Source organism: Microtus pennsylvanicus, chromosome 14 (genome assembly GCF_037038515.1).
Source record: "Microtus pennsylvanicus isolate mMicPen1 chromosome 14, mMicPen1.hap1, whole genome shotgun sequence".
Classification (NCBI taxonomy): Eukaryota; Metazoa; Chordata; class Mammalia; order Rodentia; family Cricetidae; genus Microtus; species Microtus pennsylvanicus.
Window position 1 is genome coordinate 28,346,050 of NC_134592.1, and position 106,233 is coordinate 28,452,282.

Sequence of the window (106,233 nt, forward strand, 5' to 3'; positions counted from 1 at the left end):
CTGTGTCCAAATACTTTAAAAGGGGGAGAAAGATTTATTTGGGTTCATCAGTTTGAAGCTTTCTGTCCACAGTCAGGCAGCCCCCAGTGTAGTGGAGCTGTCTTAATTAGGGTTTCTAGAGCTGTGAGGAGACATCACAATGCCTATAAAGGGAAACATTTCCCTGGGGCTGGCTTACAGTTTCAGAGGTTTAGTCCATTATCCTCATGGCAACGTGCAGCAGACGTGGTGCCGGAGAAGGTACTAAGAGTTCTACATCTTGATTCACAGGCAGCAACTCTGCCACACTGGACGTGGCTTGAGCATAGGAAACCTCAAAGCCCCTCCCCATAGTGACACAGCTCCTCCAGCAAGGTCGCACCTCCTAATAGTGCCACTCCCTATGGGGGTCATTCTCTTTCAAACTACCAAAGGAGCTGTGTGAACAACAAATAGGAGCATGTGACAGACAAAGATGGCCACCCCAGGGGGCCAGGAAATAGAGCAAGTCAGCCATCTTCTTTCTGCCACTTTGGTTCAGCCTATCAGATGGCTAATTTGGAGTAGATCTTCTCCATTTAAGTAGTTCTTCCCACCTCAATTAACCTACTCTACAAAAATCCCTCAGACATGCCTACAGGTTTGTTTCCATGGTGATTTGAAATCCCATCCTTTTGGAAGTCAAAATTAACCATCACAGCAACAAAGACACTAGAGGAGGCAACCTTGCTTCTCCAAAAATGCCACATCATGTTCTTCTGTTCATCAAAAAAACGATGAGGCTCTGGTGTGGCAATGGACCACAGCAGAAAAGAGAGGGAGAGGGGAGAAAGGCAGGTAGGTCAAGAGAAACATCAGAAAGGCTTTTCCCAGAAGGGATGATGCACAGCTTTAATCCCAGCACTCAGAGGCAGGTGTGCCTCTGTAAGTATGAGGCCAGCCTGGTCTACATAGTGAATCCCAGGACAGCCAGGGCTATATAGAGAAACCCTTTCTCAAAAAAAGAAAAAGAACAAAGAAAAAAACAGGCTTTTGTCCAAAGGAAGAATAAAAAAAAAAAAGTGGGGGGGGGGGGGCAATGCCCAAATGCAACTGCAGCGAGCAATTACAGAACAATAGCTAACTGTTTTCTGTAATTAGAGGGAGAAAACCATCACCAGTGAGGATGAGAGCTGCTTTGTCTTCCTGGACCCTCTGCACCCAAAGAAGAATGGGGCTCATGTGAGATGCAGACCAGGGACTTCAATGTCTTTTTTAGTTGTCTTGGGAAATTAATCTCACACTAGCCTTCCAGTGCCAGGAAAGGAGGGCAGAGCGGGCGGCAAGGACTCTCTTACTCGGAGAGACAGGCAATTGGAAATGGGAGTCGTGCTGAGGCCAGTGGCATCCTGGGAGAGGAAAGGATCTACGCGCTGATAGCTGCAGGTGGGGAGGTTGGCATCGCTGCAGGAGGAGGAGGAGGCAAATGGGCTCTGGCACCATTTCTCATCCCCCCCCCCTTTTGCTAAACTCCCAGGTGTAAATCCTCACGTTTTATAATAACCATGGATTACCACCTATAAATTTTTTTTGTTTTTTTAAAGATTTATTTATTACGTATACAATGTGCCTCCTGCATGTACACCTCCATGCTAGAAGAGGGCACCAGATCTCATTACAGATGGTTGTCAGCCATCATGTGGTTGCTGGGAATTGAACTCAGGACCTCTGGAAGAGCAGCCAGTGCTCTTAACCTCTGAGCCATCTCTCCAGCCCCCACCTATAAATTTTTGAAGGTTTTTTTTTAATCAACAGTTAGAATCACTGTGGTATATGTCAACTACATTTGCGCTCATTCACCACATAGCAGCTCACAGCTATCTGTACCTTCAGTCTAAAGGGATCAGAGCGCTTCTTCCGGCCTCTGAGGACACTGCACGCAGGTGCAGACAACATGGCGAGTCTTCCAGCAATCAGGTTATTGGTGCTGGTGCACAGGCCCAGGGGATTAACACCTGTCTTAGTTAGGATCTACTGTGATGAAACAGTGACCAAAAGCAACTCTGTTTCACTTACACCCACAGTTTATCACTGAAGGAAGTCAGGGCAGGAATTCAAGACAGGAACCTGGAGACAGGAACTGACTCGGAAGCATGGAGAAGAGCTCCTTACTAATGCTTACTCAGCCTGCTTCCTTATGGCACCAAGGACTGAGAGCCCAAATACGGCACTACTCAAAATGGGCCTGGCCACATTGATCACTAATAAAGAAAATGCTCTACAGAGTCACCCACGGGTCAATCTTATGGAGACATTTTTCTCAATTGGGTCTTCCCTCTCCCCAAACAACTCTAGCGTGTGTCAAGTTGACATAAAACTAGCCAAAACAACCCCCAAAGGCTGAGGCCCCATCAGTAGGACATGGTGATGTACACCACGAAGGAAAACACTCGAGAGGTCGCTGGCAGGAGGATCATGAGTTCAAGGCCAGCTTGGAGAGCTCAGCTATCATGTACTCTCTAAATAAATCTTTTCTGCACCGGGAGTCTAAGCTCCTGCTGCCACAAAGAAAGTATTGCATTATTATATTATATCTATAATATACACTCGCCTTCATTTTCTGTAAGCTAAGGCTCCTCTCACATACAGAATTTTTTAAATATTTATTTATTTATTATGTATACAAATGTTCTGTCTGTGTGTATGCCTTCAGGCCAGAAGAGGGCACCAGACCTCATTACAGATGGTTGTGAGCCCCCATGTGGTTGCCGGGAATTGAACTCAGGACCTTTGGAAGAGCAGGCAATGCTCTTAACCACTGAGCCATCTCTCCAGCCCCCTCACATACAGAAATTTTAAAAGCATTTTACACAAATAAGTTTTCTGAGCAGAGTTTAAGGCTTTCTTGGTGGCTGGAGGGTCATATCCATAAGTCAGAATGATATGTGTGCCACACGGGGCAGAGCTTGACTGACGTCATGCCATCCCTACTATAATGGGATGCTTTCCCCAAACTATAAGCCATAATAAACCCTCCCTCCTCTCTAAGAGAGAGAGGGATGCAGGAATTCCTCCTGAGCTTGATGAGATGGATAGAACTATTTCCTTCTTGCTGTTATTCAACATGCAATATCTTTTCTTTTTTCATGTTTAAATCATATTTCTATTACGTGTGTGCACATGTGTGTACATGTGTATGTGGGCAGAAATACAAGTGCCCTAATGCGTGTGTGGAGGTCAGAAGAGAGCTCGTGGAAGTCGGTTCTCTCTTTTCACCATACGGTTATGAGGGAACAAACTGAGGTCAGCAGGCTTTACCTACTGAGCCAACTCACTGACCAAATTTCTTAAAAAATAAATAATTAGGACCAGAAGAATGGCTGAGAGGATAAAGACATTTACCACGCAAGCCTGACAACCTGAGTTCAATCCCAGAACCCACTTAAAGGTAGGAGAACACTCATGGCACAAAGTTGTGCTCTGCCCACTTCAACTCACTATGGCATGCAGACCCACACGTACACATCACATGTGTGCACACACACACATACACACACAATAATACTACTAATAATAAATTTTTAAACATAAAAACTGCCAGCAGTGCTGGTGCACACCTTTAATCCCAGCACTTGGGAGGCAGAAGCAGGCAGATAGATCTCTGTGTTTGAGGCCGGTCTGGTCTACAAAGTGAGTTCCAGGACAGCCAGGACTGTTGCACTGAGAAACCCTGTATAAAAATATAAAATAATAAAAAATAAAAGCACTCCCACATCCTTCCTCATATATAGATCGCCACACTAAATGGCTTATTCTATGTCTAGGCATAGAAATGTATGAGATGATTTCAGCGTATTTCTAGTATTAACCCTTCATTACTACAACGGAGTAAATGAGGAAGGCTAACTTAAAAGGAAAAGGGGGTTTCTTAGTTACTGGAGGTTGGAAGTTAAACAGCATGCTGATAACTTTGTAAAGACAGCCTTGACTATATCACAACATGGTTGCAAGAGTGTGTGTATATTGCCCTGCTTTTTTTAAAAAAAGATTCATTTTTATCTTATATGTATGGGTGTTTTGCCTGCATCTTTATCAGTGCACCATGTGTGTGTAGTGCCTACTGAGGCCAGAAGAGGGCACTGTATCCTTTGGAACTGGATATACAGATGCTTGAGAGCCACGGTATGGATGCTGGGAATCTGAACCCAAGTCTCGTGGGAAAGCAGCCAGTGCTCTTAACTGCTGAGCCACATCATGAAGCATCTGTTACACCCTCTTAAAAACCTTATCTAATCCTTATCACTTCCAAATGGCCTCACTCTAAGCGCTATAGTCAGGGTAGTTTCTACCCTCTTGATGCCATTAGCATCTGACTCCAGAAACTAAACTCCTGTCTGAATTTCAGGATGTGATCCATACTCAACTCATCCATCACCATCTTGTTTAACCACAAAGCAAGGAACCTATCAACTTCTACCAGAATTGGACTCTGAATCCAACATAAAGAGCCTCCTATTCATTCAATGTGCTTGGGTTTAATCATGGCAGTCAGGAAGAAGAAGCAGGCAGATTCTGAGTTTGAGGTCAACCTGGTCTGCAGAGCAAGTTCCAGGACAACCAGGGCTAAACAGAGAAGCTTTTTCAAGGATCAAAAAAGAAAAAGTGAGATAATTTATGCTACATGAGCTAAAACCATAAATGGATTAAACCACATTTAAAAAAATTTAACTCCTTGAGTTCATTATGATACAAAAATAATTAGTCACCTCTGAAAGCTGCTAGGAAACCACATAATTATTTTTAAAACGTGGTTGTTAGGGGCTGGGAATGTGGCTCAGTATCTGTGATGTTAATCTTGATTGCACTAGGAGTTACCTAGGAGATTCACCAAGCACAGCTCTGGAGGCCTATGCGAGGGAGTTCCAGAGACAAGTGGTCAGGAGGACTCTGACCTACCAATGCTTTAATACATTGATGGATTCCAAGTTTGAATATTCTAGTGAGAGGTAGTGGAACTGTCGAAGCCAGTTATGGAGGTAGTTCATTGAAAGCATGCCTTTGCAAAGAAGGCAAACCACTTTAGAAGGGCATCCTGGCCCTTTTCCTCTTACTTTCTGTCTCATATTTAATAAGAGGCAAACCGTTTGTCTGTACCGTATGCTCTTTGGCATGTCGTTCTGCCTCACCATGCAGGGACTGGAAGCAATGGAGCCAGGTGACCACGGACCAAAGCATCTCAAAGTGGAAATTAAATCTTTACTCCTTTAACTCTTGTCCGGCAGGTGCTTGGTCACGGTGATGGAAGTTTCCCATGGTGGTAAATCCTTGACATGCAAGGATTGAGTTTGATGCTCATCACTACAGCAGAGGGCAGGAGGGTTAGAGATGCCCATTGGTGATAGAGCGTATGTCTATCATGTATAAGGCCCTGAGTTCAATCACCAGTTCCTCACACACAAAAATATCTATGTATATATTCTATAGATCATATATTTTATGTATATCAATATTGAGACTGTGCTTATTAAAGAGAATCAAATGCTTTCTTTTGTGCTCTATTTTGAGAAGACAATAAAATAGTTGATGGAAGGAAATTTAAGCGGGATTCTTTCTTCTGATTGGTTGGATGGTCAACTGGTTGTTTATTTTTGTTGTTATTGTTGTTGTTGTTCATTTTTTTTGAGATGGGGTCTCATGTAACCAATACTACCCTTGAACTCTTCATCAGGAGGCTGCCTCTGTCTTTCTAGTGTTAGACTTTCAGATATACACCAATATGTCTTGCGGAAATTTTTCCTTTAAAGAAGTATTCCATTTGGCCAGGTGGTGGTGGCACACGCCTTTAATCCCAGCACTTGGAAGGCAGAGGCCGGTGGATCTTTGTGGGTTCAAGGCCAACCTGGTCTACAAGAGCTAGTTCCAGGACAGGCACCAAAGCTACAAAGAAAAAAAAAAAGAAGTATTCCAATTGAAAAAGGGAAAATAAGTGGCAGAATTAGACTGTCATCAACTTGCAATCCTTAATGATTGACAGGTGTAACATCAACCATGAGTGACGGCTAGCAAGACATCTGATCCTTCAAATAGATGCAAATGCCCCCACATTGTTTTAGCCTTGTCCCACCTCACCGCAAAAACAAAGTGAATGTCTGAATGTTGTCAGGTCTCTATATTAATGAAGGATCTATGTGAAACAGACAGGATTCTGTACAAAGTGTTGAATAGCATCAAGCCATTACATGACTGACCAGCAAGACAAAGGATGAAGACCCTTACCACCAAGCCTGACAACTCAGGTTAGATTATCCAAGATCCACCAAATGGAAGGATAAAAGGAATTTCTCTTGCCCCCACATATTCACCATGGCATGCACATGTGTGGACACATGCAATAAATAAATAAATGTAATAAAAAATAAATTACTAAATCAAGGCCATGGGAAAGTCTCCAGGTCAAATGATCCAGTTTCTTTGATAAAAGTGAGTGGAAATAAATAAAGGGGGATGCTGGCAGGATGGCCCAGTGGTTTGGGGCACTTATTGCTCCAACAGAGGACCTGGGTTCAATTCCCAGCACCCACATGGCAGCTCACAACCATTTGCAACTTGAGTTCCAGAGGATCTGATGTCCTCTTCTGACCTCCTCATGCCCTAGACACACATGTAGTACACAAACATACATATAGGCAAAACAACCATAGAAATGAAAATAAATGATTTTAATGTAATTAATATTGGTATTACATCCTAGTTTTCCAACCTTTGAGTAGGTTTGAAGTTTTATTATATCAAATAGTCTACAGGTTCATATTAAGAACTTTTAATTTCAGAGCCGGGCAGTGGTGGCTCACACCTTTAATCCCAGCACTCGGGAGACAGAGGCAGGAGGATCTCTGTGAGTTCGAGGCCAGCATGGTCTACAAAGTGAGTTCCAGGACAGGATCCAAAGCTACAGAGAAACCCTGTCTCGAAAAAAAAAAACAAAAAAAAAACCTTTTAATTTCAGAAAATACATTTTAGAATACTCATAATCCTACTTTCAGAGATAATCACTTCTATTAGTTTACAGTATAGCCTTCTAACCTTTTAAATGGTATCTACTGTGTATATCCTGCTATGAATATTTAATATTCATATATTAAAAATATATTAATTTTTAATCTGCTTAATTCAAAAAAGACATACTTTCTCTTTTCACTAAAAGTCCCAAAAATATTATTCTTAATGTTTACAATTGTATTTCTAGTTTCTAAAATTTATTGAATCATTCCTCTTTTTCATTTTTTTAAAATTTTTTTTCTTTTTCATTTTTCATTTATATGTCTGGGTGAGTGTATGCCATATGGTTAGGGGTGCTCCATTGGTTATGAGTCACTTGCTGTGCTGGTGCTGAGGTATATCCACCGAGAAGACTGCTTAGACATGGGTTTAAGCCAATAGAAAGTCTTTATTAGCCGGCCAGTGTTCGAGACCCCAGTGCAGCCCCGAGCCTTTTTCAGGGTGAGCTTTTAGGCACAAAACCACATCCTTGGTTGCCATGCTTCTGTTAGCAATAACAGTTAGCCAGAACCACAGAAGCCAAAAGGCCAGGTCAGTACATTCAGAGACTTCCCCAGAACCATGGACTTTGATGAATTAAGTCTTTGTTTTTCATTTTGGCAGGTGGTGCTACTTACTTGCTGAATTTTATGACCTGAATGGACATCCATCATGATGTCAGTTGTGCTAAAGTCTGGGGACCTGTTACACTGGGATCCAAACTCGGGTCCTCTGGAAGAGCAGCAGGCCTCTTAGTCGCTGAGCCGACCTTTCCAGCCCCTCAATCCTGTCTCGGCTGCTAGTGTTTGCTGCTATGGACATCCTCGGCATTCTCCACTAGAGGGAGCACTGATGGTGTGTGTGTGTGTGTGTGTGTGTGTGTGTGTGTGTGTGTGTGTGTGTGTGTGTGTGTGTGTGTGTGTAAGGCTGAGGCAGGAGTACGACAGGGCCAGCTTTGACAACACAGCAAAGATCTCCCCCCACCCCATATTAAAAAGAGAATATAACACTTAATTTCAACACTTCGGAGGCAGAGGCAGGTGAATCCCTGTGAGTTTGAAACCAACATGTTCTACATAGAGAGTTACAGAACAGCCAGGGCTGCATCAAAGACCTTGTCTCAAAAAAAGAAGAGGAAGGGAGGAAATATAAACATTTTTCAAGTGCATAATAAATACTGCCAAACTTCCTTCAAAAACAAAGGATTTTATACACTTCTCTAACAGCAATGAGAGTAACGAGGAAATGTCCCTTATCCCTAAAATGTTTTTCTGTTTTTGAGGCAGGGTCTCACTCTCTGCCTCCTGAATGCGGGGATTAAGGGTGTGCAGCCACAACCAGCAAGAAATCTGTAACTGGTTATAGAATCAATTCGCACTCAGAACAACCTTCTGAACACTTTTAATTTGCCAGATTTAACAAAGAGCCTAAGTGAAAAGAGCAGCTAGTAAGTGTGTGGAAGGCAGACACACCTGTCTTTAGTTTCCACCAGCTATATGACGTTGGTGGCGTTAAGGGCTCTCTCTGGGCCCGTCTCCTCATCTCTAAAACAGAGGAAAGAATGGTATTTCTTTGGTGGGCCACACTGTGAGCCCAGTACTTGGGATGCTAAATCTGGCATTTTGCCTCTTGTTCAAGCCAGTCTGGGCTATATAGTGAGTTCCAGGAAAATATCAGGAATACAAAACGAGACCCTGTCTCAAAAGCACAAATAGACAAACAAGCAAGAGTCACATTTCCTAGAGGTCATGGCCACTGAGTGAGATGATTAAATTATGATGTATTAGCTATTCTTTCCCAGAGACTGTTCTTGTCCTGGCAAATGTTAGCTATAACTGTCACCATTACTGTCTCTATTGTAGTTTGGCTCCCAGAAGAATAAAATTAATAGTTTAGTGATAGTGGTTTTCCTTTACTTGAAGGGAATGTTTTCACTGAGCATTGCCGATAGTTCCTGGATCCATTCAGATGCTTTAAGCTGCTACAAGCAACAGATACCCCAAGGCAAGCCAACATCACTGGAGCGCTTGGAGAGATGAAGAGCTCACACTGCCTATTTTTGTAATTCTTTGGGCTCTGACCCTGAATGCTGCTTGAGCCCTGCCTATGCTAGCATCACTAGAGCAAAGCTGATGTGACCCGAAGCCCATGTTCCTACTTTGACTTCCAGATGAAAAAAGTCCTTTCCCACTTCCACCCAATTAAATCTTATTCTCTCCATAGCCCTGGCTGTCCTGCAACTCGAGCTGTAGACCAGTCCTGTCTGGCCTCGAGCTTACTGAGATCTGTCTGCCTCTGTCTTTCAAGAGCTGTGTCAAAAACATGTGTTCATAGCTAGGGAGATGACTCCATCAGTAAAGTACTTGCCATGCAACTCCAAGGACATGAGTTTACTCACAAGGGCTCCTGTTCAAAGCCAGGCATAACAGGGCAGGCCCACAATCCCAGCATTAAAGGGACAGAGACAGGGAGATCTCTGGGGCTTTGCTGGCCAGGCAACCTCATTGAATTTGCAAGCTCCAGGTTCAATGAGATATGTGTCTCAAAGCAAGTTGAAGATACCTTGGGCTGGAGAGATGCATCAATGGTTAAGAGCGCTGGCTGCCCTCCCAGAGGACCCAGGTTTAATTCCCAGCACCCACATGGCAGCTCACAACTGTCTGTAACTCCATTTCCAGGCTCCCATGGGCACCAGTCATGCATGTAGTATATAGATATAAATACAGAGAAAACATTCATAAAACATACACATAAAATAAAACAATAATTTTTTAAGTGTAAAGAACGGAATTAAGAGCCCCAAACAGATCTGTACATATGGATACTTGCTACATGGCAGACGGCCCTGCAGATCAGCCGAGGAAGAACAGGTTTTTAAATAAACACTGCTGATAAAGCTGAACATCCATGGAGAAAAAGTGAAATTGGACTGAGTCCTATCTTGCATCACAGACAATATGCAATTCCACCTGGTGGAGTTGATGTAAACGCAAAAGGGATGACTATAAAGCTTCTACAAGATAAGAGCTAGCACAGGAAAGACTTTCTCAAACAAGATGCAAGGAAGGCCAACCACAATGGAAAATATCCAGAAGTATGCTAACCGCAGAATTAAATTATTTTGTTTACCAAAAGATATCTTTGTGAGAGCAATAAGGCAAGCAAAAGAGTGGAAGATATTGGCAGCAGATAAAGGACTAGTATCCAGCCACATGTAAAAGTCTCACAAAGAATTAGGAAAATGCAAGGGGACTTTCTCAGTGACCAGACACTTAGGCTTATCTCCAGCCAGCTCTTACAACTTAAATTAACCCATTTTTATTCATCTAGGTGCTGCCCTGAGGCTTATTTGCATCATCTATGAACTGCCATGTTGCTTCTTCCAAGTCTGGCTTACGATCCCCCAGACTCTGTCCTTCTTCTTCCCAGCATTCTCTCTGCCCCCAAAATCCTGCCCAGCTATCAACCAGCTTTTTATTAACAATGAGAGCAACACATTTTCACAGAGTACAGAAGTATTATCCCGTAGCAGAAAAAGACATGCATCGCATAAATTGAAAAAGAAATCCAAGGTAGGAATGACAAGATGGGTGCAGTGCTTGCTATGTAAACAAGAAGACCTGAGTCTGACCCCCCAGCATTCTTTAGGTAAAAGCTGGGTGTGGTGGTAGTCTTGGTAATCCCAGCACTAGAGAGGCAGAGACAGATGGATCCCTGGGCTCACAACCCAGCCAACCTAGCCTTGGCAAGCCCCAGTCCCAGGAAGAGACTCACTCTCAGAAGAAGCTTTTTGTGCAGCGAACCATGGTTGATGCAGAAACTCACAAGTGGCCAAAGCACAGAGAATAAACACCGTGGCATGTGCAGTCACAGATGCAGCATCAATATCAACCCACCCACCCCTGGCTACCAAGGCCCAGTGAGCCATCTCTGAAGTGGAGATGGAAAGATTGTGGGAGCCAGATGTTGGGAAGGACCAGAACAAAACAGCGTGGTCTGGGCACGACAGAAGCACTGACTCGTGAAATAACAGCAGCTGTGGTTTCCTGCACAAGAACAATCCAGTCAATGTTCTAGCATGGAGTGGGGAGGAGTTCATGAGCACCCACCCCTGGCAGAGATGCTATTGATAGTTAATGGTTTCTATGGCAATGGAGAGTCTATATTCTTTAGGGATATGGCCCCACTAAGCCAACCACACACGCTAGTGGAAGGCCCAGAACTCTTAAGTTCATGGGCTGCATGAATTAGATGCATTAGTTTATTTAAAAAAAAAAAAAGCTAGTTGCAGTGGTTCAAACCTTTAATCCTAGCACTGGAAAGGCAGAAGAAGACAGATCTCTGTGAGTCTAATGCCAGCCTGGTCAATAGTGAGTTCCAGGCCAGCCAGGGCTACAGAGACCCTGTCTCAGAAAAGGGGGAGTGGGGGAGTGGGGAAGGGTTGAGGAGGTGGGAGTAGATCTTAAAGCAGTTATGGGGAGAGTGGGAAGTGAATGTGCTCAAACCCTACTGTATGAAATTCCCCCAAAATTAAAAATATTATGCCACCAACAAAAAATGGACAATACCTGAGGAACGGCACCCAGAGTTGAATTTAGGTCTCCACATGGAACTAGATGGTGAGAACCTATTGCTGAAGACATCATAGGCTTTGGATACAAAGAGCAGTGAAATCAACGAGAGCTGAGCTGGAAGCATCTTCCCTGATGCACAGAAGGTGCTGTGCAGGCTGCTGGGAGGGAGACAAGATTATCAACTGCTTTATGCTGCTGAGGACCCTGTGTACTACAACAATGCGTGCCAGGCAAGACATGCACATCCTGCAATAACGAGAGTAGTGAGAGGCCAGTCGCTTTCTGGTTGGATCTGAGGCCTGGTTCATGGGAGGGAACACATGCCTGGTACAGTATGGCTGGGGAGGTCACAGGCCCTGGTGGGGAAATCTGTGTTTTGTTAAACAGAGATGTAATCCAACTGCCTTCTAAATATTTATGTTTACACCCATAGACTAGTGCTGCTCTCAACCTATGTCAGAGAAAACACTCTGCTGTTGTTGTTGTTTGCGGGGGCCAATGGTTAATGCAGAGACACACGACAGGTCAAAGTGCTGAAACTAAGTGCCTGTTGAGTACTTGGCCTTGGAGCATCTGTATCACTCCATCCGAGGTTCAAGAACATGGTGGGAGAAGAAGCAAAAGGACAGTGATGCTAGAGGACTAAGGGGAGGGCCATAAAAGACCACACCCAGCAATGTCCACCCTTTAGACATGCAAAGTCTAGGGGTTTATATGGTATTCACAATGTACAACCATCATCTTCTAATTTTAGAGCTTTTTACTTCTCATCACCCCGAAAGGAAACCCTCACCCACGAGGAGCCATCTCTCCTTTCCAGCCCCTGCTTCCTGCATACCTCAGCCCCGGGAAACTGCCAATCCACACTCCCTATGAATATAGCTCTTCTGAACATCTAATATAAATGCAGTGGCGCAGCAGCTACAATTTCATGGCATATTTCTTCCCCTTAGCATAATATTTTCAAGGTTCATATACATTGGAGCCTGTATCTATACATCATTCCCTCTTACCAGCAAAGACTGTAGTATACGGACTTACTACATTTGACTTATCTATTCAAAAAAACGTGTTTTTGTTTTTAAGATTTTGAGGAATTACCAAGTGCTTTCCCCAAACAGTTGCACCATTTTACATGCCCCACCAGAGTTTCATTTTCTGTTGCTGTGTGTTTCTGGTTTTATCTTCTTTTTACGTGTGTGTTTATTTAATGTGCGTGTATGCATGTGTGTGTTACATGCGTGTGGGCAAACACGCTACACTGCACGCGTGGAGGTCAGAGGACAACTTGTGGGAACTGGTTCTCTTCTTCCACCACTTTAGTAGTGATTAAACTCTCATCTTCAAGCTTGGCAGCAAGTGTCTCTTTGTAGGGCATCGAGGAAGCTATGAGCGAATGTATCTTTTTGACACCAGCGTGGCCCATCAAGGACTCTGAGACCAGTTGGCCCACGGTAAATTGGTAAAGTCGTTGCTCATGCAAGCCAGGCTCAAGAGGGATGGCAAAGCTGCTGGTTGTCTTCTGAGTCACAGAGTGGGAGAATTCCGCCTGCCACAGAGAAACTAGTTTCTTTCTTTCTATTTAAGATTTATTCATTTAGTTTATGTGTATAAGTGCACTATCAGCATGTATGCTTGCATGCCAGAAGAGGGCAGCAGAGCCCACTATAGATGGTTGTGAGCTGGCCATGTGGGTACTGGGAATTGAACCCAGGTCCTCTGGAAGAGCAGCCAGTGCTCTTCACCGCTGAGCCATCTCTTCAACCTGAGAAGCTAGTTTCTATTATTTAAAAACCTAAAACAGGATGGGCAGGTGGTTCAGTGCATAGTGTGCTTACTACGTAAGCATGAAAACCAGAATATGGATCACCACAACCCGCATGAAAATGTGGGTGGGCCTGGAAGCCTGCCTATGATTCCAGTATGAAGGAGATGGATACAGGGAGGGTGCGACATAAGCTGCCTGGCCATGCTGGCCTATTGGCACATGGTGGTTTAGCAAGAGTCCCTGCCTCCATCTGTCAGTAGAAGAAAGATCTAAGAAGAGACCCAGTGTCAACCTCAGACCTCCGCACGCGTATGTACTTTCAAAGACATACACACCCACTCACATGCATATACACTTATACATATGCACATGCCAAAAAGCCTGGAAATGTTTCCTGCCCTTCATCTGGAGAAATAACCCATTGTGACTATTGCCGTATAACTAGGTTGTGAAAGAAAAGTTTCCCAATATTGGGAGCTTGTGTTCATGGCATTTTGAAGCATCTCTGGGGAGCCAAAAAGATCCCAGAGATTAAGTGCAGTTGGACTTGGAGCCAGAAAGGGCTTGGTCATAGGCAGGGCTCTCAAAATGGTCTTTCTCTGCAATAAGTAGGTCTTCAGAGACACTACCCCACACACACACCAGAAGCAGTCTAGACAAGGAAGTTCAAGATTAGATCAGTAGACAAAAGAAATAACAGAAGTTGCTTCTACTTTCTCTAGACCTTCCCAGATCCTTATGTCACCCACCACCCAAACATCTGCAGGTCCTACTAGGCCCCACCCATAAGTGGTATACGACATCACCAAGAAGCAGTCTCTACATGTTCAGCACCTGGTTGTGCTCCCAAGCATCAGGTACCACCTGAGAAGGACCCTGACCTTTAAAGCAGAAACCAGGGGGGCTGGAGAGATGGCTCAGAAGTTAAGAGCATTGCCTGCTCTTCCAAAGGTCCTGAGTTCAATTCCCAGCAACCATATGGTGGCTCACAACCATCTGTAATGGGGTCTGGTGCCCTCTTCTGGCCTGCGGGCATACACACAGACGGAATATTGTATACATAATAAATAAATATTTTAAAAAAATAAAGCAGAGGAGCTGGAGAGATGGCTCAGTGGTTAAGAGCATTGCCTGCTCTTCCAAAGGTCCTGAGTTCAATTCCCAGCAACCACATGGTGGCTCACAACCATCTGGCGCCCTCTTCTGGCCTTCAGGCATACAGACAGACTATTGTATACATAATAAATAAATATTAAAAAATAAATAAATAAAGCAGAAACCAGCTGGGAGTCATGGTGCATGCCTGGATCCCAACACTTGAGTGGCTGAGAGGAAAAAAAAATTGAGTTTCATCCCAGCTTGGACTACATAACAAGATCTTGTTGTAAGAGAAATAAAAACAAGCAAACAGAAGAAATAAAAACTATTTTTTGCTGGGCCGATGAGATAACTCGGTGGGAAATGACACCTGCTACCAAACTTGATGACCTGAGTTTGAACCCCAGGATCCTCACAGTAGGTGGAGAGAGCTGACTCCCGAAAGTTCCCTCTGACCTCTACATGCACCTACGTGCATACATAGCCCAATAAAATACTGGTTATAGAAAGAGCGGGTGTGGAGGGGAGGTGGGGAGAAGAAATAGGAGGAGAGAAGGAGAGGAGGGAGGGGAAACTGTGGTTGGGCTCTGGGGTGGTTTGAATGAAAATGGCCCCCAACAGAAGTAGCACTTGTTGGAGGAAGTGTGTCACTGTGTGGCGGGCTTTGAGCTCTCTTTTTCTCAAGCTTCCCTCAGTATGACAATCAGTCAACTTCCTGTTGTCTGTAAGATGTAGGACACTAGGCTATTGCTCCAGCACCAGGTCTACCTGCACACTGCCATGCTCCCCTTCACAATCATAACGGACTGAACCTCTGCCACCCTCAAATTAAATGCTTTCTCTATGAGGGTTGCCGTGATCATGGTGTCTCTTCACAGAAATAGTATACCCTGACTAAGATAGGGTTAAAATAAATGAATAAATTTAATTAGTAAAAACATTATTTAATTAAAAAAATTGTGTGTGTATGGATGTTTTGCTGTCTGTACATCACATATGTGCCTGGTACCAATAGAGGGCAGAAGCGAGCTCTGGATCCCCAGCAGGTACCCACCCACGAAAGCTTGTGTGGAGATCAGAGGGAAACCTTCAACCCTCTATTCTCTCCTTTCATCTTGGGAATCTCTGGAATCAAACTCAGGCTGTAAGCTCAACAGCAAGTGCCTTTGTCTGCAGAGCCATCTTGTCAGCCCATTAACCAATATTACCGTATCACCGTTTTCCCCTTCAGGGTAATTAAACCATAGCCATCTACACCTTACCGCTACAGATCCTCGGATCACAGGCAGGCACAGGCTGATGGAACAGGGTATCTATCTTATTACTTCACAAAAGGGAAAGGACAGTAAATGAGCGGCCTCAGATACCTCAGACGGCTTTCTTCTGAACCCCAGAACACTTGCTAGTAACGAAAATGATCAAAATAAAGGACAGGGCTCAGAGCAAGGGGTTAATTGTTTCCCGCCAAGCTATTCAATAGAAAAGGAATCATTATCTTGGACCTAACGCTTCACCCCCATTAGATCCTTGTGTTTCACATCCCCTTAGGATTAGAGCCAGTGTTCCAAGGGAATAATTAAATCTGGGAAGAAATGGGGTCTGCAGGTGCCACGGAGTTTTTAAACAGGAACTCTCGGAGCTTGTGAGGACGCAGACAATAGAAACACTTCTCTCCGACTCGCCCACTCGAAGGACAGCTCAGTCCACAGGAGGTACCAGATCGAGTCTCAGCCAATGCAAAGGGACCCCAACTCTAAGCCTTCTGCAGTCAAAACTCGATTCTTCACACTTCAGAACATTTTTGGCTAACTTGATAAAAATTACTGTTATGCTTAGTATTCATATAAAAGCAGATTATACTCATGATAGAGGAAAAGATGAAACCCCTAAGGATTCATATCCTGAGAAATGTGTACAATCTACGGGAAGTCAACTTCAGAATGTTATTGGAAGATATGGAAGATGTGGGGGGAGGGGTGATGGAAGATTTTAATAAGTCAAAACCTAGCACACTTGTGAGTGAGTAAGAGCACATTAGAGTGTAAAGATAACAACTGTCTCCAAGAAAAATTATAGGCAACTCAATGCCAAATAAAATGCCTACAATTTAAAAAATAAAAAAAAAAGCTAGGAAGAGCTGAAGAGGACCCAGGGCCAGTTCCCAGCATCCCTTGGCAGCTCACAACTGTCTGCAACTTCAGTTCCAGGAGATCTCACTTCTGGCCTCACTAGACATACGCACAGTACACAGTGCACACACAGACATATATGAAGGCAAAACAGCCATACATAAAAATTTTAAATTAAACAAATTTCTTTGGTTTTCTCTTTTGTATGACTATAGGAGGGTGTTGCTTTTGTTGCTTTGTTTTTGGTTGCGGTTTTTGTGTTGTTTTGCTTTTTTAGAGACAGGGTTTCTCTGTGTAGCTCTGACTGTTCTGTAGAACAGAACTCATGGAGATCCAGCAGCTTCTGACTCCTGGGTGCTGGGATTAAAGATCTGTGCCACCACCATCTGGCCATCATAAAAGTTTTAAAAAAAGAATTCAAATGAAGGGTCACCAAGATGACTCAGTGGGTAAATGATGTAGGAGGGTCATCTGTCTATGTGTTACTTTCATTGGTCAATAAAGAAACTGCCTTGGCCTTTTAATAGGCCAGCCCTTAGGTGGGTGGAGTAGACAGAACAGAATTCTGGGAGGAAGAAAGCAAAGTCAGGCAGATGCCATGCTTCTCCTACCCAAGACAGAGAAACCCTGTCTCGAAAAACCCAAAATAAATAAATAAATAAACAAACAAAACAAAACCCTGTTTTTGAGCTAAAGAGATGGCTCTCTGTAGTTTTTGGTGCCTGTCCTGGAACTAGCTCTTGTAGACCAGGCTGGTCTCGAACTCACAGAGATCCTCCTGCCTCTGCCTCCCGAGTGCTGGGATTAAAGGCGTGCGCCGCCACCGCCTGGCTCCAGTCCTAGTTAATACTAATCCACTTTTGTCTCCTTCAAGTTTGCCTTTTTAAAGATTTCTTTTCTTTTTTTTTTTTTTTTTTTTTGATTTTTCGAGACAGGGTTTCTCCGTAGCTTTTTGGTTCCTGTCCCGGAACTAGCTCTTGTAGACCAGGCTGTCCTCGAACTCACAGAGATCCGCCTGCCTCTGCCTCCCGAGTGCTGAGATTAAAGGCGTGCGCCACCACCGCCCGGCTCATTTTTATTTTTTTTTACTCATGGGTATATATAAGTTTATGAGTATAGAGACATATTCTCTCTGTGTGTGTGCCGTGTGCGTGTATGCACACGGGAGACCAACAGATCGCTTGTGCTAGAGATACAGGCAGTTGTGAGGGAGCTGCTGAGTGTGGGCACTCGGAACCCGATTCTGGACGTCTATGAAAACAGCAAGCCCTCTTCCCCGGTAAGAGCCATCTCTCCAACCTTGCATTTACGTTTCTGAAGAGTTGAAGTCAGTTGTCTTACATAATTTATCACATTCTAGATTTTTCTGTCTTCCCTTGAGTTTTAAAAATTTGTCTCTCTCCTGGCTGTGGTGGCACACGCCTTTAACCCTACCACTTGGGAGGCAGAGGCAGAGAGATCTCTTTTTGAGGCCAGCCTGGTGTACAGAGTGAGTTCCAGGACAGCCAGTGATACACAGAAAAACTCTGTCTTGAAAGGGAGAGAGAGAGAGAGAGAGAGAGAGAGAGAGAGAGAGAGAGAGACAGAGAGACAGAGAGAGACAGAGAGAGAGACAGAGAGACAGAGATTGGAAGTGTCTGTGAAAGACACCGAAAAAAAAAGCAGCGTGCCAGAAAAGCTCTTCCTTGTACCAGAGAACATGATTAAAGCCTCAATAAGGAGCGCACCAGGACCCCAGACCTACAATAGCAGCATCAGGATCCATTTAAATCTACAGCAAAGAATGTGCCACACAGCCTTGCAGCTTTGCAGTCCCTTTCCTAAGCTTCCGTTTCAGAACCTGAGCTTTCATTCTGCTTTGGTGGTTTCGTTTAAAGTGTGGCCATCTCATCAACGCCCACATGTGAAACCTGGAGCCGTGTCCCCGCTTCCCTTTGAGAGCACACACATCCTCTTCCTACCTGCAGGAATGGAGCATCAGATCGCACTGACCCCTCTCCGCCATAAGTCACTGATCTCAATTCTTAGACTTCAACGTATGTGTGGACTCCAGAGTTCAGTAAACCCTTTGAAGGCTTTCGCTATGGTAAGGCTGCTGTCCACCACCTCCCTGTGGGCAGGGAGTTCAGGCTTTACCTGCCGGTGGAATTGGAGATGTGCCAACATCTGTTAGCACAGAGACACTCCTCATGCAGGGCTGTTCTGGATGTCCTGTGTGGGGCAAGAACCCATGCTATTGAGCATCAAAGCGCCGCAAAGCTATGCTGGTGAGGTTTATTCATATTATGCCACCTTTTTTTTTTTTTTAAAGAGTGGGGAATTGAACTCAGGGTCTCATGCTTGAGCCCTGAGCACCACTGAGTGAGCCCTCTCCTCAGCCCCCGTTAGCTCGTTAAAACTTCCTGAAAACTCTACCTTTCCAGGGAGTAAAACTGAGATAGAGGGAAGTTAGGTCTTCTGTTTCGCTCTTGTACATCCGCTAGGGGCTGAGACACAGACAACTTGGCGACTTACCAGAATCTACAGCAGATGAGGTGAGGAGACACGTGAAGACCCAGGACAGGAGAACCAAACCCACACCCACATAACTAAACAAAAGCACTGCCCGTGATACATGTGTGGGTGGAACTGCCGCAGCGCCCGTGCGGTTAGAGAACAACTTGAGGGAGTCAGTTTTCTCCCTCAGCCAAGTGGGTCCTGGGTCTGAACTCAGATAAAGCTCAGCAGCAAGAGCCTTTACCCACTGAGTCCCCAGATCAGCTTCACAGATCTCCTTTCTTAATTGCATTGTCATAAAAATTGCTTTTTTCTCTACAACCCTAGGGCAATGAGGGGTCACCATGATGCAAGTACCCAAATGATATGCCTCCGTGGGAAAGAGAATTGTCTACAAAAACACTTCCATCTCTTGCTTTCAATCCTACATCCCAGGTTTTGGACTATGATTTACTGATTTCCCACATTAATTATTTTAACATTGTCCTCAGTGATATCTTTTGTCTCTCATTACCATAGAAACCCAGACTGCCTCAATAATTGTCTTCCTTGAGTCAGGTGTGGTGACACATGCCTTTAATACGGGGGTCAGAGGCAAGCCGATCTCTGAGTTCAAAGCACCCTGGTCTATAGAACAAGTTCCAGAACAGCCAGGATTGCACAAATAAACTCTGTCTCGGAAAGAAAAAATTGTCTTTCTTATCCTTCTCTTTCACCCAGGCTTTCTACATAAAATTCTCCATCAGCTCCAAATTATCTACCGAATTAAATCTGAGATCCTTGATTTTAGTTTCCAGCACCTTCTCTGCTCCCTCCACATCTGTTTTTTAAACACACACACACATCTGTTTTTAAACAATTCATTTTTAAATAATAAGCTAGGTGACTGTTAACTGAATTATCAACTATAAGTACAGAGGCCGCTATATAGAGGAGGATCAGTCTTTACATCCTAATTCCATACGGTTAAGCTCCTAGATGTAGCACTCTTAAGGTGGGGGTAGATAATAGTATTAGCTTCCAAATTTATATCCTATCTTTTTGTTTTGTTTTTTGTTTTTTCAAGACAAGGTTTCTCTGTAGCTTTGGTTCCCGTCCTGGAACTAGCTCTTGTAGACCAGGCTGGCCTCGAACTCACAGAGATCCTCCTGCCTCTGCCTCCTGAGTACTGGGATTAAAGGCGTGCGCCACCACCGCCCGGTTTATATCCTATCTTGTACCATTACTAATATGCTAAACTCAGAGAGCATCTCCCCTGTAAAATCTATAAATGTAAGGAATTTCCTTCGTTAGGGCAGTTGCTGAGGGCAACTTTCTTTCCTTGAGAGAGACCGGCAGAATTCCCGCCCAAAAAACTACAAAGCCCATAGGGCCATTCGGCCAAAACGCCTGCGCAGTAAGCACTTCTTCCTTCGTGTTCCTCGTTCCCGGGCAAGAACCGCCCCGCGACGCTGTGGCTTGCGCTGGAAGAAGCGGAAGAAGATGGCGCTCACCAGGTGGGTTGTTGATTTGGGTCCTCGATACGGAAGGGTCTGGAAGTACCCATCTTTTCCTTTTTTCTGCCCGGACTGTGCGGGCAGTGACCTGGCCTGGGGCGCAGTAGTACCTTGGCCGAGACCATGGCTAGAACTACTCTCTGGCTTCCTTGGCGACTAGGCCGCGACAAAGCCGGGGTCTTTCCTTAGAGGCTTCCCGGGTTGAGTTCGCCCTTTCCCCGGGGCCCAGAGCCACGGCGTGGCCTCGCGCTGAAGAGCTCACGTGTGCTTCGCGTAAGCAGCGCGGTAGGTTGGCGAGCGCCCTGCGGACCCCAGCTGAGGCGGACGCGAGGCGCGGTAGAAAGCAGCGGCTGATTTATCCCTGCTGAGCAAAGCGCGCCGGTCTTGTGCGTGGCTTTCCAACCGCTTGTATGCTCTGGGCTTTGCCCTTTCCTTTCTTTTTCCGAAACAAAGATTTTGCAAAGAGCAAAAAGAGTTGGGAATGTCCCGGAACCGACCAAAAAATTTTTTAAATTGGCAACAGTAGGGGCTGCTGTTTGCTAAGTGCTCCGCTGCTCTGCGCTATAACTTTGGACCTTAGAATTTCTTTTGTACATAGAACCACCTCCGACTTTTGCTGCTCTTGGTTGCCTTGGTTACCGTATGTAAAGTGCTCCCATCTTTTAAGAAAAAGATACTAAGTGGGAAATTTCCCAAAAGTTATATAACTCCTAGTTGCTCCGAGTGGAAAAACTTTCCATGCGAACTCAGCAGGAAAAGTCTTATTGGGTGTTAAGCAAGTATTCATTTTTGGATGTTGTCTTTCACCTGTTTAACCCACTGCTCATATATGTCCTGGCTTGTAACAGTCCGAGTCCTAAAAGTGTTTTGGTCACGGGAATTACTGTTTGTTGTCCTGGTTTGTCCTCGAGGTTGTAGATACAGAACGAAATGTATTTTTTGGCACCGGGAAGATGGATAAGTGACACGCAGATGAAAACAGTGCCGGCAGGAGGGACTGTGAATTCCAAGGCCAACCTGGTCTGTGATGCTGGTTTAAGTTCCGAAAGAAGAAAACAAAAACAGCCAACCTACCCACTTAACACATCTGGTAAAAAGATATCAGATGAGAATTTGTCTAGACCAGATTGACCTGTAGGTGTCTGTAGGGATTGTTTTTCTAGCTAAGACATGCAGGACCAGCCAAACCACTATGGGCAGCACCATCCTCTACACGAGTGGTCCTGAACCGTTAAAGCCAGATGAGCATAAGCCAGTCTGCCAGCCAGCAAGCAGTTCATATGGTGCCCTGCCTGCCTGCCTGACTGACAGACTGCCTGTCTTCCTCCCTCCCTCCCTGCTTACCTCTCTGTAAGAAAGCAAGTCTCTCATGCTTTGATTGGTGAGTGAAATCTCGCTGCCTTTGAGTTCCTGTCTTGACAATTCCTTGGTAAGTTGTGACTTGGAATTGTAAGCCAAATAAGCCCCTCCTCCTTTAATTTTTTTTTTTTTGGCCAGAGAATTTTAATAACCACAACGGAAATGAAATTAGAACCAACAGAAAATGCTTATTTGTGTAGTATTAGCCTTAGTACAAAAAAAAAAAAGTGAGTGAGTCATGCAGCCTGTAAATGTTACAGGTAGCAGACATTTGAGGGTTCTTCAGGCCCTGTGGTAGGGATTGGTAGGGTTACGAGGGGAAAAGTGGGATTTGAAATGAATGCACTCAAGAACAGCGCCAGGATATGGTGTGTGTTGTGTGCTTAATGATATGAAGTCTCAAAATGGACAAGCTTGGGGACTACAGAGCTTTCAGTTGGCGTTCGTTAGTATGTTTTTAAAATATCCTTTATAAAAACTAGCAAGTGTGGGCTGGAGAAACAGCTCAGTGGTTAAGAGCACTGGTTCAGGTCCCAGTAACCTCATAGTGGCTCACAACCATCTGTAACTATAGGTTAGGATCTGACTCTCTCTCAGTCTCTAGAGGCACTAGTCATGTATGTGGTGTGTAGACAGACAGACATACATACATACATACATACATACATACATACATACATGCAGGCAGGCAAAGCACTCATACACATGAAAATGATGTAAACCTATATTTTTAAAAAATGGTGAACAAACGAATATGTTGGGATTTTTGTCTGTTTTAATGGGGTTTTGTTTGCTTGTTTAGTTTCATGAACTATCCTTAAAATAAATCTAATCCAAGGGGGGGAAGGGGAGGGTGTTAGGTCCCAGAGGCAGCATCTGTAGAGATCAGCCACGCCTTATCCCTTCACTCACTGCTTAGCTCGGAGTCTTCTCCCCTGCAAGTTTATTAATGTAAGGTATTGCTCAGTTCTGCTGGCTGCTGTGGCTCCACCATATTTCAGCAACTTCTGCTGCCAGGGGCCACCAGAATCCATCGCAGCACATCTCTATACTGAACCTGAAGAGAATATCTAATACTTAGAACAGTAGGCCGGACGATGGTGGCGCACACCTTTAATCCCAGCACTCGGGAGGCAGAGGCAGGCAGATTTCTGTAAGTTTGAGGCTAGCCTGGACTACATAGCTAGTTCGAGGACAGCCAGGGCTGTTACACAGAGAAACCCTAGTTTGTAGCCAGTGAAACAAAAGTACTGGTGACCAAGTCTTAGGCTTGCCATTGGAAACAGGCAGTTTTGTGGGATTGAGTTCTCAATCTCTGGGATCTGAATCAAATTAAGAAGTGCCTAGCTAGTCATTCAAAGCATCACTTATTTGCTTGGCGAATGAGAAAAGAACTTCACGTGCCTAGTGTCACGTGCTTGTTGATTATTTGGTGAGGTGGTAAGGTAAGCTTCCTGTGCCCTTATACCTTCTGTCCTCACAGAGCTTACTTACATTAAGAGAGTTACGTGAGAGAAAAAAACAAGCAACAATGCATTCAGATAATATGACAAGGTTAAGGCATTAGAATGAAGCTTACATGTTTGGGGTACGGGGCCAACAGGAGATGTCTTAGTGAATAAAAGCACCCGCCAAGCTTGAAGATAGGAGTTCCATCCAAGAAACCCACATGGTGGAAAGAGAACTGACAACCACAAGTTGTCCTGTTGAGACGGTGCCATGGCATACATACCCCCCCCCGTCCCTACACAAACTAAATAAAAATGTAATTTTTGCTAAGTGTGGTGGTACATACCTTTAATCCTAGCACTCTGGGGTAGAGACAAGCAGATCTCTTGCATTTGGGGTCAGCCTGGACTACATAGTGAGACCCTATCTCATAAAATTAAAAGATGAAAGGAAAAGGTAATGTTAAAATTTGTAGAATAGTAGCTATTTTGATTTGGACAGGGTAGTTCGAAAATATCTCTAGTAATTGAGTGGAGACGTGCGTACTAAGTAAGGTGCAGACGGCTCGAAGACCAAGGAGAGAGTGTTCTATGGAAGCATTCTGAAGGGGCTGGGGAGGTGGCTCAGCTGGCAAAGCACTCGTCTGCCACACGTTCTTGACAATCTCGTGCAAAGCCAGGACTTAAAGTTCAAAAGAGCGCACACACTCACAGTAGGGAAGCTTGAAACATTCCAGAGAAGTCACTTTACTGTTTTATGGCAAAGGGAATAACAGGAGTAGAGGTTTCGAGATGGCTTGTGTAAGTAAAGGCAAGGATGTTAGACGGTGAAAGCAAAGGGCAGAGCAATCTCTTGTGGGCATTGAAGGAATCTGTGTTACCAGACGAGGCCTGGACAGTGGGGGACAAAAGAAGCAGAAGGTGTGGTCCTGTCCTCAGGTTGCTCAGTCTGGTAAGAGGATGGGTAATTGACTAGATGTTTGCAGTACGGATAGATAGGTGGTGTACACATGGCCAACCCACGCTGGGGGATTCAGGATAGCACCAAACAGTCGAGCATCTGTGGAACAAACAGTGGCACTGCTGACTGCTCTGTGGATGTTTTCATGTAATGCCTATGAAGTAGATCTCTAACCTTTGAAGATGGGGACAGTGGTTCAGAGCAGGTAACTTCTTGTGTTTTTAAGTTGCATGGGTGGGTTTTAAACTTGTAAAGTCTCCCTCTGGATTTGATTGTACTGATGTATGCTGTCACGGCTCTGCCCCTTTCCTTATCCCCTCCTGTTTCTGTAGTTTGTATTTGCATGTGTGTGATTGTCTTTCCTTGGAAGACTACATAAATCTTTCTGAGTGTGTATTCTCAGTGTCTACTTAGAATGTATCTTGCACCAAGTCATCAGTGTGTAATTTTTGAATAAATAATTAAGCTTTCCTGCTTATTCGAGTATGTTTATTAGCCAGAAATTAACAAAGAACTTGACTTCTGTCTTTCCTTTAAAATATCTATTTACCTACTGATAATCTTTGTGTGTGTGTGTGTGTGTGTGTGTGTGTGTGTGTGTGTGTGTACTTTGGATAAGCTTTGTAATGTTTACAATACAAGAAGTTTAGGAAGAATTTAGTAAGAAGGATCTTTGACTAAATAGTAAGTAGCTACGTGTTCAGGATTCTACTGTTTGAACAGTTTTTGAGTTGGGAGTGGGGTAAAGAGAATATGGCCAGGATACAACTTTTGTGCAGCCCTGATAGTTCATGCCTTTAATCCTTTAATCCCAGCATTGGGGATATACAGTAAGACCCTGTCTTCCCCGCCCCCCCCCCAAAAAAAAAGCACAGTAGTGTTACCATTTATCTATAAACTCAGAACTTTAGAGGCTGAGGCCGGAGGGTGGCAAGTTCAAGACCATCCTGGGCTACCTAACTAGACCTTGTTAAAAACAAAAATCAAGAAGAATTTTTAGGAGACAGTGCACTGGAGGTTGGCTTCTGTGTAAAGTATGGAAGTACAGAATTCGGTATCTTGTCACTTGTGTAAAAGTACCTGTTAGGTTTTAATTCTGGACAACTGTTTGCCCTTGGCACAGTCAAGGGGTTTCCACTGTATGTCTCTGAGTACTTCCTTTCCACACCTAAGGAAGTGGTAAGTGTTGAATGCCTCTATAAATCATTGAAAAATTTGTTGACTGCGCAAAGAAAAATTGTAATAAATGTGTTTTGTTTTTAATTCTGTACTTGGTATTTAATCCTGATCCCCTGTAGCTTTTTACCTGCGCCCACTCAGCTGTCTCAGGACCAACTTGAAGCTGAAGAAAGAGCAAGATCTCAGAGATCACGGCAGACCTCTTTGGTCTCTTCACGAAGGGAGCCTCCCCCGTACGGGTACCGGAAAGGCTGGATTCCGCGCTTGTTAGAGGTAAATCGGGCTGAAATTTATTATTGAGCACTTGTAAAATAGATGTAAACCCCGGAGGAGGACTGTTAGCAGCAGTGCGACAGAAATAATGGTGGTAAGTTCTGGAAGCATGTTCTTCCTCCCAAGACTTTACTCTTGCTTATCGTCACGGTTTGTGATCAGCAGAGAATCACTGCTTTTGCTTCATATTGTGCAGAACTATTGAACTATTGAACTTGTACAAAAGGAACTAGCGTACATTTTTTATAGATGTAGGCCTTCCAGCCCATGAACAACAATGGGAAGGTAAGATCGAATGGAAGGAGCAGGCAACAGCACCCCTGACACCTGACAATTTCAGTTCAATTCCCAGAACCCACAGTGGAAAGAAAAATCTGTCCCTGAAACTTTTGCAAGCACTGTGACATGTGACTGTGCTCTGTTCATCTCTCTTTCTGTCACGTATACACAGATACATACTAATAATAATAAATAAAAATTTGAAATCTTTGTAAGGGGTAGAATCGGGGTTTTGTGTTTGAGTTGTGTCCACTCTCGCCCCACCTCCAACAGTGGGAATAACTTTGTTTCAGGGAACAACCCGGTGGGGTCTCCTGTGCTGGTGTATGTCCTCTGTGTTAGCTCATGCCTGATCATGATATGACATACTTTTCTAGGAGTATAAGCAAAGAATGATTTGGAATGGTCGTACTGCTGATTTGTCTCTAAAGAACAAATTTCCTTGATAGAGGCAGGAGGATCTCTAGTTCAGCCTTTCTACACAGGGAGTTTCAGGACGGCTGGGCTACACAGAAACTGTCTGAAAAACAAAACAGAATCTCTCTCTGCTTTCATTAAGCCTTTTTCTTTTTCCCAGTATTCTCATCCCTTCAAGTATTCCTTCATTTCCTAACCATGCTCTGACATTCTGAATGAACAACATCATTTTTGTACCCAGTTACTGTTGTCTTTGATTTTTAAGATTCTTTTATTTTATATGTGTGGGTGTTTGCCTTTATATGTGTACCACATGCATAGAGTGCCCTTGAAGGTCAGAAGAGGGCCTTGTATTCCCATGGACCTGGAGTTACAGGTGGTTGTGAGCCACTATTTGGGCCCAGGGACCCAAACCTGAGTTCTCTGCAAAGAGCAGCCAGCACTCTATCAAGCCGCCTCTCCACCCCTTGTAGCACTTTCATGCATGGTTTTCGTGTCGGCCTTATAGATGAGGTCGATTCCTTTTTCTCAGTCCACTTCCAGGTGTGTTTATAGTGTCTTTGAATAGAAACACTGCTTAACATCTTCCCCGAAGCTGTTTGCACTGTGTCTCTCCGTGTTTGCCATGCCTCTGCCCATCCTGTTAGGTATAGAAAATGAGCACCTAAGAAGACCCTCCCTGCCTTGCTCCAACATAGCCCTGGGATTTTCCTTGTTGTTTCTGTTGTTTGGGGGTTTGTTTTGTTTGTTTCTATTTTCAGCTGGTCTTTATGAATTCTGCTATTGAAGGCTAGCCTTGCTGTTGCTAGTAAAGGATTTTGTTCTTGGTTTTGTCCTCTCTGAAATTGGTGAGATGCACACTAAGATAGTTTTCCAAGAGACTAGAATACCTTTCTTTCTGTCTGGAGCCGGACAGTGGTGGCTTGCCCGGTAGAATTTTAGCTACTGCCCCTTCTGAGAGGTTATAGATGTGCTCTGGGGCCTTTCCCCGGTTTACAGAGTGGGGAGAGCAGACATGATTTCTACACATGGGAGCCTTTGGGTGTTATGACATCTGTTGGCTGGTGGCTTTGATAGTCTTAATTGATTATCAAAGGTTTCGTATGTCCTGGTGCATCAGAGCAGTTCATTTGGAAATGAAACTGAACCGGCCAGCTAATCTGAAAATGCCGGGGATGCTTCGAGGGGAGTGACTGTTCTGGGAAGAAGGCATTTTGTTCTAGCTTTCAGAGCAAAAGCTGTGATTTTCTGCCAGGCTTAATGACCACATAATGCTAGAGCTACAGTTCTGAAGTGCTGATTATAGTTGAAGAACTCCAACAAATCTGAGCATGTGTCAAATTGATGGTCTGGGTACAGGAAGCACTTTTCTTAGGAAGACTTTATTTCTGCCTAATTTACAAGAAAATATCTCTTCTCACTTTATTCTATTGGTTTTCAAAAATTTCAGCCCGCTCCAGGCATATTGTGTCTCGGAATTCACATCGAAGATCTAATGAAATAGCAAGTGAGAAAAAAATCTTACAAAAGTGAATTTATTTTTGAATAAATACTCTCTTATCGATGAATTTCAGTGTTTTTGCTAACATTCTTGGTAATATGCGTTGAGTATACCTTATGTAATACACTTAGGACCAAAAGTAGTTCAAGTTTCAGGGGTTTGTTGTTGGTTTTGGGGTTTTTTTTGGGGGGGTATTTACTGATTTAAAAGAATTGGGGCAGCCAGACTTAGTGGTCTATGCCTTTAAGCCCAGCATTTGGTAGGTAGAGGATCTCTATGAGTTAGAAGCCAGTCAAGTCTACATAGTGAGACCCTTTCCTGAGGGGGATTAATTTCTAAAACAATGTGGAGCAGGGGGATATGCCATTGCTCAGAAATTGTTGATTTTTGTTTCATTTTCTTGTTGTTTTAACTAAAAGAAATGTATTTCAAAAGACGAAGCTTGTCTATACCTGGTGAGATTGACTCTGTGGGTAAGGGCACTTGCTCTGTGAGCATGAGGAAGTAAATTTGAATCCCTCAGCACTCACATACAGAGCTATCATCCCAGCATTTGGGGGACAGAGGCAGGTGGATTCCAATAACTTCCAGCCAGCCTAGCAGAAAAAGAGTTTCTGGGGCCAGTGAGAGGCCCCGTCTCAAGGCAATAGTGTGAAGAGTGGTAGAAGTAGACACCCAGTAGCCTATTCTGGCCTCTGTGCACGTGGGCGCATGCCCTGCACACTCAAGTGTACATCCCAGAGTCCAGTTTTCTGGGTCTGCATTCTGCATATGTGCTAGCTATGAGATCTTGAGGAGTCCTTTTTATGAAGACGGTCTCACTGTGTAGCCTTGGCTAGCCTTAAACTTGTTGGTCTCAAACTCGCAGATACCCGCCCACTTCTGCCTCCCAAGGGCTGGGATTAAAGGGGTGTCCCACCTCCCAGTACAGTTACTATTTGTGAACCTGCTCAAGTGTAAGTTAGACTTGATCTACAGAGGCTTTTAGAAATGCTCAACATAGACAAATTATCGGCAGAACACTGTTCTGCTTTAAAACTTGTAGTTCTCATTGTTTGAACGATATGTAATCACTGTTAGCGATGTGAGCCTGGCTGGAGGCGTATGTGTCATCCCAGTTGAAATAGGATCACTTTTGCTCAGGAGTTGGGGGTCATCCTAGCCAGCCTAGCAGAACTGGCTTTCTAAGATTCACCTTCTATGGTCCATAAGTTTCATTCCTCAAATTTGTAAGATAAGGACCTCAAAGCAGCTGGTTCAGGTGGGCTAGGGTTTTGTAAACCCAATGGCCATTAAAGCTATCCCAAGCCGGTGACTTTAGTTTCTTGTCTCATGGATTCAAGATGAAATCCACAGACCATAGAGGGTGAGTTTAGAAGTATTTATTGTAGAGCTCTTAGAGAAGGCAGAACTAGCTGCTGAGCAGGAGGGGTCTTATAGCCAATAAGGCTTTATTATTGGATGGAGGTGTGAGCTGGTCAGTCCAGTTTCCACCCCAACATGTCCAGAGTGTGGTTTCCAAGAAAGGAGCTCTCCGTTAGGGAAGGGAGCAGAAGTAAGGAACAACCTGACTTCTCTTCTAGCACCTTTGGCCTCTGGCAAGGATGAAGTTGCTGACAGGCCAGGGATGTTTCCAACTTTTAGTCACAAGAAAAAGAAAACTTGACTTTGCGGGTTCTTTTGGGTTTTGGGGTCCCCCCCAAAAAAAGTCATGACCAAATTCTATACCCTGATGTTACCACAAGGACATGGCTAGGGTCAATCCAAAAGAAAAACATGGTGACTCATTCTGGGTCCTTTCTGTCTTATTTATCTCATATAGCAGTGAATAAATCACATGTTAACAGAATCTGATTCTAAGAGCATTTCTTGGCATTTCTCCTAAGTTTAGCTCCACCTGATGCTGTATGTATATTACTGTGTATAATACTAAAACTAGTCTTTGGTTTATACTAAAATTTTTGTTATTTTATTCTAGCCTCTTAACATAAAATGCATATTCCTTGAGACAGGGTAGACGGCCCCTCCATGGCTTATTTGTCCAAGTAACCTTAGTATCATTTCCTCTGTCCTCCAAAAGTGAATAGTCCACACTGTATTACCTGGAGAGTTAAGACCACTTGGTGCCTTTGCAAGACGACCCAATTCAGTTTCCTGTACCCCTTTAGGGTGCTCACAACTCCATGTAACTAACTCTAGCTTGGAGAATCTGACCCCCTCTTCTAGCCTCTGCTGGCACCTGCACACATGTCACAGACAGACAGACAGACACACACACCCCTTACTAAAAAAGAAAAAGAAAATGCTTCCCTCAGATCTCCGTTTGTTTTCTCGTCACAGAGGCTTTCCCTTGTGTGATTTCTTTACACAGGCTGTCACACATAGCCACTCTACTGAAAGTACAGACCTCTTCCCAGGACCTGTCCAGTCTTCATGGTGTTTGTGTCTGTCCCTTTGCCCGCTAGCTAAACATAAACTGCACCGAGATACAAAGCTTGGCTCTGCTCACCGCTGTCCCTCTGACCTAGCAGATTCCATAGCTTGAATGAATTGCTGCTTACTATTAAATAGTCTTTTCACTTCTTCTCTCGTAATATACAGGATTTTGGAGATGGAGGTGCTTTCCCAGAAATCCATGTGGCCCAGTATCCCCTGGATATGGGGCGAAAGAAAAAAATGTCGAATGCACTGGCCATACAGGTGGATCCTGAAGGGAAAATCAAATACGATGCTATCGCTCGACAGGGGCAGTCCAAAGACAAGGTAATCTCTCACTGGCTTTGTTTATTTGCTTTGTTCTTGTTGATAAATATTTTGTGAAGTTTTACTACATTTTGTGGAAATGATAAATCACTTGCCATTTTGGGTTATGTTCAAATAGTGGTGAAGCTGGAGCTGGAGTGATGGCTCGGTGATTAAGAACACTTGTTCTTGTAGAGGACCTGAGTTCAATTCCCAGCACATGAAACTCTAGTTCCAGGGGTTCTGATGCCCTCTTCTGAACTCCAAGGCACCATGCATGCACCTGATGCACATACATATATGGGCAAAACATTCATGCACATAAATAAATCTTAAAAGACAGCAGTGACGTTGGGGTCTGATGGTAGTTAGTGTGCTCAGGCCCTGGGTTTGAATCCAGCAGCAAAATAAAATCACTATAAAATATATAACTGTAAAACATACTTAGATTAACTTTGTAACCATCAGTGACATTGTGCCTTGAAATTGTGCACAGATTGGTAATAGCTGCTCTTCCCTTTAGAACAGTCCACCATGCATAGCCCAGGCTGGCCTCGAACTCAGATCTTCTGCTTTCGCCCTCCCAGTTTTGTAGGCCGCACCCAGCAGTGATAGTTTTCCTACATAGGTTTTGTTTGTTTTTATATTTCAGAAAGTACTCTTGTATCCCAAAAGTGCTACCAAACTTGCAAAGTCAAAATCCCGTAAGACTTGTAAGAAAAATCAGCTTTGTTTTTGGCCTTGTAAGGGATGGCACGCAAGGCCTCATGCATGCTAGGCAAGTGTTGTGTACTGAACTGTGCCTCCAGCCCCAAGTCAGCTATTACTTTTGTCTGTATACAGAATCCCCTCCGTATGCCTGAGGAATATTTACACAAATGCTTGATTTCTTTTTGTAGGTGGAACTAACGATACAGCCCAGAATGTTTGTGTGTATGCCAAGTCTAGGCTCCACCACTAAGCTATAGCCCCAATTTTTTGTTTTGTTTTTTGAGACAGGGTTTTTTTGTGTAACAGCTCTGGCTGTCCTGGAACTCACTGTAGACCAGGCTGGCCTCAGGCTTACAGAAATCCACCTGCTCCTGCCTCCTAAGTGCTGGGATTAGGGTGTGTGCCACTGAAGCATTAGCCCAGCTAAACAAAAAATCGGGAGTCAAATATGAGGGTAAGAACCTGAAAGATCAGAGAAGCAGGGAGCAGCCTCTAGTCCTACCTCTCAGCTCTGCCTTACTACTTGCTGTCTCCTCTCTGTCTACAGTCTCCCAACCTCTACAGTCAGCTAGTGGCTAACTCCACCCTCTGACTCCAGGCAAGCTTTATTTGTCAGAGCAATCTTGCCACAAAACTGGCCACCACCACCACTTTCTTATTTAAATAGTTCATCTGGATATCACACAGACTCATGCTACCCAAATTTAATATCTTAAAAGGTAATCCCAAAACCCAAAATAAAGTTTAAAACAGTGTCATCATACTGTGACTACACTCAGCTGAGGAACTGTTTTGGAGTCCTTGCTTTGTTCTGTTTCTCTTGTAAGTAGTACTTGAGAGGAACAGATTGCCTTGGGATTGATGGCTTTCTTCAGTGCCTCTTTCACCTCTTCTGGACTCCAGTTTACCCTCTAAAGCAGTGCTTCTCAACTTGTGGGTCACGACACCTTTGGAGTCGGATATCAGATTTCCTGCCTATCAGATATTTATAGTACGAGTCATAACAGTAGCAACATTGCAGTTATGGAGTAGTAGTGAAATGGTGTTGTACACCTTTGATCCCAGGAGGCAGAGGCGGGTGGATCTCTGAGTTCAAGGCCAGCCTGGTCTACTGAGTGAGTTCCAGGACAGCCAGGGCTACACAGAGAAACCCTCTCTCCAGAAACCAAAAAAGGAAAGAATGTAAATAACTTTATGGTTGGGGGTTTCCGCAACATGAGGAACTGTATTAAAGGGTCTCAGTGTCAGGAGGGTTGAGAACCATTGCTGTAAAGTCACACCCATCGTCCATTGTTCCTCCATTGGGGCTGCTGGGCTTTAGAAAAATACAGTCATTCAAATTTTTATCCCATTGTACACTTGTTCCTGTCTACCCTGTCCGGTTGGGAACAGGTGACTCTCCCATCTGTTTGAGTACAGGGATGGAAGAAAATGCCCTCTGTTTATCCTGTACTTGTCTTTTCCTGTGTCACCTCACTGGGGCAGTAGGCATTTTGTCTTTCGCCTGTTTTGTTCTCCCAGGTTACTTGTGGTTGACATTTGAGTATACTTGCTTTTCTTGTCTTTTAAAAGAAAATATCCCGTCTTCCAAGCTCCCTCTAGATAGCACTAAACCTCCTCTCTCTTCTTTTCTCTGCACTGTCCTCGGTTCCTGCCAATGCTCATGCTCCAGTTCTCTGCTGCACTCCCTTCCCGCATCAGCTCGGTGCTCATCTCAGCTGGTTGGCCAGGTGGCTCCGCTCCATAGGAGCACATTCTCTATGTTCTAATATGATTTGTTTCTGTGGCTGAGGACTGACCCCAGGGCTTGTGCTTACTAAGCCCTCTACCACTGAGCTATATCCCAAACATATACCTGATTATATGTTTGAATTCCATCAATGTCTTCCTGATCACCTCTGCCAAAAGCCTGGAAGTTCTGTTCCTTGTTTTATATACATACATATCTAATACATATATATTTGTTATGCAGGTAGAACTGGGCACAGTGGTGCACACGTGTCGTGCCAGCAGTTGTAAGGGTAAGACAGGAGAGTTACAGGAGAGGTCAGTGTCTCTGTTAAAAAGAAAGAAAAAAATTTGGAATTTGAGGCTGACACGATGGCTCAGCAGGTCAAGGCACTTGCTGCCAAGCCTGACACCTCACAGGGAGAGAATCAAGTCCTGAAAGTTGTGCTCTGACCTTCACGTGCATGCCATGGTACATGTGCACCCACAAACATGCACATAAAGTAAATAAAATAAAAAATATATACTTTATAGGTAGTCTGTTCTGATGGTAGAAGAAACCTGTGGAGAGCCACGGGTGCTGATGCATGTCTTTAATCCTGGCAGAAGCAGGCAGATCTCTTGAGTTCAAGGCCAACTGGAGCTACATAGAGAAATCCTGTCTCAAAAAACAAAACAACAAAAAGACACCTGATCTCCTTTGCTTTTTCTGGTATTTTATTTGCCAGGGGTAGCAGCTTTAACTGCAGTGATGTATGTCTTTCTAGATTCTGTTATGGATTAAATTGTTAAAACTGAACTGTAGAACTTGGGGTTTCAGTATGTGCTCAAAGAAGGTTTCCAAAACATCATCCTTTGCATAATAAAGGCCTTTTTTATACTGAAGCCACTAAAGCTGAACCCAGAGCTGGTCATTTAGAAAGATAACTCTTAGGTCCATACAACACTTTTGGTTTTTGCTTTGTCTTGTTTTTAAGCTAAAAGTGGATGGATTACTCTAGAATTCATTGAACGACTTAGCTTTGGTTGAGTGGCTGTCATCCATTGACCTCCTAAGGGGGTGCTTCTTTTTTTTTAAAAATATTTATTTACTTATTATGTATACAATATTCTGTCTGTGTGTATGTCTGCAGGCCAGAAGAGGGCACCAGACCTCATTACAGATGGTTGTGAGCCACCATGTGGTTGCCGGGAATTGAACTCAGGACCTTTGGAAGAGCAGGCAATGCTCTTACCCTCTGAGCCATCTCTCCAGCCCCCAAGGGGGTGCTTCTTGATAATTCAGAACTGTCTGGAGAATTGCACTGTGTGCAACGTGGCTGGTGCTACCTGTTGGATGCCAGCAGTGCCCTGGCTACCACTATGGTCTGAACCAGAACATCCTGCTCATGTACAGAGCCTTTGGAGGGAAGCCAAAGGAGCAATAGTTCCCTGCTTAGAAAACTGTGGGCTTTCTGTTGTAGGAGGAAGAGATTACTTTCTGTACAAAATGGATTGTTAAAATTGATCATCATTCAGGAGACTGGTGTGCAGAGACCAAGAATGAAAACAGTCTGTTTGATTTTGAGTTTGTATTGTAGTATAGCATAGGTTTCTGATTTATTCTAGAGGAAACTAGTATTCTTTAGAACAAGGGAGTGCTCATTGAAATATTAATAGTGAAAGAGCAAGGCCATAAATGTTAGTGGTAGGTAGAAGAGGGGAAGAAAGACTTCATGTTTGAGGAAAGTCTACATGTGAAAGTACAATGCATAAGACATTGATAAGGAAAGAAAAGAGACATTCATAGGGCTGAAACATTTCTTGGGCTACATTTCGATAGAACTTTAAGATGGTGGCGCATGCTTTTAATCCCAGCACATGGGAAGCAGAGACAGGTGGATCTCCATGAGTTTGAGACCAAACTGGTCTACAGAGTGCGTTCCAGGACAGGCTCCAAAGCTACAGAGAAACCCTATCTCAAAAATCAAAGAAAAGAAAAGAAAGGGGCTGGAGAGATGGCTCAGCAGTTAAGAGCACTGACTGCTCTTCCAGAGGACCCGGGTTCAATTCCCAGCACCCACATGGCAGCTCACAACTGTCTGAAAATGCAGTTCCATGAGATCTGACGCCTTCACACCAATGCACATAAAATAGTTAAGTAAATCATTAAAAAAAATTAGAAAAGAAAAGAAAGAAAGGAAGGAAGAAAGAAAAAGCTTTATAGACTCTATAGACTTTGGTGATGTCTTAAAAGCCCTGGTGTGTGTAGTTTTCATTCTGAAACTTTTGTGGACAACATACCGTGTATGATAGTACCTAAAGGGATGCCGTTAACCTCTTCCCAAATTCCAGCAGCTTCAAATGACCCTGTGACAAATCCCGTGTTGTTAACTGTTTATGCTTGCAGATGACCTGGGGGATATGTCGAGCAGCTCACCTTTGTCAGTCATGTTCTTGTCAGTAGAGTAATCAGATGACATGCTGCTTTCTCTTGATGTTTTCAAGATGCTTTTATTTTTATATGCATGAGCATCTTGCCTGTTTGTGTATATGTATACCACATGTGTGCCTATAGAGGCCGGAAGAGGGTGCTACCCTGCCTGGCCTTGCTTTTCTCTTGATGATTATAGCTGTTTATGTTCCTGCCTTCAAGGTTATACTGTAGTTTTCAGATGATTCCTCCCAGCCTTATTGCTTACTGTGATATGCTGAGTTTCTTCTTCAGCACGTTTGGTTTTCAGGCTGTAAACTGTGGGAGTTTATAGTTAATTACCACAAAGGAATCTTGCTCCTGAGATGTCCTTCACTCTGACTTGTAAGATGCTAGAATCTTACTGATGCTCGTTTAAAGCATTATTAACTTTAGAATACCCAAATAAGAAGCAGCAAATGGCTCTTATGTGCTAAATTAGTGTTGAGACTATATTGAACATACATGACTACTGGGGAGCCATTTACTCAGAATCTCCCTGTAATGTCTACTGTGGAAAACTGGGTAAGTCATTGTCTTCTCTACAGTATTAGTTTTCAGGTGGTGGAGATAGAGATTTTTCCACCCTGAAAAGAAATAAGACTTTTGAGGTTATTTACTTATGTGCTGAGCCTTACTCTTCTCATTATTGTGTGTCCCTTATAAAATTAACACTTATAAAAAGACAGTCATTGATGGCTCACTTAGGTCCCCATGGTTACGCCCGTGCTATAGTCCCATTCCTTCTTCTCATTCTTTAAATAGCAATTTAGACATTTCAGTCTATAGCATTGTATAGAAGTTCTGAGCCAGGCACTAATGACACACTGGTGGTCCCAACTTATTGGAAGATGGATCAGGAGGACCCCTTAGTATGGTAGTTTGGGATCTGCGTGGACACCATGCCCTGTTGTAGCACGGATAGTTAAAAAACCAGAGTCAGATATTGGGGTTGAACCTGAAAACCAGAAAAGCAAAGCACCCAAGCCACTACCAAGGCTGGGTGACCGCAGACTAAGCCTCTCTCTCCTCCCATTTTATATTCCCTCTAGTGCTGGGGTTAAAGGTATATAACTCCCTAGTACTGGGATTAAAGGTGTGAGATACTACTGCCTGGATTTGTTTCTGCATTGATCTCCATTGTGGCCTTGAATTCACAGAGATTCATCTCCCAAATCCTGTGATTAAAGGTGTGTGTCACCACTGCCTGACCTCTAGTGGCCTAGCTTTGCCCTTCTGATCTTTAGGCAAGCTTTATTTATTAAAACATAAAGAAGGCTGGGTGGTGGTGGCGCACGCCTTTAATCCCAGCACTCGGGAGGCAGAGGCAGGCGGATCTCTGTGAGTTCGAGACCAGCCTGGTCTACAAGAACTAGTTCCAGGACAGGCTCCAAAACCACAGAGAAACCCTGTCTCGAAAAACCAAAAAAAAAAAAAAAAAAAAAAACTTTAAAACATAAAGAAAATGTCACTGTACCCTGTTTTCTGTCTCTCCTCCACCATTCTCCATATGAATAAGGCATTCTAACATACATTTATTCCTTCATTAATGCAGAAAGTATTAACAGAAAGTCTTCTGTAGACCAGTTATTATTTGCAGGCATCAGAAATCCATTAGTGAGTCATTCCCTTTGGTAACAAGGTATGATTTTACAAACCTTGTGGGTGGATATGAAGTTTAAATTCGCCTGAATCACACATGTATGCATGCAGAACCACACGATATCAAATAATAAGAACTCAGTAAATACAAGCTGTGGTCATTATTTTCACTGGGAAGGGAGCTTCAGTTGAGTAATTGTCTAAATCAAGTTGGCCTGTGGGTATGTCTGTAGGAGATTGTCTTGATAATTGATAATGCAGCCCATTGTAGACACCACCATCCCCTAGGCACAGGGGTTCCTGCATCTTGTGAGTCAGGCGAAAACCGCAGAGATTCACCCATTTCTCTCTGCTCTTGACTGGATATAATGTGACTAGCTGCTTGAGTTCCTGCCTTGACTTCTCTCAAGAACTCTGAACTTGGAATTGTAAGCCAAATAAACTCTTTCCTTCCTGAGTTTCTTTTGGCCAGCCTGTCACAGAGACAAAAATAAAACTAGATCACTTGTATAAATATATTTTTGTTTTTCTCTTACTCTTGTAGAAGAAAATATTCTGGGTTTTTTCTTTTCGTTATGTTCACTTTCCTAGTTTGTGAATAGAATTGATTCCAGAAAACAGAAACATTATAAATAGGATGAGGTCAATGGAATTTTCTAGGCCCAGTGAATTTGGAAATTATTTAGTAACCCGACTTAAATTCTGATGAGTTTTTAATCCAAAATAATGGTGCTATAGGCAATTTATATCATTAATTTCAAGTCTGAGTGAGCCTCAAAAATAGAGATCACTGATGCATAAGATGTTGGTAGAATGTATTTGGAAACTGACTTGATTAGAAGATTTCAAATAATTTAAATGCATGGGGTCAACGGAAAGTGATCAGCTTGGAGCCGTGGCAGCAATTTGTGTACATATTTTAAGCTTCTTTAGTTTAAAGTTTGGGCAACAACTGAGTGTTCTAAATGTGTAAATATGCTGAAAGGACATGTTGACATCTAGAGTGACTTAATGAGGTTGCTTCTCTCCTGTGTTCCTAAGCTGCTTGTGTTTGAACACTTTAGGTCATTTACAGCAAATACACTGACCTGGTTCCAAAGGAGGTTATGAATGCAGATGACCCAGACCTGCAAAGGCCTGATGAAGAAGCTATTAAGGAGGTAAATAGGAGTTGGTATATGTGATTATTTTAGATAACTGTATGACCTTATTAATTTCTAACTGCTTAACATGATGCTTCTCATCTCAGATAACAGAGAAGACAAGAGTAGCCCTGGAGAAGTCCGTATCGCAGAAGGTTGCTGCAGCCATGCCAGTTCGTGCAGCTGACAAGTTGGCTCCTGCTCAGTATATCCGGTATGCATCTTGCTGGACGTATTAGTTGTGTGTCAATTCCATAGGTGGGATCTTGATGACTCCCACCAGCTTACAAAGCCAGTTACAAATGCATTGTCTTAATGACTTTTGTTTGCAGAAGGGTTTTTATTATTATTTTGCTTTTAAGATCTATTTATTTGGTGTATGAGTACTCTATTTGTATATATGTCTGTAGGACAGAAGTTGACTCTGAATCCCATTATAGATGGTTGCTGGGAATTCAACTCAGGACCTCTGGAAGAGCAGCTTAACTATTGAGCTATCTCTCCAGCCCCAGAAGTTTTGTGGGGTTTTTTTGGTTGTTGTTGTTGGGGGATTGTTTTTTTTTGTTTTGTTTTTTTGTTTTGTTTTTTTTATATCTGCGTTAAAATGTTAACTGTTCTAAGCTGGGTAGGGTGTCACATTCTTAGGCAATGTCGTGTGACTCTCTAGTAAGACCCTGCCTCAAAACCAGATGTTAGCTGTTGTGCTCTTCATATGACTAAAATGATAAAATCAAGGTTTGGGGAGTTTTGATTTTCAGTGTTTTAGACAATAACCGTTACCTATGGTATATGACCTAAACTACAATTGCTTAGAGTTTCTAGTTATATTTAGTAAACATTTATAATGCTGCTAACTGTTGAGGGCCTTCACTGGACTGTCTATGTAAGGAATGGTCGAAACTAGATATTAAGGGAAAACTTAAGGCTTCTGTAGGCAGAGGCTGCACGTTGGTTTCCTGGCCACCCAGACCCGAATAATCATACAAGAACTGTATTAATTACAACACTGTTTGACTGATGTCTCAGGCATATTCCTAGCTAGTTCTTACATCTTAAATTAAACCATTTATATTGATCTATGTATGACCGCAAGGTTGTGGCCTACCAGTAAGGTTCCGATGTGGCATCTGTCTTTCTTGCTTTGCCTTCTTTCTCCCAGCATTCAGTTTAGTCTGCCTCCCCAATCCCTGCCTAGCTCTATTCTGCCCTGCCATAGGCCAAAGCAACTTCTTTATTAACCAATGATAATAAAATATATTCATAGCATACAGAGGGGAATCCCACTTCAGAATTCTGCTACAGTTTTTACAACATACACTGCATGTTGCCAGTGGGCATACTACTTATAATTATTTTTTCCTTTAAAGAAAATGATTCATTTATTTATTGTTATTTTTTATGTATGGGTATTTTGCCTGCATGCCCAGTGCCCAACGAGGCTAGAAGAAGGAGTTGCAGGAACCGAAGTTGCCAGCAGTGGTGAACTGACATGTGGCTGCTGGTAATTGAACTCTGGAAGAGCAGCCTGTTCTCTTAACTGTTGAGTCTCTCCAGCACTGGCCATTTTTTTCCATAATATAGACTTAAAAGTAGGTGCTAGTTTTAGACCTGCAAAGCTGGGCAGGTACATTTCACAGGTGGGATGTGGAAAGAATGAGGAGGGAAGTCACTAACCACTTGAGTGCATTTTGTTTGATTTGGTTTCTATTTCTTCTCTGGTCTGCTTCTGGCTGCCGTGCCTAAATGTATGGTTATTTTACATCAGTACTTCTGAAAAGAATTGGAAGTGTAGTCACATGGAACTATAATAGAAGATAAATGCCGAACAAAAAAAAATTGAACTAATTACACCTTTAATTTTCATCTACTTTTCTTAGCTATACACCATCTCAACAAGGTGTAGCATTCAACTCTGGAGCTAAACAGAGAGTTATTCGGATGGTAGAAATGCAGAAAGATCCAATGGAGCCACCAAGATTCAAGTAAGTATCTGGCTTCATGACTATCTTAATTATGTTTCTATTACAGTGACCAAAAAGCAAGTTTATTTGACTTACCTTTCCACATTGCTGTTCATCACTGAAGGAAGTCAAGATTCTGGAGGCAGGAGTTCATGCAGAGGCCACAGAGGGGAGCTGTATACTAGCTTGCTTCCTGTGACTTATTCGGCCCACCTTATAGAACCTAGGACCAACAGCCGAGGGATGGCACCACCCACCATGAGCTGGGTGCCCCCTGCATTGATCACTAAGTAAGAGAATGCCTTACAGCTGGATTACAAGGAGCATTTCCTCAGCTGAGACTCCTCCATCTCTGATGACTCTAGCTTGTGTCAAATTGACACACAAAACCTTACCTAGTACACTGAGAATGAAACAGGAAGAGTGTCCCACATGTTCATCAGCAGGTGAATCAGTGAACAAACATTAGTACATCAGGACCTGCAGGATTGTTGGGCCAAGAAAAGGAATAAACTATTGCAGTAACATAGAGTCTGAAAATGAGTGTGCTACATGAAAGAAGTGAGACGCAAACAAGTTATACAATGTTAGGGCTCTGTATATAACTCTGGAAAATGGGGTCAACAGGAAGGCTCAAGGGTTAAAGACAATTAATGCCAAGTGGCCAGAGTTCAGTTCCTGGGAATCCACTCATTCAGAGTTGTTCTCTGACCTTCATACTTCCATACATGCATCCCTCCCCCATCCACAGAGAGAGATAATAAATAAATTAATCTTAAAAATTCTAGAAAATGGCAATTTTATCCTTAGTTACAGAAACTTGATCAGTGACTGCCTATGGAGAAGAAAAGGGGTAGGCACGAGGCACAACACATGTAGAAGTTAAGATGGTGAGGATGCTCACTTGTCTAGATTGTGTTACCTAGGTGATGGGGTTGTACAGTTACATCAAGCCATGAGTGTGTTGTAACTGTGATATGAATGGTGACAGTGGCCACATTTTATTAGCTATCAAAACCATGAGGTGTCCCACGAGCATTCATCACAACAGAAACTTAAAATGAGAAGGGGAGGCTTAGGACCTGATGACCAAAAAGCAATTGGGGACTTTATGCTCTGATTATTTGTTTTCCTTTGATATATTATTTAGGATTAATAAGAAAATTCCTCGGGGACCACCGTCTCCTCCTGCACCTGTGATGCATTCTCCTAGTCGGAAGGTAATCCTCTTGATTTTTAATTTTATAAAGAGCCCTTCTGCCTATGGGTACATGTCACCATGACAGTTAAACTTTGTTTTACAAGGTCAAATATGGACCCGGTTAGGACTTCAGAATAGTGTGCTTATGAGAGTGTTCGTAAATACTTGCTGTTTTACCGCCAGTGACTTGGCCTCTGCTCTCAGTGGACAGGATCTGCCTGGCATGCAGAAGTACGGGATTTCATTTGAAAGCAGCTGCATTGCCCCGCCCCTCCAAGTCAGGCACTTTGAAGTATGGAAAGATACTGCCCAGCATTTCAGTGATCTGAAATCTTCTCCATCTTTCACGTTAGCTTTCCATGTGGCTAGAGTCCACTACACGGAACAGTGCGCACTGCTACCAGAGACGTTGCTGCAGTTGTCTGTTCATGTAGGGGAGCATCTGTTTGGTTTTGGAGTGAGACTGTAATAACAGCTCTCCCTCACCTGTGTTCCAGATGACTGTAAAGGAACAGCAAGAGTGGAAGATCCCCCCGTGTATTTCCAACTGGAAGAACGCAAAAGTGAGTTGTTTTTGTTTGTTTCGTCACTGGGTCTCTTAGGGTCTCAGGGGGATTGTTCAGGAAGGAGCCACCTGGGATTTTCCTTGAAACGTTACTGCCTCACTTAGCTAAACATCCACAGTAAGAAGGTGACAACTGCCGCGAACGAAGCTCAGTGGAAGAGCTTACATTCAGCATGAGACCCGCTGTACCACCAAGACAGTGGAGACAGCTTCCTCGTATGGTTCAGTTACACTGGGCACTTGAATGCCGTGTGAATCTCTCAGGTGTATTCTAGCTATAAGAAGCACATAATTCTTCATGATGGTCAAATCTCTAATTAGAATTACTTTCAGAAAAAATTAAACCATTCTCATTGTTCACACGAGAAAGGAGAACCAGTGAGTGGGGTTTTCTCTGCCCTGGTTTCCAGTTATTCTTGTATGTAGCGTTGATGTTCACTATGTTGCCAGGCATGTGTGGTGTTGCATGCGTGTGATCCCTGCACACAGGAAGGCTACTCTGGGCTACATCACAAGATCCTGTTTAAAAGAGCCCTAAAAGTAAAAACCTATTTATGGCAGAGCTTGATGGCATCCTTGAGGCAGAGGCAGGCAAGTCTCTGTAGTTTTGAGGTCAACCTGGCCTAATAGTGAATTCCAGGACAGTCAGGGCAAACAAAATTTCTAAGTATCTCAGCCAACTTCCAGCTTCTCCAGGAGTTAGTAAGAATCTATAAAATATGGGATCCATTTCCTAATTCTTATTCTTTATAGGCTTGGAGTTCAGTTCATGATTCACTTTATGGGTGAAAGCTGCAACTTTAAGCCATGAGTTAAATACAAATCACGTATTCATCCTTCACTGGAATGGCTATTGGACCATCTTACTTGGGATTCATATCTGTGTATCCCTGTGACATGTTGAGATGATTCAGAAACACTGTGGGACTTTGTTGACGTTTATGGATTCTTTGTAGATGGGAGCTTTTTTATATTTTTGGTTTGGTCTTACTCTTTAGCCTAGAAGATCTAGGCTGGTCCTAAAGTTATAATCCTACTGCTTCAATCTCTCAAGTGGGGTTGTAGACATGTACCCCCACACCCGGCCAGCACTGTCTTATATGTTAGGAGACAATGGGCGTAAGATTAGTGTTTGGGAGAAGAGTTAGAATTCTGGGGAAAAAAAAAAAACAACTCAGGCCTCAAAGTCTTATGCATGTTCAGCATATTCTCTGGGTTACAGTGATTTGTCTGCGTTCTTATGACTGCTGGTTTTACTCCTGCACCGGCTATTTGACTGTGGGACAGTGATTTTCCTTTTACTGTGATTCACAGTTATTAACACAGTCACTGTTTTTAAGCTTGGACTCTTGCATCTTCCTGGTGGGTTCCAGTCTTCGATCACCCACTTCCTGACTCTGAACTTAGCGCCATCACTTAGCACTCTAACCCATCTTCCTCTGAGGTGGAGAGCGCTGTGTTACCAGCCTTGTGTAGTCACTAGGATGATTAGACAATGGGCCTTCCATGCAAAGCACGCACTATTAGTTGTTTTCCATAGTTGTGTGAGAAGTGTGGGAAATAGCAATTTGAGTGGCTCTGGCTAATGTTAGGTGGTGACTGTCACCTTGCTGAGCTGACTTGCCTTCTGCTTTCTCTTCAGGGTTATACAATTCCTCTGGATAAGCGGCTGGCTGCTGATGGAAGAGGACTTCAGACCGTGCACATAAACGAAAATTTTGCCAAACTGGCTGAAGCTCTATACATTGCTGATCGGAAGGTTGGTCATTTATAGTTTGCTGAATGTTCTTTCGTTTGTGAGCCTATACTTGTGTACCTCAGGTACTAAAGAGACTAACTTGTGTGTGCTGATGACACACACTAGTTACCAGTTGAAGCTCTGCTCAGAGCCGCACCTATCAGTGGTGATCTCTGCTCTTTCACCGGCATGCCAGAGTAATGGTTTTCTGGGCTGACCTCATTTTGTTGAGACTGCTGGGTACTATTGTACCTTGCATAATTTTCTTCTATTTTAGATGTAGACAATCCCCAAAAGGACAGTTGTAGGGGAAGATAGGTAAACATTCTGATTAAATGCTGCATAAAGTAGCATTGATGGTATTAACTATTGATATTACAAATGAGTGCTGTATTAATATCTACACGTGTAGACAATAAGTGGGTTCTTGTTTTATTTGTTTTTTGTTGGTTTTTGTTTTGTTTTTTTTTCTTCTAAAGTCTTAAAGATGTAGGCTAAGGTTTTGTCTTAAGATGAAGTCATTACTTTGGTAGATTTTGGTTTCTTGAGACAGGATCTGAGTTTCAGGCTCAGGCTTTGCTGGAACTCATTGCAATCCTTCTGCCTCAGCCTCCCGAGTTCTAGATTGCAGGTAGGCACTATCCTGTCCAGCTATTTTTATTTACCTATTTGCTTACATTTTGAGACTGGATCTCATTGTGGTTCTTCTGTTTTGTTTTTGAGACAGGGTCTCTCTACATAGCCCTGGCTGTGTTAGAGCTCACTGTATAGACCAGGCTGGCTTCAAACTCAAAGAGACCCACATATGTCTGCCTCCCGAGTGTTGGGATGACATGTACCACCCCGCCCAGCGGATGCCAGTCTTGGTTTGAACTTGTGGACTCAGATGATCTTTCTGTTGGGATTACTGGTGCTCACTATTAAGCTCAGCCCGAATTTCATTTTTAGATTGTTTCTGAGAAAGCATTAGTAATGTGCTTGACTTATAAAATCAAATGGCATCACTGTAGTTGCGGCCACCGAAACATTCCTCAGAGACACAAGGCCAGCCTTCCAGAATCTTAGTCTTTCCAGCAGCGACACCCGGCAGACTTCAGGAGGCAGTTTGAATACAGCTGTAAATATTTATCCTGTGGTGTGTTCCACTTCACATCTCACCTCACTTAACAGGCTCGTGAAGCTGTGGAAATGCGAGCCCAAGTGGAGAGAAAGATGGCTCAGAAAGAAAAGGAGAAGCATGAAGAGAAACTTAGAGAAATGGCCCAGAAAGCCAGAGAGAGGAGAGCTGGGATCAAAACCCACGTGGAAAAAGGTATAACAGTCTCGTATGGGGATTTACTTGGTGAGAAATACAGATCTCATTTGAGAATGTCTCCATGGAGGGCTGGGGGGGCTGTTTTATAATGTGTATGCATAAGAAAATTTAAAATTTAGATATTTCAGAAAAGTGTACAAGTGGGGTGTGACCTCTTCCTTATTAAGGTGAACTATAAACAAATGAAATACATATTTGAAATGGGCCTTCCATGTGGAAGTAACGAGAAATTCTTAGGCTTGATCAATTTACAGTTGGTCCTCTGTATCTCTAGGATCCTCAGCCACTAGTTGTGAATTGAAAGTATTGAGTTGGGCAGTTGGCATCTTTACCCAAATTGTGCAGGCTTCTTCTTCTAGAAAATAGGCCTGTAAGGGTCTTGAACATTCACCCATCAAAGAGTACACATGAGGTATGGGTCCAGGAACCAATCTCTATAGGCTATTGAGGGACAATTATACGTTTTTAAAAAATGTTTTTAGCATAGCCTAGCTGTCCTGGAACTTTATATATAGACCAGGCAGGCCTCAAACTCAAAGAGATCTGCTGGGTGCTGGGATTAAAGGCGTGGGATTAAACCTGACAATTATACCTTTAAATTTATGTTTATGCTATTGATAGACTTTATCAACTTTTAATCCCATTACGGTTTTCTTAAAATATAAAAAGAAAAAGTAAATTCCCAATTAAGTCAATTTGTCAACATTGTGAAATAATCCGGAGTTTTGCTAATTTGTAGATTAATGTATCTTCTTTTTTTTTTTTTTTTTTGGTTTTTCGAGACAGGGTTTCTCTGTGGCTTTGGAGCCTGTCCTGGAACTAGCTCTGTAGACCAGGCTGGTCTCGAGATAATTGTATCTTCTAGTCATTAAAACTGCCAGTGTTTTCTGCCTGGCTTTATATAATAATTGACATTAGTGTATCAAGTCTATTCACGAGAGGAAAGATGAATTTGTCATTCTTCTTTGTTTCTCCCTGAGACATGGGTTCTCTATGTAGTCCTGACTGTCCTGGAACTGGCTCTGTAGACCAGACTGGCCTTGAACTCAGAGATCTGCCTGCCTCTGCATCCCAAATGCTGAGATTAAAGGAATGTGCCATTCTAGACCTACAGAACTATGTGAATTCATAATTCTAATTAGGAAAACTGAATTTTTTTTTTAGACAGACCTGTAGGACTCGGTTCATTCCAAGCACCTGGTGTGTGACATCTTTTTTTAGAAACAGATCTTCAGCTAAATGGTAGAACACAGTAAGGTACAGCAGTCAGCATGAGTAAACACAGAAAGATAAGGAAGTCATCTTAGTCTTGTGTTGGGAGCATATTTGTAATCCTGGCACGTGGGAGTTTGAGAAGGGAGGGTTGCAGATTCCTGATAGACAGAATTGGTCTTCCTGGTGTTCCAGGCCATCCTGAATACATAAAGAGTTTGACTCAGAAAATTAGGAGAGAAAGGAGAGCAGGGTTATTTTTATTGTTGTCTTATCTGGAAAAAAAAAGTTTTAGGTTTTTTTCTAATCACATGGTAGTACACCTCTGCTCCCAGCACTAAAGAGACTGAGACAGGAGGATAGAAAGTTTGAGGGCATCCAGAGCTGCACAGTAAGAGCCTATGTCAAAAAGCCAGACCCAGCACTTTGAAGGCAGAAGCAGGCAGATCTCTGAGTTCGAGGCCAGCCTGGTCTATAAGAGCTAGTTCCAGGACAGCCATGGCTACACAGAGAAACCCTGTCTCAAACTGACAATTACCATTACTGGGTTTTCTTCTTCACCTGTGTGCTCACCTCTCCACCTCAGTCCAGCTTTCTACTTAGGTGCATCTCAAGTAAATTGAAGTCAGCTGACTTAGGAGTCCACAGTCCACAAACTAATTGGATTTAAATTGACTGCAAGTAACCTTAAAAAGCTGAGTGTGACTAAAAAGTAGTGGTCATGCATACCTGTAATCCCAGAAACAGGGAGGTGGGGATACGAAGATCCAGAATTCAAGGCTAGCCTTGGCTATATAGTGATACCCTGTCTCAAAAAATAGAAAAGTATGACATTTTCTATGGTTAAAGAGCCTCTTGTGCAAAATATGATTGCTAATGCAGTGTCGTAATTTTCAACTGTGTCCACAGAGGATGGAGAAGCACGCGAAAGGGATGAAATCCGTCATGACAGGCGAAAAGAGAGACAGCATGACCGGAACCTTTCCAGGGCAGCCCCTGATAAGAGGTAGGTCGCTGCTTGGCATAATTGCAGGTTAGGGAAAAGGGCATTGTTGTGCCTAAGTTCTTGAGCTTGTTAATAAGTTAACAGATAACTTTGTCTTTACAGAATTGACTCTCCCTAGAAGGCAACCTGCTCTCCCATCACCTTGTAGGACTAATATTTAGTATGGAGAATGGTGGGGATAGGGAAAGGGAATCCAGATCAAAAGGAGAGAATGGAATTATTTAGGTGTATGCTATTCCTCCTCAAGTGGTGGGGTAAGCTGACTGTGTGCCTGTGTGTAGATGAATGCCAGCCGTCATAGACTTAGTGTGTCCTTTCTTTGCCAACTACTGAGCCTAGTACATTAGGAAGGAGAGCAAGTTTTGAAAGATTCTGGACTCCTATGAGTAGTTTATTTTAAAATTCTGAAGAGTTTTATAAAAATGGGAAAAATTTACAAAAATGAAGTGGAACTTAATACATTTATAGGGACATAAAATAGGAATCAGAGAATGCTATGCTGCAAAGGTGGAATTCGGGGTTCAGGCTAAAAGCAAATGTGAAACATTTTCTTCCTATAGGAGCAATTTTCCATGCCCTAGGAGTTCATACTGTAAATCCTCCCTGCCAGGTGGTTCCTTGTTTAATTGGCATATTTCTTCTCTCTGGATAAGCTTAGTCAGGGAAGCAGAAATTGAAGCCATGTAGAAGAGAAAGGAATGAGAGAAGTATCAACATAGTCAGTGTGTTGGAGACTAGCTACATTGTTAAAGGACAGTGGCTCTGTGCAGAAATAGAGCTCTTCAAACCAGTAAAGTGGCTGTGAGAATTGATGATACAGAAAAACTGTGAACTAGTAATTGGGTGAAAATAAAATTGTCTACAGAAATATTTTAAGACATGAGCTTCTTGTAAAGTGGTGACAGTTACCATGGTTTCATTCAGATGTCGATTGCATTTATACCAAAACAGCAGAGGAATTAATGTAATTTCAGAAGCCATACAGAGTAATCTAGTCACTGACATGTTTTCCTCAGGATGGTAGTAGGATAAAAATCACTACATACAGTTAGGTCAGAGCTGAGTGTGGCCTGCTGAAAAGGACTGCTGGTGTGTGATGCATCCAGTCTCTTGTGTGTTCCTCTGTTGATAGGCCCTAATTGGAGACTCCTGCCTACCTTCTCTAGTCTGTGCATGCATCCGAAGTCTGTGAGAGCTGCTGTTGTAATTGTGCATTATCAGAAAATGTACGTTCCTGAGACAGAAACAGAGCATATTTATTTCCTTTGCTTCTGAGAGTGGTTGTATTTATATTGCATATATCCATCTTGTCTGTAAAATGTGTTCATATGTGTAAAATGTGATTGTATATTTGAAATAGGTCAAAACTACAGAGAAATGAAAATCGAGATATCAGTGAAGTCATTGCTCTTGGTGTGCCCAATCCTCGAACTTCCAATGAAGTTCAGTATGACCAGAGGCTCTTCAACCAAACCAAGGTATGAGGAACTTAGAAAACAGATTTATCTTGTATGTTGGTAAGGATGTCTTTTCTCAAGGTAAAGTACATACTTTGGATTTGAATTAGCCAAGGTTATGCCAGAGTGATGACAGGAAAAATTTGGAAGTTGTGTGTTTTACTTAAAGACAAAAATGAAAGTTGGACATGGTGGCCCACGTCTTTATTCCATTTGGGAGGCTGGACCTGGAACACTTTTGATGGTGACTTCTGACAATTGGCTGTGATCTGAAGCACCAGTAGGCAGTGAAAGAAACCAGGTGATGAAACTGGACACTGCTGTGTCTACATCTTTTCTTTCTTGTTTGCTTGTTTTTGAGACAGGGTTTCTCTGTGTAGACCAAGCTGACCTCGAACTCTACCTGCCCCTGCTTCTTAGTGCTGGGATTAAAGGTGTGCACCACCCCCTGGTTTATCTGTTATTTCATAAAAGCACCTCTTGGGTAATTTGTGGTGTGTTTTGTTTTGTAGCCTTTCAATTTGAAAGCTTTTTAAACTGAAACTTCAAAGCTGGGGACAGAGCTCATTTAGTAGAGTGCTTGCTTAGCATGCCTGAATCATTGGATTTGATCCCCCGTATGACATAAACCAGGTGTGGCAGGTATGTCTGTAATGCCAGCCTTTGCAAAATAAAGGCAGGAAGATCAGGAGTTCAGGGTCAGCTTGAGGTGCATGGGACCCTGTTTCAAAAAATAAAAAATATATAAGCAAAGCTATGGAACTGGATTATTGAAGTAGTAGACTGTCAGGAAATCACATTTCTAGTATTGGTTGTAATTAACCAGCCTAGAACAATTTAATCATCTATTGCCGATTAATAACTTCCCATAAGTCAGTGAGACCAAAGATTCTTTACCTTTGCCCTCAAAGAAAGAACCCTTCTGTTGAGTGTACACACATAGTGTAGTGTTAGCTCTTCTGGAGATAAAATTGTGATTTGATGGTTTTAGAAGATATGAAGATAGCATTTGATTAAGTTCTTTATTTTTCTACTTTCATTTGTATGCTTGTTTGCATGCTAGGCACGTGTGTACATGCATGTAAGGTTAGAGGTTGATGATTGTCCATTATTAATCTTCCTCCCATCTTATTCTCTTATTCCTACCTTATTCTCTGAAGCTGAGATCCGCTGTTTCTATCTCCAGAGGGTGGAGTTACAGGCAAGCTACAATGCCCACCTGTCATATTCATAGGATCTATGGATCCAAACTTAAGTCCTAAGTCCTCGTGGCTTATGGAGAAAACACTAACACTGAGCCATCTCACCAGCCCCCCATTGTTTATGTTTCATAGGTAATTGAGACAGGGTTCAGTAATTGATAGAACTGAGATTTCAACCTTGAATGCTTTGATTCCAAAGCTTTTTCCTTAACCTCTGTGCTTTAAGGGGTTAAACATTTTTATCTCTTATAACCTTAAGCTTAAAGCTTTTCAAAGTTGGGTGAAAAAATTAATATTTTCATTGAGAGCCTAATTGTCTTGTGCTTTGGTAGGGATGTTCTCAGGCAGATGAGGTTACATTTATCAGCATTACTGTTGAGTACCTATAGGATAATCCTTCTACTTTAATGACATTGTTAGTCAGGTTTTAAAAATTAGTTTTGGAGAATTTCATATAACTAGTTTTTAACATATATAATAAATATATTAAACATGTTTTAACATATTCATTTCCTCCCTTCAGCTCCTCACAGATCCACCCTACCTTCTCTACACACCCAGCTTTGTGTCTTTATCTTGTTGTTTCTGAGATAGGGTCTTTTACATATCTCTAACTATCCTAGGACTTGATATGTAGACCACAGGCAGATTAATCAAACTTATTAATGAATACCTTAATTTAATATTAAGTCTCTAGGTAAGACTCAAATGTGTATGAACAAGTTTATATATTTTTAAAGTTGTAGTATTTTTTGAAAATTGTCTTTAAACATGAAAGTGTTAATTTCTCACAAGTATTCAGATTCAGCTTTGGATACATTTTTATTTACTGTCATTTATTTTTCCACAGGGTATGGACAGTGGATTTGCAGGTGGAGAAGATGAAATTTATAATGTTTATGATCAGGCCTGGAGAGGTGGTAAAGATATGGCTCAAAGCATCTACAGGCCTAGTAAAAATCTGGACAAGGATATGTATGGTGATGACCTAGAAACCAGGATAAAGACAAACAGGTACCAAGACAGACAGCTGATTGTTCTGTTTACACCAGTAAAACAAAGGTAGCACATGACCTCTTCTCTTTTTCCCCTAGATTTGTTCCTGATAAGGAGTTTTCTGGTTCAGACCGTAGACAGAGAAACCGAGAGGGACCAGTTCAGTTTGAGGAAGATCCTTTTGGTTTGGACAAATTTTTGGAAGAAGCCAAACAGCATGGTGGTTCTAAAAGACCTTCTGATAGCAGTCGCCCTAAGGAGCATGAGCACGAAGGCAAGAAGCGGAGGAAGGAGTAGATAGGATCCTCTCCTGAAAGCCAGTGGACTCTGTTCAGACCCTGATGATGCAGATCATTGGGAAACCAACCCTTCGTAAACCATCAGGATAAAAACCAAATCTGGGCGGGAGAGCCCAGCACTACTTTTTATTCCAGGAGATGGGGGGGGGGGATATTCTACTTTGGATTAGTTTTTTTTTAAAGAATGGGTTATGTTTGTGCTTCTCCCATCGTGCAGCACTTATAGGAAATACTGCCTGCCCCACAGAGAATTAAGACCACTTCTTGTATCTGACATTTTAATATTTTGTGTAAGAACTTTCTGAATAAAATTACCCCAAAACGGTGAGTTGGATAATGTCCACATATGGAGCTATGCTACCAAATGTTGTGCTGTTTTACCTTGCAGTGGGGAAACTAAGGTCTTGCTTAGTGCAGCTCTTGTTTCAAATAAAAACATTTAGAAAAAAGGTCTCAGTTATATTTATTAATGGTTAGTATAATAATCATCTCAAAAGTCTTTCTCTTCATCAGATGTTTGAGCCCCTTGCGAAACCTTTGGTTTCTGAGCTTGAACATCAATCTGCAGGGGCGAGAAAAAGCACTGTAAGGAGAGGTAACATTGAATTTACCTATTTGTAAGAATACCATTTCATTAGATTCATAACTGGTGACTCAGGAGGCTGCTGTCTTCCCTCTGATAATCAACTAAAACTTCTCAGTCAGGGAAAAGGCAGGATTGCAGCCAATTTGCCTGCATTGCTGTTTCTACCACTCTGTTAATGATTTTATTTATTATGTATACAACAGTCTGCCTCCCTGTATGCCTGCAGGCCAGAAGAGGGTGCCAGATCTCATTACAGATGGTTTTAAGCCACCATGTGGTTGCTGGGAATTGAACTCAGGACCTCTGGAAGAACAGTCAGTGCTCTTAACTGCTGAGCCATCTCTCCAGCCCCTCCACCGCTCTTTGTTAAATACACCTGGAAAAACTTAACTATTCAAAGGGCCTTCCCCTTGGGGATGGTAGCTCAGTGGAGCATTCTGGTTTCAATCCCTAGCACCAAAAATAAAACAGGGTCATGGATTTTCCTCATCAACTTTATAGGAAACCAACTACTCTTTAAAAAGCAGCATGGAACACATCAACAGAAATCCTTACCTTTACTCCATCAATAATATGATTTTCCTGTTGTAGTGCATTCTGAAGTTCTTCCTGTGAAGAAAACTGAACCCAACCCATGCCTCTGTGAAAGCCAGTCTCTCTGTCCTAAAAATGAAAATACAATAGAAAAAAAATTCACTCTGAACTTGATAAAGCTTCCATGAGCTCCGTCCTACCAACTTTTTCATTTGCCAAAATCAGATCACAGACATAACCCTTACTACATACCTTCCTAGTTAGCCCAGGCTAGACCATAGCGTTATTCTGCTTTTCTACTGGCAAGAGGCCATAAGGACAGCATTTCCTGTAACTTAGATGCAGATCACAAGTAAGCCACTAATGGTTTTACTCAAAGGAAACTGACCACTCGGGTTTTTTTCTTGTTTTTAATAAACTACTTAGAAGCTAGAAAAACTCAAATCTAGTTGCATCTTGTCATCTCTGAATGAAGCTTGCTCATTTGTCATCACATGCTTTGTGTATATGCCAGTGTAAATGCCATATGGGGTCCAGAGGAGGGCATTAGATACCGCAGAACTGGAATCACAATATATAACTTAAGACAAAATAGGGCAAAGATGTTGAGACACAGCTCCCTGGTCAGGTTATATGGCAAAAGGAAATGGCCTATCACCAGTGTGGTATATGTGACCGTCTTAACACCATACAAACTCCTCTGCTGCCAAACGAACATGCTGGCATATGCTGTAAGCCCATCACTTAGACAGGATTATGAGTTCAAGGATAACATTTTGAGAACAGCTTGAGCTATATAGTAAGGTCTTGTCTCAAAAACACAAATTTTAAAAGGTTTTTGCCAAAAGCTAAAGAGATTGCTCAGTTGTTAGGGGCACGGCTCTTCTTCCAGAAGACCTGAGTTTGATTCCCAGCACCAACATGGCGGTTCACAAGTGACTGTAACTCTAGTCCCAGGAACTCGGGGCACTGCACACACATGGTACACAAGCATACATGCAGGCAAACACCCACAATCAAAAATAAATACAATTTTAAAAGAGGAGAATTTTCCCAACTACCTCAGGGAAACTTGGAAATCACACCTTCCCCCTTTTGAACCTCTGATGAAGACTATAGCCTCAACCTACTTCTCTATGAAACCCTGCACAGAGAACTGAACTAAACCGTAGCCAGTATGAGGTCATGTGTTGTGTCTATCCATTATGCTTGTGATGATACTATACAATAATAAGAATTAACATAAATGTCTATGATAAGCTGAACAAAGACCGCACTAATAGGCATGACAACCTGAAAGGTGGAAGGTTCAAGAGGCCTCAACCCTCAAAAAAAAAACAAAAAAACAAAACACTTCTTCTCCAAGAGGAGCACACCAATTGGTTATCTAGTACAGAGTAGGTCAGCCCTGAAAATGTACATACAAGTAATGCAGACTGAGCAAGGTGTATGTGTGTGTGTACATACAAGTAACATTATACAGACTGAGCAGGTGTACATGTGATGCATGAATACTTGAGCACATGCACTCACACCAATTAAAAAAATACCACAGCCGGGTGGTGGTAGCACATGCCTTTAATCCCAGCAGAGTTTGAGGCCAGCCAGGTCTACAGAGCGAGTTCCAGGACAGACTTCAAAGTGACAGAGAAACCCTGTCTCAAAAAAAATACCAGCTGGTACCTAGGGGACAGAGGCAACTGGGTCTCTGAGTTCAAGGCCAGGCTGGTCTATAGAGCAAGTTTCGGAACAGCCAGAGTTATACAGAAAAACCCCATCTTAAGTAAAGTAAGGGGTGGTAACGGGATACATGGAAGGGGTTGGACAAGGGAAATTATGTAATCATAGCATAATTTTTTTGTTTTTGGAGACAGGGTTTGTCTGTGTAGCCTTGACTTGTGATGAAACTCACTCTGTAGACCAGGCTGGTCTCAAACTTAGGAGATCCACCTGCTTATGCTGCCCAAGTGCTGGGAATAAGGCTTCCACCAACAACAACTAAAATTTTTTTTGGTTTTCCAAGACAGGGCTTTTAATTAAATAAATATGTAGGATAAAGTATGCTTTAATCGATATCACCCACAAGTTTATCAACAGATTTTTTCAGAGTTTCACTCCATTAGATAATGTATTTTATATGCTGATAAAAGAAAACAAGAATTAAATGATAATTTTCCCTTCTGGAAGTCTGAGATCAAACCCAGAGCCTCATACACACTACACAATGCTCTACCACAGAGATACCCCATTACACCCCCCAATAGTTTTTGTTATTGTTTTAATACTTACAAAAGGTACACTGCACCTTTTTATATGGCCAAACTGAGCAAAGTGTTCTCTCAGCTCACCTGGAAGAAGGAAAGAAAACAAAATAAGTTCTCTACTGTAGATTGTAGATAAAAATTTTAAAGAGTTCAGAGTTCCTGGGCTTCTTTGCATTCCCTGAGTCTTAGGATTCCAAAAGCTACAGGACTGACTAGCTGTGAAGTGTGATGGGAAGATGGACAAACGGCTGAGCTGGCTGCAGGCCCCATCCTGAGCAGAAACTCTTCTTGCCACACCAGGTGCGGCGCTGGGTGTGTGAAGACAGCCCCTGTAAGCGGAAGGCATAGTCTTCACAGCCCAGTGTCCTGCCAGATGCATTAGAAATCTCAGCTTACTGGTCTAACATCAGTCCTGCCTTATTTCCTTTCGCTGGCCTAGTTAGTTATTGTCCAGTACTGCACAGTGCATTCTGTCTTATCCTGTGGCTTCCCGTCTTTGTGTATGTGACTCTCTTCCATATGTCAGTACTCTCATCTCCTCTGATCTAAATGATAAGGGTTTTTTTTCCCAGGCCGAACTAAACACCTCCACTGAGTATTATTTTATTGAGCTCATACTAGAATACAATACTCTTCCTGTGAGATCTCAAAAGGTTCACAGTACAAGATCTTAAAGATAAAGTTAAAATCTTTCTCTTCTTCAGTGGTTGTGGGTTTACATTTGGATATTACTTGCTTATGTCCCTGTGATGGTTTGAATGAGAATAGCCCTATAGGCTCATATATGTGACTATTTGGTCCACAGTTGGTGGAACTGCTTGAGAAGGCGTAGGAGCATTGGCCTGGAGGAGGTATGTCACTGGGAGGTGGCTTTGAGGTTTCAAAAGCCCACAACTTTCCCAGATAGTTCCTCTCTGCCTCATGGTTGTCAAGATGGGAGCTCTCAGCTACTATCCCGGTGCCATGCCTGCCAGACTGCCTGCCTGCTGCCATGCTCCCCACCACGATGGTCATGGACTCACCCTCTGTAATTGTAAGCCCCCAATAAACTCCTCCTTTAATTGCCTTGGTTATGGCATCTCATCATAGCAATAGAAAGTAAGACAGTCCCAAGTTAATCTAAGCATCACGGGTCCGACTGTATTGTTGTCAGTCTCCACCACACCATCACACTACAAGCTGAACAAGGAGCACCCGTGCTTACAATGTGTTGCACAATAAGGCTTCAATCATGTCTGAATGAATGAGTAAACACCAAAAAAATCCTTCAATACTCAGAGGCTTAATTTCTGAAAGGCTCTAATGGTCAAAAAGACCAGGGCCTCATAGAACACATTAACTGGAGCTTAGGCAAAAAAAGCACCAAACATACATGTTTAAAACCAGACAGTACAAGTTCTAGAAAACACTTGCAATGGTATGGTTTGGATGGTTGGCCCCTAAGCTAAAGGCCTGATTACCAGCCTTTGGTGTTACTGGAGGTGGGAACCTTTTAGGATACAGAGCCTAGTGGAAGAATATTCTAGCAATTGAAGGGGCATGCCCTTGTAGGAACACTGGGAGCCCTGACCCTTACTCGTTCTCTCTTGAAGTAGACAGCCTCCTTCCACCTTCTACCCCCACTATGATATACTTACTATGCCAAGACAATCCCAAACAAGGCTGGGTGAAATCGAACTGAAAAATGGAATACAAATATCCCTTCCTTTACACTGTTTATGTCAGCTATTCTGTCAAAGCAACAGGAAGCTCACACACAAAAGAAACCACTTCTAGAAGGTAAGCTTTTTACCAAATCACTTCAGGAGAGCATGCTGCAAATACTAAAAGCAATGCCATAGACACCATTTAAGTGAAAGGATGAACTGGGAAAAAAAGTCTCCAAGTTGCAATGCTATGGAATTTTAAGGATTTGAAGGCAGCCCTTATGGGGTGCAAACTTGAATCTACTAAATGCTGGTGAAAATCCTCGGCCTTTCTGTGAAGTTTAAAAGAATGTGCGTGGCAATAGCGGTGCACACCTTTAATCCTAGCCCTTAGGAGTCAGAAGCAGTACGATCTCTATGAGTTTAAGACCTTCTTGGCCTGCAGAGCGAGTTCCAGGACAGCCAGGGCTACACAAAGAAACCCGGTCTCCAAAAAGAAAAAAGAGAGAAAAAAAACTAAGAAATCACTATATTCTGATCTATATGTAAATAACTACCAAAAAAAATCTTGTATTTTAAGTTTGGGCAAGCAAACTTAAAAATCTTCATCTAGCCAGGTATTTCACCTATAACTCCAGCACCCAGTCTTCAAGTAGGCTGGCTATAGGATGAGATCCTGACTCAAAAGCTAAAGAGGTGGTTCAGAGTTTAAACGTACATACTGCTCTTACAGAGGACCTAAGTTCAGTTTTTTTGTTTTGTTTTTTGGGTTTTTTTTTGGGGGGGGGGGTTCAAGATAGGGTTTCTCTGTGGCTTTAGAGCCTGTCCTGGAACTAGCTGGCCTCGAAATCACAGAGAGAATCGTGAGTGCTGGGATTAAAGGTATGTGTCACCACCGCCCGGCGCTCCTCGTAAATCTAAAAGCACAAGTCATCTTTGCTAGGAACCTGGAATGTACACCGTTCCCCTGAATCCAGCACGAATACTGTCCATTTTATCTTGAAAAACTACGCGCTTCGGACTCCTCCACCTTTACCAGTTCCCTAGTCCAAGTTTTCATCTTTGAAGTGAATGAAATCTCCTTTTCTCTCATCTTCACCCCTACATTCTTGCCATTTTGAACCCAAGCTCCCCTGAGGTCAAAATAGCTCCCTCTGAATGGTTATGTCCAAGGAAGTAAATAATAAATCTTTTCACCAAGTCATTCCAAATCGCACCCTAAAAGCTCGGAGAGAAGAAAGGAAGTCGTCCCTAAACAGTTAAACGGAAATTTTCCGCGCAGTAACTTGCTCAAGAGCAATCATTTGTGTCCGCTGCAAAAAAGAGATCAGCATGATCCCAGTGCAAGAATGGCCCGAAACTCGTGAAGCGTTTCATCCAAAAAGAGAGAAAAAGCACCTGACCCAACCCATCTACCATGCAGACTTCAGTTCTCTACAGAGTTTTAAGAGTTACTTAAACATAAAAACGCGCCCTTCCTCCTCTCCATCACTCACTCGACGCCGCGGTCCAAGGAATTTTTCTAACAAAAGCAACATGCTGACCAGCACGCGCACGAAACACCATTGCCCGACTCACGGCGGAGGCTGCCATGTTAAAAACTGAATGACTCCAGTCCCGGGGTCGTGACCCCGGAAGAACCTACCGGATCCCGAGCTTAGAGTTCTGCTTCCGGCTCAGAAGGTTTGCAGCCTCGAGATGAAGAAGATGGCGGCGGCAGTGGCTTCGTTAGCCACGGTGGCGACGGAGCCTGGAGAGGACGCCTTCCGGAAACTTTTCCGCTTCTACCGGCAGAGCCGGCGGGGGACGGCGGACCTGGGGGCGGTCATCGACTTCTCGACGGCACACGTGGCCCGAGGCCCGAGCCCCGGCGTGCCCAAGGTACAAAGGGAGGAATGGTGCGCTCTGCTCCGCGCGCATGGCGTCCCGGTGGGCAGCCCGGCACGGCCGCCTCCATAACCCGGACTGGCGATGGAGGGAACCCTTGCCGGCCAGGCCTGTGCGCCGAGCTGTTGCTCACCCGCGGGCTGCAGCCCCCATAGCACCGGGCCGCATTTTCCCTCCAGCCGCCATTTTCTCCCCAACCCCCGCGGCCTCGCTCCCGAAAGCCTGGAAGTCGCTCGTCCTTCTTTTAACTGTCCACTAAAATGACGCTAACGTATGATTTTGTGTAAAATCCGACAGAACGTCTTCTTGGACGTTAGGGTAGCTCCACGGCTTCAAATAAAACCTGCCGTCGGAGAAGTCTCAAACTGTTAAAGCGTTGGTCGTTAAGACTAGGCTCTGTCTTCTCTGAGACTTAAAAAGAGGTCATGGTAGAGTTTTGATATACTCCATCCACGGTTTAAAAAAAAGCCAAATAAGCATATTTCTTTGAGAAAATCTAAAGCCAGGCGATGGTGACGCACTCGAGATGCAAAGGCAGGCGGATGTCTGTGGTTCGAGGCCGGCCTGGTCTGAAAAAGCGAGTTTCAAGACAGAGCTTTCTTTACCCAAGAGAAACCCTGTCCAGAAGAATGGGGCTGGAGAGATGCCTCAGCGGCTAAGAGCACTTACTGCTCTTCCAAGACAGCCTGGTCACACGTAATAGGGTCCGAGCCATGTGTGGCCCAGGCCGCATGGCTGTTGTAGTAGGCAGCACTGGATTACAGGAGAAGCCTGGATTCGATTCCCCGTACCCACATGGCTGCTCACAGTAACTCCAATTCCAGAGGATCAGACATCCATCCTCTTCTGACCTCCACGGGCAAAACACCGTGCACATAAAATAAATTTAAAATAAATCTAAGCAACCTACACCTATTTCTGTTTCTCCTTCCTAAAAAGAACGACAACGTACTGAGAAGGGGCCAGGGGGAAAAGCTGTATATTTTCCTTAGTCACGTTTTTTTTTTTTTTTTTTAAAAATATTTATTTATTTATTATGTATACAACATTCTGTCTGTGTGTATGTCCGCTGGCTAGAAGAGGGCACCAGACCTCACCACAGATGGTCGTGAGCCACCACGTGGTTGCTGGGAATTGAACTCAGGACCTTTGGAAGAGCAGGCAATGCTCTTAACCACTGAGCCATCTCTCCAGCCCCCTTAGTCACGTTTTTTAAAATTTGGTTTTGTTGAGACAGAGTCTCATTCTGTAGCCCAGATTGCCAGCTAACAAGTTTGAGGACAGCCTGGTCTACAAATCTAGTTCCAGGGCTACACAGAGAAACCCTGTCTTGAAAAATCAAAAGGGGGGGAGAGGGGGAATACACATCTAAATTTAATCCCAGCACATGGATGGGAAGCAGAGGCAGGCGGATCTCTGTGAGTTTGAGACCAACCTGGTCTAGAAGAGCTAGTTCCAGGACAGGATCCAAAACTACAGAGAATCCCTGTTTCAAAAAGAGAGAGAAAGAAAAACCAAAAGAAGAAAGAGAGCGATCATGTTTTCAAGAATGGTGGTTTGGACATGTAGCTCTGGTGGAGTGCTTGTCTAGCAATACAAAAAAGGGAAGGTTTTTTGTTTTAAATCTGCTTATATGCTAGTCATTTGTTGGAATCTTGTCAGGAAATCTCCAAGTATGGAGGTTATGACTAAAATTATGAGGGTAGTGGTGGCGCGTGGCTTTAATCTCAGGAGACAGAGACAGGCTGATCTCTGAGTTCCAGGCCAGCCTGGACCATAGCACAAGTTCCAGAACAGGCTCCAAAGCTACAGAGAAACCCTACAGAGAAAACAAAACAAAAAGACAATAGTCCATTTCTCAAGCCAGACATGGAAGTCCTTTAATTCTAAAGCTTGAAGGCAGAGGCAGGTGAGTGTCTAAGTTCCAGGACAGCCATGACTACTAGTGAGGTCCCTGTCTCCGAAAACCAACAACATAAAAGAAGCTCATTTCTTTTTGAAAGAAAATATTCAATGTATGTTAAGTAAGGCAAGCTACATCTATTATTTATGGAAGAATGAAGTGGGGTTTTTCTTTATATATGTTAGCATATTGGATTCGGTTGTTTTGTTTTAGTTTTTGGTTCAAGTAATGTAGCTTAGTTCAAGACAGGTTTTTTCTTTGTAGCCCTAACTTTCCTGGAGTTTCCTTTGTACACCAGTTTGGCCTCAAACTCAGAGAACTGCCTGCCTCTGCTCCAGGGTGGTGGGCCACCACACCCATCCTGGGTCTCATCTATAAAACAGACACTATGTGCAAAGAAAACTTCATGAGCTCCTAATACTTAATTTTTTTAATAATAAAAGCAAAGTTCTATCATTAGTATTTTATTAACAGGTAACACTTAGAGCAAATGGGGTCCTAGGACTAACTTTCTTTGTGGTTAGAGGACTCTCCATTTTCTCAACCACCTCCTCCTGGTATTTTCCTATTGCTAGCTATAACAAGTACCTCAGAAGCAGTGTTTTAGCACTAACCAGATTAAATAACATTATGAAAGTCCAAACCATTTTAGTCTCTTATTACCACTTTTCTTAATTTTGCAGAGCTATATAGTATTTGTTAGAATATAGATAAAGGAACCAAGGCCATGTGTCAAGTAGGTGGGAGAACTAATAATTAAGAACCCCCATAGTAGAAAACTCTTGGAAGGTCTGAGGTTTTCAGGGTTGACCTCTAAGATGGCTTGCCCTCTGTATTAAGTTTCTCTCCTTCCAGGTGGTCAGATTTCCTCTGAATGTGTCCTCGGTGACTGATCGTGATGCCTGTAGGGCAGGACTTCAGCCTGTGAGCAAGTGGCAGGCTTATGGGCTCGAAGGCTATCCTGGTAAGTACATGTCAGAATAAAATTACCCAATCATTCTGATTTCCTAGAAATAATTGGTGAATAGATAAACAAAGGACATACCTAAACATGTATTAATGCCCCACCTTGGAGCATAACCCATTTGTGCCTTCTCTGAGTTATCTGATTAATGCTTCCGAAAAATAAGAGCAGCTCAGAAGTGGATGTCAGATGACTGGAATGAGAGTTAGAGACGTTGACACTGGGAATCAACCACTAGTTTTCTGTGAGAGCAGTTTATACTCTGAACTGCTAAGCATCTCTCCAGACACAGAGGGTATTTATTTTTGTGTGTATGACTTTGTCTACATGCGTGTATGCACAATAAATGCAAACCTGTCTCTCCAACCCCTAGAGGCTGCTCTTAAACTCCTAACCTTTTTTGTTTTTTGAGACAGAGTTTCTCTGTAGCTTTGGAGCCTGTCCTGGAACTAGCTCTTGTAGACTAGGCTTACCTCAAACTCACTGAGATCTGCCTGTCTTGCCTCCTTAGGATTAAAGATGCACCACCGCCCAGCTAAACTTCTAACTCTTAACTACTGTTTTCAAGGTCATAATTTCCTGTTGACCTGGGCCTTGCAGCTGTATAAATTTTCAGGGTTCAAACTTTTCAGGCCCACTTTGGTTTTGTATTGTCTGAAGTGATATGTCCGCTTTTTCAGATTTTGTAGGATTTCATACTTAAGCCAATCTCTTGAGTTAGTACTGCATTATTTTTTTAGGGAATTTCTTTGGCTTTTGAAGCCATTGTGAGTGCATTTAAAAGAAGTATAATAAAGTAATGGGAAAGTCACCTTTTAAAGTGATGAGGTTTTGTTTACTTCTTGATCCTACTAATTCTGAAGGAACTCTGTAGCAACACCTGTCTTTACTGAAAGAAACAGGAGGAACTGGGTCTGGGAAAGAAAAGACTTGGGTGGGAAATGTAGCAGTAGGCACCAAACATTTGAAAAGCAGTTACACACAAGAAAGAATGAGGAGCAGCGATTAAGGCATAGGTTCTGGTTCCCATTTATCTGGACTCAGACCTGAATCTTCTGTGTACTAACTGATATAAAAGACAGATCTCTTCCCTTGCCCTCAGTTTTTTCAAGCATGAAGTGTGTATAAAAATAGGACCTGGTATAAGATTAGAATGAGCTGGAGAGATGGCTTAGCGGTAAAGAGCACTGACTGCTCTTCAAGAGTTCCTGAGTTCAATCCCAGAAACCACATGGTTAGTCACTACCACCTGTAATGAGATCTGGCACCCTTTTCTGGCCTACAGGCATACATGCAGACAGAACTCTGTATACATCATAAATATTAAAAAAAAAGAATGGCTCAGTGGTTAAGAATGCATATTATTCTTCAGAAGGCTGAAGTTGAGCTCACAACTCAAAACTGCCTTTTATTCCACTGCTAAATATACACATACACATGATTTAAAATAAATCTTTTAAAAGATTATGATGGCTCAGCAATTAAGAGCACTGACTGCTCTTCCAGAGGACCCGATTCAATCCCCAGCATTCACATGTCAGTTCATAGCTGTCTAAAACTCCAAGATCTGACACCCTCACGTAAACACCAGTGCACATAAAACAAACATTTAAAAAGATTTTGATGGTTTAATTTGAGTATACATGTAAAGTGCTTCAATTAATACCTGACATGTAGTAAGTTGTCAATAAATATTAACTGTGAAGTTGAAGGTATGTCGGTAAGAAAAATGAAAAGCTGATTTAGAATGGACATGGTAGTACATACCCATAATCCCAGAGCTTAACTCAAGATTCTGAGGCTGGAGGGTTACTGCAAATACAAAGCCTGCCCAGGCTCTGTAGCAAGACTCTGCCTCAAAGCGAGTAGAGTAGGGGATGGATTGAATCAGTTCAACTCCAATAACAGGATCCTTATCTCTAAAGCCAAGAGGAGGGAAAAAGCTGATTTGGAGTTCTATGTGTCAGAACTGCAAGACAATACAAATTAAAGAAAAGCAAATTTTTAACCCATAAAAGAAGCTTACAGATAGAACACAGTGGTAATATTTTTCTGGCATACCCACGTCTTAGTTCAGTCACCATTACCAAAAAAAAAAACCAGACAAAATAGCAAACACCTTTAATCCAGGAGGCAGATCTCTGTGAGTTCAAGGGAAGCCTGGTGTACAAAGGAAGTTCCAAGGCAGCCATAGTTGTTACACCAAGAAACCCTGTCTTGAAAATCAAACAAAAAACAAGAGAATGCAAAAGGAAACAAAAACAATTACAAATTTCTCTTTCACCACCCTCCATCTTTTTATAGGATTTATTTTCATCCCAAACCCATTCCTCCCAGGATGTCAGTGGCACTGGGTAAAGCAGTGTCTTAAGTTATACTCCCAGAAACCTAATGTGTGTAACCTGGACAAGCACATGACTAAAGAAGAGACCCAAAGTCTGTGGGAACAGAGCAAAGAGTGCCTAAGGTGAGTCTTAACAGCCAGAGGAAGATCTGAAGAAACAGTTTTTTTACAGATGCTGTAAAGGGGGTGCATTGGGTTTTAACCCCTCGTTACTGCACCGCGCTGTTCAGTTTTGAACATTCTTATCATGGCTTAGGAACTGAGTTCATCCACATTCATCCTCATGTGATCTGTTTTTATTCAAAGTGTGTTCCTTTAAGACTTGTAGGGAAGATATCACCAGTAGCACTTGGCTTCTGTTCTACATGGAGTTGCTACTGCTAGCTCTTGTATGATGGGTCAGTTGTTGGGCATGGAAGAGCTAGTGTTTGGATCTTGATATTTCAGCATCATTCCACAAATACTCATTGGAGAAATCAGTTGGGTACCAGACATTGGAGACACAAAGTTTAATAGGACACTTTCCTTAGGTTCAGGAATTATGTACAGGAGTGATTACAGTAAGTAGAACTGAGAAAATGTTACAATAGTGGAAAACACTGGGGAAGCACAGGAGGAAATAATTCTTCCAAGTAGGATGAAATATCCAAGAAGAAAAATGATCTTTATACGATTTTTAATGATTTTATCTACTAATCTATTTTTCCTTTCTGTGTCTCTTTTTTTCTTTCTCTATTTCAGCTATTCTTCAAAATGATTAGGGATTTGCCATTCAGAATAGTAAAAAGTCTGGTTAGGAGTATTTGTCAGACTGAGTAGAGTTAGTATTTAAGACTGTTCTGTGAAATGGAAGTACAGGATGCGTGCATTGGGAGTGTTAGAGATTCAAAAGAAGATAGCAAACATATCCTAGGCATATCCGTAGACCTTGCCTGACTCAGCTCATGGCCAGGCAAGGGGGACAGCGTATGCAAGAGTAATTGGAGTTCATGCAAGTTCTAACCAGCTTAATCAGTAGCTGGGTGAATTGCAGTACTCCAACATTCTATCACCTGACAGTTTTCTTGCTGGAGAGTGATGATATTTAACCTGTTTCTTTGTTTCAGTTCTAAAAGGAAAACCCAAAAACAGTTGCTGTCTTCTATGATTTCTGTAAAGGGTGAAGAATAAAGGCATTTAAATAGATCCATAGGCAGTTACAAGTTTAGAGTTCACGCTTTATCTTAAGAGCAGTCATTTGCATAGCAAGGTGGGACTAATTATAGAAAATGATGGAAGTCACAGATAGGGTAGACAAAACAGTAAGTGGGCATGGTGGAAGAAGTAAGACTAATAAATAGAGCAGGGTTTAGCAATGTAGAGCACCAACTGTGGAGTCAGGGTGCCTGTCTGTCGATCCTCGCCCAGCTCTGTAGTAGCTGGGTAACCTTGCACAAGTTGTTTCAAACATTTTCTTGTTGATTTCTTATCTATATGTGAGAAATCCTTAGAGATATGGTTGAAAATATATCCTCTTGGTGACCTATCTGCCCTTTGTACCATAAACTGTCATACTGATTCTAATGGGGGAAATAGAAGGCTTTCTTATAGTCAAAGGTGAAAGAATAGCCAACATTTAGTGGGTTTCCTTTAAAGCCTTCTAGGTCTGTAGCTTAAGGATTATTCAGGAGCAGTGGGGGAAACCTTTCCTGTTCTTCAGCTTTTAGTGCTACCCTTACTTAGAGCTGAGGGCAATGTAAGGGAAGAGCATGACTGAATGAAATCAGAGTGCTTAATATTATTACACCAACTTCACTTTCAAATAATTTATTCTTTACTTTCTGATATATGACTATAAAAATCACAGCTGCCTTCTAAGATAGCTCAGATGAACCTCTAATATATCATTCAGTAGACAATGGGGAAATACATTTTTTGTCTAATAAACTAGCAAAAGTAAAAATGGTGATGGTTATACCTTATGTTGTCAAGGCTGGAAGAAATTGATAGTCTGAAACTTTGTCCTGGCAGCATTGGAAATGGATTAGGTCTCTAGTACTCACCCTGTCACTATGTGATATATGTTTCTATTTCCTCATGTGGGAAGTAAAGGTCTTGGATGGGCTAAGACATCCAGGTGTTTGAGTCATGGTCTGTCAAGAGTCCTGTGAGCAATACATGAAACTCTCCCCCTTTCCAAAGTCTGTCAGAGTAGAAAGGGTATACTGTTTGGGTTGCTTCCCGCAGAGATTCTGATTGCCCCAACATGCTCCCACATTGAGAACCAGGAACAAAAACGCCTTAGATCCTTCAGCTTTTATCTCCTTAGAACTCTGCGATCATTTTGAATAGGACACAAAGGTATATGTGGATGGACTAGAAAAATGGAGTTGACAAAATGGTTGCGTTTAAATTCTCTACTTGTTGAGGGATGGTATAGCTAGAGAGTCTTTTACAAAAGCTCAGTTAGGACCGGGAATATAGCTCCATGCTTACCTAGTCCCTGGTTCTTCAGTGTGGAGTGGGTGTGTGCAATACTTATTGAAGTGTAAGCACCTTTATTGCAGTCTTGTTCATCAGCAGGAGACTAGATTAATCAGTCGTGGCATCTCCGAGAAGTAGGATATAGCCATTAAAAGACCTTAAATCCATCTCTACAGTGTAGGCATAAAGTCAGATTAAACTATCATTTTTCAGTGTATTTAGCCCAGCCACCTTTGTCCAATCTGGTTTTTGCATCTTTTCAAACTTTTTCAACATAGAGTGTAGAAGTCATGGCATTTTTGTCACAGTTTCTCATCTGGAGTTCAGTTATGATAAAGCTAAACAGACTTAGCACAAACTTTACTTCTGACGTCGGGTTTGAGAACGTTCTAGGCTACTCATACTTATGACCACTGATTGTATAGACCTGGGGGCATTTCATGGCCCATTCATGTTCAGCCATTCACTAGATCAGCCCCTAGGTCTCGGGAAACACTATCCAGTTTCACTAAGTGGGGTCCAGACAAATTAAGACTGAGACCAGGTGTACTACACCTTGTGTACCCTTTGCTATGTAATCAGAGCATTTTGCCCACACAGCGTATTGGTGTTTCTACCAGCCAGTGAGCTCCCAAGTTTTAGCATCCAGAATTTGGGGGGCAGGGTGCATATTGTTATATAGTCACTGCGGATTAAATCATTGGTCATTTGGCTAGCGAGGTAACTCAGAACTTGAGTTCAGTTCCCCCGAATCCATGTTTTGTTTTGTTTTAATTAAAAGTAAGAAAATAAAAGCCAGGCGTGGCCTTGCCTACTTGTAATTTCAGCACTGAGGAGGCAGAGACAGGCAAATTTCTGGAGCTCACCGGCATTTTTGGTAAGTTCCAGGACAGAGAGAGACCCTGTTGGAGAAAAGGGAGTTTAGGGCTGGGGAGATGCCAGCGAAGTACTTGGCACATAAGCTTAAGGGTCTGTACTTGTTTTGTGTTTTCAAAGCAGGATTTCTCTGTGTAGCCCTGGCTGTCCTAGAAGTCTCTCTGTAGACAAGGCTGGCCTCAAGCTCAGAGATCCACCTGCCTCTCTTCCTCCTGGCTTGTGCCACTCCCATCTGGCAACTGTATCCACTTTTTTTTTTTTTTTTTTTTTGGTTATTCCAGACAGGGTTTCTCTGTAGCCTTGGTGCCAGTCCCGGAACTAGCTCTTGTAGACCAGGCTGGCCTCGAACTCCCAGAGATCCGCCTGCCTCTGCCTCCTCAGTGCTGGGATTAAAAGCGTGCGCCACCACCGCCCGGCCTCCACATTTTTTAAAAATATTTATCTATTTAGCATGCATGCCTGCACACATACACCAGAAGAGGGCACCAGACCTCATTACAAATGGTTATGAGTCACCATGTGGTTGCTGGGAATTGAACTCAGGTCCTCTGGAAGAGCAGTCAGTACACTTAACCTCTGAGCCATTTCTCCAGCCCATCAATATTTGAATATTTCAATCCATCCACAGCCTGATAATCCTCCTTTTAAGACCAGTTTGTTACTCCATCTTTTTTGATTGCTTGTTTTTTTCTTTTTTTTTATATATTTATTTATTATGTATACAATATTCTGTCTGTGTGTATGCCTGCAGGCCAGAAGAGGGCACCAGACCTCATTCCAGATGGTTGTGAGCCACCATGTGGTTGCTGGGAATTGAACTCAAGACCTTTGGAAGAGCAGGCAATGCTCTTACCCTCTGAGCCATCTCTCCAGCCCCCGATTGCTTGTTTTTTCTTTGTTTTTCAAGACAGGGTTTCTCTGTGTAGTCCTGGCTGCCCTAGAGCTTGCTTTGTAGACCAAGTTGGCCTTGAACTCAGATTCTCCTACATCCCGAGTGCTAAGATTAAAGATGTGTGCCACTATGTCCAGCATCATCACATTTTTAGAATCCTAAAATTATAACCTAGGTAGTCTAATGTGGCTTCGTGATATTGCTAATTCATTTCCTACTGTTCTTTATCATTTATTTATCTATAGCCACCCTGGCCTGCAGTGCTGTTCCTTAAACATTTCAGGCCTACTTAGGTTCTTTATATTAGCTATTTTGCTATATTTGTGTTGTTTGTTTTCTGAGACAGGGTGTCCCTATGTATGTATCCCTGGCTGTCCTGGAACTAGCTCTGTAGACTAGGTTATCCGGACTCAGAGATTCACCTGCCTCTGTCTCCCAAGTGCTAGGATTAAAGGTATACGCTGCCATGTCCTGGCCTGTTCTTGCTATGTTTAAAAGAAAAAGAGAAAGAAAGAAAATTATTTCTTAAAGCAATGTCTCACTTAAATATCCCTGACTGGTCTCAAGCTTGTGTTGATTCTCCTGTGATCCCAAGTGCTGAAATCACAAGTATACACTATCAAACCCAGATGTGGGAATTGAGACCAGCATATGGTCTACATACAGAGTTCCAGGACAGCCGAGAATAAGCAGAGAGACTCTGTCTCAAAACAAAAAGTATAAGGGGAGAAAGTGTAACTCTAAACAAAGAGCTTAGCTTTGAATTCTTTATTTAGCTTCTGAGATACTTTGTATCCATTTCTGTGTGTGTGTGTGTGTGTGTGTGTGTGTGTGTGTGTGTGTGTGTGTGTGTGTGTGTGTGTGAAAACCTTGCCATTTATACTCCCCATATAGAAGCAGAATTAGTCCTTTTTTCCTTTCTTTCCCCTTTTAAAATTTTGGTTGGTGGGCTAGAGAGATGGCTCAGCAATTAAGAACATGTAGTGCTCTTGTAAATGATACAAGCTCAGGACCACATCTAACCCAGCATCCAGGGAAATCAACACCTGACCTCGAGCAGCACATACACCTGAACATAATTTTAAAAAGTAAAACAAAGGAAGAAACAAAGCACAGAGGGTGCCTTGAATATGTAAGAAGAAAGGTCTTCGGTGGAGAAAAGCTTGAAAGGTTATCAGGGTAATAGAATACAGTATGAGTGGAGGAACCAGGAAGAAGGCCAGTTAGAGTATTGTGAGGTCTGTCAAAGTTTGAGCATGGAAAGATGCTGTTTTCCTGTATCGTTTGATTGTGCCTGTGTTTCTCATTGACTTTAAAAGACATGGGCAAAACTGAGAACTTGAATTGCATAAAGTTATGTAAAGAAGAATCTGGATGATTAAGTGAGGCAAAAGGATGTTAGCAATTACAGTAACACTGAATGATCACTTGTGATTAAGAGATTCAGGTTGAGAAAACTGAAAGAACATGGTTCTGGGGACAGAAAACTAAAAATCAAGTTCAAACCAGCCTGAAGTGCTGGCTCAGTGGTTCAGAGTACTTGCTCATCTTCCAGAGAACCCAGGTTCGAGTCCTAGCACCAGCACCCTCATGGTAGTTAACAGCCATCCATAAATCCAGTTCTAGGGTGCACAAATATCTACATACAGGTAAACATGCATATACATACAGTTAATCTTAAAAAAAACTTTAAGGATCAAATTCAATGGAAAGAAAACTGTGGTCTTTGAGGAAATAGTTAAGAAGGATGGTTGCCATGCCTTAAAATAAAAAGGAAAAAAATCTTACAATGGGATGCTGCCATTATTTTGCCATAGGCTGGTGGCTTTCCAGTGATTCGCCATTTTTTGTAGGGCAGGAAAATGCAGAGCTCATTTATGGGGCCCAGATTGCCCATTGCAGAGTGGACAGTTGGCCAGTTCATTTCCACGCAGTTAGGGTTCACTTGAAAGCAATGGTATTATAACATGATTGCTGAGAAAAATGCCTGCGCTTTCATAAAGTACTTACTTAGCCGTGACAAAACAGGAAACTGCTGTGTGAGCACAATGGCCAGGGGATAGGGTGGCCATCCATCATCCTGCTAGTGCCTGGAGGAAGCATCGAGGACAGGGAGCGTGACTTGTTTCTGATTGCTACCCAAGCCAGTAATTAGACCATGCATTTTTTAAAACATTGAAAATTATTTTGGGGAATTGGATAAAGATTTAAAGTTAGGTTAAATACTAGCGCCTCTGTTCCAAACTAGGAACCTTTATTCCCAGCACTCAGGAGGCAGAGGCATGCAGATTGCTTGAGTTTGAAGTCATCCTAGTCTACCTAGTAAGTCCTAGGCCAACCAGAGCTACATGTCAGCCTCCTTATCAAGCCTTAGCTATCAGCATAGACTTGGGTCTATAGAGGGGATTGTTGATACCGTTTAAGATGACTAAATTCTCTTTGTTTTTCAATCTTTTCAGGTCTAAAGAGGTAAATAAACGGAGACCCCGAAGTTTACTAGAGAGACTGCGCTGGGTCACCCTGGGGTATCATTACAACTGGGACAGTAAGGTATTTGTTTTATTCATTTCTTTTCCATTTATAGGTTCTTGGGCCCCCGTAGTTGAATTTCTTCTTGAACAAACTTGATATGTCCCTGCCATAGTAAAGGCTGTCGGGAGCATAAATTCAGGGGAGTGGTGATGATTTATTGCCTCCTTTTCATATCCCTTGGAGAGCTGGGAGTGGTAGCTCACATCTCTAATCCTACCTCTTAGGAGGCTGAGCTAGGAGGTACACTAGCTCAAAGACAGTTTAGACTATGTAACAAGACTCTGTCTGAGAAAATTAAATGAGCTAGAGAGGTGGCCCAATGGTTAAGATAAGAGCATGTGTTGCTCTTAAAAGGAACCCAGCTTCAATTTCCAGCACCCATATTGTAGCTCATAACTATCCTTCAGTTCCAAGGTATTGATACCCGTCAGTACAGGCAACACTCACCCACATAAATCTTGTTAAAAGCTTTGAGTAACTGACTAATGTATGTAAAGTCTTTACAGCAGTACCACACTGTTCTAAGCAGTAGCTCTCCTAATCCAGAGAAGCCAGTCAGTGCTTTTAATGATAATCTTCATTTGCTCTTATTATTTTTACTTTGGTTTTGTTTTGGTTTGTTTGTTTGTTTTGAAACAGGGTTTCACTGTAGCTTTAGAGCCTGTCCTGGAATTAGCTCTTGTAGACAAGGACGGCCTCGAACTCATAGAGATCTGCCTGCCTCTACTTCCCTAGTGCTGGGATTAAAGGCGTGCATCACCACTGCCTGGCTTATTTTTATATACTTCAAAGTTATCCTATCTTTACTAAGAAAATGAGAAGTGAAAATTATCCAAAGCCATATGAGTATTCAGAAAAAAACAAAGACAAAAAAATAAAAATGTGGGGAAAGGTTGTTAAATATAATAGACAGTTAAAAGGTCTGGGGAGGGGCAAAACTGTAGCAGCAGCCTTGATTTATTATATATATATATTTTGTTATATATATTTGTTTGTTTTAGGAATTAAATAGGAAACCAAGGCTATAAGATGTTTGAGATGCCCTATCTCAAACAAACAAAAAAGAATTTTCTTAGATACTGTTAAATACAAACAAATGAGCCAGGCCGTGTTGGCGCACGCCTTTAATCCCAGCACTTGGGAGGCAGAGGAAGGCAGATCTCTGGGAGTTCGAGGCAGCTGGTCTACAAGAGCTAGTTCCAGGACAGGCACCAAAAGCTACAGAGAAACCCTGCCTCAAAAAAACCAAAAACGAGGTGACTTAGAGGTTAAGAGCACTGGATGCTCTTCTAGAGGTCCTGAGTTCCAAGTCTGAGCCAGCAATCATGTGGTGGCTCTCAACCATCTGTAATGAGATCTAGTGCCCTCTTCTGTCCTTCAGGCAGAACATTGAATATGTAAAAAATAAATAAATTAAAAAAAAAATCACACACACATACAAGCAAAGGCTAAAAACAACTTCTTACCAAACAGGGAGAGCCATCCACAGCCCCTAGGGACACACAGAACAGCGATTTTTTTGCACCAACAGTTGGTTCCACTCTAGCCACTTTTGTGACTTGCTCCAGCTTGCTGCGCCAGAACCTTAGTGGAATGGTAAAACAAAAAAAAAAATGGGTTTCTGGTAAGATTTTAGTTTAACTTTACAGGAAGAAGTGAGAACAAAGAAGCATCTTTGCTCTACAAATGTTGATGGCCCAGAAAGCCCCAGCTCCTAGTGGCAGACTTGTCATTTTGGTGGAGCATGAGTATTAAGGAAAACAGAAGCAGGCAGTGGTGTCACGTACCTTTAAGCCTAGCTCTAGCAGGCAGTTCTCTGAGTTCAAGGCCAGCCTAGTCTACAGAGTGAGTTCCTGGACAGTCGGAGCTGTTAACACAAAGAAATCTGTCTCAAATAAAACTTTAAAAGAAAATGACTGAAAAAAGAGGTCCTACTTTTATTATGATTGGACTTAACACAGATATTTTGAGCATGTCACCCCTTCAGATTGACCAGGCAGATGAGTATCAAGCCAGGTGGCAAGCTGACTGTAGTATTGGATTTCCTTTTAATAAAAACAACCTTTAGGAAGAGGACCTCAAAGAACCCCACACCTCCCTGCTGGTCTGTGTGGTTGCTGAGGAGGAAAAAGACATTTTCTTCAGTAGCAGCCACTGGTAATAGGTAGAAACCTTAGTGAGTGCCTGTGTTACTAGTAGTTAGTGAGTAATGGATTTTATGCCACGGTTTCCTATGTTTTGAGGTTATTGTTTATTTTTCTTATTTTTTCTACTTTTACCAAAGAAATACTCAGCAGATCATTATACACCTTTCCCTTCTGACCTGGCTTTCCTCTCAGAGCAAGTCGCCGCTGCCTGTGGATTTCAGGGGTTCCAAGCAGAAGCAGGTATCCTGAATTACTACCGCCTTGACTCTACACTGGGAATCCATGTGGACAGATCTGAACTAGATCACTCCAAACCCTTGCTGTCCTTCAGGTAATTTAATTCCAGGGGTTTCAGGTTGTTTGTTTGTTCGTTTTTCTAAGACATTTTCAAGCTAAAATTAGTAAAGTTTTATGATAGGAAGTACTATCATTACTGTGTGTAATAAGCAAGTTAGAAGGCCATAAAGCAAATTGAACCAGCCTTTTTTTGTAAAGTGGAGCAAGATACAGAGTAAAACACAAAGCCTGAGTAGTTCACCTCTGTCCCTCAAACAGAAGTTTTAGTATATGCAGAATCCATAGAAACTCAACAAGAAAAGGACCGACCTCCCGTTAAATGTCTTAGAAATGAAGAAATTAGAAACATAGTGACTCGTGATTTTATTAAAATACTGAAATTTTAAAATGTGCATTAAAACCTAGATAATGTTGAAAGTCGGTTCTTGCTTTGCATATTGCTGTATCATAATTTATTTTGTAGCAAGTCTTTGTGCTGTCATAGTAATGTATGGGCAGCAGATCATGGCTTGGTCACTAGGAAACACAAGCCAAAATAGTTTAAAAGTGATGGCTTTGGGGCAGAGCAGGTGGCTGAGTTGGTTAAGTAACTTGCTCCAAGTAACACGTATGAGGAACTCTTCCCCCCGCCCCATCCCAACATATGAAGCAGATCATGTCTGTATTCTAGTGCTAGGGTGGGGGAAGTGGAAAGACAGGCTAAGTGAGAGATCCTGTCTCAAGAACAGTAAGGTGAGGCCTGTGAGATGTCTCCTCGGGTAAAAGCATGTACTGCAAGCCTACGGCCTAAATTCAATCTTGGGACCACATGGTGAAAGGAGCAAACTAACTCCAGGAGTTACCCTGACATGCACTGTGACTCAAGCATAGTAAGTTTTAAAGATGGGGTCAGTAAGATGGCTTAGTGGGCAAAAACATTTCCCTAACAAGCCTGATGGCCTGAATTTGATGCTCAGATCCCACAGTAGACGGAGATAACTTTAAAATGTCCTCTGGCCGCCATTTGTGCTCTATATATTTATACAGAAATAATAATAAAGTATAAAATTAAAAGATGCCAAGTGAGACCAGTGATTTAATGGTTAAAAGCACTTGCTGCTCTTCTAGATGACTGAGGTTTGGTTCTCAGTAGCTACATGGTGGCTCACAGACATCAGTAACTCCAATCCTAGCCTATCTGGTTTCCTGTTCTGGCTCTGAAAACACCAGATGCACACATGTACACATATATGCAAAATACCCATACACATAAATTTGAACAAGTTGGAAGAGCATTTATGGAAGACGTCAGCATTAATCTTTGGCCTCCACACAAGTACACACATCAAAAATAAGGATCATGAGGTGGCTCAGCAGGCAAAGGTACCTACCCCCAACTCAGAACTGAGTTCAGTCCGTGCCAGTCTGAAGTACAAAAAAATGCAGTTGGCAGTAACTTTGACAAGTATAACTAAATAATAGAAATTTCTCTCTCTTTTTTTTTTTTTTTCTGTAGCTTTGGACAGTCTGCCATCTTTCTCCTGGGTGGTCTCAAGAGAGATGAGGCCCCTACAGCCATGTTTATGCACAGTGGCGACATCATGGTGATGTCAGGTTTCAGCCGCCTGTTAAATCATGCAGTCCCTCGAGTCCTTCCGCATCCTGATGGGGAATGCCTGCCTCGCTGCCTAGAGACACCTCTCCCAGCTGTCCTCCCTAGCGATTCACTGCTTGAGCCCTGCTCTGTAGAGGACTGGCAGGTGTGTGCCACCTATTTGAAAACTGCTCGAGTTAATATGACTGTCAGACAGGTACTGGCCACAAACCAGGACTTCCCCTTAGAACCCATGGAGGAGACAAAAAGAGACATTACTGCAGATGGTTTGTGCCATCTGGATGACCAGAATAGCCCAGTAAAACGGGCGAGGCTAAATTCTGACACTTAAGACTTAAAGGTTAGATCTGTTGCCATGCACTCTCGCCCCAAGGCAATCCTCACAAGGGCAGGAAAGAAGTCATCCGTCATGCCACTGTCTGGATGTGTCTTGGAGAGTAGAATGATTACAGTTTGCTCAGAGAAGTGTTTGAATCCAGCTCAATACAAGCAGGAATGTGTTTGTCATACCTCACAGGTATGATAATCATCCACACGGATTTCTCAGCCTCTGCTGTTATCTCGGGAGGAAGAAGTGAGATCGTATGTCTATGGTGTGTCACTACCTCAGAGCTTATTAAGAGGAAATAGTTTCTTCCTCTCAGCATTATATAATTCGTGAACCAGCAACCAGAATTCCTAACTCCTAGTTGTCATCAAATACTTTGAGATCTTCACTCTTCTCTGCCCTCAGAGAGGAATCTTATGCACATGAAGACAGTGGAATTAAGAGTGTCCCTCAGGAGCTGGTGCTGTCTCTTGATTGGTAGAGCAAATGTCTACCATGCATGTGTCCTGGGTTCACTACCCTGTACCACATGAATCCAGTGTGGTGTGGCCTGCCCCGGCGCTCCAAGGGGTAGAAGATCTGAAGTTCAAAGGCATCTTCAGCTACATGATACACAGACACAAAGTGCCCCCACCCCCGAAGAAGTTAGAGATAAATATGTGTAAAACAAAGGAAAAGAGAAAGTAGTCTCTGTGTGTCTTTTATAACTCCAAACTCTTTCTGGTGGCTTTTTAATGGACTAAGAAAGTCTCTAGAGTATTTTGTTAGCTGTTTTCTCCATGAATAAACACTCCCATCTTAAACTAAAGATCTGTATCTCTTTGAGAGTGTATCAGGGATACACTTTTTCTTTGCTGTATTGATGCTGTTGAAGCCTCTGGCTGTTTCTCTCCTAAGTATTGTGGCTGTCATAACAGAACATTCTGTGAAAGTCCAGTCACTGCCATAGTTTTTGATGTCAGATTTAATGTCATGGGGCGGGGGATAATAAGGGAGTTAGGTGCTCCTGTCTATAAACTGGGTATGCCTATTAGTGTGGGAGACTGGGGCTATCTGGAAGCCCTGCCACGGCCTGTGATTTGCTTAATTTCTACCTTTCTCTGCCCTCTATTTATCTGCACTTGGTTATTTTTTTAAAATATTTATTTATTATGTATACAATATTCTGTCTGTGTGTGTGCCTACAGGCCAGAAGAGGGCACCAGACCTCATTCCAGATGGTTGTGAGCCACCATGTGGTTGCTGAGAATTGAACTCAGGACCTTTGGAAGAACAGGCAATGCTCTTACCCTCTGAGCCATCTCTCCAGCCCTGCACTTGGTTATTGAGTTCATAGATATTGCATTTTTTGTCAGGGGCAAAAATTAATACAAATCACTACATAAGCTGGGTTCTAAAAATTGGTGAATGGTAGGAAATTTTTATGTAACTCATCCCTGGGAAAATTTCCTTGTTTTCTTTGATGTTCCTTAAATGTGACCCACCTGAAACCAACAAGCTGTCATTTGGTAAGTCCAACAGAAAGTTTATCCTTTACTAAGAGAGACTGTTAGAGTATCAGATAAAGGCATGGCCTGTTTTTAGGAGCAAGTGGAAATAGGCTAGCCAAGGAAAGAGACCTGTCTCCATCCCAAGCTCCTCAAGGAGCTCCTCTTGGGAGCTTGCAAGTTATAGGCCATGCAGCCCAGCTCAGTTCATTTCTGCCTACAAGCCGCTGTAAATGGCTGAGAGATGTGGGGAGGGAAACATAAGAACATGCTGACACATGAATCTTGTATGAAGCTCCTGCATCAGAATTAACTTCTTGAGGGGTAGCTGAAAAGAGGACCCAGAAGTTAAGAGCACTTGCTTTTGTGGAGGACCCAAGTTCAGTTCCAAGGGATCCTGGGTTCTTGTATCCTCTGGTCCCTAGGCCCACATGTGACATACACAGCAAAACTAGCAAACACGTTTTGCTAAAGACTTTGAGAATGAGTCTCTAAGTTAAACGATTGTATGAGAGTGCAAGGTTAGAAGGTTGCAGAACCTAAAGCATAGGATGGATCTGCATCGTGACAGAGCAAGTCTAACCTAAGAAACTCCATCCGACACCAAGGAACGAGCCTTTTGGTTTTTTGAAACCAGGGTTTCTCTGAAGCTTTGGAACCTGTCCTGGAACTAGCTCTTGTAGACCAGGCTGACCTTGAACTCACAGAGATCCGCCTGCCTCTGTCTCCCCATTGCTGGGATTAAAGGTGTGTGCCATCACTGCCCAGCGGGAAGTACTGTTTTTAAGCACTTCATCACTTATCAAAGGATAAAATTAAAATGTGGCATATATATAATTGATGGTATCAGTGCATGGATAGTAGAACTAGAGGAACTGGCACCCATAATGCTCTCTGCTGGTGAGGATGTTTGCATTATGGGACATAGTCCTAGACTATCCTCTCAGATACTATTTAGGAAATACGTGACTTCTAAATGTTTTTTTCAGTGGTGTGTCCTTGGGTCCAATAAATTTTACTTCTGGGAACTGAGTCTACTACAGAAGTCATCAGAGCCATTCAGGAAGGCTTTTGTACAAGAATTTATCAGAGTGAAGATTTGAAACAAGCCACATGTCCAGCAGCAGGAAGTGGCTGGTTCAGAAAGTCCTGTGATTAGACAAATCACAGTTCCCTTCCTGGAACTACCATCCTACTGACATACATTCATATACAGAAAACCAGTTGCCTTTTCAAGGACAGTAGGAAAATGGGCAACTATATTTAAGAGAAAGTCTGATTAACTATACAGAGTAATATTTTTTACAGAATGTTACATATTTAAATTTTGTTTGGTGTTTTGCCTCTGTGTATTCCTGATGTTTACATATTTCTTTATTTACATTGAAAATCTTAAAATTTATTCTTCTTTTTTAAAAAAATAAATTATTTATTTGTTTGTTTTTTGAGATTGGGTTTTTCTAGCTTTGGAGCCTGTCCTGGAACTCACACTGTAGCCAGGCTGATCTCAGACTCGGAGATCTACCTGTCTCTTTTATCTCTGAGTCCTGGGATTAAAGGTGTACTGCCACCACCCAGCAAAAGCTTTATTCTTTTAAAAGGTGGTAATTTAATTTTGCTTATGTGTGTGGGTGTTTTGTCTGTATATATGTCTATACACCACTTACTCATCTAGGGCCTGAGTGATAGTCCCAGGAATTGGAGTTAGAGATGTTTGTGAGCCACCGTGTGGGTGCTAGGAATCAAACTGACCCTCTGGAAGAACATTAATATACTCTTAACTAATGAGCCGTCTCCCCAACCTTAGAAGCCCAACTCTCAAACCTGGTTCTACCTCAGTCGAAATTTAGAATGCAAATCGAGGAACGGCAGCAGCACTGTCTAGTAAAAAAGACTTGTTCAATGTAATTACGTCTAAAAGTACCAAGTATCATGCTAAGCACCTTTTCAATCCATTGGTTGGGAAGCAAAGGCTGTGTACTCTACTTAAAGGACCTTTTAAGGGCTGGAGAGATGACTTAGCATTTGAGAAAGCGCTGGCAGCTGTTCCAGAGAACCCTTCCAGGGTTCAGTTCCCAGCACCCACAAAGCAACTCACAATCTTCTGTAACTCCAGATCCAAGGGATTCAACACTGGGTCCCTGAGGGCACTGGCCATTCATGTAGTGCATAGACATAGGTGCAGGCAAAGCATTCAGACACAAAAAACATGTTTAGCTGGGGGGTGGTGGCACATACCTTTAATCCCCAGAGCTTGGGAGGCAGGGGCATGTGGATCTCAGGTCTATAGAGTGAGTTCCAGGGCTACACAGAGAAACCCGGTCTCAAAAAAAAAAATTAAAAGTAATATTTTAAGTGGACATATGCATAGGGAAGGCATATATTCTCAGGTTTTTTGTAGCTGCCTAGATTGCAATGTGGATGGCCTTTATGAAGGGGTTGGATGATGTATATGCTGAGCTCAGCACCAACAGGTTTGCGAAAGCTCACACTCAGGTGTCCTTCCTAATGTCTTCCCTGCTCATTCTGACAGCCTCTCTCAGGGTCTTGGGATCTTACATAAAATCTTGCTGGGCAGCACTGGTTATTACCCAGTTTCTAGAAATAAAGCTTACGTTGTGGGTCTGCTTCTGAAAACAGGAAGGCCCCATGATTAACTGGATCCTCTATACTTTCTGCCTGTTGCAGTAGAGCCCCTGTCTAGTGCTGGGTACAGCCCATGTCTGGTTTTCCCTAGAAGAGTCCCAGAGCCTTTGTGAGACAAATGTATTGCTAAATCAGGCAGACTCAGCAAGGTTTAGCTTTCCCATGTTCCAATTTTCTGAGGTCCTTTTTCACTAAAATAAGCTGGTTTTATCCCTTTTCCCCTAATCTCAAGGCTGTTTATTAGAGTTGGAAGAAGAAAAGCCCTAATACCCTAGGTGGATTCACCTGAGGCGTATTCGAATGCTAATTAGGCACGAGAGCCTTGGGACTGTCTACTATCTCAGCAGGCCCAGAGGCTGAGGAGCTGGGCAGGAAAAAGCCCTGGTCAGCTTCCCAGGGTACAGGGGGAAGAGCAATGAAGGTCCAGCTTACCTAGCCAGCCGATGCGTTGTTATTGATTCTCCTTTTGATCAACTACCTGTCCAAACTTGAGCTCCCTTGTAGATGAGTTTATTGCCTCTCAGTTGGTTTCACTGGTAAATCAGTGTTCTTAAAATAAGATGAATTACTAGAAGGTAAAATGCAACAGCTAAATTTTAGTAACAGTTCCAAAGCTTAACTTAAGAGAGTTGGTCCTCTCCTTTCATTATATGGATGTGGGGTCAGCAGGTTCGCCTGGAGCGTTTACCTCGCTGAGCCATCAGCTATCTACCTTGCTCTTTTATCCTGTATCTAATCCCCAGATACTCTAGTTTTAACGTTTCAGAATCTTCATTGTTACTTCCCTGACCCAGGCCACTGTCACCTCAGCTAGATTCTTGCAATAGCAGCTCTTCCTCCCATTCATGACGCTTCTCCCTGAGTCCAAGGCAGAATGGCACCTACAAACCCTCCGGCTGGCCCCTTGATTCTGTTGGCTTCTCGCTCCCAGCCACTTACACCTCATTCTTCCTCTGGTGATTCTGCATAGGTAACTAATATACACAATAAATACATGTGAAATATAATTATTTCCCTCCTCTAGACTATCAGCGCCACAAGACAGATATGTGCTCTGTTTAGAACAATGCCAGGCACATACCTGTTCAGGTTGGCATGGATATGTGGGAAGGCAGTGTTCCACTGCTGTGGGGAATGTAAGTTGGTAGCTAATTGTCAGTGTTGCCATAAACTTTAATCCAGCAATTTTCAGTCTCTTTCCTCTAGACCCTTCATGTGGGTACATAATGTGTAAAAAGATATAATAATGAAAAACTGGTAACTACCCAGAAGTTGGTACCAAGCAGGCCAATATAGTATGGGACATCCACACTATAGAGCATTGACGTTGAGTGGACATGGTGGCCCACATCTGGAACCCCAGCACTACGGAGGCAGAAGCAGAAGGGTGGAAAGTTGGAGGCCAGTCTGCTTCCAGACCATCTGGGACTACAAAGCAAGACCCTGTCTCAAAAAAAAAAAAAAAAAAAAAGATGGTGGTTGTACACACCTTTAATCCTAGCACTCAAGAGGCAGAGGCACAGGCAGGCAGATCTCTGAGTTCGAGGCCAGCCAAGTCTACAGAGCAAGTTCCAAGACAGCCAGGGCTACACAGAGAAACCCTGTCTTGGGAAAAATAAAAACCAAAGAGTTTTTGTGTTGTAAATATGTCTGGGGAGTTCCATCCAAATGTAGGGTTAGAGAGGAGACATTGGGAGGTGGTAGAGGGCAGCACTATACAATTTTGTGTTCTCTGATTTTTTTTATAAAAATACATTCATATATTACCCATGTGAATTTCATTTTATTTATTTTTTGTTGTTGTTTTTGTTTTTGTTTTTCGAGACAGGGTTTCTCTGCGGCTTTGGAGCCTGTCCTCGAACTAGCTCTGTAGACCAAGCTGGTCTCGAACTCACAGAGATCCGCCTGCCTCTGCCTCCCGAGTGCTGGGATTAAAGGTGTGCGCCACCATCGCCCGGCTTACCTATGTGAATTTTTAATTACACATCGCAAACCTTATGAAGAATGCTGTGCAGAGGTTCCGGCACGGTGGCTCACACCTGTGATCCTAACATTCTAGAGACTGAAGCTAAAGTGACAAGTAACAAAGCCAGTCTTGGTTACATAGTAAGACCTGTCAAAACAAACAGAAAACCCCCCATATTCAGTAGTAAGAGTGAAAACGGGGTTTGCCTTTCTCCACCTCCGTCTACCCTGATTCCATGTATAAATGAGATCTGGTATTGGCCATTTGTTGGCAAACAGCTACAGCAGACTAATTCTGGCTCCTTTGCCAGGCTGACTGGAGAATCTGGACCCACCTATCCCAACCAGAGAACCAGCCTCTTGTTTTGTGTAGCCCAAGTTCAAGCACCTCGCTGTGCCCACCAGCCTTGGTCTGCGTCAGTCACGCAAGTACCAATCCTGGGCTTGCTTGCTAGGGTAACAAATGAGTCACATTGGAGGCTGAGCCATTTTGTAAGGCCCTGGTACTATCCTGAAAAGGAGTGCTGTATTCTGGGGACATGCCTGAGCAGACAGCAATGACGGCAGAGCCCTAAGGTTTTGCCTTTCTGTGCACCCCGTGTTGGCAGAAGGGAGGAGAGGTAAGCGCTCTGCTGTTTGGACACACCAGAAGGTTTTGTCCAGATACTGACTACACTGTGCGCCTCGGGTTCTCACTGTAGCTCTGTGACCATGTGCTTCCATGTACCCCATCAGTTGTCCCTTCTGAGAGCCCTGGAGATTGGACCATGGGCGCTGCTTCTTCAGTTTTAGAGGTGCGCAGCAGAGGAGACCCAGATTGAGCTGTGGAGAAAGTGGACAATCCTGCTCCTGTATCTCAAGCCAGTCATGTTCTAGTTGAGCCATTAACCACCCGTTCCTGGATCAAGCAGGGTCTTAACGTGAAAGAGCTAGCTAAGAATATAAAACAAAACAGGAGTTGTTGCTCGTCAGAATAACAGTCCTGGTGTTTATTATTCTGGCAACTACTGAGCATCGGTGAAGGGGTCATTGTATCAGGTGATTGTTGGCAGGCATCTCATAGGGATGGTCTCTTAGGGAGTGGAGAAAATGCCTGCATGACCGTAAGGATATGATAATGGACCAGGCATAGGGTGCAATTCAAAAGACCTTTAACCCAGAGCTGAAGGCCCGCCTTCCTGGAGCAAATGATGTAAAAGCTGACAGCAAGCAAAACTTGGTTTCACCCCACTATGATTTGGGTCAAAGGGCAGTTATTATCTCAACTGTTTCATCCCTCTTGTGAAAACAAAAGCACCTGGCAACATTTATGGACACATAGAACCTTGATGTACCGATTAGGCATGCATGACTCACATTCCGAGAATCATTTGTTGGGTTCATAGCCCGCAGCCCTATCTGTTCCCACAGCTTCTTTTCCCCCATTGTTTGTGTCCTCCAGAGAATAAACTCCCCAAAGGCACCCCCGTTTGGATCTGCTTCTCTGACATCTAAAACAGTGTTCAGCACATAGTAGCTGCTCAACAAAATGCCATTAAGTGGCAGAAACTTCCTTGGTCATAGTCTTGCCTTGACATTGATCCCACAAACTCTCTGCAAATAAGCAGCTGTGGGGGAGCAGCAGCTGTGGGGAGCAGCCGCTGTGGGGGAGCAGCAGCTGTGGGGAGCAGCCACTGTGGGGAGCAGCCGCTGTGGGGGAGCAGCCGCTGTGGGGAGCAGCCACTGTGGGGGAGCAGCCGCCATCATCTTGTATTTGTGCATTTTCAGGCGCCCTCCTCTGTTGAGGAGTCTCTGCTACTGTGGGTGGGGTTGTGGTAGGAAAGATACCAGCTGAACTTAGGGAGCATGTCACAAGACCAAAGAGAAAACAGCCAACTGCAGGAAGCAGACCCTAGCCTCCGGGAAGCAGAATCAGGAGAGCTGTCGGAACACAGCAGCTGACCTGTTCTCCTCCTTCCTCCCGCTGTGGTCTTCGCTGCCTTGTGTCTTCTCTGCTGTTTTAGTGCAACTATTATGATTTTACTTACCCGGGGCTGCCACTACCTCACCTGAATCGATGGAAGAGAATCAGCTTGGCCAACTTTGGGTCAGCTGCGTGCTTCAGACCAGTTTCCTATGACCAAGGAGGCAGGGATGCCTGACACATCGGACCCACCTTTACAAAACCAAAAGAAAGACAATGGATGGGCAGAAAGGCGCTGATTACTGGAATGAATGATTGACATCTCTGCCCACTTTCATTGTGCAGCTCCTTCTTTTAGACTGAAGCACTGGAAGACATTAACCCCAGATCACTGGTCCAAGAGATGATAGACATGGAGCCCGTCCAGCCCTGTTAACTAATGGCTACTTACAGGCCTCCCCCCCAAACAAAACCCCTTTGTGCCCCCACATATCACCCCTTAGGCTTTGTTTGAATGTTGGAAATGAGGTTGAGGCATCTGGTGTCCCCGCAGTCCCATTGCTTTGGAGACTAGAAGCAATTGAGGTGCTTTCAGCCAGAAAAATATAATTTAAGGGCTTGGCATCTGGCTGGGAGCGGAGAGATGTGTTGCCATGGAAATGCCTCGCTTCATTTAACAGCAGCACATCCCTGAGTTTGGTCACATCCACACGGAGGCACACAGCACTCTGTCAGCAGCCCTTATGTAGCACGCACGCACGCGCCTCTGGCAGAAATACCTCTGCAGGATGCAGGGCCCGTCCCCAGTCCCTTCCTATCAGAGACACCCACACTCCTTCTCGTCCTTTCCTGTAAGGCCTCAGCCAATCACCCCCAAGCAGCATGGAGCACGCTAGGGACTAGAGAGTGACACACAACTGCAAAATTCTCTTCAATAATCTTCTGCCGCGTAGAAGGCCACGGGGTCCATATGCTTTATCAGTGTTCCCGGAGTGCAGCTGTGCCGCCACGCTCATAGGTCTACTTTGTCAGCCTTTTTTGTGGGGGAAGGAAGGGGGACGATTCGAGACAGGGTCTCTCTGTGTAGCCCTGGCTGCCCTGGAACTCTCTCTGTAGACCAGGCTGGCCTTGAACTCAGATCCACCTGCTCTTCATCCCAAGTGCTGGGATTAAACTTGTCTGGTTTTCAGCTCCTTAATAAAGCCCAAAGAGAGGAGTATAATGGTTACTGTGCCCAGATGTTTTTCTATTTTCTTAAGAGAACAGGGGTCAGCTTCTCAGGGTAGTCCAGAGGACCAAAGCCCTACAAGTACCCAGAAGGCCTTAGGTCTTTCAAGCCCTGCAGTGGTGGAAATAAGCAGGGTGGATTGGAGCCGGGAGGCATGAAGGTCCAGAGATAGTCATTACAATATGATTGATCCAGGCGGTGGTAGCACACACCTTTAATCCAAGTACTTGGGAGGCAGAGTCAAGCAGGTCTCCATGAGTTCGAGGCCAGCCTGGTCTACAAAGTGAGTTCCAGAACAGGCTCCAAAGCTACAGAGAAACCCTGTCTTGAAAAACCAAAACAAACAAACAAACAATATGATTGAGCATAATGAAAAGTTAGCAATTGCCTAGACCTCCATTAGCAAGGAAGAGGTTCATCTGTTCAAGTCTGTACTCTAGGGAGTCTTAAAGGACTAAGTAATCCATGTGTGTTCACATGAATATATTTCAGTATGAAATTACATACATGTAAATATTAATGCATACGAAGGAGCCTGAGACGTGTAAGGTTAGCGACGGGTATTGTTTCAGCTACAACAGCTGTAGAACAAACTACCCTCATTGTATGAAGCAACGACGGCTTGTTTTTTCCAAACCCGTGGGTTGGTGAGGGAACACCGAAGAGCTCACAGACACGGCTGCCAGGTGGATTGAATGGGTCTCCGCATGGCCCTTCCTCATGCAGTGGTGAGACCAGCATCTCTGGGACCCCGGGCAGTATTCCGAGACCATGAATGCAGAGGCATCAGGCTGTGTGAAGGTCCAGGCGTCTGGTGTAGACTCCGGCCTTCACCCACATCGTAGCTGATCCATTCTCCTGCTCAGTCACACCACAAAAGGGCATTCGTACTGGCATGGGAAGACTGTTGTCATCAGCAGCTTGATCTGCCTGCCCTTTAGTGTTTTGTTTTGTTTTTGTTTGTTTGTTTGTTTGTTTTAGAGAACAAAGGAAAAAAGGTGTAACTCTCACCAAATTCCCATCATACAAGAAATCGATATGGGGCTGTCGGACTGACCCAGCACATAAAGGAAGTTGCCTCCAAGCTGGGCCCACTGAGTTTGTTTGATCCCTGGGACCCAAGTGGTGGAAGGAGGAACTGACTCCTCTCAGTTCTGTGAGTCGCCCTCCGACCTTCACATATCAGTGTTGTGGATGTGCACATGCATATACAAGAAATAAATAAAATGTCATAATTTTTTAAATAAAGTGATATAGGACGTTCCTCCTTTGGAGCCCCTCTCACTCTTGGGGATTCCTTCTCGGTTCTCTTCAATCGACCTACATTTGCTCTTCTTAAAAGAGAGTGGGAGAGAGGACATAAGCAGTCCCCAAGTCAACTGTACAATAGAGAGTGGGAGAGAGGACATAAGCAGTCCTCAAGTCAACTGTACAATAGAGAGTGGGAGAGAGGACATAAGCAGTCCCCAAGTCAACTGTACAATAGGGATGGGTGTGGATATTTGCAAGTTCCAAGTCAATCTGGGCTATAAAGTGAGGTTCTGCCTCAAAAAAAAGAAAGGGAGGGAGGGAAGAAGGAAGGAAGGTAGGGGAGGGAGGGAGGGAGAAAGGAAGGAAGGGAGGGGAGGGAGGGAGGAAGGGAGGGAGGAAAGGAAAAGGAAGAGAGGGAAAGAGGGAGGAAGGAAGAAAGGAAGAAAGGAAGGAAGGAAGGAAGAAAAGAATCTCAAAACTGCAGTTTCGCTCATAAAATAGAATGGTCCTCCTTGTTAAGGTCTTTGTTTTAAAAACTGATTTTACATTGTGTATGCTATTCCCGCAGAGGCGATCTGTTCTATCCGCATGAATGATCTAACAAAACCTCAGGCTTGGGAAAAGCAGAGAGGCTGAAAACAAAATCCCTGCTCTCAAAGCAGCAAGTTGAAGAGGCATGGATATCACTTACTGGTGGGGCACTCACTTGGTACGCTGGAGGCCATGGGCTTCGTTCCTGGTATCACAGCATCACCAACAGAAAGGGCAGGTTTGAGGCTTCTTGACAGTAGCCAGTGAGTCCTGACCTCTACTCTGTGGAGACTATGTCAGCAAGAGTTCCTCAGACACCAGAGAGAGAGACAGAAGAGTATGGCAGTTGGGTACAGAGATGGAGAAGTCACGAGGGCGCCACTCCCCTGGGGAGAACGGTGGCAGATGCATGAAAGGGCCCCCAATGGAAGGGAGGACTCCAAAAGAGCATCCTTCCCCATTACGTCAGTCAGTTCTCCATTCCTGTAACACCCAGTTGCAATCCCTTATGAAGAGGAACGACTCATGTGGCCACAGTTTTGGAGGCGGAAGTCTGTCATTTTCAGGCCTGTGTCCAAGCAGGCCATCATGACCAAGTATTATGAAGTTAAAATCCTCAACTCAGAGCAGAGATAAGAGAGGAGAGTGGGGTCTCGAAAATTCCCTTCGAACACACACCACAATTACCTAAAGATTTTCCAGAAGGTCCTCCTCCCTCAAGGTCCACAGGCCCCAGTGGCACCATGCTGGGTAGCAAGCCTTTACCTCAAAGGCCTTTTGGGGCCACTTAGATCAAGCTCTTTACATTTCCTTCCCAATGGGGAAGTTTAATTAGCAGAATTTCTGGAACTTTCCACCTCATTGCTCCTTGCTCCCTAGTGGATATGGCAGAATAACAGGGGCTTCCTCACTCTTGATTGGGACAAATACCTGGGCAGCCCTGGCTCAGAGCTACTCCTTGCCCCTCTTGGGCATGAGCCCACCTCCTCTTTTGGGTCTGTTGTCAGTGCTCCTCGGGACTATGTGGGTGAGGCTACCTAACATCTGGGGTTCAGTAGTAGCAGGCTTGGTGGCTGAAGACCTATGGCCACATCCTGCTGTCTGGCCCTTATCAATAATAGAACTGCTATTCCACCGTCCGTGCCAGCTTCTTCTTACGATCATCCTTTCTTGGTTGAAAAACCCAAGAAGGAAATGAGCGTGCTCTTTATTGAGAACCCTCTAGAAGCCTGTAATACAATGGCTATTTATAGATGTGTGATCAGCAGCCAGTGAGCCCACTTAGTGACTTCAAGTGATAAATAGTTAAGATTTTGTTGTCCTGCAGAGCATCGTACCAGGTTTGTAGGTGAGGTTCCGAGTCTCTTGAGAAAGGCTGTCAGGGAGCACCCACAGAGGTGGTGCATGAGGGTCAGGGTTACCCCCAAAGAGTTCTCAAGCTGCAGGGGAGGCTAGAGGCATCGGAAGCTCAGTGGGACCAGACTGCTGACTTCACACCTTTCTCTTGGCAAGGCCCTCCGCTCCGCAGAGTTGCCTGATCCAAGTGACAAAGAGGAGGAAGCCAGAGCACCCTGGATGGTCTAGTTTCGAAAGCTGAATATGGACCCTTGTGGTTTTGTTTGTTTTTGTAAGATTTATTTATTTATGTATAGTGTTCTGTCTGCATGTATGCCTGCAGACCAGAAGAGGGCACCAGATCTCGTTACAGATGGTTGTGAGCCATCATACAGTTGCTGGGAATTGAACTCAGATCCTTTGGAAAAGCAGCCAGTGCTCTTAACCTCTGAGCCATCTCTCCAGCCTGGAGGCTTGTGTTTTATTTGTTAGGTCAATAGCTAAACCTAGACTAGGTGGCAAAGTAAACATGCCTTTGTCTTTGTTGACAGCAACAACAACAACAAAATAGAGCTGTCAACAAACAAAGGAAAGGTGACTGCGCTATCACAAGGTGGTGGGGAAAGAGAAGGGAAAGAGAGTTTGTATTGCAAACTCCCCAACTGTTAGACTTCGTGCTGGACCTGGCAAGCAAAGACAAATGTGCTACTGACACCACACACACACACACACGCACACGCACACACACGCGCGCATACACACACACACACACGCACACACACACGCACACACGCACACACACACGCACACACGCACACACACGCACACGCACACACGCACACACACGCACGCACACACTCACACGCACACACACGCACACACATGCACACACACGCACACGCACATACACGCACACACACACGCACACACACACACACGCACACACACACTGCCTCCGTTTGCACAAAGCACACATACAGCACACATTCCTATGGAGCAGGCCTTGGATACCTCTCTTCTTGTGTAGTCTTCACCTCCAGTTTTACTTGCCATTGAGGCTGACATCACAGCTTGCTGTGGTTTGCTCTGGCCCCTGCGGGAGCATAGCTGCTCCCACTGGGTTTCCCTAAGTTTGTTTTTTTTTTTTTCCCTTCACAGAAAAAGCGCTGACATTTGTGGAGCACAACCTTCCTGTTCCTGCTCTGCGGGCACCATGTCATTGAAGACCTCCAGTAGCTCTAAAAGCCAAGTGCTGCTTGGCCGTGAGGCGCCAAACAGCAGCTGTCTGACATCGCTGCCTCTTAACATCGGCATCTCTATGCGCTGCACCAGAGACAAATAACTGAGCCGGGGTGGAACTCAGTGGTGGAGAATTCTTGCTTAGCATGGATGAGGTCCTGTGTTTAATCCCAACATTGCAAGAAAGGGAAGAGAGAGGAGGAGAGATCCGGAAGGGAGAAGGGAAGAAAGGAGGGAAAGAGGAAGCGAAGGGACAGGTGGGGTTGAGACACTGCAATATTCTCTTGCTTCAGAGTGAGTTTGAAGGACACACATCCTCTGGTCCTCACTTTGGAGGGGCCCCTCCTCTAGCCACACCCCTCCTCACAGACTCAAAGGTGCCCTTGACATCCCCTCCAGACTGTCCTCTAAGCCCGGGTATTCTCCACCCAAGAGGCCTGACCCTGCTTCTCCCACCTGTCCAAGGCTTGTCTGAAGATTCGTCTGTACTGGTGGGCAGCGTTTGGCTTAGCAAGCCTCAGTGGGGTGTCTGCACGTGGAGCGGGCACGCAGTAATAGAAGGAAAAGGAGGCTTTGCTTCAGGCGACGACGCGTCCAGGACCAGATTTTCACAGCACATATGGAGACCTCCTTCCTGCCTCACGGATAATCCAGCTAGTTCACCTCTACCTGTGTCCTGGGGCTCTGGCGACCTCGGTGTGCACTTTCTCCAGTGCAGGACCTGCCGCCCCTCAACAGGCCGTCGTAGTGCTACTTCTGAGCCCAGGTCTCCCTCTAGTGGTCATCCAAGGGACAACAGGCAGGCTCCTCGCTCCTCTGCAGACTGGACAATCTTTCTGGAATCCACTTACCTGTTATCCTTTGCTTAGGACCCTGAGAAACAAATATCAAGCCTCCCAAGTTCTCTCTTTCTCCATAGGCCTTCAAGGAAAAAACCCAGCCAAGGCCCTATACCCTGGTCAATACTGTAACAGGAACGGAGGACACAGCAATGAACGTGACTCATACACTGACCTCTCAAATGTTTACATTTCCAACACCAGTCAGAGTTAGCACCCTCCACACATGTTACATACACACACACTTTCATGTTATTACACACATGTACATATCTACCGTGTCTGCCACCAGAGCCTCCAGTAAGAACCATGCTCCCGGGCTTCTGAGCCACCCTCCTGTAAACCCCAGGAGTCTGTGTCTAGGACCTGGGAGGTCTGCGGTCCATTTACTGAGCTAAATGCCAGGCTGGAATTGCCTATTATTATAATATCTCTCATTTATCTCAGATTTATTATGTCTGAATCTTGTACCCCAAGACGGGAAATCCCGTTGTCCCCACATGAAACCGGTCAGACATAATGAACAGGGTAAGGAAGAAGCCCCAAACTCCACTTGCATGATAAAGAACACTCGACTGAGAGGAAGACGCGGTAAACGTGGGCTGGCTCGGCAACTCCGGGCCACTTCCCTTTGTTTCACTTCTTTGCAACAGAACAACGGAAGGAAAGAAGGCTTCAGGTTGGCTCACGGATCAAGGGTGTCGTCCGTCGTGGTGGGGGAAGTCTCAGCAGCAGGAGAGTGGGCAGGCTGCTCATACTGCATCTGCGGTCAGAAAGCAGAGAACAAAGATGGCTGGTGAGGGGGATGGGGACACTCGGGGTTCTGCTCACTGGCTTGGTGCTATCTCCCTCCCCGGCATGAATTGGGGGGACCAGGGCTCAAGTACTGTGCAGAAGGTTAAATCCCAAGTGCCTGTGTTGTGGGATACTTGTTCACACTGACAATCCAAGACTGTTAATAAAGTTAAAGCTTGAATCAAGGGGTAGTGTCCATGACTGGCTGACCAGAATTGGCCACTGACATTTTGGAGGGTCAGATAGAGAAGGACAGGAAAAAATAAGGAGGGGCTTAGGGAGATTTGGAGGTTATTTCTACCTGGGAAGGTGGGAAAAACGAGTCAGCCCATTGTTTCTCCACTGCTTCCTTGATCTATCAGGTGTGCATCCCAAAATCTGATGCCCAAGATTTGGGGGGTTTGTTTGTTTGTTTGTTTGTTTGAAACAGGGTTTCCCCATATAGCCCTGGCTGTACTGAAATTCACTCTGTAGATGAGGCTGGCCTTGAACTCACAGAGATCCGCTCGCCTCGGCCTCTTGAGAGCTGGGATTAAAGGCATGTACCACCCCTGCCCAGTCTGAGTTTTTATTGATAAAAGAATAACTTAGATAAACATGTAAACTGGTGCCCAGTGTGGGGCATTAGATCATGCCACCAAGGTGGTGAAGCCGCCACCTCTCTGCTGCCGTCATAGCTGGGTCTCCCCCCTCCCCTCAGGTCCTCCCTGCAAGTAGCAGGCTTTTCCTATTGTGGTTCCTACAGCAGCCTCTGGCCACCACCTGCCTCCAGACCCAAACATGGCAGGTGACTAACCCCAAACGCTGCTGGGGTCGGGCTGCCCACCACCAGCTGGCTCTGTCATGCAGGCTTCCCTGTGCTCTCCCAAGCTGCATGCCCTCAGTCTCACTGTGCGTGAGCAGGTGCCTCAGACCAATCATGCACCACCTGCGTGACAGCCAGCCCCACACCCCCCAGTCTTGCCACTGTAACTGGCTGTTCCTGCACAGCTCCATCTATGCTCTTGTCATCAGCAGACCTGGTGACCTGGGAATTCTTAAGGGGGAAATTAGGCTTTATTAAAAAGAAAGTCTTTCCCACGTGAAGAATGAGGTATAATATTATACAGCACTTTGTTGTTTTTTTAGTTTTTTTTTTTTTTTTGGTTTTTCGAGACAGGGTTTCTCTGTGGTTTTGGAGCCTGTCCTGAAACTAGCTCTTGTAGACCAGGCTGGTCTCGAACTCACAGAGATCCGCCTGCCTCTGCCTCCCGAGTGCTGGGATTAAAGGCGTGCGCCACCACCGCCCGGCTATACAGCACTTTGAACACTTGGGACAAGGTTAAAAAAATTAGGAAAGAGGACTGAGTATGTTGGGAGCTGTGAACCCCCAGATCCTGAATTTCTTGTAAACAACATGTTATGCTTGCAGCTGCTCTGAGCACGAGACCCTCAGGAGTTCATGATGGCAGGGGAATGGTTTCTGGTGGGTTTGGCTGGGGTGTGGCTATCAGTTAAGGATCCCTATATAAGCTGCCCCTGTACACAATAAAGGGGGCATTCTGGGGCATTCTGGGGCATTCCTGTTTCAAGGATGACCCGTGTCTCTGTCTGTGTGTCTTTGTGTGTTTAAATCTCCAAGCCCTTGCCAGGCTCGCGAATGGTCCTGTAGTGCAGGTGCCGCAATACAGGAGTAGTGCCTTACTGTCATGTAGTACAGGTGGGAGGTACACAGTCGTTTGCTAAAATTATACAAGCCCCAAAAGAAGCCTTCACTGATTTTTTTTTTGCAAAGATTGACTTCAGCCGTAAATAGAATAATATTAGATCCAGGAGTCAGGCAAATATTAATTAAACCTTTGGCTTGATTAGGCTTTTAAAGGCAAGATCAGCACCCATACATGAACCAATCCTTTTGAGATTGGATCTCACGTTTATGTTGATACTTTGATAGAAGTGATTCCTAAAAGTTTTAAGAAAAATGAAAAGGTCAGATGTTTTAATTGTGGTAAACAAGGTCACCTGAAAAGGGATTGTAGGCAAGGGTTCCTAGAAACAGTGTTTATTCTAAGAGATGACCCAAACAGAGCCCAGCCTTCTGGAGTATATAGAAGGTGTAGCAAAGGCTGGCATTGGAATAATAAATACAAATCAACAAGGGTCAGGCAAGACAACCCTTTGCCATTGGGAAATGAGTTGGGGGGCCTCTTGTAGGTCTCAGTGTCAAATTTGGTTCAATCATTCCCTGTCAGCATTGGAGAAACTCATCCCCAAGGCAACTGAAAGATTTAATGTCTGTTGTTAAAAACCATACTGCTCTGGACGACAGAATAGCTTCGTTAGATTAAAAAAAAAATTCAAGCGAGATCATAGAAAAAGTATTTTGAAAACTTCTATAAATGATCAAAACCCAAAGCTACAAATACAAATGTGTAGCATTGTAGCTGAAGGTTAGGTTGACACCGACACAGGTGTAACAATAAGTTTTTACCCAAAACTTGGCATCCAGATTGGCCTCTTCGGGAGGTAAATACTCAGCTTCTAGGGACGGGAACTCCATCTCCGGTAAAACAAAGTCCAAGGTGGCAAGAAGGTATAGAGCTAAAAGGACAGACAGGAAAGTTAAAGCTATATGACTAACTCAGCAATAAATTTATGGGATGCTATGAATGTAACTCTTACTTGATAATTGCTCTTATTGTGTATAGATTTATTTTGCTAAGGTTGAAACAGTTCCTTTTTATTTAGGTAATACCTGATAATTGTTCTTATTGTATAAAGCGTTACTGTGTTAGAGTTAAAACCTTTCCTTTTGGGCTGGAGAGATGGCTCAGTGGTTAAGAGCATTGCTTGCTCTTCCAAAGGTGCTGAGTTCAATTCCCGGCAACCACATGGTGGCTCACAACCATCTGTAATGAGGTCTGGTGCCCTCTTCTGACCTGCAGACATACACACAGACAGAATATTGTATACATAATAAATAAATAAATAAATATTTTAAAAGAAACCTTTCCTTTTTTCAAACAAGAACTGGAGAGATGTTGTGGGATGTTTTCACTGGCAACCTGACACTGCTAATAAATTAAATTTTGAACCAAGGGGCGGAGTCCATGACTGACTGACCAGAATTAGCCATAGAGATTTTGGAGGACCACATAGAGAGGTACAGGAAGAGATAAGGAAGGTCTTAGGGAGATTTCTAGGTCTTTTTTTTTTATCTGCCAAGGTGGATAGGAAGAGTCAGTCCGTCCTTTATCTGAGGTTCTCTAGATCTATCAGGTCTGCATCCCAATGTCTGACTCCCAAGATTTGATTGGTTAAAAAGATAACTTAGATAAACACATCACACCTGTTGAGAGAGATTTATGAATTCATACTACCCAGCTCACAAGAGACGGATGCACAAAAACCAGGAGAGTAGCTTTATCATTTTCTTAAGAAGTAAACCATTTTCAAAATTTATTTTATTTTTAATTATGTATATGTGTGCATGCACCTGAGTGGGTGTATGCACAAGAGGGCAGTTACCTTGAGAGGACAGAAGGCAATACTGGATCCCCTGGAGGTAGAGTTACAGACAGTTGTGAGCTGCCCAACATAAGGCTGAACCGCCCTTGGGTACTCTATAAGAACAATCAATATATACACTTAACTGATGAACCAGCTCTCCAGCCCCAAGAAATCGAAAATTTTACATTCACTTATTTGAGTGAGGATGTGAGTGTCCATATACCACGGAGTGCATATAGAGGTCAGAGGTCATTGTGTGGGTGAGTGGGGGGGGGTGTGATGTCACTGAGCACATATGGAGATCAGATGACAACTTGCAGAAGTCAGTTCTCTCCTTCCGTCATGTTGTCAGGCCCGCTAAGCACTAAATATAGAACTAAACATCTTAGGGGCTGGAGAGATGGCTCAGAGGTTAAGAGCATTGCCTACTCTTCCAAAGGTCTTGAGTTCAATTCCCACATGGTGGCTCACAACCATCTGTAATGAGGTCTAGTGCCCTCTTCTGGCCTTCAGGCACACATGCAGAAAGAATATTGTATACATAATAAATAAATATTTAAAAAAAAAAAGAACTAAACATCTTAGATTCACTTTTCCACGTTTTTCCCCCCTCCGGACCGGGTTTCTCTGTGTATCCCTGGCTGTCCTGAAACTCACTCTGTAGACCAGGCTGGCCTCGAACTCAGAGATTCACCTGCCTCTGCTTCCCGAGCGCTGGGTTGAAAGGTGAACACCACCGCCGCCAGACTACATTCATTTTTTTCCTTGTAAGTCTCTACAGCACTGTGCAGAAGCCATTGTTTTATGGTCACTTTACAGAGGCCTGGAACACATCAACAGGGACTCGGGACTCAAGCCCAGTTCTTCCTTCCACTAAGACCCACATCCTGAATTACTGGCTTTTCCAGACTCCTCATCCAGCAAACCGGATTGAGATCTGGACTTGGAGCAAGGTGGAGCCTCAGTACAACCCAGGCGTGACCCAGCCTTTTGGGAGTCAAGCTAACAGCATTGTGTTCTACAGGAAAAGCGTAGGCTTGGCACCCTAGGCATCCATGCTGAAAGTCTATTCTCCTGCAGGTTTGCTGCAAAGATATTGGTTACCCAACACAGAACTCCAAAGCGCCTGCGTCCGTGCGCTTTTCCCCAGTGTCCCCACGGCAGCTGTCCACAGCCCTGCCCCACTTTGTGTCGTCTTCGGCGTGCTCACTCCTTCTCCGAGACTCTCCCTTTTCACGCCGTCCAGAGACCACCTCTCTTATCCAGGATCTTCACCTAACCACGTTGTTTATCTCTGAAGTTTCAGACGGGCGGCCCCGAACAGCATTCAGAATGGTTCTCCTCGGCCTCCATTCACAGCTTGAGGTGTCGGGATTTAAAACTAGCAAATCTCACATAAAAAGCTGACTTATAACTAAAACCAATACAACCGCTTTTTCCTTTCACACAGCAACAACAGCCTGCAGCTAAACAGCGGTTTCCCCGTTTATTTTGATTTTGGGGGTGGGGGGGGGTTGTTTTGAAACGTGGTTTTACTGTGTCATCCCACTTGGCCGGGAACTGTATAGCCTAGGCTGGCCTCAGACTTCGAGTAATCCTCCTGTCTCCATTTTCTAAGTGCTAGGATTGCAAGCCTGCCGCCGCACCAGCTCTGCTCAGCTGTTCCCTTGAAAAACTTGGAGATTCTGCAGTTCTCTGTCCTCTTCCAGGACGCAGCATTGCTGACCCCTGTCCAAGGAATCCTTATTGTCCCCACCCCACCCCTACTAATTGATATATTGCTGAGGGTGACCTTGAGCCCTTGAGCTCCTTCTGGTTGCGCGTGCATGTGTGTGTGTGTGTGTGTGCGTGTGCGTGTGCGTGTGTTGTCTGTCCATCCATCCTCTCTCCCCGTGCTACTATAGCCTTGGCTGGCCTGTTATCCAGACCAGACTGGCTTTGAGCTTGCGGTGATCCTTCTGCCTCTGACCCCAGCATGTATTTGAAGAAAGTCCTGTGGTAATTGGTGCAACTAGACTTTGGAGCCAGCCCTCAGGTAGATTCCTTCCTACTCCACCCTAGGACAACTGGGTCAGGATCAGGAAGATCACATCTCTGCAGAGGTTCTTTTTGAGCAGTTTTCAGGCCTGGGCATATCAGCTCACGTTAAATTCTTTAGTAAGTGGGTGTGCCCTGGAATACTTGCACCCTGAACTCAATTGAATGCCAAGCAACATCCAGATGTACTAAGGACATGCGCTAATAAAGCAAGAGGAAGCCGTGCAATGAAAAGTGAATGCCCTCAGCATCCAGGAAGCAGAGGCAGGAGGATCACTGCAAGTTCAAGACCAGTCTGGTCTACATACCAAGTTCCAGGCCAACCAAGGCTACAATAGTGCGTGTATGTATCTGTGTATGTGGGAGGTGGGCGGAGCTAGAGGATCAGAAATTCAAAGTTATCCTCACCAATATGTCAAATCCAAGGCCAGCTTGGGCTGCACGAAACTGTCACGAAAAATTAAAACCTTCTGGGTGGTGTTGTCTCACCAGCACTCAGGAGGAGGCAGAGGCAGGCGCATCTCTGTGAGTTCGAGGCCAACCTGATCTACAAGAGTTACAGGACAGTGAGAGCTGTTACACAGACGAGAAAAAAAAAACTAAAATAAATTTCTTTTTACATTTAAAAGCAATAGATAGCAGAGAACTTATTAGCGCTCCCTCGGTGTGTACACACAGAGAAGGCACACAGTGCAATGCAGCTGCCTAGAAGTCAAGGGCAGAGGCCTCAGAATAACCCCTTGCAAGGACATTGCCCTTGGATGTCCAGCCTCCAGCGCTGTGAGAATTGCCAGCAACTGAGCCATTGTGTTTGTGTTCAGGCAGGCTACGCTCCCCCTGTACTTCAGCTGCACCGGTAGCGCCCTGTTCTTAGACACCCCAGGACTGTCTCGCTGGCTCCCATGAGCTCAGCTTGTCTACCAATTCCTGGCATTAAACAACTTCTGTTTTGAGTACTTTTTGGAGTAATTGCCTTTTTCTTCTTTGGACCTGTTGTAGGTGATGGTTCCCTAAGTCAGGCAACTACTACCTTGGGGAAACTCTACTATGTTATTTTGCCCAAAGATCACTCCAACTGGGTCTGTTGATACAGGAGGGGTGGGGAGGGTCACAAGACCCTTACCCTGAGTATCCAGTTACTCCCTACCACCTGTTATATGCAACTGTGCCTTAATTGTACATGGCTTCTGGGTGTGGTTAGAGTATATGTAGCGAGTCCTCATCCCTACTGAATTAAGTCTTCCTGGGTGCAGCCTATTGTTGGAAGCAGCACCCACAACCCGGTAACTGACTCCTCACCAATGCTCTGCAAGGAAGCCCAATACATTTCCTGTTTTCCCAGATTTTCAATGGAGCCTTAGAAGGGGTTGATGTTGTTTATATCCTCCTCCTGGTGGGAAATTTAGGCAATGACCCCTTATCATTCATGCAGGCGTCACACGGGCTGTGATACAGTCAACCACGGTCACTGGAAATACAATGCGCCCCATCAGAATGAATTCTAAATTGGGGCGAGGGATCCTCCTCAGCAGGACAGCAGGGGGATGGAGCGCTCAAGAATCCGGCACCGCAAAAATAAAGTTGGACTGGTCTGTGTAGGAATCTTGATTCCATCCGTTTCCCAAGTGTGTCTCATTAGTTTCTCTAAGCATTAATTTCCTCATCTGCAAAATATGGGGACAATACCAAAAGTCACCAAAGCGGAGCAAATAGTGTCTGCAAAATACATCTGGTCTAGAGCTTTCATTAGGTACGAACCAATAGAACGGGAAAAAGGACAGAGGCTGGGGAGGTGACGGAATCGGCTATAATTACCAGCGTTCTCATAATCCACAGTGTATACAGTTGCTCTCTGGCAGCACTGTGGGCCTCTTGGGAGGTGGCCTAGAAATGTGTTTCTAATCCTCCATAATGCTCAGAACAGTGGCTAGAAAGCGGGGGCGTTTCTCTACATTGTAGTGTTCTTGATTTTGTAATTCCCACAGAATACTTTACATTAAGCCTGTCGTTTCTTCCACACAGACTGAGGCGAGCCCCGATCTTGCCTTTGGTTTCCAGGCTTTTTTCCAAAGGACTCCAGTGTAATTCTCTTGTCTTCCGTCCACACTCACTTTTACACACCCCACGTTGATCCTCGTGTCTGACCTGATCTCTGACCCCAAAGGAAGTGCTTGAAACTCCAAAACAAAGGTCAGCAGCAAGCTATTCCCGTAAAGGACCAGCAACTTATAGTCCCTAAACTGGTCCAGCGGTCAGAACATTTTCCTTCCTCATTCTTTCCACCATATAAAAAAAAAAATCCATCAGTAGCAATTCCGTGGAATAAGGGCACAACAGAGGTGCCTAAGTCCCTTCCTCCTGCATGGACCGTGAGACTGTGCTTGTGCACCGCATGTCCTCAGTATGGGCCTGAAGTGTTTGCTGAGCCAAGAGCAGCGCTGGGGCTGCGTCAGCCGGCAGGAATGCTGAGGAGGAGGAAGGGATGCTGGCCAGCCTCTGTTCCCAGAAACCACGCCTGCTCCTCTGCTATCTGGCTTCCTTGACTTCCTTCCCCGTGGACATCCTCCTCCCCCTTCGCCAGAGCACAGGAGCCCCAGGACAGTGCTGGAGGTGGTGCCCTTCTCCTCTGTCAGATCCCCCCTTCAGAGGGTCACGGAAGAAAGCTGCCAACCCGTTCTCGGGTCGTCCGGTGCAGTATTCTGGTCCCTGAAGGAACCGCTGTCCAGGCTAACCCCAATCTGTTTCGGTGAACTTTCTAGAGAGAAAGGTTGTCGCCATTAAGTGTCTGGAAACACACAAACAGTCGGTCTTTTTGTGATGGGAGCCTAAAATAACCAGGTGACCTGATTTTCACCCTCTGTTGGGAGCAGAGGACCGTTGAGGGTGGAGAGACCGCGTCCTCTGTTTCCTGGTGACAATGTTTTCTACTCTGGACCCATTCTTTTCCTTCCTCTTTATCGTTGTTCTTCCTCATTCCTCAATCAAACTTTTGAAGGGGCTGGAAAGGAAGCTGGGCTGGCGGAGGACCTCTTAGACATTTTATGAACACACACACACACACACACACACACCGAAAGAAAGAGAAGGAGGAGAGAGAAAGGGAGGAGTGGGGGAGAGAGAAATGCTAGCAGCAGGAGGATCAGAAAGTTCAGGGGTCACCCGTGGCTACATAGCAATATTTAACCTGGGCTACAGTGACATCATATTTCAAAAGAGATTGAAATTGTCCCATTAGAGTGAACTTCTGGGTTGCTGGGGTCTGTGATTCTAGGCCTTTGAAGACAGAGGCAGGAGGCAGAGTTTGAGGCCAGCCTGTTTTTAAAAAGAATGAGGAATTTCCCATCTAAGTTGATCCACTATTCTGCCTCATTCAATAGAGAATAGTGGACACTTTGGGAGGTCTTATACCAGATGCCTGGCTTTCTCTTAAGAAATTCCTAGGTTTTGCCGGGCAGTGATGGCACACACCTTTAATCCTAGCACTCAAGAGACAGAGGCAGATGCTTCCTTGTGAGTTCGAGGATGGCCTGGTCTACAGAGCAATTTCCAGGACACCCAGAACTACACAGAGAAAACATGTCTCAAACAAAAACAAAAACAAAACAAGAAAAAGAAATTCCTAGGCTAGTTGAGGCTCACCTGTAATCCACACACTAGGGAAACTAAATCGAGATTTTGAATTAGAAGCCAGCTGGGCTTCACAGCAAGATCTCATCCCAATGTATAGTCAAACAAACAAGCACTCAAAAATCTTTACACACACCTGAGGTGGGCCTTTTACAGCCGTGTTTACGTGTGTACCTTTGCTCCAGGGCCTTGTTCATTGGGTCTGGGTGTAGATGACTCAAAGCCAGATCTGCATATTCTCTTTTCCAGGTTTTGAAATGAGGTTCCTGTAGTCCTTGTAGACCTAACTGTCTAAGATACAGGAAATGCAGACCTGGCTCTGCCATTGGAGAGCTGGGTCAGTGGAAGCAGAGAGAGCATTGAAGACCTGACGCGGTTCTCAGACTACAGGTGAGGCTGGAGGAGGAGCAGACCCGGCAACTCTCCAGATTCTGTTTTCTCGGTTCAGGAAAAGCTGCTCTTGGGTCCCTTGGGACTCACACTGAGCATGGCATACATCTGCCTGAATTTAGATGTGTTTGAGGAACAATAAAGGACAACCTAGTCGGGCAGTAGTGGCTCAGCACTCAGGAGGCAGAGGTAGGAGGATATCTGTGAGTTTGAGGTCCACCTGGTCTGCAGAGCGAGTTCTAGGACAGTGAGAGCTACACAGAGAAACCCTATCTGAGAGAGAGAGAGAGAGAGAGAGAGAGAGAGAGAGAGAGAGAGAGAGAGAGATTACATCCCCCCCCCCGGACGAGTTGTTTCCTCAGGAAAGATGGAAGAGGTAGAGCAGGGCTTGCTTACTTCAGCCGTGTCACTGAGGACCAAGGCTCTTCCATCAGTTGGCATTCAACATGCTGATTTATCATGGTGCTTGTTGTCTCGTGGTCACAGTATAGCTCCCATGGCTCCAGACATCTTGTCCTCCCATCACAGCATCAAGGAAGCAAGGAAGGAGCCAGAAGGAAAGGGGCTCAGTCTTTGTTAATAAAGACAAATCTCTCCTACAGACCTCGCAGAAGGGCCTGCTGTGTCTGGATCCGGGTGGCTGACACCATACAAGGAAAGATGGAAAGGTGAAGGTGTGGCAAAGGTGAATTGGATTTCTGTTATTACCTTAGCCCAGTTATGAATCATGACTGGCAAGACTCTGCTCTGAGATCAAGGGTTTCCTCCCTGTACCCAAACAGAATAAGGAGGCAGAAGGGAAGGAAAGCTGGTGGTGTGTGTGTGTGTGTGTGTGTGCTGGCATTATTAGGAATACAGTACCCACCACATCTTCACCAAACTTTCTGTTCCACTAAAGCTAACGTAGCTGTCTGCTTTTGGTGCTTGTCACCAGAAGACTCTTGAGTAAGACACTTGCTTAAGGGGGAAGTCTTCCCAAAGTTGGGTACCTGTACCTCCAGCTGCACCTGCGCCTCCAGTTACTCTGCTATGCCTTAAGAATGAGCCTAGCTTTAGTCCATAAGCCAGAGCCAGGGTGAGCATTACAGTGAGACTTTATCTCTTTTTTAAAACGGCCAGGGAAGCCACATTGTATCTCCAGGGATTGGGAGGTAGGGGTGGGAGGATCAGGAGTTCCAGGCCAATGTGGGCTACAAGAGATCCTATCTTAAAGGGGGAGGGGGAGGAAAGGGAGGAAGAAGAGGAAAGAGAAAGGGAAAAAATAAGCCAGGTGTAGTGGCACACACGTTTGATCCCAGCACTTGGGAGGCAGAGGCAAAAGGATCTCTGTGAGTTCGAGACCAGCCTGGCTGGCCTACAAAGAGAGTTCCAGGAAAAGTCAGGGATGTTTCACAGAGAAACCCTGTCTCAAAAAATAAAAATAGAAAGGAAGGGAGGGAGGGAGGGAGGGAGGGAAGGAGGGAGGGAGGGAGGGAGGCAGGAAGAGGGGGGAAAGGAGGGGAGAGAGGGAGGGAAGGAAGGAGGGAGGGAGGGAAGGAGGGAGGGAGAGGGGGGAGAAGGAGGGAGGAAGGAAGAAAGGGAAAATGGAGTGGAGTGAAGAGCTGAGGCTGGGGTATAGCTTTGTCTGTAGATCAGTAGAACATACATGAAGCCCTGGGTTTGATCCCTGGCATTGCAGAAACCATAGTTGTGCAAACGTGTAAGCTCTTGATTTGGGAAGTAGGATAAACAGAAGTTCAAGGGCATCTTTGTCTACTTAGCAGTCTGAAGCCAGCTTGAAATGTCTAAGACTCTGATCCCTAAGGGATGTGGAGGAGGCCAGGTAAGTAGGTGGGAGGAAATGCACCCTTCCCTATGTCTCGGTTTATCTAATCACTTCAGGTCTCAGCTCCACACCATCTCTTCCTATAGCTTGAGGGGGTCCTGATCTATGAGCACATGTGCCCACCAGGGAAGGGTGACGTCAGGGGTTCAGCTTGGGGATCTGGTCCCTGCCTTTCTTCCTCTCCACCAGGATAGTGGGAAAGCAGCATATGGATACAGATTCAAGCTTTCCGTAGGTGGACTGCTCCCCGGACTGGAGCAGAGGTCCATGGTTGTCCGTCACATTCGAGTCACATCCTTTGGGTCACATCGGAACGTCGTAAAGGTTAGATGTTTTCAGCTGACTTTACTTATTGTTTTAGAGTAGTTCAAGAAATGACTGTGCAGAATGTCTACTAAAGCCTTGGGCTCTGATTTTTTTTTCCTCCACCGACGGCCACTGTTTGAATCTCTGTCACTTATTAATCCTTTAAGAGACCCAGTTTCCTCATTATCAAGGTCACACGTGCAGAAAGTGAATAAGGAGAGGTTAACAGTGCTTGCAGAGGACCCAAGTTCTAGTCCCATAACCATACCAGGCGCCTAACGACCCATCTCAGTCCAGCTCCAGAGGATCCTACACCTTTTCCTGGTCTCCTTTCACACCTGCACACATGTGCGAACACACACGCACACACACACACACACACGTCAAAATAAAAATCTTTTTTAAAGTGAATAGACCAACAGTTCTCAAAGGAATCTCATGGTTATCTCACTTCCTTTCTCCCTTCCGCCTTCATCCACTCCCCTGACTCCAACAAGATTTCACATGCTGTCCGCGAGCCTCCTGCCTCGACTTCCCTACTGTTGTGATTACAGATGTAATCACAGATGCAATAAATGTAAACAAACAAAAACTAGTCCCGAAGAGGGCATTGGTATACTTAGAATCTCAGCACTCAGGAGATGGACACAGTCAGATCAGCAATTCAAAATTATCCTCCTCTACAAGGCTACCCCAGGCTAGAAAGAGACTCAATCTCAAGACAAACACACAGAAAGTAGTGTTACAGGGTTTCTCTGCGGCTTTGGTTCCTGTCCTGGAACTAGCTCTGTAGACCAGGCTGGTCTCGAACTCACAGAGATCTGCCTGCCTCTGCCTCCCAAGTGCTGGGATTAAAGGCGTGCGCCACCATTGCCCAGCCGAAAGTAGTGTTGTTTTAAGGTTAAAAACATAGTCTATTCATTATCAATGAACAGGACGTGTGTGTGTGTGTTTGTGTACAGTATCTTAGATTTTCTTTTTCTTTTTTTATGTATTTATAATGTATACAATGTTCTGTCTGCATATATGCCTGCAGGCCAGAAGAGGGCAGCAGATCTCATTATAGATGATTGTGAGCCACCATGTGGTTGCTGGGAATTGAACTCAGGACCTCTGGAAGAACAGCCAGTGCTCTTAACCGCTGAGCCATCTTCCCAGCCCAGATTTTATTTTCTTTATTAAGAACTTTCCAGAGGAGCCTGGAGAGATGGCTCAGCACTGGCTGCTCTAGCAGAGGACCTGGGTTCGATCCCCAGCACCCACACAGTAACACACAGGCTCATGTAACTCCTATTTCTCAGGATCTGATGCCCTCTTCTGACCTCCACAGGGACGAGGCACACACAGGAAGAAGACATACATGAAGGCAAAAGCATTGATCCAATCAAAATAAAGATAGAAAAAAATTAAAAAAGAACTTAATCTACCATAAGACACATAGTATAGAATGCAGTGTTTTTCAGTATACTTAGAGTTTCCCAACCATCACCATAATTTAATTTAAAACAGCCTCATCCAAACACTGGACACACTAACAGTCATTCCCTGTCCTACCTCCCTCGCCCTTGGTACCCCCCCTCATACTCTAATCTCACCTAGGTCAATGAAACCACTCCTGTGCCTTCTGTCTTGGCCATTTTTAGAAGCATCTGCATTTTCCTTATGTGTGTCTTCTTGGACTAGCCCAATGCTTCAGAGTTTCTTGTATCCCATATCATGCATCAGTATCTCACTCCTTTTCATTGCTGAATAATATTGTTTTATGAACATCAGCTTTTTTTAATCGACTCATCAGTTGATAGACATCTGAGCTGTGTCTCCACATTAACTGTTGTGATTATGAATATCTGTATACATGTTCCTGTGTTGATGTAGTTAGTCAGTTTCTCCTGGGTAGAGACAGAGGAACCGAATAGCAGGGTTATATGATGGCTCTTTTTCACCTTTTAAGGAGATGGACAACTATGTCCCAAAGTTGCTGCTACATTTTATATTCCCGCCAACAATGTACAGGGTTCCGATTGGTCCATATTTCACCAATACTTGTTACTGTCTGTCTCTGTTTCAGCCATCCTAACGTGTTTGAAGCAGCATCTTATCGTGTTGCATGTTATCCCTTTGTCTGTCTGTTTCTTTTATGGGGTTTTTTGTTTGTTTTAGTGAGAGAGTCTTATTACACAGCCCAGGCTGTTGTGAGCTCACAATCCTTCTGCCTCAGCCTCAGTACAGGAATTACAGGCATTCACCACCATGCCTGGAAGTCCTCTATTTAACCTTCTCTTTTTAATTGCCCTGGCTAGAAGTTGCAGCTCAACTGTTGAATACAAGCAGTGACAGGTGACCTTCCTATCATGTTTGTGATCTTGGGGGGAATAAAATCCAGACTTTCACCACTAGAGTAATTCCAGCTGTATGTCCTTTAAGGGGTTGAGGGAACTCTGGCTTTTCCTACTATGTCTGATATTTTATCCTAAAAAAATGTTAGATTTTGCCAAAAGCTTTTTAATGTCTATTAAAATGATTATATGGCTTTTGTACTTTATTAGTATGTTGTACTTGTTAATTGTTTTAGTTATTAAAGTGAGCTTGTAGTTCCCCTGTCATTAGGTTTTAATTGCAATTATAAATAGTTGCATCATTAAAACAGGGGAAGTACTTACAAGTAGAAAGTCAATTATCCACAATAGAACCTCAAGGATTTTCCAGGACAGCCAGGATGATACTGAGAAACCATATTGAGAGAGAGAGAGAGAGAGAGAGAGAGAGAGAGAGAGAGAGAGAGAGAGAGATAATTTCACTGTAGATCAGGCATAGTAATTTATGTTGATAATCCCAGTGCTCAGGAAGCTGAGGCAGGATTTTGAGTTCCAGGCTCACCTGAGCGGCATAGTGAGGTTGTCTCAAAGCAACAAAATGAAGCAACCCCACATGAGCACATGACAACTGAATGTGTGTTGGTTAATTTGGGCTGTCAACTTGACTTTGAGTAAGAAACCCACAGAGGTCTGGGAGATGGCTCAGTAGGTAAGAGCACCTGCTGTATAAGCATGGGGGTTTGAGTTCAAGTACCCGTCTTCCCCAACAAGTCAAGTCTGACTTGACTTTGCTTTGAGATGCAGAAACAGATTAGCCTAGGAGCTAACAGGGCACCTAGCCCAGCCAAAAGGGCAAGCTTCAGGTTCAGTGAGATAAACTATCTGGGAATGAAGAGAAGGTGGAAGAGAACACCTCCACACAAGTGCACCCAGGCACATGGGTACACAGGCATATCCAGACTCATATGTGACTACACAAACTTGCACCACTAATACCATCCCCATACACATGCAACCATCGTGATGATGATAATACCCACCGAGGACAGAAGTAATATACATATATCAAAACTCATCAAGTTATGTATTTGAATATTTGCAGTTTACCTAAGACCTCTTTTTTGCAGGGAGTGGGTTCGAGACAGGGTTTCTCAGTACCTATGGAGCCTTTCCTGGAACTCACTCTGTAAACCAGGCTGGCCTCGAACTCAGAGAGATCCCACCTGCTTCTGCCTCCTGAGTGCTGGGATTAAAGGTGTATGCCACCACCGCCCAACTTCAATAGAACTCTCAACTGCTAAGCCATCTCTCCAACCCCTCATTAGACTTCAATAGTATTATTGAAAAGATTTTGATGAACTGGGGATATAGCTCAGTAGTTCCCCCCACACACATACACACACACCAGCATACACAGAGACTGAGTTCTATCCCTAGCACTGCATAAACTGGGTGTTGTTCTTTTTTTAAAAATGCTGCAAGATCCCTGGTGGCAGTAGGCAGCAGAAATGCTGTAGGTCCCAAATGGTGGCGGCGGGCCATGTGGTGGCAGGCAGCGGGCTCTGGGAGCAGCCAGTCCCAGGCAGAGACGGCTGCTGGTCTCAGAGCAGTGGTGGTGGGTCATGTGGCAGCAGGCAGTGGGCCCCAGGCAGAGACGGCTGCTGGTCCCTGAGCAATGGCTGGTTCCAGGCAGGGAGACACATGGTGGGCGGGCAGAAGACAGAAACATGGATAGACACGACATGCAGGGTGAGGTTGAATGTTTATTCAGGGGGTTATGGAGGAGGAAGGGTGAAGGGGGGGGACGGAGAGAGAGGGAGAGGGAGAGAGAGAGAGAGAGAGAGGAGAGGAGAAAGAAACAGAGAAGGGGGGAAGCAGAGAAGTGGGGAGAGAGGCAGAAGCGAAGCCTCTCTGAGAGGAAGATGGAAAAGAGAGCGAGCCCAGCTGATGGGGAGGGGAATGGGTGTGGCTTGTCTCTTAAAGGGACCAAAACCATAACATTCCCAGGTCTTCCTTATAATAAAAAGCACGCAAGTCAGGGAAGCAGAAAAGGAAGGGCCCAAGACGGTGGCTGGCAGGTCAGAGGTAATGGGAGTGGGCGTGGCTTGTCCCTTAAAGTGACAGGAAAGCACAACACTGGGTGTGGTGGTTTATGCTTGTAATCCCAGCATTTGGAGAAGAGACAGGTGAAAGAAACATTCAAGGCCATCCTTGACTACTAGTGAGTTTGAGAGCAGCCTGGGCCACCTTACACCCTCTCCCATTCAAAACAAAAGAGGATTCTGTTGAATGAGTATAATAGTTGCGTGCTTCCAGTCCCAGTTTTACACACTGCACGCACGTGTGCATGCGCGCGTGCGCGCGCGCGCGCGCGCACACACACACACACACACACACACACACACTTCAACCTATCTTTTTTGGTACAGCCAAGCTGGCATGTTTAATGCACACTGCAGGCATTG

At 44.0% G+C, this 106,233-nt stretch overlaps 3 protein-coding genes and 1 non-coding gene across 5 annotated transcripts; 3 read left to right on the plus strand and 1 right to left on the minus strand.

The window, feature by feature from the left end:
* Positions 1 to 20,451: 20,451 nt before the first annotated feature.
* On the plus strand, positions 20,452 to 51,746 carry Snw1 (SNW domain containing 1). Its single transcript, XM_075948314.1, has 14 exons — positions 20,452 to 20,557; positions 25,624 to 25,777; positions 30,576 to 30,737; positions 38,274 to 38,369; positions 38,459 to 38,565; positions 40,229 to 40,333; positions 41,463 to 41,532; positions 42,011 to 42,076; positions 43,721 to 43,837; positions 44,987 to 45,128; positions 47,253 to 47,349; positions 48,710 to 48,827; positions 50,859 to 51,022; positions 51,103 to 51,746. The coding sequence occupies exons 1-14, from the start codon at positions 20,544 to 20,546 to the stop codon at positions 51,299 to 51,301; spliced, it is 1,611 nt and encodes a 536-aa protein (XP_075804429.1). The 5' UTR covers positions 20,452 to 20,543; the 3' UTR covers positions 51,302 to 51,746.
* A 3-nt stretch (positions 51,747 to 51,749) lies between these two features.
* On the minus strand, positions 51,750 to 57,982 carry Slirp (SRA stem-loop interacting RNA binding protein). The gene is made up of 4 exons (XM_075948317.1): positions 57,830 to 57,982; positions 54,713 to 54,771; positions 52,445 to 52,552; positions 51,750 to 51,865 (listed from the first exon to the last, which is right to left on the minus strand). The coding sequence occupies exons 1-4, from the start codon at positions 57,924 to 57,926 to the stop codon at positions 51,794 to 51,796; spliced, it is 336 nt and encodes a 111-aa protein (XP_075804432.1). The 5' UTR covers positions 57,927 to 57,982; the 3' UTR covers positions 51,750 to 51,793.
* Positions 57,983 to 57,997: 15 nt separating this feature from the next.
* On the plus strand, positions 57,998 to 88,116 carry Alkbh1 (alkB homolog 1, histone H2A dioxygenase). 2 transcript variants are annotated; one of them, XM_075948316.1, is made up of 7 exons: positions 57,998 to 58,214; positions 60,979 to 61,087; positions 63,392 to 63,554; positions 70,122 to 70,212; positions 72,479 to 72,672; positions 74,134 to 74,377; positions 88,065 to 88,116. In XM_075948316.1, exons 1-7 carry the CDS (start codon positions 58,032 to 58,034, stop codon positions 88,074 to 88,076), a joined length of 996 nt encoding a protein of 331 aa, XP_075804431.1. In that variant the 5' UTR covers positions 57,998 to 58,031; the 3' UTR covers positions 88,077 to 88,116. The 2 variants fall into 2 exon arrangements, with proteins under 2 accessions (XP_075804431.1, XP_075804430.1); XM_075948315.1 differs by lacking the exon at positions 88,065 to 88,116 and having other exon boundaries at positions 74,134 to 75,368.
* LOC142835410 (small nucleolar RNA SNORA58) lies at positions 64,343 to 64,477 on the plus strand. Its single transcript, XR_012907842.1, has one exon. It is a non-coding gene; the product is annotated as a small nucleolar RNA SNORA58 (small nucleolar RNA).
* Positions 88,117 to 106,233: the final 18,117 nt, after the last annotated feature.

Excerpts from the sequence above, each read along its gene's own strand:
- Snw1 (XM_075948314.1), top strand. Across the intron at positions 41,533-42,010 it reads TGCATTCTCCTAGTCGGAAG|ATGACTGTAAAGGAACAGCA; the intron begins GTAATCCTCTTG and ends CCTGTGTTCCAG. Across the intron at positions 43,838-44,986 it reads TATACATTGCTGATCGGAAG|GCTCGTGAAGCTGTGGAAAT; the intron begins GTTGGTCATTTA and ends CTCACTTAACAG.
- Slirp (XM_075948317.1), bottom strand. The coding sequence starts at position 57,926 with ATGGCAGCCTCCGCCGTGAGTCGGGCAATGGTGTTTCGTGCGCGTGCT. Across the intron at positions 52,553-54,712 it reads AAAGGTGCAGTGTACCTTTT|GACAGAGAGACTGGCTTTCA; the intron begins GTAAGTATTAAA and ends TTTCATTTTTAG. Across the intron at positions 51,866-52,444 it reads ATATTATTGATGGAGTAAAG|ATTGATGTTCAAGCTCAGAA; the intron begins GTAAGGATTTCT and ends TCGCCCCTGCAG.
- Alkbh1 (XM_075948315.1), top strand. The coding sequence starts at position 58,032 with ATGAAGAAGATGGCGGCGGCAGTGGCTTCGTTAGCCACGGTGGCGACG. Across the intron at positions 58,215-60,978 it reads CGAGCCCCGGCGTGCCCAAG|GTGGTCAGATTTCCTCTGAA; the intron begins GTACAAAGGGAG and ends CTCTCCTTCCAG. Across the intron at positions 72,673-74,133 it reads AAACCCTTGCTGTCCTTCAG|CTTTGGACAGTCTGCCATCT; the intron begins GTAATTTAATTC and ends TTTTTTCTGTAG.